At 42.7% G+C, this 140,757-nt stretch overlaps 1 protein-coding gene across 2 annotated transcripts; it reads right to left on the bottom strand.

Moving 5' to 3' along the window:
- Positions 1 to 19,757: 19,757 nt before the first annotated feature.
- Positions 19,758 to 118,819, bottom strand: snx7 (sorting nexin 7). 2 transcript variants are annotated; one of them, XM_068036865.1, is made up of 10 exons: positions 118,628 to 118,819; positions 88,340 to 88,522; positions 82,057 to 82,167; positions 77,517 to 77,675; positions 69,916 to 70,114; positions 65,550 to 65,749; positions 63,754 to 63,840; positions 63,417 to 63,521; positions 35,605 to 35,757; positions 19,758 to 21,850 (listed from the first exon to the last, which is right to left on the bottom strand). In XM_068036865.1, exons 1-10 carry the CDS (start codon positions 118,814 to 118,816, stop codon positions 21,770 to 21,772), a joined length of 1,467 nt encoding a protein of 488 aa, XP_067892966.1. In that variant the 5' UTR covers positions 118,817 to 118,819; the 3' UTR covers positions 19,758 to 21,769. The 2 variants fall into 2 exon arrangements, with proteins under 2 accessions (XP_067892966.1, XP_067892965.1); XM_068036864.1 differs by having other exon boundaries at positions 77,511 to 77,675; positions 118,628 to 118,818.
- Between the last annotated feature and the right edge of the window lie 21,938 nt (positions 118,820 to 140,757).

The following is a 140,757-nucleotide window of genomic DNA, read 5'->3' as shown; positions in this document are numbered from 1 at the left end:
TCAATTTTGGGAACTGAACCTCAGGAAAGATATATTGGCCTTGGAGGGAGTAGAGCACAGATTCACCAGAATTATACTAAGGCTGAAAGGGATAAATTATGAGGACAGGTTACAAGTGTAGAAAGTTGAGGGATAATCTAATTAAAATGTTTAAAATGATAAAATGATTCAACAGGGTAGATACTATTTTTTCTGGCGGGGGAATTTTAAAATTACATCTGGGTTATTTAGGAGTGAAATCAGGAAGCACTTTTTCATGCAAGTGGTGAAATTCTCTCTCCCAAAAGGATGCAGATCAGAGTCAATTAAAATTTTCAACAATATGATTTATAGAGGTTTCCAGTGTAGAGAAGATGTTTCCATTTGTTGGGGAGCCATAAATGTAACTTGCTAATAAATCCAGTAAGAGCTTCAGGGGAAACTCGGAGAATGGTAAGAATGTGGAACTCATTACAAGAAGGAGTAATTCAGGCAAATAGCTTAGATTCTTTATAAGGAAGCTAGACACATACATGAGGGAGAAAGGAATACAGAGACATATTAATGGGGACAGATAAAGTAAGGTGGGAGGAGGCTCAGATGGAGAATAAACTGCAGCATAGACCTGTTAGGCCAAATAGCTTATTTCTCTGCTGTAAGATTCGATGTAGTGTTTATTGGGCAAAGGTACCAAAGGATAGTGAACAAAGGAAGATGAATGGAATTGAGGTACAGATCAGCCATGATCTCACTGAATGCCAGAACAGGTTTGAGGCTGAAGGGCCTACTCCTGTACCTATGTACTGGATCATTTCATGCAGTCATGGGGTTCCTTCAACTCATACTTGATAATAAATTGCAGTTTCAGCTGTATTAAAAAGTCTTTCCGTACATAGAAAACATGCTGAATCATCAAACTTTGTCCAAATTTCGGGGCCAATATAGGAAAGGCCCATTTAAAATTATTGAGTAAGTCCAATTTCTTACATATGATTCCCGGTGATTTGAGGATCTGCAAAACTATCAATTTATAAATAGGGTCACTGACTGAATAAATCAAATTACATTTTTTTAATACATGGAATTGTAAGATTATTACTGGTGTTTTAGATATGGAATTCATGATTTTATCCCTTTTTTTCCATGAAAACAATAAATCAGTGGCCCTGACACAGTATAATTCAAGCAATGGCATATCCTATGTCACAGACCTGAAATGTTAACTCTGCTTTTCTCTTCACATATGCTGCCAGACCTGCTGAGTATTTCCAGCACTTTCTGATTTTATTTCAGATTTCCAGCATCCACAGTATTTTGCTTTTCTTATTATTGATGATAAATGCGGTTTTACAACAATGCTGTGTCTATCCTTCCAACTCACTAACATGCTCACTTAGAATGTTGTTTTCCTCATTAACTCAATTGCTTAGACAAATTCAAACAAAGCTTCTTTAACTTCCGTTTTTATGTTTTGTTCACATTAGCATCACATCCGATAGCAATTTTAATGCATTTCTTGATAACTTAACAGGCCTTTGCTTGAGCAATGTCTAGTAATTCAGTGAAGTTTCAATGTTTTAATCCTGAGTAATCACAAATGTTTTTGAAAACAGCAGCCTCTGCTGAATTGACATTTATAAATATTGATAGGATTTTTAATCACAATTTTCTTCAACTTTTAACATCCAGAAACTGTGTTGTGTGCTACTTTTGTTTCAGATGACTGCTGACTCATTCACATAAATAAGCCTACGGGACAATTACTAACCAATATGATTCATTACCAGAAAATAGCTATGTCATGACTGTTTTCATCAGTTGGTCATTAAAAGCAAATTGGCACAAAGATAAACTATGGATTTTTATACATAATCAAAAAGACTTGCTTAAGAAAAAAAAAGCTTCATTTTTCCACCATCAAATTGGTGGTTCCAATATACCTTAAACAATATTGTGAATTTGTACTAAATCCCCTAGTCACACTGGAATAAAATGTGCCAGCTTTGATTGAATGTTGCAAGGCTCAGTATGTGCATAAAACTTCCAAGACAACAATAAAAAGGAGTTGCCATAGCAACAAAGAACAAAAATCTGCACTCGCATATGCCACACCCCTTGAGTTGCTAAGTCTTACCCTTGATATCTAATTCACTTCAGCAGAGTTTATGGTAATTATTGCTTTTAGAATTTACTCTGTCCATATTTTGATCCATATTTTCTTGAAATAATGTTTTAATTAGATCCGACTTATATCATAAGCCAGCTTTATAACATGGCTGATGCCATCTCCATGAGAAGGATAATCTGGTATTTACCAGTGCAACTCTATAACTGATCTGTAATAAGGTTCGAGCAGCAGGGTTGTAAATTTCTCCTTTCAAGTTTTGTTTAAAAAAGGGGGGAATATACAGTATGTTTATGGCTGTTCTCTCTCCACAGATGCTGCCAGACCTGTTGAGTGTTTCCAGCATTTCTTGTTTTTATTTCAGATTTCCAGCATCCGCAGTATTTTGCTTTTATGTTAATGGCTAGTGCTGTTGAAGGTTGCTGGTATAATAATGTAAGATAAAGACGAATTTAAATATGTAAATAAATTAAATCACCTGAATTAATGAGTCTCCCATAGCCTCCTGAAGAATCACCGCGATCTTCACCCTGGCGGCCAGCACTGCTGCGCCTTCAGATCCCCATCCGGGGAAACGAGATACAACACTGGTGAGAGGGGGCAGGAGGTAAGTTTCTCGGTGTGGGGAAAGGTGGGAAGGGTTATAGTTTAAAGCTTGTACAATTTGGGGGCGGGGGTGGTGGTGGTGGGTGGAAGGACAGATAGGAAAGCTAAGTGTTTTGGAGGGGATAGGGCAAGTTATTTAACTGTTATGGGGGGGGGGGGTGGTTGGAGGGGGCAAAAGCGATGTATTTATTTTATTTCAGGTAATCTATCTTTAAATATTTAAATTTACCAGTAGGGCTGACAGCCCTTTAAAAAGGGCGTCAGCACCGACGCACAGGCAGCTGACACCGTTGCTGGGGACGGACAGCCCGCCCTTCCTCATGATCAGGGGGCGACCCGCCCCGGTTATTTGAATGAGCCACCGCACTTGGAACTGAAGCGGCTCTTTGTCCTGCGGCCTGCTCAGGCGGGCTGTCAAATCCAGCCCATAAGTTCTGTTGATGGATGTTAAATACCTAGTAGTTGAAGGTAATAGGGTGAATGGGTGTTGATTAGTTAATTGTACTCAGATGTATATTTAAAGAGCCAGCCAGCACCGACTGGAGATTGTTCGGAGCGGAGTAGTAAGCTCTGTGGCAAGCAATAAACAGCCTCCACCAAAGCATTCTAGTCTCAGTGTATTCTTCACAAACAGGCTTGGAAGTTTCTCTAACATCCTATCAAGCCCTCTAAGAATTTTATTCATTTCTTTGCAATCACCGATCATTCTTCTAAACTTCATGAGAACATAGGATTATTCTACTCAACCTCTCCTCCATAAGACACCCCTCTCAACCCAGTGAACCTTCATTACACCCCCTCTAAAGTAAGTATATGCTTCCTTAGGTAGGATGTCACAAATTACATCCTCTGTGACTGTGACAAAGGTAAAATTTCCCTCCTCATCCTTCTCAATCTGTCTGAGCCCTCGACAGGATTGACCACATCGTCCTCCTCCAATGCCTCCCCACTGTCGTCCAGCTTGGTGAGACTTCTCTCACCTGATTCCATTCTTATTTATCTAATTGTAGTGTTTTGATTAGATGAAGAGGGGTTGAATAGCTCCCCTCTTTTCCCTATCCTTGTTTGAACAGCACCACACTTTAGAAAAAATGCAAAGGCATCAGAGAGAGTGCAGAATGGTTCAATGGATGAATTGAATAACTTGGGACTGTTTTTCTTGAAGAGAAATTTGGGAGGAGATTTGATAGAGGTATTCAAAAATCATGAGTTATCGGATAGAGTAGATAGGGAGAAACTGTTCCCATTGATGGAAGGACCAAGAACAAGAGGGCACATATTTAAGGTAATTGGCAAAAGAAGCAACGGTGACATGAGGAAAAACATTTTCACATAGCGAGTGGTTTGGATCTGGAATGCAGTGCCTGAGAGCGTAATGGAGGCAGGTTCAATCAAGGCATTGAAGAGGCAATTGAATTGTTATCTGAAACAGAGGAATGTGCAGGGCTACGGGGAGGTGGGGAGTGGAACCATGTGAATTGCTCCTTCGGAGGAACAGCGCAGACACAACAGGCTGAATGGCCTCCTTCTGTGCTCTAACAATTAGAGAGAGAGAGAGAGAGAGAGAGATAGATAGATACAGCACTGAAACAGGCCCTTTGGGCCACTGAGTCTGTGCCCACATCAACCACCCATTTATACTAATCCTACATTCATCCCATATTCCCTACCACATCCCCACTGTCCCTCACTTCTCCTCCCACCTACCTACACAAGGGGCAATTTACAATGGCCACTTTATCTATCAACCTGCAAGTCTTTGGCTGTGGGAGGAAACCGGAGCACCCGGCAGAAACCCACACGGTCACAGGGAGAACTTGCAAACTCTGCACAGGCAGTACCCAGAACTGAACCCGGGTCGCTGGAGCTGTGAGGCTGCAGTGCGAATCACTGCGCCACTGTGCCACCCGACTGCAACTTAAAAAGATATACTTGACAATTCAGTGAGTGTTTGGTTCATTTATGATCACTGCACACAAACAATCAGACAGGTTTTTTTTGAGTTTAACAAAAGGAAGAGGTGTGCTTTATTATACTTAAACTGATCTAAGTAAAATAATATACATTCTGACTTTCATACGCGCACACACACACTCAAAGTTCACACATGCACACAAATAGATTACAGAGCGAGGGGCGGGTTAGAGTCCAGAGAAGTAAAAGGGGTATACAATCTGTGGAGGTTGGTGACTCGGCTAGCTTCAGGCTGAACTTGGTGGTCGTGCGACATTCCCTCAGTAGTCCCAATGCTTCCGATTTAAAGATGTAGATGGCTGATTTGGCTGTTCTCCTGGAGACAGTAGTGCTGGGTTGATTTCCTTCAAGGAGTGTCGGTCTGCAGCAAGGGTGTCCCTGGGTGGTCATGGTCAGCAGGTTTAAAGCTTGCAAGTTGGGTCGGAGGGAAAAGGAGGAAGGAGGAATGAGGGACTCCCCCCGGGAGTACTCTCGTCATCGTCTCAGCAGCTTGTCACTTTACTGCAGAGAAAGCAGAAGCTTGAGCACACAAAGGGTGGGCCTGTCACATGACCGTCACTCTGTCATTCAAAAATGGTTGTTACTAATGTATTCTCCCTTGCAACTTAATTAGCTCTTGCCTGGGATTCTCCTTCTCTCAGCTAGGTCCCATTGGTTCAAGTGATTAGGTTTCATGGCTCGTCTCCACCAGATGAATGCCTCAGGTGATTGCCTTGATGTCTTGCTAATGGGGACGGGACACACAGGTCATTGTCCTTGATCAGTTTTGGAGACATGGTTTCTCCATCTCAATGGATTGGAATGGGCAAAGTAGAGTATTGCAAATTGGGGTAACCATCTTTCACTGCAAGCTGAAGTTACCTTTAGTCTCTGTTTTTTAAAATTTAATCCTTGTTGCTAGCCGGTGGCTTAAAAATCATTTGACATAAAGCATGTTTTTGTGACAGTAGCCAGAGTACCACTTGGAATGACCCTCTTCCTGCTCCTGCACTGGCACCTCTGGTGTCCCTCAAGAATACATGCTAGGCCCCTTCCTATTTCTCACATACATGCTGCTGGTTGACAACATCATACAAAAGCACAGCGTTAGTTTTTACAGGTATGCTGATAACACTCAGATCTACATCACCACTTCTCTTGATTCCTCCAGCGTTGCTAAATTATCAGACTGCTTATCCAAAATCCAAATATCTCCCATTCCCTAACTCCTTCCCTCTCCTTGATGACAGTCTGAGATTAAGTCAGTCTGTTCACAAACTTGGTGTCACATTTGACCCAGAGATGAGCTTCCAACCTCATATTTGAGCCATCACTAAGAGTGCCTATTCCCACCTCTAACATAGTTCAACTCATCTGCTGCTGAAACCTCATTCGTGCCTTCATTCCCTCTAGACTTGACTATTCCAACAATCTCCTGGCTGGACTCCCACATTCTACTCTCTGTAAACTTGAGGTAATCCAAAACTTTGCTGCCCACGTCTTAACTTGTACAAAGTCCCATTCCCCTATCACCAGTGTGCTCGCTGACCTACATTGGCTCCTAATCAAGCACTACCTTAGAACATAGAACATAGAACATTACAGCGCAGTACAGGCCCTTCAGCCCTCGATGTTGCGCCGACCTGTGAAACCATCTGACCTACACTATTCCATTTTCATCCATATGTCTATCCAATGACCACTTAAATGCCCTTAAAGTTGGCGAGTCTACTACTGTTGCAGGCAGGGTGTTCCACGCCCCTACTACTCACTGTGTAAAGAAACTACCTCTGACACCTTGATTTTAAAATTCTCAGCTTGGTTTTCAAATCCCTCCATGGCCTGACCCCTTCCTATCTCTGTAACTCCCTTCAGCCCCACAACCCTCCAAGATATCGGTGCTTCTCTAATTCTGGCTTCATGTGCATCCCTGATTTTAATCCCTCCACCATTGGTGTCTGCACCTTTAGTTGTCTAGGCCCCAAGCTTAACAATACCCTCCCTACACCTCTCAGCCTCTCTACCTCGCTTTCCTACTTTCAGACACTTCTTGAAACCTACCTTTGACCAAGCTTTTGGTCATCTGACCTAATATCTCCTTTTGTAGCTCAGTGTCATACTTTGTTCTATAATGTTCCTATGAAGTGCCTTGCCACGTTTTATTACATTAAAGGCGTTTTATAAATATAAGTTGTTGCTGTTGGTAAGGAGGCCAAAACTGTACACAGTACTTCAGGTGTGATCTCACCAAAGTCCTAAATAATCGCAGCAAGACTTCCATACTCTTATACTCCAACCCCTATGCAATAAACTTTAACATCCCACTCCCTTCCTAATTGCTTGCTCTACCTGCATGTTCACTTCCTGTGATTTGTGCACAAGGACACCCAAATCCCTTTGAATATCAAAATTTCCTACTCTCACCATTTAAAAAAAATGTTTTCCATTCTTCCTACTAAAATGGACAATTTCACACTTCCCAACATTATGCTCCAACTAGCACCTTCTTGCTCACTTAAACTGGTCTATAACTCTCTGCATCTGTCGGACAGCTTACTTTTCCACATAGATTTGTATCAACAAACCTAGATATATTACACTTGGTCCTCTCATCTAAGTCATTAGTATAGATTGTAAATAGCTGAGGCCCAAGTAGTGATCCTTGCATCACTCCACTAATTAATATTGTCATCCTGTAAATGACCCATTTATTCATACTGTGTCCATCCTTTAACCAATCCTTAATATACATATTACATACAATCCCATTATCCCCAAACTTGTATTGTGGTAGTTTATTGAATTCCTTCTGAAAATCCAAATATACGACACCCACTGCTAGCTACACCCTAGATTTGTCAAACATTATTTCCCTTTCATAAAACTGCATGCACTTTGCCTAATCAGAGTTATTTTCCTAAGTGCAGTTACCACGTCCCTAATAGATTCTGACATTTTCCTTAGTCCTGATATCAGGTTAACTGGCCTATAGTTTCCTGTTTTCTCTCTCCCTCCTTTCTTGTCAAGAATAGTTGGACTCTGCCGGGGAGAACAATGGGACTGATCTCGAACATAAGTTAGAAATAAAGCTGGGAGAAACTTGGTGTGAATTTTTGGTGTGATTGGCTGAAGTTATGGTGAACAAAGAGCCTGCAGACACCTTGGAAAAATGGCACAAACATTGGGATGTTTTTCCAGGGTTTCCTCAATTCGTCTGTGGTAGTTGCAGTGGATAAGTGGGAGAACCCCACCAGTAATTTGTTCTTTTCAAAAAGGTAGCCTTATTAAGTACACAGAACAGGTAGTTCCTGTCCTGAAATCTATCTTCAACTAAACCATAGAAGTCGGCTAAGGGAAGAGGACATAGTCAAATTTCAAAATTTAGAATATAACTATTAAGAAGGTCTTCTTCAGACAAAGTCTTAAACACATGGACTAGACTTTTGAATAGGATATTAAAGAAAGAAAAAGACTTGCATTTATACAGAGCCTTAACAACCAACAGAAACACTGAGGGTAGCAAGGGCACAGAATTTACTCTGGGTAGGGGACTTCAATGTCCATCACCAAAAGTGGCTCCGTAGCACCACTACTGACCCAGCTGGTGGAATCCCGAAAGAGGTATCTGCTAGACTAGACCTGTGGCAGGTGGTGAGCGAACAAGAGGGAAAAACCTATTGAGCTCATCCTCTCAAATCTACCTGTCGCAGTTGCATCTGTCCATGATAGTATTGGTAGGAGTGACCACCATAGTCCTCGTGGAGATGAAGTCTTCATAATAAGGACACTCTCCGTCGTGTTGTATGGCACCACCATGCTAAATAGGATAAACTCAGAACAGGTCTAGTGGGTCAAAACTGGGCACCCATGAAGCACTGTGAGCCAACAGCAGCAACAGAATTGTATTCAACCATAATCTGTAACGTCATTGCCTGGCATATCCCTCACTCTACCATTACTATCAAGCCCGAGGACTATCCCTGGTTCACTGAGGAGTGCAGATCATGCCAGGAGTAGCATCATGCATACCTAAAAATGAAGTGCCAACCTGGTGAAGCTGCAACACAGGACTACATGCATGCAAAACAGTGGAAGCAGCATGCATTAGACAGAATTAAGCGATCCCACAATCAACAGGTCAGATCAAAACTCTGCATGTGTGGTGGTGGACAATCAAACAACTAACTGGAGAAGGCTCCAAAAACAGCCCCATCCTAAATGATGTGGGAGCTCAGCAAGCCAGTGCAAAAGACCAGGCTGAAGCATTTGCATTCATCTTCAGCCAGAAGTGTCGAGTGGATGAGCCATCGCGGCCTCCTCTTGAGGTTTCAGACAATTTAATTCACTCCATGTGACATCAAGAAATGGCTGAAGGCGCTGGATACAGCAAATGCCATGGGCCCAGACAACATCCCGGCTGTAGTACAGAAGGCTTGTGTTCCAGAATTATTCACGCCCTTAGCCAAGCTGTTCCAGTCAGGCTACAACACAGGCATCTACTTGACAATGTCGAAAATTGCCCAATTAGATCTAGTCCACAAAAAGTAGGATAAATCCAATTACGGCCCCATCAGTCTACACTTGATCATCAGCAAACTGATGGAAGGGGTCATCGAAAGTGGCACTTACTCAAGAACAACCTGTTCACTGATGCTCAGTTTGAGTTCTACCAGGGCCACTCAACTCCAGACCTAATTACAGCCTTAGCCCAACCATGGACAAAAGAGCTGAATTCCAGAGGTGAGGTGAGAGTGTGGTTGCCCTCTACATCAAGGCAACATTTGACAGTGTGAGGCATCAAGGAGCTCTGGCAAAATTGAAGTTAATGGAAATCGGGGGAAAACTCACCACTGGTTGGAGTCATACCTAGCACAAAGGAATTTGGTTATAGTTGTTGGAGGCCAATCACCTCAGCCCCAAGATATTGCTGCAGGAGCTCCTCAGGGTAGCATCCTCGGCCCAACCATCTTCAGCTGCTGCATCAATGACATTCTGTTCACCATAAGGTCAGAAGTGATAACGATGCTGATGATTGCAGTGTTCAGTATCGTTTGCAACTCAAGACACGGAAGCAGTTTATGCCCACATGCAGCAAGACCTGGACAACATTCAGGCTTCGGCTGATAAGTGACATTCACAGCACACAAGTACCAGGTAATAAATCTCCAACAAGAGAATCTAACCATTTGCCCTTGACATTCAATGGCATTACCAATGCTGAATCCCCCCCATTAATATCCTGGGAGTTACCATTGACCAGAAACTTAACTGGACCAGCCATATAAATACTGTGGCTACAAGAGCAGATCAGAGGCTGTGAATTCTGCAGCAATTAACTCACCTCCCGACTCTCCAAAGCCTGCCCTCCATCTACAAGGCATAAGTCAGGAGTGTGGTGGACTACTCTCCACTTCTCTGGATGAGTGCAGCTGCAACAACATTCAAGAAGCTTGACACCATCCAAGACAAAGCAGCCCGCTTGATTGGCACCCCATCCACTGCCAGCACACAATGGCAACAGTTGTGTACCATCTACAAGATGCACTGCAGCAACTCACCAAGGCTCCTTTGATAGCACCTTCCAAACCAGTGTCCTCTACCACCTAGAAGGACAAGGGCAGCAGACCTCTGGGCACACCACAACTTGCAAGTTCCCCACATCCTGACTTGGAAATATATTGCTGTTCCTTCACAGTCATTAGGTCAAAATCCTGGAACTACCTCCCTAAAAGCAATGTGGGTGTACCTACACCACGTAGACGGCAGCGGTTCAAGGCGGCTCACCAACTTCTCGACGGGCAATTAGAGATGGGCAACAAATGCTGGCCTTGCCAGTGACACATCCCAAAAATGAATAAAAACAAATGGAAGCCAACTGTGCATAGCAAGCTACACGTGTAGTGTCTCCCACCCACCCTCCTCCTCCAACCATAAAAAAAGGACTCTGGTGTGTTGATAAGGTAAGCTTTTTATTTAGGAAGTTCTGTCCGTTGGATTGCTAACCTAACAAGTTTTGACTTTTTGTTTTTTTTGGTTTTTCAGTAGATTTGTTGGGAATTTGGAATAGTGGGAATGGAGGTTAAGGCAGTTGCATGTTCCTCCTGCAGAATGTGGGAGGTAAGGGTCGCCAAGAGTGTCCCTGCTGACTGCATCTGTGGGAGGTGCACCCAACTCCAGCTCCTCGAGAACCGCGTTAGGGAACTGGAGCTGGAGCTGGATGAACTTCGGATCATTCGGGAGGCGGAGGAGGTTATTGAGAGGAGTTATGGGGAGGTAGTCACACCTCAGGTAAAAGAAGTAGGTAGATGGGTTACCGTCAGGGGAAGGAGAGGGAACCAGCAGGCAGTGCAGGGATCCCCTGTGGCCGTTTCCCTCAACAACAGGTATACCGTTTTGGATACTGTTGCGGGGGACGACTTACCAGGGGTAAGCAATGGGGGACAGATATCTGGCACAGAGTCTGTCCCTGTTGCTCAGAAGGGAAGGGGGAAGAGGAGCAGAACATTAGTCATTGGGGACTCTATAGTTAGGGGAACAGATAGGAGGTTCTGTGGGAACGAGAGAGACTCACGGTTGGTATGTTGCTTCCCAGGTGCCAGGGTTCGTGATGTCTCGGATCGTGTTTTTGAGATCCTTAATGGGGAGGGGGAGCAGCCCCAAGTCGTGGTCCACATAGGCACCAACGACATAGGTAGGAAGAGAGATGGGGATTTAAGACAGAAATTTAGGGAGCTAGGGTGGAAGCTTAGAGCGAGAACAAACAGAGTTGTTATCTCTGGGTTGTTGCCCGTGCCACGTGATAGCGAAGCGAGGAATAGGGAGAGAGAGGAGTTGAACACGTGGCTGCAGGGATGGTGCAGGAGGGAGGGTTTTGGTTTCCTGGATAATTGGGGCTCTTTCTGGGGTAGGTGGGACCTCTACAAACAGGATGGTCTTCACCTGAACCAGAGGGGTACCAATATCCTGGGGGGGAGGTTTGCTAGTGCTCTTCGGGGGGGTTTAAACTAATTCAGCAGGGGAATGGGAACCTAAATTGTAGTGCCAGTGTACAGGATGTTGAGAGTAGTGAGGTCAGGGATATGGTTACAAGGACGCAAGAGGGCACTGGCAAGCAAGAACCTGGTTTAAAGTGTGTCTATTTCAACGCCAGGAGCATCCGGAATAAGGTGGGTGAGCTTGCAGCATGGGTTGGTACCTGGGATCTCGATGTAGTGGCCATTTCAGAGACGTGGATAGAGCAGGGGCAGGAATGGATGTTGCAGATTCCGGGATTTAGATGTTTCAGTAAGAACAGAGAAGATGGTAAAAGAGGGGGGGGGGGGGGGGGGTGTGGCATTGTTAATCAAGGAGAGTATTACAGCGACAGAAAGGACGTTTGAGGACTCGGCTACTGAGGTAGTATGGGCTGAGGTTAGAAGCAGGAGAGGTGAGGTTACCCTGTTGGGAGTCTTTTATAGACCTCCGAATAGTTCCAGAGATGTAGAGGAAAGGATAGCGAAGATGATTCTCGACAGGGGCGAGAGTAACAGGGTAGTTGTTATGGGGGACTTTAACTTTCCAAATATCGACTGGAAATACTATAGTTCGAGTACTTTAGATGGGTCAGTTTTTGTCCAGTGTGTGCAGGAGGGTTTTCTGACACAGTATGTAGACAGGCCAACCAGGGGCGATGCCACATTGGATTTGGTACTGGGAAATGAACCCGGCCAGGTGTTAGATTTAGATGTAGGTGAGCACTTTGGTGATAGTGATCACAATTCGGTTAGGTTTACCTTAGCGATGGGCAGGGACAGGTATATACCGCAGGGCAAGAATTATAACTGGGGGAAAGGAAATTATGATGCGATTAGGCAAGATTTAGGATGCGTAGGATGGGGAAGGAAACTGCAGGGGATGGGAACAATCGAAATGTGGAGCTTATTCAAGGAGCAGCTACTGCGTGTCCTTGATAAGTATGTACCTGTGAGGCAGGGAGGAAGTTGTCGTGCGAGGGAGCCGTGGTTTACTAAAGAAGTTGAAGCGCTTGTCAAGAGGAAGAGGACACGAGAAGTCATTGGTGGATCAGATCAGGGAAAACCCTAAGGCTTTCTATAGGTATATCAGGAATAAAAGAATGACTAGAGTTAGATTAGGGCCAATCAAGGATAGTAGTGGGAAGTTGTGTGTGGAATCAGAGGAGATAGGGGAAGTGTTAAATGAATATTTTGCGTCAGTATTTACAGTAGAGAAAGAAAATGTTGTTGAGAATACTGAGATTCAGGCTACGAGGCTAGATGGGATTGAGGTTCACAAGGAGGAGGTGTTAGCAATTTTGGAAAGTGTGAAAATAGATAAGTCCCCTGGGCCAGATGGGATTTATCCTAGGATTCTCTGGGAAGCCAGGGAGGAGATTGCAGAGCCTTTGTCCTTGATCTTTATGTCGTCATTGTCGACAGGAATAGTGCCGGAAGACTGGAGGATTGCAAATGTTGTCCCCTTGTTCAAGAAGGGGAGTAGAGACAGCCCTGGTAATTATAGACCTGTGAGCCTTACTTCGGTTGTGGGTAAAATGTTGGAAAAAGTTATAAGAGACAGGATTTATAATCATCTTGAAAAGAATAAGTACATTAGAGATAGTCAGCACGGTTTTGTGACGGGTAGGTCGTGCCTCACAAACCTTATTGAGTTTTTCGAGAAGGTGACCAAACAGGTGGATGAGGGTAAAGCAGTGGATGTGGTGTATATGGATTTCAGTAAGGCGTTTGATAAGGTTCCCCACGGCAGGCTATTGCAGAAAATACGGAAGTATGGGGTTGAAGGTGATTTAGAGCTTTGGATCAGAAATTGGCTAGCTGAAAGAAGACAGAGGGTGGTGGTTGATGGCAAATGTTCATCCTGGAGTTTAGTTACTAGTGGTGTACCGCAAGGATCTGTTTTGGTGCCACTGCTGTTTGTCATTTTTATAAATGACCTGGAAGAGGGTGTAGAAGGGTGGGTTAGTAAATTTGCAGATGACACTAAGGTCGGTGGAGTTGTGGATAGTGCCGAAGGATGTTGTCGGGTACAGAGGGACATAGATAGGCTGCAGAGCTGGGCTGAGAGATGGCAAATGGAGTTTAATGCGGAAAAGTGTGAGGTGATTCACTTTGGAAGGAGTAACAGGAATGCAGAGTACTGGGCTAATGGGAGGATTCTTGGTACTGTAGATGAACAGAGAGATCTTGGTGTCCAGGTGCATAAATCCCTGAAGGTTGCTACCCAGGTTAATAGGGCTGTTAAGAAGGCATATGGTGTGTTAGCTTTTATTAGTAGGGGGGTCGAGTTTCGGAGCCACGAGGTCATGCTGCAGCTGTACAAAACTCTGGTGAGACCGCACCTAGAGTATTGCGTGCAGTTCTGGTCACCGCATTATAGGAAGGATGTGGAAGCTATGGAAAGGGTGCAGAGGAGATTTACTAGGATGTTGCCTGGTATGGAGGGAAGGTCTTACGAGGAAAGGCTGAGGGACTTGAGGTTGTTTTCGTTGGAGAGGAGGAGGAGGAGAGGTGACTTAATAGAGACATATAAGATAATCAGAGGGTTAGATAGGGTGGATAGTGAGCGTCTTTTTCCTCGGATGGTGATGGCAAACACGAGGGGACATAGCTTCAAGTTGAGGGGTGATAGATATCGGACAGATGTGAGAGGTAGTTTCTTTACTCAGAGAGTAGTAAGGGCGTGGAACGCCCTGCCTGCAGCAGTAGTAGATTCGCCAACTTTAAGGGCATTTAAGTGGACATTGGATAGACACATGGATGAAAATGGAATAGTGTAGGTCAGATGGTTTCACAGGTCGGCGCAACATCGAGGGCCGAAGGGCCTGTACTGCGCTGTAATGTTCTAAAAAAAAAAGCTCCCACAAACAGATGCGATAATGACCAGATCACCCATTTTGTGATGCTGAGGGATAAATATTGGGGTAACTCCCCTGCACTTCAACATTGCGCCATGGAATCTTTTACATCCACTTGAGGGGGCCAACAAGGCCTCAGTTTTTGTGTTCAGCTCCTGAAGTGAGATTTGAACCCAGAACCTTGTGAGTCAAAGGCAAGAGTGCTGCCAACTAAGCCACAGTTGACAAACAGCTGTAAAAGCCCTGAAATAATTTAACAGCTGACTGCCATTAGGGTTTTCCTCATCTGTGTCTGTTAAGGTCTGATCAAACGTCAGACTTACCTCGTTATTGAGAATAATTAACTTGCTTAGTTTAAAGCACTGCTTTCTTATTTAGTAATAAAAATATTGTTCTGCAAGAATAGCAAAGCCTCATATTTATTGAATGCTTTCCCCTTGTGATGCATTGAGCACAAGTTGATTAGTTATTGAATTTTTCTCTTTCCACCACACTGAATACAAAATTACTGCTGAAACAGAACTTAAATGCAATGCATCAGCTTTATGCATTACTTTGCTGATTATTACTAATTGCCAGTTTTAATTTATTAAGGCACATCTACACAATTTAAAAGCACGTATGTAATATGCATTTTTGACAATATTGTTTTCCGTATTCTCAGTTGGTCTTCACATGCACATAAAAAATAAAAAAATGATAACATAATTGATGTAAACTTTATTTACAATAAATAAAATACCCAAGATCCAAAATTAATATCACTTGACTGGCTATTTGAAGACACAATTAATTTTAAAATGCAATCTGGTACAAAGACTGAATAAAACAAAACATTTTGATTTGTTCAGTTACTCTTTTAAAATGTTAGTTTTGCAAGGCATACGTGTACGTATATTTCATTTGGTGTGTATACTCATTAACTATGAATGCACATTTAAAAAGTTTTGCATGAATTGCATTTGGTTCAGTTAATTACTTTTAATAGTATTGGTGTTAAGTGGTGCACAGTAGCTATGTAAATTCAGTCTTTCAATGATGGTCATTACTGGAAATTGTCTAAAGGGAGCTAAGCATGGAATATAACATTTATTGGAGTGTTGCTCCTTTTTTTGTCATTTCATTGTTCAACTTTTGATTTGTGTTGTATTTTTCTGTTTTTTCCCCAATCATGACTGTTAAACAAGCCACCATTCATACAAGCCAAATTCCCTAGGCACACCCCAATACTGCACCAAGTTACAACACGAAAATAAACAGTTAAAATACTTTAATGTGCGATAACAAGACATTAATTATCAGCAGAGAAATTCAACTTTGCTCATCTGTTTTAAGGACATAGAATCAGTGTAAAACATCCAAATTGTTGCGGTGGCCAAGGGAGCAGACAGGTTGCTGGGATCGGGGTGGGGGAGAGGAGGGAGGGAGTGGTTCACAAGTAAGTTTGTTTGTCCTGGAGGAAACACTTCTCCTCCTCTGAGCATACAATCGGTGTTGTAAAGACAACTTATGGACTTAATCCTTCTTGCCTCCTTTTACTTGCCGCATTTCCCAAGGACAGGGAAATCCAGCTGACTGTGCTTAACATTAGAATCTTTGTTACAATAGAGGTGCATATTCTCCTTAAAAGGTTTCAATTAAAGGCCGGCTCAGGTCTGCAAATGAAACTCAATCCGAGCCTGACAGAACCACATCTGACCCGAACCGGCCCGAGTCCTTTCATTTTTTCCCGTGCCTGACCCGACCATCAGTTACCCTACCTTCCGTTTTCCACTTTGTTGCTTATCTGCACAAGCTTAAAATAACTAACAAAACCACCTTAAGTCCAAAAACTACATTAACATTGGAGCCACTTATAGAGTGTCCAACCTGACCCGAGCCTGAATGCCGGACCCGGAAGTGCGACCTGAGCCAGCCTTTAGTTTCAATGAGCGTCCTGTCTTTTGCAAGCAGACTGATGGCCCTCCCCTCATTCAGTTAAAACTGGAAGTGGGCGCGGTCAAGGTGTGATGGGTACCTGTTTCAGATTTTTTTTTTTTTAAACTTCCCACCCAAAACTAAACCCACTCATTTTTGGGGGTTAAAATTACCCCCTTATACTCTGGCAGTATGGGTGCACTGCAATTGAAGTTGAAGGATGAGGAGCAGGAAGAGCAGAAAGTGCTGAGATCAATAGCTGCTAGAAGAGGCTGAAGGAGAGAAAAGTGCGCAGGAGGCCTTGCAACCATTGAGGTTGAGAAGTCACTTGCAGCATTCGCAGTTTCACATCGCCAAGGAATCTGTGACAGACCTAAGCCATTCTGTTGCAGCACTAAGTTTCTCACATCATTGCCTATGGCTCTGAAAGTAACTGTTTCTATGCCTCCAGGCCATTTCAGGCTATAACAGGTGATATTAGCAAGTCAATCTTCAATACATTGTTACATCAGGCAAATGACAGATATGCTACTTGCTAAGCACAACAAATTCATCCATTTTCCCCATCGAGGCAGCAAAGCAAGTGCAAGCTTTTAGGGCATCGTTGATTATACTCGTGTAAGCCTGCAAGCTCCATATGAAGATGCAAGATACTGGAACTACTTCCTTTGAAGCAAAGAATGCTAAAGGAGATATAATTGAGGTTTTTAAAATAAAGACTTCTATCTGGTTGAGACTCAGTGACAATTTAAAATACCAAAATACTACAAAACCAATTAATTACTTTGTTTTGAAGTGCAGTCAAATGGAGTATTCAGTTTGTACACAGAGAAGTTCAACAAGCAGCAAATGATGACCAGGTAAACTTCTGCTGGCAGCCAAAGTGGAATCAGAAACTACTGTAATAATAAGGGCTGCAATAGTAATATGACATTGCCTTTTGATAGAGTCATAGAGTTATACAGCACAGAAACAAGCCCTTCGGCCCATCATGCCTATGCCGGCCATCAAGCACCTATCCTAATCCCATTTTCCAGCACTTGGCCCGTAGCCTTGTATGCTATGGCGTTTCAAGTGCTCATCTAAATACTTCTTGAATGTTGTGAGGGTTCCTAGCTCTACCACCCATTCAGGAAGTGTGTTCCAGATTCCAAACACCCTCCGAGTGAAAACTTTTTTCCTCAAATCCCCTCTAAACCTCCTGCCCCTTACCTTAAATCTATGCCCCTGGTTATTGACACTTCTGCTAAGGGAAAAAGTTTTTCCTATCTATCCTATCAATGCCCCTTAGAATTTTGTATATCTCAATCAGGTCCCCATTCAGCCTTCTCTGCTCTAAAGAAAACAACCCTAGCCTATCCAGTCTCTCGTCATAGCTGAAATGCTCCAGCCCAGGCAACATCCTGGTGAATCTCCTCTGCACCCTCTCCAGTGCAATCACTTCATTCCTATAGTATGGCGACCAGAACTGTACACAGTACTCCAGCTGTGGCCTAACTAGCGTTTTATACAGCTATTGATGGGAACTTATATCCTCAAAGTAATTAGCCAAGAGTTTTGTTTTACTAAATGGTGCCTGGAATTGGCAAAGTTCCAGATTTGAGGATGACCTGGAACATGAATCCAAAAGTAAGTAGTGATATTGAAACTTCTTCTGGCATTTCATTCATATCCAAGGATGAAATGTTTGGTAGAGGTTAAAGTCTTATGTTTTCTTATTCCCACCCTTCCCGTTTCCACTGTAAATATTTTTGCCTAATGACAAAGCCTCTTGTGTCACTTTTTCTTTATCCGTTCCTACAGGTCCTTACAGGTTTGGAAACAGAAACATTTGTATACAAGCACTCAGAGAAAGGTTTCCACTAAACTTTACAAAATAAAAATCACAAACTTATTTCTTTCATGTGAAGAAAAGGGCATATTTATGATTTAGGCCTAAAGTGGGAAGAGGAGCAAATGTGAAACTGATTCACAAAGACAGGAACTTTATACTTACTGAAAGGCATACGTGGCTTATGGTCGAGTCTTGCACATGCAGGAAAGTATATGCAGCTTAGGATGAAAAGTCTCTCCAAAAAAAGAAAACATTCTTCCTTTTCTCCTGTTCTTTTATTTTATTGGGAGTAAATTTAAGAACTTGCATTTCACTAACAGTATATAATGAAACTAATTCCAGGTTTTTGGATCCCCAAAGACACATTGTACAGCGAGCTCGCCACTGGTATCAGACCCACCGGCCGTCCATGTCTCCGTTATAAAGACGTCTGCAAACGCGACATGAAATCGTGTGACATTGATCACAAGTCGTGGGAGTCAGTTGCCAGCATTCGCCAGAGCTGGCGGGCAGCCATAAAGACAGGGCTAAATTGTGGCGAGTCGAAGAGACTTAGTAGTTGGCAGGAAAAAAGACAGAGGCACAAGGGGAGAGCCAACTGTGCAACAGCCCCAACAAACAAATTTCTCTGCAGCACCTGTGGAAGAGCCTGTCACTCCAGAATTGGCCTTTATAGCCACTCCAGGCGCTGCTTCACAAACCACTGACCACCTCCAGGCGCGTATCCATTGTCTCTCGAGATAAGGAGGCGGCACAGTGGCGCAGTGGTTAGCACTGCAGCCTCACAGCTCCAGGGACCCGGGTTCGATTCTGGGCACTGCCTGTGTGGAGTTTGCAAGTTCTCCCTGTGTCTGCGTGGGTTTTCTCCGGGTGCTCCGGTTTCCTCCCACAAGCCAAAAAGACTTGCAGGTTGATAGGTAAATTGGCCACTATAAATTGTCACTAGTATAGGTAGGTGGTAGGGAAATATAGGGACAGGTGGGGATGTGGTAGGAATATGGGATTAGTGTAGGATTAGTATAAATGGGTGGTTGATGGTCGGCACAGACTCGGTGGGCCGAAGGGCCTGTTTCAGTGCTGTATCTCTAATCTAATCTAATCTAATCAAAGAAGAATTCCAGGTGCAACAGGAAAAAAAAATTCAAAAGACATGCCATCTTAGTAATGATGATTGTAAAACCTAGTAAAGATTAGATATGATCCAATTCAACAGTCTTTTAATGGGGCTCCCTTTCTCCTTGACATATGATTTATTGTTCCTATGGCACATGGATTATAATACATCTGAAATTTAAAGATTTACATCAACTACAATTTTTACAAGACTATGGTGAAAGAGCAGGGGAGTGAGACTAATTGGAAACCCCTTTCAAAGAGCCAGTATAAGCACAATGGGCTAAATGGCCTCCTTCTGTGATGCAAGATTCTATGATTTATCATAGGAAAATAATTAAGAGTCACGGCAAGCTGGCTTGGTTGTTGTAGACCTTTATTTGCATTTACTATTTCTCCACATCATAAACCACATTCTCACTCAATGTCTAGATTCCTCAAATATGCATTTAACAGAATTCAATATTGTACATTAAGGTAAATCATTAAAGTACATTCAAATTGAGTCATGCATATTACTAATCAGGAGAGTGTTTTAACCCAAACCTAGTATTTGCATATCTATTTTTACTTGGAAGAAAACAAGTTTATAAATTACATATACTACCAATTTCACAATTCTATTTTAATAAAGAAGTTGCATTTACTGGTCACCCAACAAAATATCAAATCAGACATGGTTAGTTTAGACTTAATATTTTTGAAAAGTCCATTTACTTAATTTTAGCAAGCCTTTAAAAAAAACACAAATTTGAGAACAAAATTATTTTGTTCAAAAATGATTTGAAAACTTTTTTAAAAAATGGTTTATTTTCAGCAGTCAGCAATAAAAAATATGAAACCATTCTCTGCAATTCAAAAGGGCAGTGAATTTTTGGTGCTTATTTGGTCCAGTATGTCAGTTTAGTACATTTTGTTCTAGCCCACTATATTCCAAAATACTCAGAAATTACAGACCAAAATGTTTCACACATAGAGCTTGGTCAAAGAAATGCTGTATGTGGATGCACAATAAGTCCAAATTTCCATGATGCACTACATTGCAATATTCTTTAAAAGCTAGTACCATGTTTCTTTCGTCAATGGCTTATCCCCAAATAATGCAAGTTATTACCTTCAAAAAAGCACAAGCTGTCAAGGGAAAGAGTAAAAATAATAGGGATAATATACAACACAGTTTCCTTTAAGAATCCCAGGTTTTTAGTTTCTAAAAATATTTGCATAAAAGAAACCAACAGTTCAAAAAATTATATATTTGATAGATTACACTAATTGGGCTGTAGTTTTAGATGCAAGACAATGAGCTGCATTACTAATTAACCAGTTGAGTATACTGGCACATTAAAAGAAACTAGGGGTGGAATTGGTCTTTGGCATTAGCACAAATGGAAGTGAAGTCAATGGAAAATAAACTGGGCAGGTGCAAAACACTCATAGGAACATAAGCAATGGGAGGTGTATTGCCCCTCGAGCCTGCTCTGCCATTTAATAAGATCATGGCTGATCTTCAACCTCAACTGCACCATGTTCTTGCCTGATCCCCTTAGAGTCCTAAGATCTAGCTCAGCCTTGAATATACACATTGACTAAGCATCCACAGTCATCTGGGATAGAAAATTCCAAAGATCCACATTCATCCTCTGAGTGAAGAAATTCCTTATCTCAGTCATAAATGATTGACCCCTTATCCTGAGAATATGCTCCCGAGTTCAAGACTTTCCAGCGTGCTGTCAAATATTTAATGCCTGTTTTGCACTACTGCCGCAGCCTAATTTCACCCCAAATAAATTTCCATTTCAAAAAAAGTTGTGAAAATTAAGACCAATAAATCCAAGTAATAAAGAATAAACCTCAAAGCAAGAAAAAATTGTCCAGTCCCGTGGCACAATTTATTGGCATGTTACTGCACTGACGTGACAGCACACTGTTGGCACCCAAAACTTCCAACAGAATTCCTCAACTAGGGAAAAGATGGGAGAGAAAAAGAATAATTTTTAAAGATCTGTTTAGTATGACTGTAATTCTATTAAGACGCGATGTATTTAAGGCAGTTAAATTCATTTAAGAAAACATCCTTCTATTTTGTGGTAAATGATCGTTTCAGAAACAATTTGCATTGATAGTTGATTTTTGCAAAGGCATCAACGAGAATGACCTGAGGTTTAAACTGGATAATTTCATTGATATGCTTATTCTTTGGATTGTAGAATGTTAAGACATCAAAATAATTAGGGTAAATAAGGTTGTTCCATCAAAAGGTTAAAAAACATTAAACAGATCCAGTAATTTTCCTTAAGTACACATATACACATTATAGTCAGAGACAAGTAATACTTGTATGGAGCAGCTCAGCTAAATTCAGGATTTGTTTCTATGCGCTTTCTTTACCATTCTTGTCTGTTTTGATCTCAGTCTGTTGAGAAGCCAGGAAAGACTCCCATGTAGCTAGACACTAAAACACAAAAACATTTTTTAAAATTATAGCTCCATAAACAATATATATATATTTTGAGGCCAGAAACCCAAAACAAAAACAGCAAATGCTGCAAACAGGTTCATTAGGAACTGTGGAGAGATCAGATGAGATAATATTTCAAGTGTAATCCCTTTGTCATAACTGGCTAAGGGACTGCACCTGAAACATGAACTGACCCCATTCTCTCCACAGATGCTGACTGACCAGCAGAATATTACGCGAATAATCAGCCACCAGAATTATACTGTAGAACAAAAGCATTCAACATAGGAAAATGCTATTATGCTAAACCATTGTTATATGCCCATATACCAGTTGATTTCACAGGAGAAGTCAAAATAAACTGTAGCCCTCAAGTCAAGCAGGACATGAGGATGGGACATATAGACATAGTTCAGTTCCATTTTCAAATCATACATTCTGCCTTTATTTCTAAATTTAATTATACATTCCTAGGTCCACATATATAGATGCATTTAATGGGAAGCTACATAAGGTTGAGGGAGAAGGAGGATATGTTGACAGGGTGTGAAGTAAGGTGTGTGTGGGGGGGGGGGGGAGAAAAGAGCGCATGCACAGCATAAACACCAGCATAGACCTGCTGGGCCAAATGGCCTGTTTCTGTGCTGTAAAATTCTATGTAAGGATAGAAACTGCCACTGTAAAGTGGTAGTGCTATAATTTCACTCTTCCACTAGTGGTGGCACTATGCCACATCCACTTGAACTCTTCCTAAACTTCTCTTCCCTTCTCTCCACCTTTAACCTTTTAACCCCACTTCAGCCAACCATTTGGCCACCCTTCACGATCACACTTCCTGGCTCAGCCACCATATCTTTTGCATTCTGCTAAAGTGCTTTGGGAGACGTTTTTATGTTAAAGGAACTACATAAATGCAAGTTGGTATCGCATGGTTTATACAGCAGTTTAAGATGAAGAACCACAGCAAATAACGCACATTGAAGTAAACCAAGATCCTCTTTACTATGAACTTAGTTCCTCCTCCAGAACACTTATGATATGTTCAGTAAATTTCCCTATCTGTTTCAGGACTTTTATACTCACAGGTTTAAACTATTTAGTGACACAGAAAATTCACTTGTAAATAAAAGTTGAATGCAAGAAGAATTTCCCTATTCCCAATCAAACTTCAAACAATTGACTTATTAGTCATTAAAACTACTTTAACGATCTGGACAATTTAGCCAAAAGATTTCTCTAATAATGTGACAATTAAAATCTCAAAACAGTGGCATTTCAAACTACTCTGAAAACTATTTTCCATCACACTTTGTACATAAATTTAAAATCAGCATATTGCTCTTTATGTATTTATCAGCAAGAGTAGGGTGCATGTTCTTTGGAAATATAAATGTCAGATCATCTTAGTTTGATGGTATCTTGAATTCCAAACAAAGTTACTGTCATCAAAATATCATAGCTTAACCACAGTCACGTCTATCACAAGAAACTTGCTCGTTCTAATTTCTAAATCTTATTTTACTGCATATTTTTCATGACATATCTTCTAGAGGGCAACTGAATACATTTAAAAATCAGTGGCCTGCAGCTAACTGACGTTTGCTTAATATTTGTTCACACATTTGATCACTGCAATAATTGCTATAAGATTTCCAATGTTGGCTTGTTTGAAAAAAAAAATGGAATGCTGCACAGCCACATTGAATGTACTGAGCACAGCTGATTCCTCCAGATCTTTTGGAGTCTGTCCTAATTAAGCATTCAGCCCACAGCAGTGGAGGGAAGGATGGGGATTGAGGGGGTGGGGGTGCACCTGTAACTCTTCAGACTAACAGCAAATTAAAGGCAAGGTGTTTTTGTGAACATGAAATATTAAAGCGGAACATGCTAATTGTTGATGTCGTAATAACAGAACAGGAGCAGCCATGAACTTTCAACTTCATCATCACAGCTATAGAACTGCTGTTTCAGGAATTGGACAAGAGGGATGCCCCACTTGATAGGACAGAGCGCTTGTCCCACACGAAGGCAATGAAGTTTTTTTTTGAGAGGTTGTGGTGGAAAGGGTTAATCTGAAGGACCTGGCAGTGGATGAGGAAAAAAAGTTTGCCAGCCTGAGAAAATCTGCTAAGGTAAGGCTACCCAACATTTCCTAAACAAAGATGGGCAAAGTGTGCACAACACACATTTCCTCTCAATCTGCTACATCTCAACTGGCTGCATGCAATGAACTCAGGCTAACTTCACAGCTCTTTCACAATTTCATATACATGCTTACACTATAGCACACCAAACATTCTAGTTACAAATTAAAATTGCAACAGATATTGATATTGCCAAGTGTCAGCCATGGCACAGTGGTAGCACTTGCCTCGGAGTCATAATGGGGGGAGGGAATAGAACTACTCACCCAGCTCTGCACTGCATCTAAACATCATTTCAGAACAATCCAACGTAATAGTGCAAATTCAAGCCTTATTCTGTAACCTTGAAGCAAAGAACAATGCACTACTAAAGCTAGAAACAAGAACGTTCAAAACAATGGGAAAATAACTGAATAGCTTGAACAAAGCAGGAGACCAGCCCTATACCATTAATTGTAGAACAACTGAAATTGTGATCCTATGTGTGTGAGCTGTTACTTTATACCACACTTAAAGAATTATAATAGTACTATTGCCGTTCATGTCCTTTCATTGGTACATTTACTCATTTATATCCCCATTGCTTTTACTGTCTTCTAGTCAGAATGGTGACTCAGTCCAATCTGCAGCTTTTAATGTACTCGAGTTCATCGGTGCTTGAACTTCTGTAGAGCAGGATTAATCCTGCCTACCACTTCACGCATGCATAAAAAGGAGATCTGCTACCAGGCAACTGAGGTGATATTATTAACCAAGACTACAGAGTGAGTTTTAGCAAGGCAATCCAATTTGAAAATAAATACACACCCACATTAAAGTCTACTTAAGACTGACAATTATTGAGGAAAATAAATAAAAATTGAGGAGCAATTTCAACTTAATTTATTTTATCTGTAAATATTCTATATACAAGACTAGAGAGGGTAGGTATATGTCCCAGGAATGATACTCAGCAAATGCTGTACAATTAGCACCTTATTTTAAAGGTGCATATTCTGAAAAGTCAGCAACTGTAATCTCGCCACACATATTCTGGTAAAATTAGCTTGCGGTTTGAAAGAATATTTTGATGTATTTAAATTTCATAAAGGGGAACAGTGTTTATCCACTGTTGCAACAAACACAAAGTGAATTAAGTGCCTTTAATTCATCCAAGATGTACAAGACTATTGCTATACTAACTGATCAATTTAATATTTTCACACTCCCAGCAAATATTTAAATATTCTCTCAGGACTGCTGGTGCAGACCACTCCACCAATATCAGTTTTTCTCACTATGAAGCTCTCCGTCAATTCATAATGTATTATTTCCCTTCCATCATTGCCAGGAGATAAACAAGGGCAAGGTATTAAACTAATTCCGACACTCATCAGTCTTGTTTCCTTGTAAAGAGGGACCTTAGCACTCTCATCAGCCTATCAAGCCGATCAGTGTCAGCCACTTAGAGGTGAATTAAGATACAAAGTCTTTGCAGTCATCTTGTGTTTTTTTTGTCTGAAAAATCTTCACAAGTATCACTTATGAAAAATGCCACTGCCAAAGGCTACAACAGAACATCTAGCTTTTTGATTTTTTTTGTCAAAGTACTGGACCAGCAAACCTTCAGCCCACAGTAGAAAGTATTAAACAGCACTCAACAAAATAACACATTTTTCAATGAACTAGCAGATCTCGATTTTTGCACTGCATATATTGCCATTTGGTATGTGGAGTATACTGAAAGTAACATTCATGCCACAAACTGCCAGGCAATGATCATCTCAACATGAGAGATCTAACCACCATGACATTCAATGGCATTATCACTGAATATACCATTACATCTTGGGAGTCACCATTAATCAGGAACTTAACTGGACCAGCCACATAAATCCTGTGACTGCAAGAGTAGGTCAGAGGCTGGGAATTTTGCAGCGAGTAACTTCCCTCCTAACACCCCAAGCCTGCCAACATTCTACAAGGTGCAAGTCTATAGCATGATGGAATACTCTCCACTTGCCTGGATGAGTGCAGCTTCAAATGCTAAAGAAGCTCAACACCATTCAAGACAAAAGTAGCCCATTTGATAGGCACTCCATCCACCACCACCAGTGCACACTGCACTATCCACAAGATGCAATGCAGCAACTTGCCAAGCTTCCTTCAACAGCACCTTCCAAACTCGCGACCTCTACCGCCAAGAACCAGCATTGGAACAGCAGCAACTGCAAACTCCCCTTCAAGATACACACCATCCTGAATTGGAAACCAAACCTACCATCGCTGGGTCAAAATCTTGGAACTCCTGACCTAACAGCACTGTTGGTATACTTACACCAAATGAACTGCTGCAATTTAAGAAGGCAGCTCACCACCACCTTCTTGGGGGCAATTAGGGATGGGCAATAAATGCAGACCTGGTCAACAACGCCCACATCCAATGAACAATTTTTTTTTATATAAAAGAAGTTCCTTTACACATGGAAATCAAATTCAGCCATTCATTATATGAGCATTAACTATCAGCAAAATACAGTGTATATTTCATATTGGAAGACAGGGTTGTTTTTGTACATGCCCAGGAAGGACCACCTGGGTTCGTAAATGTAAATCCTGGGATAGGATGACTGAGTACATGATGTAGTCACAATGGCCATTCTTGTCCCTCTCAAGAATTGCTGTTTCTCCTCTAAATCTAGTACCAATGAAACCCCCACCTTGTTCACTTTTGCCACTGCAAGCAAAATAGCAACCGAAGCAAGATGGTTGCATGAAATGGATTTCAAAATTAACACTCTTGTATTGTAAAAAAAAAAGTCATACCTAAGCAGCAATGTGCAATTCAATAAAGGGATATGGGATTCAGGTAGAAACACTAAAATGAACACAGACTGGTTAGGCTAAATGACCTGCTTCCATGGTGTAACTCTAGGTATTGTTACTTAATGGAGAAATAAATGTATAAAGCAATGTACCAAATAAAACTATTAGCCAAAAAATTTTTTATAAGGGAGATAGGTTTAAGAAAAGCTTACTTCTACAGGCCAGGTCATCCGTAAGCAACAACACCTGTTTCAAACAGGCTACAGCACTGCCAATGAGGAAGCAGTAAGCCAGCCACAAGATCCAGTGGGGAAATTTACAGAAAACTTGGGATCTTAAATCTTGTGCTGCTTGCACACAATTTAATGACTAGCAATGAATGACGACAGCTTTGTAGAAATCACCCACACATGTAATATGAAGCATATGAAGAATCAAAACTTGGCACTTTATAATATATAGCCAGATAGCTTACTTTGCAGCACAGTGGCTCACAAAAGAAATAGCGTTAATTCCTGTTCCCAGGAATCAGCATTTTTAATTCAATACCAATTAAGATTTTGAGTCATTCCCTAATGAGTTATCAATTGATCCCAACAGTTACCACTGGAGAAAGAAACACAGGAAGACAGAAGAACTGCCCTCCTATAATTACCTGCATGCTCAGTGAAGAGGACATCCTCTACAATTAACTGAAAAACAGATCCTGAATGGGTGTTAGGGAGGCACATTCAAGTTTGCTGTATATCGATTCAACTAAATGCACGCCTTTCCTTCCCTTCACCAAGACTTACATTTGCAAGCACCATTATGCCTTAGATTTTATATTTAAAAATTGCGATTACATTGATGCATCATTTGCTTTGCTTAAAAAAGTACCTGCAGAATTACTTAAGTGCACAGAGCCAATTATGACTGCAGTTACAAGTCCACAATCTAACTTTAGGGTTCAGATGATATTAAAACCAAAAGAGCAAAGTTTTTTTTCTATTCATTCATGGGGTGTGGGCGTAACCGGCTAGGCCAGAATTTATTACCCATCCCTAATTGCCTTCGTGAAGGTGGTGGTGAGCTGCTGCTTTCAACCGCTGCAGTCCATGAGAGGTAGGTATACCCACAGTGCTGTTAGGAAGGGAGTTCCAGGATTTTGACCCAGCGACAGTGAAGGAACGGCGATATAGTGCCAAGTCAGGATGGTGTGTGACTTGGAGAGGAACTTGCAGGTGGTGGTGTCCCTATGTATTTGCTGCCCTTGCCCTTCTAGTTGGTAGAGGTCGTGGGTTTGGAAGGTGCTGTCGAAGGAGCCTTGGTGCGTTGCTGCAGTGCATCTTGTAGATGGTACACATTGCTGCCACTGTGCGTCGGTGGTGGAGGGAGTGAATGTTTGTGAATGTGGTGCCAATCAAGTGGGCTGCTTTGTCCTGGATGGTGTCGAGCTTCTTGATTGTTGTTGGAACTGCACCCATCCAGGCGAGTGGAGAGTATTCCATCACACTCCTGACTTGTGCCTTGTAGATGGTGGACAGGCTTTGGGGAGTCAGGAGGGGAGTTACGTGTCGCAGGATTCCTAGCCTCTGACCTGCTCTTGTAGCCACGGTATTTATATGGCTACTCCAGTTCAGTTTCTGGTCAACGGTAATCCCCAGGATGTTGATAGCGGGATTCAGCGATGGTAATGCCATTGAATGTCAAGGGGAGATGGTTAGATTCTCTCTTGTTGGAGATTGTCATTGCCTGGCACTTGTGTGGCACGAATGTTACTTGCCACTTATGAGCCCAAGCCTGTCCAGGTCTTGTTGCATTTCTATACGGACTGCTTCAGTATCTGAGGAGTCCCAAATGGTGAACATTGCACAATCAGCGAACATCCCCACTTCTGACCTTACGATGGAGGGAAGGTCATTGATGGAGCAGCTGAAGATGGTTGGGCCTAGGACACTACCCTGCAGTGATGTCCTGGAGCTGAGATGATTAACCAACAACCATCTTCCTTTGACTCCAACCAGTGTTTTCCCTGATTCCCATTGACTTCAGTTTTGCTAGGGCTCCTTGTTGCCATACTTGGTCAAATGCTGCCTTGATGTCAAGGGCAGTCACCATCACCTCACCTCGAGTTCAGCTCTTTTGTCCATGTTTGAACCAAAGCTGTAATGAGGTCAGGAGCTGAGTGGCCCTGGCGAAACCCAAACTGAGCGTCACTAAGCAGGTTATTGCTAAGCAAGTGCTGCTTGATAGCATTATGAATGACTTTACTGATGATTGAGAGTAGACTGATGAGTGGTAATTGGCTGGGTTGGACTTGTCCTGCTTTTTGTGTACAGGACATACCTGGGCAATTTTCCACATTGCTGGGTAGATGCCAGTAGTGTAGCTGTACTGGAACAGCTTGGCTCGGGGTGTGGCAAGTTCTGGAGCACATGTCTTCAGTACTATTGCCAGAATATTGTCAGGGCCCATAGCCTTTGCAGTATCCAGTGCCTTCAGTTGTTTCTTGGTATCACGCGGAGTGAATCAAATTGGTCAAGTCTGGCATCTGTGATGATGGGGACTTCAGGAGGAGGCCGAGAGGGATCATCAACTTGGCACTTCTGGCTGAAGATTGCTGCAAATGCTTCAGCCTTATCTTTCGCACTGATGTGCTGGGCTCCCCCCTCATTGAGAATGGGGATATTTGTGGAGCCACCGCCTCCAGTTAGTTGCTTAATTGTCCACCACCATTCACAGCAGGATGCGGCAGGACTGCAGAGCTTAGATCTGATCCGTTAGTTATGGGATCGCTTCGCTCTGCCTATCGCATGCTGCTTATGCAGTTTGGCACGCAAGTAGCCCTGCGTTGCAGCTTCACCAGGTTGACACCATTTTTAGGTATGCCTGGTGCTGCTCCTGGCATGCCCTCCTGCACTCTTAATTGAAGCAGGGTTGGTCTTCTGGCTTGATGTTAAGGATAGAGTGGGGAATATGCCAGGCCATGAGGTTACAGATTGTGCTCGAGTACAATTTTGCTGCTGCTGATGGCCCTTGGCGCCTCACGGATGCCCAGTTTTGCATTGCTAGATCTGTTTGAAATCTATCCCATTTAGCACGGTGGTAGCATGCCAGAAGCACCGCATAAAGAACAGCCAGGCGCTGTGCAAACAACTAGTGGCAACACCTATGCAGTCGTATTCAGCTGGCCTCCGATGCCGGAAACATCAGAGGAATGTATGACTGCATTGAGCGCGCTTTTGGGCCAAACATCAAGAAGAACACCCCCCCTCAAGTCTAAGTCAGGGGAAATGATCACTGACCAAGCAAGCAAATGGGTGGAACACAACAGAGAACTGTACTCCAGGGAAAATGATGTCACTGATACAGCCCTCAATGCAGTCCAGTCTCTGCCAGTCATGGATGAGCTGGACGAACAGCCAACAAAATCGGAGCTCAGTAATGCCATTGATTCTCTAGCCAGCGGAAAAGCCCCTGAAAAGGACAGCATTACCCCTGAAATAATCAAGTGTGCCAAGCCTGCTATACTCTCAGTACTCCATGAACTGCTTTGCTTGTGCTGGGATGAGGGAGCAGTACCACAGGACATGCGCAATGCCAATATCATCACCCTCTATAAGAACAAGGGTGACCGCAGTGACCACAACTACTGGGGAATCTTCCTGTTTAGTACAGTACGAAAGCTTTCGCTCGAGCCATTTTAAACAGACTCCAGAAGCTGGTCGAGTGTGTCTACCCTGAGGCACAGTGCGGCATTCGAGCAGAGAGATCCACCATTGACAGGCTGTTCTCCCTTTGCCAGCTGCAGGTGAAGTGCCACGAACAACGGATGCCCCTCTATGTTGCTTTCATTGATCTCACCAAAGCCTCTGACCTGGTCAGCAGACGTGGTCTCTTCAGATTACTAGCAAAGATCGGATGTCCACCAAAGCTACTAAGTATCATCACCTCGTTCTATGACAAATGAAAGGCACAATTCAGCATAGCAGTGCCTCATCAGACCCCTTTCCCATCCTGAGTGGTGCGAAACAGGGCTGTGTTCTCGCACCCACACTGTTTGGGATCTTCTGCTCACTGCTGCTCTCTCACGCGTTCAAGTCTTCAAAAGAAGGAATTTTCCTCCACACAAGATCAGATGGCAGGTTGTTCAACCTTGCCCGTCTTAGAGCGAAGACCAGAGTACAGAACGTCTTCATCAGGGAACTCCTCTTTGCTGACGATGCTGCATTAACATCCCACACAGAAGAGTGTCTGCAGAGACTCATCGACAGGATTGCGGCTGCCTGCAACAAATTTGGCCTAACCATCAGCCTCAAGAAAATGAACATCATGGGACAGGACGTCAGAAATGCTCCATCCATCAATATCGGCGACCACGGTCTGGAAGTGGTTCAAGAGTTCATCTAGGTTCAACTACCAGCAGTAACCTGTCTCTCGATGCAGAAATCAACAAGCGCATGGGAAAAGCCGCTGCTATGTCCAGACTGGCCAAGAGGGTGTGGGAAAATGGCACACTGACACGGAACACAAAAGTCCGAGTGTTTCAAGCCTGTGTCCTTAGAACCTTGGTCTATGACAGCAAGGCCTGGACAACGTATGTCAGCCAAGAGCGACATCTCAACGCATTCCATCTTCTCTCTCTCTGGAGAATCCTTGGCATCAGGTGGTAGGATTGTATCTCCAACGCAGAAGTCCTCGAGGCAGCCAACTTCCCCAGCATGTATGCCCCACTGAGCCAGCGGCGCTCGAGATGGCTTGGCCATGTGAGCCGCATGGAAGTTGGCAGGATCCCCAAGGACGTATTGTACAGCGAGCTCGGCACTGGTATCAGACCCACCGGCCGTACATGTCTCTGCTTTAAAGACATCTGCAAACCTAACATGAAGTCCTGTGACACTGACCACAAGTCGTGGAAGCCAGTTGCCAGCGATCGCCATAGCTGGCGGACAGCTATAAAGGTGGGGCTGAAGAGAGGTGAGTTGTAATGACTCAGCAGTTGTCAGGAAAAGAGACAGAAGTGTAAGGACAGAGCCAAATGTGTAACAGCCCCGACAACCAACTTCACCTGCAGCACCTGTAGAAGAGTATGTCACTCTAGAATTGGCCTTTATAGTCACTCCAGGCTCTGCTCCACAAACCACTGACCACTTCTAGGCGCTTAGCCATTGTCTCTCGAGGCAAGGAAGCCAAAAAGGAATGGAAAGGAAAAAAAAAGGAGTGCCACATCATGATGGAGGGTACCCTCAATGTGAATGGGACTTCGTCTCCACAAGGACTGTGCGGTCATTCCTACCAATACCGTTATGGACAGATGCATCTGCGGCAGGCAAATTGGTGATGACGAGGTCAAGTATGTTTTTCCCTCACCACCTGCCACAGACCCAGTCTAGCAGCTATGTCCTTTAGGACTCAGCCAGCTTGCTCAGTGCTACTGAGCCACTCTTGGTGATGGACATTGAAGTCCCCCACCCAGAGTACATTCTGTGCCCTTGCCACCCTCAGTGCTTCCTCCAAGTGGTGATCAACATGGAGGAATACCGATTCATCAGCTGAGGGAGGGCAGTAGGTGGTAATCAGCAGGAGGTTTCCTTGCCCATGTTTGACCTGATGCTATGAGACTTCATCATGTTGAGGACTCCTAGGTCAACTCCCTCCCAACTGTATATTAAAGGCCTGTTCAGGTCAGGGAAGAAAAACCAGACCCGAACCAGACAGAACCACATCAGACCCAAGCCCGATCGGCCAGAGTTCCTCCATTTTTTCCCAAGCCCGACCCAACCACCGGAATGTTCACTTTACCTACCTTCCGATTCCGAATCAGTTTCTTTTTAAACAACCTTTCAAGTCCAATAATACTGTCGGTGTCCGACCCAGACCCGGCCCAACCCTGACCCTGAACCGGCCCAACCCGAGCCGAACCCGGAACAGCGACCCGACCCGAACCCGACGCATGTCGTCGGGTAGCAGGCCTTGACTGTACACCACTGTGCCGCCACCTCTGCTGGGCCTGTCCTTCTGGTGGGACAGGTCATACCCGGGGATGGCGATGGCAGTGTCTGGGACATTGTAAGGTATGATTCTGTGAGTATGATTATGTCAGGCTGTTGCTTGACTAGTCTGTGGGACAGCTCTCCCAACTTTGGCACAAGCCTCCAGATGTTAGTAAGGAGGACTTTGCAGCGTCGTCAGGGCTGGGTTTGCTGTTGTCGTTTCCAGTGCCGAGGTTGGTGCTGGTTGGTCCTTCTGGCTTCATTCTGTTTTATTGACTTTGTAGCAGTTAGATACAACCGAGTGGCTTGCTAGACCATTTCAGAGGGCATGTAAGAGTCAACTACAATGCTGTGGGTCTGGAGTCACATATAGGCCAGGCCAGGTAAGGACAGCAGATTTCCTTCCTTAAAGGACATTTGTGAACCAGATGGGTTGTTACAACAATCGACAATGGTTTCATGGCCATTATTAGACTAGCTTTTAATTCCAGATGGGATTTGAACCCATGCCCCCAGAATAATATAAAAGCAAAATACTGCAGATGCTGGAAATCTGAAACAAAAACAAGAAATGCTGGAGTCACTCAGCAGGTCTGGCAGCATCTGTGGAAAGAGAAGCAGAGTTAACGTTTCGGGTCAGTGACCCTTCTTCGGAACTGACAAATATTCGAAAAGTCACAGATTATAAACAAGTGAGGTGGGGGTGTGGCAAGAGATAACAAAGGAGAAGGTGCAGATTGGACCAGGCCACATAGCTGACCAAAAGGTCACGGAGCAAAGGCAAACAATATGTTAACGGTGTGTTGAAAGACAAAGCATTAGTACAGATTAGGTGTGAATACACTGAATATTGAACAGCAGCAAGTGCAAACCTGAAGAAAAACAACCTGAAAAAAACAGTGGGTAAGCAAACTGAACAAACGAAGATGAAATGAAATAAATGCAAAAAAAGATTGTAAAAAATGTAAAAAGGAATGTAAAAAAAAAGAAAAAATAACCAAAAATGAAAGTAAAATGGGGGGCTGTCATGCTCTGAAATTATTGAACTCAGTGTTCAGTCCGGCAGGCTGTAGTGTGCCTAATCGGTAGATGTGATGCTGTTCCTCGAGCTTGCGTTGATGTTCACTGGAACACTGCAGCAATCCCAGGACAGAGATGTGAGCATGAGAGCAGGGGGGAGTGTTGAAATGGCAAGCAACCGGAAGCTCAGGGTCCTGCTTGCGGACTGAGCGGAGATGTTCCGCAAAGCGGTCACCCAGTCTGCGCTTGGTCTCCCCAATGTAGAGGAGACCACACTGTGAGCAGCGAATACAGTATACTATATTGAAAGAAGTACAAGTAAATCGCTGCTTCACCTGAAAGGAGTGTTTGGGGCCTGGGATAGTGAGGAGAGAGGAGGTAAATGGGCAGGTATTACACCTCCTGCGATTGCAGGGGAAGGTGCCCTGGGATGGGGACGAGGTGGTGGGGGTAATGGAGGAGTGGACCAGGGTGTCGCGGAGGGAACGATCCCTTCGGAATGCTGACAGGGGAAGGGAGGGGAAGATGCGACTGGTAGTGGCATCACGCTGGAGGTGGCGAAAATGGCGGAGGATGATCCTTTGGATATGGAGGCTGGTGGGATGAAAAGTGAGGACAAGGGGAACCCTGTCACGGTTCTGGGAGGGAGGGGAAGGGGTGAGGGTAGAGGTGCGGGGAATGGGTCGGACACGGTTGAGGGCCCTGTCAACCACAGTGGGGGGAAATCCTCGGTTGAGGAAAAAGGTCATATCAGAAGCACCGTCATGGAAGGTAGCATCATCAGAGCAGATGCGTCGGAGACGGAGAAACTGGGAGAATGGAATGGAGTCCTTACAGGAGGTAGGGTGTGAAGAAGTGTAGTCGAGGTAGCTGTGGGAGTCGGTGGGCTTATAATGGATATTGGTAGACAACCTATCCCCAGAGATGGAGACAGAGAAGTCGAGGAAGGGAAGGGAAGTGTCAGAGATGGACCATGTAAAGGTGAGAGAAGGGTGGAAATTGGAAGCAAAGTTGATAAAGTTTTCTAGTTCGGGGCGGGAGCAGGAAACGGCACCGATACAGTCATCAATGTACCGGAAAAAGAGTTGGGGGAGGGGGCCCGAGTAGGACTGGAACAAAGAATGCTCGACATATCCCACAAAAAGACAGGCATAACTAGGACCCATGCGGGTACCCATAGCGACACCTTTTACTTGAAGGAAGTGCATGGAGTTGAAGGAGAAGTTGTTCAATGTGAGAACAAATTTCCCCCAGAATAATACCCTGGGTCACTAGTCCAGAGACAATGCCACTACCTCCCCCTGTTAACAGGATACAAACAGTACCATAATATTGAGTCTACCCCTAGTATCTTATTTTGTTTTATTTCACATTTCTCATGGCCGAGATTTGATTCACAACAAAGCAGATTTTAAATTTGTTTATTTACATAACACATATGATGAGCTTTTTCATTCTACGTATTACTGCTGATGGTGCCTTTATTAGGTCAAAAGCAGAAATGCAGCTCTGGAGGAAAAGCAGGAAGAAATTCGGAAGCAAGATTAGAAACGTCAAGTACAAGAAGTAATTTTAAAGCATTTGCCTAATTCAACGTTTGCAAGTAGTTTTATCTGGAAGACCATACACACACATACTAAATAATGTTAGCTATCCATCATTTATTTCCAACAACCAACTCCAGCACACTTAAAAGAGTAAAAATGTGTTTTTTGGGCATTTTATGTTCCAGGAGCTCTTTATTAACAAACTGTAAATTTACCCATTCGAGGAGAAAATCAATTTGAATTTGAAAGTTTCTTACCTTTTCGAAATAATGAATATTATTTTCAGCCGTGTTTTGGAAAGCGGATTGCAAGTCATTCCGCATGTTGATAGACCACCTGTTCCAGTCCGCTTTCAAATTGCTACTGGCACATTCTAATTTATCCTCAAGTCGTCCAATATCTGCCTGAAGCTAAAATAAAGTTATTCACATTAATCTTCAAGTATACATAGAACATTAAGCTGATTTTACACAATACTAAACCAAAAAAACAGGAACAGGGAAATGTTTACGAATGGGCACGTGATGAGCAGAATTGAATCCTTCCGATAAGAACTGTTTGTGAAGGTTTGAAAAAGGTTGAAAATTACACTTTAAATAATTACATAATACATAGTGCTACAAAAATGTACAGAACTAGGCAAAAACCCAATACATATATCCACAAGCATCAGCTGCCTATAAGGCATTGTATCGTGTGTCTACAATATATTACCCAGAAAAGGATCAAAAGAATCACCTATTAAGGACATCTAGTGATCAATACAGAATTTAATAAAATCTCAAACATTGATACATTAGTCTTTATGACCATACACAGATGCAACAGTTGTAGTAAAATGAAAACGGCACCTTCGTTATTGTAGCCTGACAGAAGGCTACAATTAAATCAGCTGAGCAAAATCAATGAAAATCTTCACATAACTAAGCAGCCTCAAGACAAGAAAGCATTTTGGCATGTTTACAACATATTAGTATACTTAATGTGCATACAAAATTAATTTTTACCCTACCGCTAAATATTTTTTCAATGTTTTTATTGGAAACATTCAAAACGTCACAAGTTCCAGTTTTAAAGCATAATCCCTTTTCCCAGCAGCAAAAATCAAAATATTCCAAGATTTCACTTTTATTTCCTCCAATTTGTTCTGCCAAGATTCTTAGCAAAATCAAAGTCAGATTAATTGGAATCGATTTCTAAATTTTATCCCATCTGTTGACCTTTTACTTTTCTCAGATCAGAATGCCAAAGTTCTACCAAAACCTCCATGCTTCTCCCACTGATGCAAATTACTACCAGACTGAAAGGTTTTACATAGAAACATAAATATGCTTCTTCAATTCCATCATTAATTTTACCTTTCTGTAAAGACCTCCTCCTTATGAACATCTGGTGGCTTGTGCCAAAGTTGGGAGAGCTGTCCCCCAGACCAGTCAAGCAACAGCCTGACACAGTCATACTCACAGAATCATACCTTGCAGACAATGTCCCAGACACCATCATCCCTAGGCATGTCCTGTCCCACCAGAGGTGGCGGCACAGTGGTATATAGTTGGGAGCAGTTGCCCTGGGAGTCCTCAACATTGACTCTGGACCCAATTAAACAGGTCAACATGGGAAACCTCCTGCTGATTACCACCTACCCCCACCACCACACCCCACCCCTTCCCCAGTTGATGAATCAGTGCTGAACACCAATTGGAAGAAGCACAGAGGGTAGCAAGAGCACAAAATGTACTCTGGGTGGGGGACTTCAATGCCCATCACCAAGAATGGCTCAGTAGCACCATTACTGGCCGAATCCTAAAGGACATAGTTGCTAGACTGGGTCTGTGTCAGGTGGTGCGGGAACCAACTGGAGGGAAAAACTGACTTGATCTCGTCCTTACCAATCTACTTGTCGCAGATGCATCTGTCCATGACAGTACTGGAAGGAGTAACCAGTGCACAGTCCTTGTGGAGACAAAGTCCCATCTTCACGGAGGAAACCCACCCCATTGTGTTGTGTGGCACTACCACCATGCTAAATGGGATAGATTTCGAACAGATCTGGCAACTCAAAACTGGGCACCCATGAGGCACCATGAGCCATCAGCAGCAGCAGAATTGTATTCAACCACAATCTGTAACCTCATGGCCCGTCGTATCCCCCACTCGACCAATACTATCAAACCGGGGGACCAATGCTGATTCAATTAAGAGTGCAGTAGGGCATGCCAGGAGCAGCACCAGGCATACCTAAAAATGAGATGTCAGCCTGCTGAAGCTACAACATAGGACTACTTGCACGCCAAACAGCGGAAGCAGTATGCAACAGACAGGGCTAAGTGATCCCACAACCAACGGATCAGATCCAAGCTTTGCAGTCCTGTCACATCCAGTCGTGAATGGTGGTGGACAATTAAACAACAGACAGGAAGAGGATGCCCCAAAATATCCTCATTCTCAACGATGGGGAAGCCCAGCACATCAGTGCAAAAGACAAGGCTGAAGCATTTGCATTCATCTTCAGGCAGAAGTGCCATGTGGATGATCCATCTCGGCCTCCTCCTGAGGTCCCCAGCATCGCAGATGCCAGTCTTCAGCCAATCAAATTCACTCCATGTGATATCAAGAAACGGCTGAAGACACTGGATACTGTAAAGGCTATGGGCCCTGACAACAGTCCGGCTACAGTACTGAAGACCTGTGCTCCAGAACTAGCCACTCCCCTAGCCACAAAGCTGGCATCTACCCAGCAATGTGGAAAATTGCCCAGGTGTGTGCAGTGCACAAAATGTAGGACAAATTCACCCCGGCCAATTACCGCCCCATCAGTCTGGTCCCGATCATCAGCAAAGTGATGGAAGGGGTTGTCGATAGTGCTATCAAGCGGCACTTGCTCAACAATAACCTGCTCACTAACGCTCAGTTTGGGTTCCACCAGGGCCACTCAGTTCCTGACCTCATTACAGCCTTGTTCTAAACATGGACAAAAGAGCTGAACTCCAGAGGTGGGATGAGAGTGACTGCCCTTGACATCAAGGCAGCATTTAACAGAGTATGGCACCAAGGAGCCTTAGCAAAACTGGAGTCAATGGGAATCGGGGTAACTTTCCATTGGTTGGAGTTATATTTAGCACTAAGGAAGATGGTTGCAGTTGTTGGAGGTCAAACATCTCAGTCCCAGGACATCACTGCAGGAGTTCCTCAGGGTAGTGTCCTAGGTCCAACCATCTTCAGCTGCTTCATCAATGACCTTCCCTCCGTCATAAAGTCCGAAGTGGGGAAGCTCGCTGATGATTGCACAATGTTCAGCACCATTCGCGACTCCTCAGATACTGAAGCAGCCCATGTCCAGATGCAGCAAGGCTGGACAACATCCAGACTTGGGCTGATAAGTGGCAAGTAACATTCGCACCACACAAGTGCCAGGCAATGAACATCTCAAACAAAAGAGAATCTAACCATCTCCGGTTGACATTCAATGGCATTACCATCGCTGAATCCCCCATTATCACCATTGACTAGAAACTGAACTGGACCAGCCACATAAATGCTGTGGCTACAAGAGCAGGTCAGAGGCTGGGAATTCTGCAGCGAGTAACTCATCTCCTATCTTCCCAATGCCTGTCCATCATCTACAAGGCACAAGTCAGGAGTGTGAGGGTATACTCTCCACTTGCCTGGATGGGTGCAGCTCCAACAATACTCAAGAAGCTTGACACCATCCAGGACAACGCAGTCTACTTGATTGGCACCCCATTCACAACCTTCAACATTCACTCCCTCCACCGATGCACAGTGGCAGCAGTGTGCACCATCTACAAGATGCAATGCAGCAACTCACCAAGACTCCTTCAACAGCACCTTCCAAACCTGTGACCTCCACCACCTCGAAGGACAAGGGCAGCAGATGCATGGGACACCACCACCTGCAAGTTTCCCTCCAAGTCACACACCATCCCGACTTGGAACTATATCGCCATTCCTTCACTGTCGCTGGGTCAAAATCCTGGAACTCCCTTCCCAACAGCACTGTTGATGTACCTACACCCAAAGGACTGCAGCGGTTCAGGTAGGCAGCTAACCACCACCTTCTCAAAGGCAATTAGGGATGGGCAATAAATACAGGCATGGTCAGCGACGCCCACATCCCAGAAACAAATGTAAAAAAAACCTACGAGCGAGCAATTAAAAACAGATGACTTTCCCTTGTTCCAGGATACACAAAAATCTAATTTTAGTGGTCAGTTCTTGGTGCAACATTAGGGTGGTCCCTTTTAGTACTATGAAGACAGCCGTTTGATGTAGCATGTATGCTTTTATTAAGTATTACCGTCTTGAATTTCTGTAAGGAGCCCAAGTGCTTTGCGACAACAGTGATCCAGATGCAAGTCCTCAGAAACTTTACTTTCCAGTTTAAGCATAAAATTGATAAACTTTTATATTGACATTGATCAAATAAAAAAAAATTACATCTACTTTCCACAGGCCTGGTCTGTCTTATTCTAATTGAAATTCAGTCAATACAATACGAAGCTCTCTCCCATTTTGCTTCACTATCACACCTGACATGGCATGGAAGAGATCCTCGATGGTCTAATCATGGTAATTCTGCTTTGAGTATGTGCCGCATGCCATATTGGTTAGATGGCCTCTCAAACAAGTGCCAAGCCCATTGTCAATGCAAACTGTGGGGGCTTGGATGGCCGGGGTGGGGGGCGGGGGTGCGTGACTAATTCAGGCTCTGCATCATAACTAGTGCCATGGATGCTGAGACCAGTTTTTCCAGGTGAATAGCAGGTAAACCAGATGTTTGAGTCTCGTGCGTCTCCTTCATGTAAACTATATGCATGACTTGTGGACATGGCCTCTTATATAGCAGAGCATTGGAAGCTTACAGGACTACAGAAGGTGTGATTTTGCTAAAAGGTTAAACCGAGGGGCCAAATCACAAAATACATGGCACCAATTGACTAATATGGCACATTTAGCCCATATTAAGTTTTTCAGGCATATTTATCTCAAGAGTAGCTCACATCACTGACTTCCTCATTTTATTAATGAATAGGATCAGCACTGGGATACACACATGCTTGTACCCATTATACATTTCACCTAAGCAGCTCCCAGTGTGAACAAAGACCTAAAATGGCCGGTCTCATGGGAATAGAAATGGACATTTCAACCCACGAGACTGATCATCCACAAGCAGTCTTAGACTCTGATTTGTATTAGAATTAAACTGCAAGTACTAAAAATGTGAAATTAGAAAAAATTCTAGAAGTGCACAGATCAGTCAGCATGAAAGGTGAAGACAGGATTTCCATCAGCCACAACATCCACCCAACTAACTCCTACCACTTATTATATGATCCCAAGCCTAAGTGCATTGTTTTTGTCATACAGAAAGGACTCCCTTTTGAATTCATGGCTGACAGTTTCATTGAAACTTTTACAAAATATGTGAAGATAAGAAGCTTCTTGCATAAATTGGCACAGATGCCGGATGGCAATTGTGTTCATAACAAATGAGGGAGGGCATTTACCACCTAATCTCGTTTCTGTTCTGGCCACTGCCATTTTAATTGGGGTACTGAAATGGGAAGCCCAGCCACCTGCTGGAACAGGCACGTGCCTCATTAGCACATGAACACTGTATCCTTGTATGACATTAAGAACCTGATGCAATTTTGAAATATCAATGGGTGGAGCATGCACAGCAAACACCCGTTGGTACTTGGTATTAAGCAACCGAACCACTGATCCTCAAAGGGCTGCAGCAGGCCACAAAAAAAGTTTTAAAAAGCTTGTAAAATGATTTTTATGGAGTCAGATGCAGTACAAAACACTGGCAGCTGAAGGATTATGCATAGTTCCATAGCTGGGACCTGAATATCCATTGTGGCATTCAGGAAGGACAGGAAGCTGGGAAAAAACTGTCAGGTAGCTCTGTTAATTAAAGAGGGCATTAGCACTGTAGTGAGGTGACCTTAGTTCTAAAGATCAAGATGTAGAATCAGTTTGGGTGGAACTAGGAAACAGCAAGGGACAGAAAACATCAGTGGGACCTGTTTATAGGTCAAACAGCAGTGGTAATATAAATCGCAGTATAAATCAGGAAATTAGAGGTACATGTAACAAGGGTAGAAACACAGAAAAACAGGAGCATGAGTAGGCCATTCGGCCCTTCGAGTCTGCACCGCCATTCAATATGATCATGGCTGATAATCCAAACTCAGTACCCTGTTCCCGCTTTCTCCTCGTATCCCTTTAGCCCTAAGAACTATATCGAACCCTTTCTTGAATATGGTAATCATGGGGGATTTCAATCTACGAACTCTTGGAAGCAACGGAAACTATGAAGGTATGAGGGGCAAATTGGCTATGGTGGATTGGAAACCTACGTTAAAAGGTATGAGGGCAGACAGGCAATGGCTAATATTTAAAGAACAACCACACAGTTTACAACAAAAATACATTCCTTTAATGCACAAAAACCCAAGGAAAGAGTTCCAACCGTGGCTAACAAAATAAATTAAGAACCGTATTAGATCAAAGGAAGAGGCATATGAAGTTGCCAAAAAAAAAGGTAAGCCTGAGGATTGGGAGCATTTTAGAATTCTGCAAAGGACCAAGAAAAAAGATTAAGGGAAAATAGAATATGAATAAACTATAGAGAAATAAAAACAGATTGTAAAAGCTTCTATAGGTATGTAAAAAGGAAAAGATTAGCAAAACAAATGTGGGTCCATTACAAATGGAGTCAGAATTTATAATGGGGGGAAAAAAAGGAAATGGCAGAGAAACTAAACAAATACTTCAGCCGTAATTTTACGCCACCCCAGCGGGTCGGATGGTGGCGTGGGGGCGGCGTAAAATTGAGCAGCAGGATCCAGGAGGCCTACCTGCCCCGCTTCCTCCACCAGACAAGTTTACGGCAGTCAGGCGGGGGGTGTGGGTGGGGGGGAGATGGCCCGCCCGCTCGAGGGCAATCAAGACCCTTAAGTGGCCACTTTGGTAGGAAAACCAGAAGGAGAGTATTTCTTAAATGGTAAGAGGCTGGGAAGTGTTGAACTTCAGGGGAACTTGGGTGTCCTTGTTCATGAGTCACTGAAAGCTAACATGCAGGTACAGCAAGCAATTAAGGTTGCGAATGGTATATTGGCCTTTATTACAAGAGGATTTGAGTATAGGAGTAAATATGTCTTACTGCAATTATGTAGAGCCTTGGTAAGACTATACCTGGAGTATTGCGTATAGTTTTGGTCTCCTTACCCAAGGAAAGATATATTTGCCATAGAGGGAGTGCAATGAAGGTTCACCAAACTAATTCCTAGGATGGAGGGTTTGCCCTATGAGGAAAGATTAAACAGACTGGGTCCTCATTCTCTGGGAGTTTAGAAAAATGAGAGGTGATCTCATTCAAACATACAAAATTCTTACAGGGTTTGACAGGGTAGGTGCACGAAGGATGCTTCCCCTGGCTGGGAGTCTAGAATCAGGGGACAGTCTCAGAATAAGGGGCAGGCCATTTAGGACTGAGATTAGGAGGAATTTCTTCACTCAGAGGGTGATGAATCTTTGAAATTCTCTGCCCCAGAGGGCTGTGGAGGCTCAGTCGTTTAGTATGTTCAAGACTGAGATCGAAAGATTTCTACATATTAAAATCAAAGGATACGGGGATAGTGCAGGAAAATGGTGTTGAAGTAGATCAGCCATGATCTCACTGAATGGCAGAGTGGGCTCAAAGGGCTGAATGGCCTACTCCTGCTCCTAATTCTTATGTTCTTACACTTCAAAAGTAAATTGGATGTAAAGCACTTTGGGACGTTCTGAGGTCGTGAAAGGCGTTAGAACACCCCAAAGTGCTTTACAGCCAATTTATTTTTGAAGTGTAAGAACATAAGAAATAGGTCGTGAAAGGCATTATATAAATACAATTCTTTAATGTAATATTCACCAAAGTTCCTTTAACAGGACCTTCCAAACCTGCGACCTCTACCAAACAGAAGGATAAGGCAGCAGACGCATGGGCACACCACTACCTGCAAGTTCCCCTCCAAGTCACTCACCATCCTGACTTGGAATTATATTGCCACTCCTTCACTGTCGCTGGGTCAAAATCCCGGAACTCCCTCCCTTACAGCACTACAGGTGTACCACTACAATGTGGTTCAAGGTAGTGGCTCACTGTCACCTACTCCCGGCCAATTAGGGATGGACAATAAATGAATGCTGGCCTTGCCAGTGATGTTCACATCCCATGAACGAATTTAAAAAATGAAAATGTTTCACGTCTCTGACCACTTCCATTAGGCAAGCTACAAGCTCACTCTGCTGCCTCCCACCGAACAGAAGTGGGCACATGAATATCTACCCCATGATCTCGTAAAAAAGTCCATTCACATGAATGGGATCAGATAACAGAGCTAATCATGTAATACATCTTAATATAGGCTAACTATATTCAAATACACAATATATGGAATTAAAATATGCACAGATGCACAGTAGAGGGGTGGTGTGGCACAATAATATATTGGAACAACAAGCTAGACAATCTGCATATATTTAGCTACTGTCATTCCATCCTATGGGGATACAGAACACAAGGCATATTCTTTCCCACAGGAACAGGAAAAATCTGAGAGCAGTCACCTTTGTTTGTTTCCCAACATTTAATGAAAGCAGCACCTGGCAGAGAGACCCACCTCTGTAACTTGCATGGTATTTGGCAGCAGACCTGCTTTTTTTTTTTAAAAAGGACAGTTATTAAAGATGCAGCCCCCTATTTTAAAAACAATGTGCTATAATTTTATGTTGTAATGGATTGTTATTTTTTTTTTTTAAGTACTTAGTAACAGTATTAGACTGTTTCTATACCTGGCAGGGCAAATTCCATTACAATATTTGGAATTTTGGTTAGAGTGCCATCTATTGATGATCTGTAATATTGTATACTAGTATTCTGGCAAAACTGTCAATCAGAAAACACCCAACACCCGTATACCTTATTACATACATTTAACTTGAAAAAAGACTTGTAGTTATAGTGACTTTGATGATCACAGGATGTCCCTCACTGCTTTACAGCCAATTAAGTACTTTTGAAGTGTAGTCGCCATTGTAATGTAGGAAACACAGCAGCCAATTTGCACAGAGCAAGCTCCCACAAACAGCAATGTGGTAATGACCAGATAATCTGTTTTGCGATGTGGCTTGAGGAATAAACGTTGGCTACGACACCAGGGACAGCTCTCCTCTCATATAGTGTATAGGATCTTTGATGTCCATCTGAGGGACAGACAGGTTTCACGTTCTATCCAAAAAATTGCACCTGACAGCGCAGCGCTCTCTTTCAGTACTGCACTGGAGTGTCAACCTTGATTTTTGTGCTCAAGCCCTGGAGTGACAGTTGAACCCACAACCTTCTAAATTAAGGGGCGAGAGTGCTACCAACTGAGTCATGAAGGACACATTATAGTTGACAATTAATAGGTCAGGTCAAATGAATGTTAGATCAAGAGTAATTACATCATATCTAATTTACACATTAAAAATAATAGTTGGCTCCATGCAGGTGAGAAAAATTCAATTATCTGAAGCAAAAGTATGACATATGTAAACAGAATTATTTAAAATAAAAGCTGCTAAACCAGTTCAGTGAAGAGCAGCTTTCAGTGGAAGCAAATCTTAGACTACAGAAGCAGGACAGCTGCAAAACAACATACACGCACATGACCAGACTAATTAAAAGTAAACAAAGTAGAATTTTCTGAGCACAGATCAAAAGTTCTACAGCAAGAAAAACAACTGTAGCTCAGGAGCTGAAATCTACTTTCTCCACCCTCACCTTAAACAATAAGTGTGAGGAACTCTTGGACTTTTAGAGTCAGAGAGATACAGCACTGAAACAGGCCCTTCAGCCCACCGAGTCTGTGCCAACCATCAACCACCCATTTATACTAATACTACATTAATCCCATATTTCCTACCACATCCCCTCCTACATTAATCCCATATTCCCTACCACCTACCTACACTAGGGGCAATTTACAATGGCCAATTTACCTATCAACCTGCAAGTCTTTGGCGGTGGGAGGAAACCGGAGCACCCGGCGGAAACCCACGCGGTCACAGGGAGAACTTGCAAACTCCACACAGACAGTACCCAGAACCGAACCCGGGTCGCTGGAGCTGTGAGGCTGCGGTGCTAACCACTGCGCCGCCCAGTCTGTCAGTTAGATCGAGACCATCCAATCAGCTGCCTCTGCCTCATCCCTTCCCGTTCCACTAGACCACCTGACCAAACTTCTATAATACTCCTCCCATGCCCTAGACCTGAACTTGCAGCTCTCAGGTTTTTGTCCCATCTTCCCTCATGCCTGCTCTGAGCTCATCTTGTCCAGAAGACCCACCTCCTGTTCCCTCAATCCTATGCCCACTAACCTGATCACCCAACTTCCCCTCCTGGTCCCCATGTTCAAAGATATTGTAAACCGTTCTCTCTCTTCAACTGTTGTCCCTCTCTCCTTTAAATCTGCCGTCATCACCCCTCTCCTCAAAATTAACCCTTGACCCCACCATCCTTGCAAACTAACGTCCCATTTCCAAACTCCCTTTCCTCTCCAACGCCATTGAATGTGTTGTCACCTCCCAAATCCATACCCATCTTTCCCGAACTCCTTATCTGAATCCCTCCAATCAGGTTTCCGCCCTTGTACAGTACCAAAACAGTTGCAAAACCAAAAAAGCCACAAATTACACCCTATGTGACTGTGACAAAGGTAAACCTTCCCTCCTTGTCCTTCTCGACCTGTCTGCTATCTTTGACACTGTTGACCACACCATCCTCCCCCAATGCCTCTCCACTGTCGTCCAGCTGGGTGGGACTGGTCACACCTGGTTCCATTCTGATTTATCTAATCGTAGCCAGAGAATCACTTGCAATGGCTTCTCTTTCTGTTCCCACACCGTTACCTCAGGTGTCTTCCCCCAGGGATCTATCCTTGGCTCCTTCTATTTCTCATCTATATGCTGCCCCTTGGTGACATCATCCGAAAGCACGGCATTCGTTTTAGCTGATGATACTCAGCTCTACTTCATCACCACTTCTCTCGACTCCTCCTGTGTTGTTAAATTATCAGACTGCTTATTCAACATCCAGGACTGGATGAATAGAAATGTCCACCAATTAAATATTGGGAATACTGAAGCCATTGTTTTTCAGTCCCTGCTCCAAACTCCGTTCCCCAACTGCTGACTCCATCCCTCTCCCTGGCAATAGTCTGAATTACATCAGTCTGTTTGCAACCTTGGTGTTACATTTGACACAAGAGCTACTGAACTCATTCATGCCATCACTAAGACCACCTATTTCCACCTCCGTAACATTGCCTAACTTCGCCCATGTCTCAGCTCATCTGCTCTTGAAAACCTCATTCATGTCTTCGTTACCTCTAGACTTGACTATTCCAATGCACTCCTGTCTGGTCACCCACATTCGACTCCATAAACTTGGGGTCATCCAAAACTCTGTTGCCCATGTCTTTAACTTGCACCAAGTCCTGTTTCTCTATCACTCCTGTGCTCGCTAAGCTACATTGGTTCCCGGTCAACTAACGTATTAGAACATAGAACATTACATAGAACATTACAGCGCAGCACAGGCCCTTCAGCCCTCGATGTTGCGCCGACCTGTGAAACCATCTGACCTACACTATTCCATTTTCATCCAATCCATTTTTCAATCCATTTTAATTTTAAAATTTCTCATCTTTGTTTTCAAATTCCTCCATGAAATTCTACTCTGTAATCTCCTACAGCCCTAGAACCCTCCAAGATATCTGCGCTCCTCTCTGACCTCTTGTACTTCCCTGATTTTAATTGCTCCATCATTGGTGGCCAGGTTTTCAGGCTGCCTAGGCCCCAAGCTCTGGAATACGCTCCCTAAACCTTCCATCTCTTCATCTTGCTTTCCTCCTTTAAGCCACTCCTTCAAACCTACCTCTTTGACCAAGCTTTGGGTTATCAGACCTATTATCTCCTTCTGTGGCTTGGTGTCATACTGTTTTATAATGCTCCTGTAATGCGTTTTGGAATGTTTTATTATGTTAAAGGTGTTACATAAATATAAGCTGTTGCAAGTTGTTGTATATCTCCGCTTCCAATAAAACCATTTTGAAGCACTTCTTTGGCTGTAAAGCTCTTTGTAATCATAAAAATGTGAAGATATTGGCCTAGATTTTGCTTTGAGCGATTTAAGTTGTTGTGGGCATCTGGATTGGAGACTTGCTCAAACCCAGCACCTAATTCGGCGGTGACCTCTACAGTGGGCCTGTGATGTTCATGAGTAGGCCAAAAGACAGCAAGGCTCTTCAATTAGATTTAAGAACCCTCACAGACACACAAGCCAGGATTTTACGAGTCCCGCTGCGCTTCTGACAGTGGAACCGGAAGTTAACAAAACCTCTGCTTCTGCCCTTTTCCTCATTTTGCACGCAACTTTACATGAAAATTAACGGTGCGGCAACAGCCATGAGAGACGTGAAATCATGTGGCGGGCACGGGCTTTCGTTGGTGGAACCGCCGTCACGCTGTGAAGCTCCATGAACGCCACGGCTATAAATCAATCATTCTGCATTGCAAGCTTCAAGGATCAGCAGCCTCAGTGTTTTGTAAGCGTCTGGTGATTTTACATAATAAAATTGTTTTGTTTTCACTTTTTCCTTCTTGAAATTTTCAACCCCAGCAGCAACACCCCGATTTTTTTCCCCCAATTGGAGCAGCCATAAACATGTCAGCCAGCAGGTAGGGTCCAGCCCCATGTTTCAGTGACGCCTCCCTGCAGGTTCTCCTCCAAGTTATCAGGGAAAGGAGAGCTGCTCCTTCCTGCAGATGGACTCAGAAGACCCTCCCATCTGACCAAAGCAGCCTAGATGGAGGTGGCAGGAGGTATCAAACCGTGGGGTTACACAACAAATCTGGGTTAAGTGTTGGAAGCATATCAATGACTTGCACAGATCGGCGAGGGTAAGTGGTCTTGCTAAAGTTGTTCCACTGTTTTTCTCCTTGTCTCCGTGTGTTTAAGACAGAAGGCAGACAAGGCATGCAGCATGCAGTGGAATGCATGAGCAGCCTTGGTGCCATACACAAAATGATTGTGTGGAATAAAAGCAAAATACTGCGGATGCTGGAAATCTGAAACAAAAACAAGAAATGCTGGAATCACTCAGCAGGTCTGGCAGCATCTGTGGTCTTCTGAGTCCATCTGCAGGAAGGAGCAGCTCTCCTTTCCCTGATAACTTGGAGGAGAACCTGCAGGGAGGCGTTACTGAAACATGGGGCTGGACCCTACCTGCTGATGATTGTGTGGAAAGTTGACATCTAGCATTTTTTTTTTTTTTTTAACGTGCTTGGATGTGTCATGCGAAAGCCACTCCGGAATGAGTGATGTCGATGCATGTATACAATGATGTGATGCATCCTTTGACATGTCATGAAATCTGCACGGTCTCCTACAAGATAAATGCACCCACAACCAGTGGGAGAGGGCAAACTCAGGTGCAGCTGTCCCAGACATCAGATCCCTGACACCAGCTGAGGAGGAGGCTGCAGAAATTACAAGAGGGGAGGAAGGCAGAGCCGTCGCAGATGGCGAGGCAGGATCAAGGCGTAAGAATGAAGTGTCATCTTTAGTCTTGCAGCCATATGTGCACACCAAAGGAGTGTGTGACCTTATGCTCTGCTGATGCTTAATGTGCTTCCATTTGTGTCCTCACTGCAGGTGGCTGTACTCCAGCGACGGAACTCAGCGGGGCCCAAGACTCCGCCTCCACCAGTGCAGATGCATCCACACGGTCCACGGAGGGTTAAAGATTAGAAGCTGCGGCACAATGTGGTGTGCATAATGTCCCAGCAGCTGAGGGAGCATGTGCTAGCGGGGTCCCTGACTATCGGAGGACGGCTGGGGACCAGGCCACTGCTCAGCCCCATGCTGATGATCCTCTGTTTGTTGCATGAGAAGTCTGCTGAATGCGCAGCAAACCCATGTGGAGAATATGTTGGAGATGCCAGAGGTCATGCATGGCTTTGTGTGCCATGGAGAAGTCCATGCAAGCCACGTCGCCTGCCACGTCCCCCGGCATTTGAGCGTCTGGTGAGTTCCATGGAGAGTCTGGTTGAGCACTTGAGCCATATGCGCTCTGACCTGCACTCCATCCGTAGCCACGGGGTCATGCAGCAGAGTCTAAGCGAGAGGGGGATGAGGAACACTGTCCTCCCTTTGGATAGTCCTTCTCCTCAAGATGACAGGCAGGTACCTTTGGGAGTGGAAAGCAGTCGGACCTGTGTGGGAGCACCTCTTCAGGAGTCGGCGCACACGGAGTTTGAAAAAAAAAATTAGAACACAAGCTGTAAGGTTATTCGTTGGTGAGTAACTGCTGTTAGGGAGTATCTGTAAATACCTAGTTGAGGACACTGCTGTTAGGATGTGTAGGTTAATAGTTTTTTTTTATTATTCATTTAGGGATGTGGACATCGCTGGCTACGCAAGCATTTATTGTCCATCCCTAATTGCCCTTGAGAAGGTGGTGGTGAGCTGCCTTCTTGAACCGCTGCAGTCCATTTGTGGTAGGTATATCCACAGTGCTGTTAGGGAGTTCCAGGATTTTGACCCAGCAACAGTGAAGGAACGGTGATATAGTTCCATGTCAGGATGGTGTGTGACTTGGAGAGGAACTTGCAGGTGGTGGTGTTCCCATGTATTTGCTGCCCTTGTTCTTCTAGTTGGTAGAGGTCGTGGGTTTGGAAGGTGCTGTCGAAGGAGCCTTGGTGCGTTGCTGCAGTGCACCTTGTAGATGGTACACATTGCTGCCACTGTGCGTTTGTGGTGGAGGGAGTGAATGTTTGTGAATGGGGTGCCAATCAAGTGGGCTGCTTTGTCCTGGATGGTGTCGAGCTTCTTGAGTGTTGTTGTAACTGCAACCATCCAGGCGAGTGGAGAGTATTCCATCACACTCCTGACTTGTGCCTTGTAGATGGTGGACAGGCTTTGGGGAGTCAGGAGGGGAGTTACTTGCCGCAAGATTCCTAGCCTCTGACCTGCTCTTGGAGCCACGGTATTTATATGGCTACTCCAGTTCAGCTTCTGGTCCACCGTAACCCCCAGGATGTTGATAGTGGGAGATTCAGCGATGGTAATACCATTGAATGTCAAGGGGAGATGGTTAGATTCCCTCTTGTTGGAGACTGTCACTGCCTGGCACTTGTGTGGCGCGAATGTTACTTGCCACTTATCAGCCCAAATCTGGATATTGTCCAGGTCTTGCTGCATTTCTACACGTACTGCTTCAGTATCTGAGGAGTCACGAAAGGTGCTGAACATTGTGCAATCAGCGAACATCCCCACTTCTGACCTTATGATTGAAGGTAGGTCATTGATGAAGCAGCTGAAGATGGTTGGGCCTAGGATACTACCCTGAGGAACTCCTGCGGTGATGTCCTGGAGCTCAGATGATTGACCTCCAACAACCATGAGAGAATTATCTTATGAGGAAAGGTTGGATAGGTTGGGTCTGTATTCATTGGAGCTTAGAAGGATGAGAGGTGATCTTATTGAAACATATAAGATCCTGAGGGGACTTGATAGGGTGGATGGTGAAAGGATGTTTCCCCTTGTGGCGGAGACTAAAACTAGGGGGGCACAGTTTAAAAATAAGGGGTCTCCCATTTAAGACAGAGATGAGGAGAAATTTTCTCTCTGATGGAGAATGCTCTGAAGGCAGAGATAAACAGATTCTTGACAATCAAGTGTTATGTCCACAAACAGATCAGCATGATCTTATAGAATGGCAGACAGACTCGAGGGGCCAAATAGCCTACACTTGTTCCCAGTTCGTATGTTCGTATCATGCACCCAGATGGAGGATGAGCGCATGCCAGCTGCCCCAAGGCCTTCCTCTCTGGACACCCCTAGAGTAAGTGGCATCTCTTTCCCCCCCCCAGCCCCCGAAATTGATCCCCTTACCTCCAGCAGGCGAGCCCCTACTAGGGGGATACTCAAGCACCAGTGCTACAGACCCCAGAAGGATGGAGCCATCAAGGCCCCGTTCCTCTAGAAGTCACCCGCCATGGTCAGCCAGAGCAACAGGGCAGTGCACTAAGCCTCCACCTCAGCTAATGTCAGGGTTGCACCTGGACAGACATAGTGGTAGGAAAGGAAAAAAACATGTTTGAGCATGAAGGTGGCAAAGGTGCTGTAAATATTGTATGGAAAAATTATGTTTCAATAACTGATTTGTTTGCTTTAATATTTCTTCTTTGGCCTCCTTGTCTCGAGAGACAGTGGCTAGAGGTGGTCAGTGGTTTGTGAAGCAGCGCCTGGAGTGGCTATAAAGGCCAATTCTAGAGTGACAGACTCTTCCACAGGCGCTGCAGATACAATTGGTTGTCGGGGCTGTTGCACAGTTGGCTCTCTCTTTGCACTTCTGTCTTATTTCCTGCCAACTGCTAAGTCTCTTCGACTCGCCACTCTTTAGCCCCGCCTTTATGGCTGTCCGCCAGCTCTGGCAAACACTGGCAATTGATTCCCACGACTTGTGGTCAATGTCACAGGACTTCATGTCGTGCAGACGTCTTTAAAGCAGAGACATGGACAGCCGGTGGGTCTGATACCAATGACGAGCTCGCTGTACAATGTGTCCTTGGGGATCCTGCCATCTTCCATGCGGCTCACATGGCCAAGCCATCTCAAGCGCCACTGGCTCAGGAGGGTGTATATGCTGGGGATGTTGGCTGCCTCAAGGACTTCTGTGTTGGATACAGTCCTGCCACCTGATGCCAAGGATTCTTCGGAGGCAGCGAAGTTGGAATGAGTTGAGACGTCGCTCTTGGCTGACTTATGTTGTCCAGGCCTCGCTGCCATAGAGTGATGTACTGAGGACACAGGCTTGAAACACTCGGACTTTGGTGTTCTGTGTCAGTGTGCCAGTTTCCCACACCCTCTTGGCTAGTCTGGACATAGCAGCGGCTTTTCCCACGCGCTTGTTGATTTCTGCATCGAAAGACAGGTTACTGGTGGTAGTTGAGCTTAGGTAGGTGAACTCTTGAACCACTTCCAGACCGTGGTCACCGATAATGATGGATGGAGCATTTCTGACATCCTGTCCCATGATGTTCGTTTTCTTGAGGCTGATGGTTAGGCCAAATTCGTTGCAGGCAGCTGAAATCCTGTCGATGGGTCTCTTCTGTGTGGGATATTAATGCAGCATCGTCAGCAAAGAGGAGTTCCCTGATGAGGACTTTCCGTACATTGGTCTTGGCTCTTAGACGGGCAAGGTTGAACAATCTGCCCCCTGATCTTGTGTGGAAGAAAATTCCTTCTTCTGAAGACTTGGACGCATGTGAGAGCAGCAGTGAGTAGAAGATCCCAAACAGTGTAGGTGCCAGAACACAGCCCAGTTTCACGCCACTCAGGATAGGAAACAGATCTGACGAGGCACCGCTATGCTGAATTGTGCCTTTCATAGTGTCATGGAATGAGGTGATGATACTTAGTAGCTTTGGTGGACATCCGATCTTTGCTAGTAGTCTGAAGAGACCATGCCTGAAGAGTTCAAAGGCTTTGGTGAGATCAATGAAAGCAACGTAGAGGTGCATCGGTTGTTCGCGACAATTCTCCTGTAGCTGGCGAAGCTCGGAAGCTGCACTATGCCTCAGGGTAGACACGCTCAGCCAGCTTCTGGAGTCTGTTTAAAATGACTCGAGCGAAGACTTTCCCCACTATGCTGAGCAGAGAGATTCCATGGTAGATGTACTCTTAAATCATTGTTTCAGTTGAAAAGGAAAATGATTATTGGAGGCCTATGGCTTCAAAGCATTTCTAAATGTGTCCAGTGTCCCTTTATCATTGACATTTGAGCCTTCAGTCTTCAATGATGGCTATTTGTCATTTGAAGATTTTGCACTTTTTCCATTATCAACATGCTTTATAATTGTAGTTCTGTAGTCACCCCCTTACATTCCTTGCATAGGTGTTGTTGCAGTTCCATCGTAACCCAGAATAGATCTGATCTGCTGGTCACAAAGTGCTGCAATGTTGCAGCATCTTCTCTGGGAGAGGTAATGCCTTGATGCAGAACAAGATTTCCATGGAAATGCAGATCTTTTTCAATGAATTTGATAGCAGACAGGACGTTAGGCACATCTAGACTGCTGGTTCATGTGCTGTTGTCAGAAGAGCCCTTCTTTTAGATTACAGCAATGAACAACAACTCAGGCATATGCAAACATTGAGTTTGTTCTTTTTCTACTCCCAACGTTCCTTAAAGTTTTTTTAAAATTTGTTTTTATTTGTTTATGTGAGGTAGCATCACTGGCTAGGGCAGCATTTATTGCCCATCCCTAATTGCCCTTAAGGTAGTGGTAGTGAGCTACCTTCTTGAACCATTGCAGTCCATGTGCGGTAGGTTCACCCACAGTGCTGTTAGGAAGGGAGCTCCAGGATTCTGACCCAGCGACAATGAAGGAACGGTAATATAGTTCCAAGTCAGGATGGTGGGTGGCTCGGAGGGGAAATTGCAGGTCGTGGGTGTTCCCATGCATCTGCTGCCCTTGTCCTTCTAGGTGGTAGAGGTCGCAGGATTAAAAAGGTTCTGTCTAAGTGTCTCTATGTTGGCTGAAACGTGCAACTATGAGGTTCTCCCTGATGTCCCTTGCATGTCTCTCCATGGCCCTTACATCTATAACAGCATCGTTTGTGTTACTGTCCTCCTCCTCACCCTCTTCATAGTCATCCTCATCTGAGGACTGGTATTCCTCTGCATGCAAAATGTGACCGCATCTAAATGCCAGGTTGTGCAATGCACAGCAGACAATGACTATTCGTGAGACCGTGTGTGACGCATACTGAACAGCCCCTCCAGACAAGGCAGCCCAAGTGCATTTTCAACATGCTAATGGCGTGTTTGATGATGGCTCTGGCTGATCCATGAGCAGCATTGTATTGCTCTTCAGCGGTGCTTTGAGGATACCGCACTGGTGTCATCAACTATGTCACCCAGGATCCAGCCATCAACTTCAGCTGGTTCGCCAAAAATTCCTGGCAGCTGTGAGCTCCGAATAATGTATGAGTCATGACAGCTCCCTAATAACGAGCTTAAACATGCACGATTTTTCTCCTCTGGTTGCAAACCAGTTGTACGTTCAAAGAATGGAAGCCTCTACGATTCATAAATTCAGCAGGCTGGTCCCAGGGAGCTCGAATGGCCACAAGTGCAGTAGATCACCCTTACACTCAAGGGAACACAGCGATGGTGCTGAAGGCCACACACCTTGCTGCCTGGCTGCCCTCATCTACAGGTAAGTAGATGAATACACTGGCAGGGCGAAATAGAGCATTCACTCCCTCTTTGATGCATCTGTGGATCGCGGACTGTGATATGCCACATTTGTCACCCGTTGGTCCCTGGAAGGCAGCGCTAGCAAAATAATTGAGTGCAGCAGTAACCTTGAGGGCAATTGGCATAGGACTCCCACCAAACTCAAGCAGTTGCAGGATCCTACAAATTTGTATGACCATTTCACATGAGATCCTTCGGCATCTCTGGCATTGCATCTGACATTTGAAGGTAATTTGTCTTGTCTTGAGGATTTGATGACGTGTCAGTGTCTGTCTTCGATAATGACTTTCCTGGATGTTATCATTCAGAGCATCTCACCTCCTTCTGCCTACTGTTGGCATTAAGGCATCATCTGTTAAGGGAATAGCCCTCCTCAGTCGCTTCCTCTGCTCTTCTTCCCGTGGTAGGTGACAAATTGGGAGCATGAGACCCACGTCTTTGCAGCTTTGCAAAAAATGAAATGAGCACAGCATTCCAATTCAGCCCTGTGTTGTCAGTCAGCTGAACCATTGAGGTAATGCGCCTTAAAATTGCACCCAGCAGGAAATCCTAATCATTGGTCCCCTCCCACTCAATTTGTAACCCTCGAGTGGCCACATGGTTCACATTATCCTTCGAGAAAATGTTGCGTTTATGCTACCAGACAAGTTTCCCCACCTTCCAACCTTCACCCTTGACCCACCCAATATAACCTTACATTTTCTGTCACCCGCGAACTTCGCCCCATTACCCCAGATCGGATCATAATCAATTTATTCATGCCATTCCTTCCGCCATTCCTAGTCCCATTACCATCCAACTCCTGACTTTGACCCTCAATTCTCCTCAAATTCACCTTGATGTTATTGCCAAATCCTGCTCCCCTCCCTATGATACCACAGAATACCCAAATCTAAGTCTCGACCTCCCCCCGCCATGAAATCCAATTGGCCGCATGACTGTGACCGTTCCCTCGCCAGCCAGTACCCTGAATTCACCCCACAGGTTCCCGAGTGACAGCACTCATCCCTCCCTTTTGGTCTCTCATGACCATCTATTGACGAATGCTCAAATCAACCTACCACCCTCTCAGCTGCCCACAGCCAGATTCAGTAGCAATAACAACCACTACACACCTTGGACCCTCCCCTTCCACCTTCCCCTGCTCCTCCATGCTCCCGCTAACCCCACCCTTTGTCCTCCCTCCTCTGGGGTATGGTACTGACAAGCAATCCTAAATTGGAAACACCAGCCTTTAGCCTAATAAGTTAAATGTGAATTAGAATTAGAACATTACAGCGCAGTACAGGCCCTTCGGCCTTCGATGTTGCGCCGACCTGTGAAACCATCTGACCTACACTATTCCATTTTCATCCATATGTCTATCCAATGACCACTTAAATGCCCTTAAAGTTGGCGAATCTACTACTGCTGCAGGCAGGGCGTTCCACGCCCTTACTACTCTCTGAGTAAAGAAACTACCTCTCACATCTGTCCTATATCTATCACCCCTCAACTTGAAGCTATGTCCCCTCGTGTTTGCCATCACCATCCGAGGAAAAAGACGCTCACTATCCACCCTATCTAACCCTCTGATTATCTTATATGTCTCTATTAAGTCACCTCTCCTCCTCCTTCTCTCCAACGAAAACAACCTCAAGTCCCTCAGCCTTTCCTCGTAAGACCTTCCCTCCATACCAGGCAACATCCTAGTAAATCTCCTCTGCACCCTTTCCATAGCTAACACACCATATGCTTTCTTAACAGCCCTATTAACCTGGTTAGCAACCTTCAGGGATTTATGCACCTGGACACCAAGATCTCTCTGTTCATCTACACTACCAAGAATCTTCCCATTAGCCCAGTACTCTGCATTCCTGTTACTCCTTCCAAAGTGAATCACCTCACACTTTTCCGCATTAAACTCCATTTGCCATCTCTCAGCCCAGCTCTGCAGCCTATCTATGTCCCTCTGTACCCTACAACATCCTTCGGCACTATCCACAACTCCACCGACCTTAGTGTCATCTGCAAATTTACTAACCCACCCTTCTACACCCTCTTCCAGGTCATTTATAAAAATGACAAACAGCAGTGGCCCCAAAACAGATCCTTGCGGTACACCACTAGTAACTAAACTCCAGGATGAACATTTGCCATCAACCACCACCCTCTGTCTTCTTTCAGCTAGCCAATTTCTGATGCAAAGCTCTAAATCACCATCAACCCCATACTTCCGTATTTTCTGCAATAGCCTACCGTGGGGAACCTTATCAAACGCCTTACTGAAATCCATATACACCACATCCACTGCTTTACCCTCATCCACATGTTTGGTCACCTTCTCGAAAAACTCAATAAGGTTTGTGAGGCACGACCTACCCGTCACAAAACCGTGCTGACTATCTCTAATGAACTTATTCTTTTCAAGATGATTATAAATCCTATCTCTTATAACCTTTTCCAACATTTTACCCACAACCAAAGTAAGGCTCACAGGTCTATAATTACCAGGGCTGTCTCTACTCCCCTTCTTGAACAAGGGGACAACATTTGCTATCCTCCAGTCTTCCGGCACTATTCCTGTCGACAATGACGACATAAAGATCAAGGACAAAGGCTCTGCAATCTCCTCCCTGGCTTCCCAGAGAATCCTAGGATAAATCCCATCTGGCCCAGGGGACTTATCTATTTTCACACTTTCCAAAATTGCTAACACCTCCTCCTTGTGAACCTCAATCCCATCTAGCCTAGTAGTCTGAATCTCAGTATTCTCAACAACATTTTCTTTCTCTACTGTAAATACTGACGCAAAATATTCATTTAACACTTCCCCTATCTCCTCTGATTCCACACACAACTTCCCACTACTATCCTTGATTGGCCCTAATCTAACTCTAGTCATTCTTTTATTCCTGATATACCTATAGAAAGCCTTAGGGTTTTCCCTGATCCGATCCACCAATGACTTCTCGTGTCCTCTCCTTGCTCTTCTTAGCTCTCCCTTTAGATCCTTCCTGGCTAGCTTGTAGCTCTCAAGCGCCCTAACTGAGCCTTCACGTCTCATCCTAACATAAGCCTTCTTCTTCCTCTTGACAAGCGCTTCAACTTCTTTAGTAAACCACGGCTCCCTCGCACGACAACTTCCTCCCTGCCTCACAGGTACATACTTATCAAGGACACACAGTAGCTGCTCCTTGAATAAGCTCCACATTTCGATTGTTCCCATCCCCTGCAGTTTCCTTCCCCATCCTACGCATCCTAAATCTTGCCTAATGGCATCATAATTTCCTTTCCCCCAGTTATAATTCTTGCCCTGCGGTATATACCTGTCCCTGCCCATCGCTAAGGTAAACCTAACCGAATTGTGATCACTATCACCAAAGTGCTCACCTACATCTAAATCTAACACCTGGCCGGGTTCATTTCCCAGTACCAAATCCAATGTGGCATCGCCCCTGGTTGGCCTGTCTACATACTGTGTCAGAAAACCCTCCTGCACACACTGGACAAAAACTGACCCATCTAAAGTACTCGAACTATAGTATTTCCAGTCGATATTTGGAAAGTTAAAGTCCCCCATAACAACTACCCTGTTACTCTCGCACCTGTCGAGAATCATCTTCGCTATCCTTTCCTCTACATCTCTGGAACTATTTGGAGGTCTATAAAAGACTCCCAAACAGGGTAACCTCACCCCTCCTGTTTCTAACCTCGGCCCATACTACCTCAGTAGACGAGTCCTCAAACATCCTTTCTGTCGCTGTAATACTCTCCTTGATTAACAATGCCCCCCCCCCTCCTCTTTTACCATCTTCTCTGTTCTTACTGAAACATCTAAATCCCGGAATCTGCAACATCCATTCCTGCCCCTGCTCTACCCATGTCTCCGAAATGGCCACTACATCGAGATCCCAGGTACCAACCCATGCTGCAAGCTCACCCACCTTATTCCGGATGCTCCTGGCGTTGAAATAGACACACTTTAAACCAGGTTCTTGCTTGCCAGTGCCCTCTTGCGTCCTTGTAACCATATCCCTGACCTCACTACTCTCAACATCCTGTGCACTGGCACTACAATTTAGGTTCCCATTCCCCTGCTGAATGTGATGCTAAGTTTCTACTGTTCTGCATCATCTTTCCTCCTAAAACTTATGAACAGTCCCTCATAAAATTACACCAACTGTTCTGCCCTGCTTCCAAGCCATAAAATGTTTATTGAAAGCTGCACTCTTTCAGTCTTTCAAAGTGCCTTTCTTTCACTTTCATTTATCCTTTATTTTAAGCACTTGATGTATCTTTACCAGAAATATGTAAATTTTCCTTTATTTTTCCATTTCATTAAACAGTTCCTCATTACTACTTGTTTATCTTATCTTACTCTATTTCTCTACACAATTATATTATAAAATTTTGAGTGCAATCATGTGTTGAATAAAGGCTGATATCCACCACCACTATTTTCCCGGAAATTGATGTGCAGTACATTCATTTCAAAGATAAGTGATGTAGCGGATTGTAATGGATTGATTTTCCTTCTAAATCGGTCTTTCTTTCAACAATGTACCTAAAATATACAGGTGAGCCTTTCTGCGGGGAACAATTTGGTAAGTGGTGTGCATAAAGGTGAACATTACAAACTCTTCTCACAAAATGAGCATGTCGTTACAGCTAACGTGTCTTATGTAGACTCAATAATGAGTTCATCCAGGGGCTGTGACACAAAGGAACAGAGTTCATTCAGATTCAATACAATTTAAAATTGAGATCATGTAGCCTACTAATTAAGATCCATAATCACTTTTAGTTACTGGAGTCATGCTTAGTGCCAGTACATTAAAAACAAATTAAGGTTAAAAAACTGTTTTAGCTGCCAGCTGGTTTATTTATTGCACTTTTTCAGATATCGCAATCTGCTCACACAATGCTTTGTTCTCTCTTCAGTCACTTCAGAGTTGTATTTTAAACTGACCAAAGCAGCTCTGACTGTGAACAGTGCTATTATTCAAGGGCCATTGACTACACTACTATGAATGCGCTGCGGCGTATTCCAGCTAGAAATGCACGAAAATATGGATCAAGTTATCAATGCCGAGATCGCGTGCTAGATGGTGAGATTTATGGTGTGTATTGTCAATCTCACTATGCAGGGAAATATAGGCCTTGAACCTCTCCTATATTTAAAATAATTTTTCTTTGAAACTAATTTTTGGCTGAGAAATCTTGGACAGAATTGTTACTCTAGCTGAGATTTTGTGAAATAACACGATTCCATTGAAGCCAATAATGATTTTTTTTAAAAACTTCTTCACGGGATGTGTGTATCACTGGCAAAGCCAGCATTTATTGTTCATCCCTAAATTGCCTCAAGAAGATGGTCGTGAATCACCCTCATGAATATAAAAATGGCTTGCTAGACCAATTTGGGGGCAGTTAAGAGTTAACCACATTGCTGTGGGTCTGGTTTCACACAAAGACCAGACCAGACAAGGACAGATAAAAGCAAAATACTGCCGATGCTGGAAATCTGAAATAAAAACAAAAAGTGCTGGAAAATACTCAGCAAGTCTGGCAGCATCTGTGGAGAGAGAAGCAAAGTTAACATTTCAGGTCAGTGACTTTTCATCAGAACAGTCTTTCATCATCTGGTGAAAGGTCACTGACCTGAAACTTTAACTTTGCTTCTCTCTCCAGATACTGCCAGACCTGCCGAGTATTTTCCAGCACCGTTTGTTATTATTTCAGGCAAGGACAGATTTTATTCTGTCACGATCCTGTTTTTTTTGCAGGAAACATGCGGTGTGTCTTTAGGACAGTAAAGGATCAGTACTGCTTTAAGAACAAGCAAGTCTCAGGAGTTACTGAGTAAAGGTGAATCTTGGTTGCCTTGGGTACAACCAGACACTGAGGATAGAACATACAATCTTGTGATTGACTTTTGAACTGGCTTATGTTGAGACAGACTGTTCAAACACACAGATGGGACAGCATGATTTGAAAAGAGATCTCTGTTAATTTAAACTGAAGGAAGTGAATTTAGACTGACTACTTTTTTACCCCTCAAAATTCTAAACGTTAAGCCAGATTGATTCATTTGAAAGTGGTTGCGAGTTATTGATCTGCTGTGGTCATGGCTGGAAAGAGGAGGAGTTTGATGCTTCGGATGTTGAACTGGATTTCCTTGCCTCATCGGACCCTGGAAGATTGCGAATGGACTTTGAATCAGAGGACTGTTCATCAGGAAGCGTAAATCTGCAAGGACTTGTTATTGATGTTATTACTATTTTTAAATGTTGGTTTATCTTAGTAGTATTTAAGATTTTTAACTTTTTCCGAATAAACAGTTAATTTGCTGATATCTAAAGATACCTGGTTTGGTTTGCCTCATTCAGAGATTAATAGATTCTTCAATTCGGCTGTGGCTTTCTTTAACTTGGAAAGTTTAAAGTGATATGTTATGCAATCTGTGGAGTGATGGGACTGAATTGACAGGGCGTTGCTCCCATCGCAACCAGAATCTTATATTTTGATTGGGGGCTTTGTCTTGAGCGGTTATGTCGTAACAGTTCCCAAAAGGACATTCGTGAACCAGATGACTTTTTGAACAACAGTTCAGTAGTTTTATTGTCATCATTACTGATACTAGATTTATATCCCAGATTTAATTAACTGAATTTAAATTGCCAGCTGCTGTGGTGGGATCTGAACTTATGTCTCCTGATCATTTATCCAGGCCTCTGGACCAACAGTTCAGTAACATATCATGCTACCATATTCTCATAACGAGAGATTTTGGGATTGTTTGAATTTCTATCCAGCACTTAGGACAGATTCACCTCTGATATTGGGCGCACACAGCAATCTCTATTCAATATTTATAAATTGAATTTGGTCTCTCAAACTGGACTGTGCAAATCAAAAACCACATCTATCTCCATTCTTCGTTGTGGAGACACTGTCAATGCAGCAACCATTCAGGTTTTCATGTGCTGAGTTTTTTGCAGAGGGTGGGGTGGGAAAGAGTGCAAATGTTGTCACCAATATCTAAAATTTTAATTTCTCTCCATAACCGGAGGGCTTAAAAAAAAACATGGCTATAATTTTGCATTTTCCCCTCTCAAAAAGCTATAGTTACTCACAAAAGATTTAATGAGCAGAAAGAAAAAAAAATCCAAATCCAGTTTCAAAAATTCTGCAATACATTAACCTTAGAAGTTGGAGTTGTCAAAATAACTCTGGAAAAACAGCTCCTGCAGGGTCAAGTCTGACTCAGCTTGTAGTTTTATTTAGCTAACAGTAGCTTTAAAAAATATTAGCTGAAATATATTAAATTTCTAAAAACAGCATAAATATTTAAAATAATTAGATGAAGATTTTAACCAAAAATGGATGTGACACCAAGTTTAAAAGAGTTGGAAATATATTTTCATCTGGATTAAGCAACAAATGCAAAAATATAAAATTTCAGGTCATCTGCAACAGTTATTTCTTGCTAGTTTTTTTCTGACTCCCAAAATGGAACACAGGAATGTATAACAGTTAAGCCTTGTGTCCTTAAAACTGCTGCACTTTAGCATCACAAGATACAATGCTCCTATCCTTATAAACTTATTGGTCCAGAATTTCCTGGAACGCCATAAATTACAGCTTCATGCCCCTTATGAACTTACTCCAAAATTTCCTTGAAAAGTAACACGAATGTGCCGCATTAAGCGCAATGGCAATTCAGAGACCTCAGGTGTGTAACAAATGGCTACTCCATCTGCATTAATGAAGCAGATCGATGTTAGCATGACCTGAGCCACAGAATTCCGAATTCAAATCTTTTCACCAAACTTAACTTGATCACTTGAAGCATTTGATTATGAACACAATCAGTTGCTGTATTCAATTTTTCAAAAACATTCTTCTACACTACAGATACTTCTACTATTATTTAGAAGATTACATGAGTAATTTAAGTAACCTAAAAGATTAGGTGGGGGTGGGGGGGGGGGTGGTGATAAATTGTACATTGTTCTGCATGTTTCTCAGTTGTGGAATGCAGACAGAAAGGTCCAATTTATGGAGTTATGTCCCATACCCTGAGGCACCGGAAATACATCCATTGCCATATTGGTGAAGTCACATTTAAGCATACCGGGGGCCACCTAGACCAGGCATGAGGCGCATTGCAAATACTAATGAGGGATTTAATACCTGTTAAAGGAACTCTCCCCAAAACTAGTCATAAATTGACCATAACATGCTCCAGAAAGGCGCTGCTGACTTTTTCAGGTTCCTTCTGCTTCCTGCAATGTCCGACTCCTCCTTCCCCTTACCACCATGTCAGACTCCTTCCCCCAATCCCCGCCATGTCCAGCTCCTCCCCCAACCCCATCCTACTCCTCCCTCTCACCCCCCCGCAGCCAACTCCAACTCCTCCCTCCCCACCGCGGCCAACTCCTCCCTCCGCAGCCCCCCCCAACCCCGCGTCCAACTCCACCAGTTAAAAATCAGCAAGAAGCTTAAATTTCCAGGTTTACTGCCCAAAGATCCTCCCACCTCCACAGTGTGATGACTATAAAGGATTCATTAATGTTTGAATGGTGAAAGAAAAATTGTACATTCTGACAAAAAGAGCCAGTCTATGACAGAAACAGAATGCTGATGCCTCAAAGTAAAGCTAAAGGAATTCAAGTTGGCTGCAGCACATATTACTGTACCTCCTCAATTTCATGATCAATCTTCTGCTGCTTCTGTTGTTTCATTTCCTCTGTGTTTTTACCCAAGAAGGCACCAAATGTAAAGCTTAAGTCTGAATGCTGCAGCTGAAATTTTAATCAAAGATCATATCATGGGACACGACGTCATAATTTAACTTTTGCACAAATCTGGGTTTATCAATTACGGATCTAATGTATGCCGAATATTTTTCAGTTAAACCATTATACAATTTATACCTTTAAATTCAATTATTCCAATTAGCATGACATAAGCTTCAATAATTTGCATTAATTTTCTCAGAAAATGGGACAGAAAAATCATGTATTTGGTACTTACCATTTCTCTTTCAGCTTTCTTATTAGCTAAAGCATTAACTCGTGATTCATAATCCACCTGAATGAGGTCCCTTCTCTTCAACACAGACTAAGGAAAAAAGCATTGAACATTACATTATAAGCATATTTAAAATGCATTATGAAAACAGCAAATATTTAACTAGGTTCAGTAAAATGTGGAGTACACATTTACAGTTCATAACTTCATTCTACTCAAGTTAACATTGAGCCATATTAAGAATCTAAACAGTAGAGTAATTGCTAATGCATTCAGTATCATAATTAATTTGAGATATTAAAGCTCAAATGTGCTTCTCAAGATTCCTATGGTAGTTATACATTGTGCACTGGAATCGAGTCTATCACCATCTGTTACATCAATTAGAATAAAGGCAAGATCACGTTAAATAATTTGGGCACATTACTGTCTAGTGATTGCAATTTTGATAAATATCAAACACAAGTTGCTAGATATGATGTAAAATGATAATTCTCAGAAATTGGGGTACAATATATTGTGTAATTGTGCAGAATACAGTTCAATTGTCTACAAATGCAGAAGAAAATACCTATGAAATATTAGATTATAACCTTACACCTCACTGGCATACAGGTTGGAGCTCAGATACATAGACACAAATGGAGAAAAGAGTTCACAACCAAGATCTGTACAGTTAACAAACCCTAAAACAACACACACTTGATGATATTGTCCATAAGGTTAATCACTGACTAACGTATTGAACCTCTCAAACACAAAACATATTACAACCGTTTTCTTCATTATTGTAAATGCATTACCAATGTATTGTTCAGCTGTTTAGATAAGTGCTTCTGAACATATTTATTCTGACATTTTCAAGAAGTTAGCGTGTGTACATTTCTTACCACAAAATCAAATACCAATTGCCCAAACTATACTATTACCTTAATAACTTTCAAATGTTAATAATGTTTACTCAAAACAGTTAAGAAATTTAACTTAATAAATCTATCCCATGCAGCTTTTAAACAAGGGACTCTGTCACATCTTGTAAAATCATTTTTCCATAAGGATTCTGCACTGTTAGATGATGTAAAATTCAAATAAACTAAAAATCCTACTATTTTGTTAAATTTAATTTTCAGCAAAAGTACTTGAATGATTATAGGTATCAATGCAATAAATTTTATTAAAAATTCTAAGTATAGATCATCTGTAGCTCGTCCCATTGAAATGAACTAACACACAATTGGCAGACAAATAATTGTCAATAACCCCTTGGAGGGTGTACCATCACAAGGACTGCAGCTGTTCAAGGCGGCAGCCAATTACCATCTTGTCAAGGCAACTAGGGATGGATAATAAATGCAGCCTTGCCAGCATCACCCATATTCCAAAAACAAAAAAAACTGTGACTGCATTAAACCGAAACACTGATTAGATTTTGTTTGATAATGCTTTAAAATTTTCTGCAATTAAACTTTTAAGCAAACTTTATTTTCCAAAGCTATTGTCACCATAATTAGTAACCAATATCAGCACAATTAATTCACCTACATTTTCTCCAGACTTAATAAACTGACAACCCCAATTATTTTCTTATACTATGCACAGATGCAGAATTTGCAGATGGACTAAAAAGCAATATTTTGTTTTACTAATAGTGGCAGTTTGTTGTTTGTTCTAAAATACTAAACATACTACAGCTCCAACCTTGGAATAGTACAAATAAATCCGCTTACAGCAAGCTGAACTTCAACTTGGCCACATTTATCCTAATCATTTTGTGACCCTGAGATTTAAAAAAAACCTACCTTTAGAGTTTCTGCACATAGAACATATTCATGCAAGGCAGGAAGCAAATCCTCTGTGAGGCCCATTGTAAGTCCTTCAATGGCCTTGCAACAGTTTTCAATAGAACTAGCTACTCCTTTCAAAGGCTCAGCCAGCTCTTGTTCAGATCCAGACCACAGAGTATAAATGGGACTGTATTCCTTCATCTCGGCCAAGTGTTCTTTACCCCCAAAAAATAGAAAATGGTTCAGTCTTTCTTTCTCATCAGCCTCAAAAAACAGTTCAAAGAATCAGACATAAGAAAGCACCTAACCAAAAGTATACATACCTAATTGGATAGATTAGTGACAATAGGAGAAAACTAGGATCTCTGATTTCATGATATTGTCAGAAATAGGCTAAACGAAATCACGACTGAATGTGTGAATGATAATTGATTTATATCACCACCACCCCACACAATTGTTTATCCAAAGTGACTCCTGACAATGCAGCAGCCCGCCGACATCAGAGCGGGGGAAGAGTGCGGGGAGCGAGCAGCCGGAGAGTGGGGTGGCGAGTGGGGAGCGAGCAGCCGGAGAGTGAGGTGGCGAATGGGAAGCAAGCAGCCAAAGAGCGGGGACGGGGAGTGCTGGCAAGATGTGGAGTGACTGACTGATGGACAGGGGGAACTCGCAAGGCTGTAGTGAGTGTTTGAGGAAAGGCAGCGGGGAGCCAGCAGTGAGAAGACGGGTGCAGGAGGGACCGATAGAGAGAAGTTTAGTGACAGGAGGGAGCGGGGACTGTTGGGGGTGGGATGGAAGCGGCGATGGCTGCCATTGAGTACATTTTCGGGTTATATTTGATTTTCTGCGATAAACAGAGCAGTGCATTTTTTAATCCTGGCAGCTGCCTGAACGTCACAGACAATGGTGTTCCAGTGGAAGAGGCTGCATTTGCGCATGTGCTAGTTGTCAGCAAACGCAGCTTTGTTTTTCTGGGCAAGGCTTTTAAAAAAATTTATGCTTCCATTCTAAAGATAACTAACATTTTATTATAAAATCAACCTCATGTCCAGAGGGTATCAGCATAATTTCAAACTTGTTTAGCAGTTTTAAATTTGCGGAATGATTATGACAACCACTGGCTCTTCTCTGGCATTGGAGGGCACAATAAGAAATTGAGAACACAGTGAAGCAAACTGATCATAGTAATTTTTTTTTTAATTATCTGGAGCCAACCAGAATGGTATTAGATTTTTATGGTGCTACGTGAAGGGTGCTATGCATAACATTTTTTATATTAGTTCTCTAGCAGCTTTGCTCAGGATGTTTGGGACATCTTTTTGATGTTTACTGCTGTTCTTTGGCAACCGAAATGTGACATTAATTTGAAATACGGAAAATTTACTGGAAAAATTCATGGCCGACTTGTAGTAAAAGTATTATATACCTTACAAATACTGAAAGATATAGGACTCTCAAATGTAACATTTGTAATACTATTCACCTAATGCTTTACAAAAGTTGCTACAAAGTAATTGTTTTTCCCTCACCTGCTCCCAGCCACTTAATTGCAAATATTTGTTACAAAATGAATTTTGTTCCAGTACCAATGATGGATTTGCAATTTTTCCTCAAGATGTTTGTTTAATCTCTCCCCAAATCCTTTTCCCCTAGTTAGTTACATGAATAGTTTTTTTTTGTTCCCTTGCTTTACAGTGGACTTATATATGTTGCTGAAACTAGGTACCACTGCCCAAGGAGATACTTTCCCATCAAGTCCAATAACTAGCTCCTGAACAGGGTCCTACTGCACTGTATGGTCAGCATTACTTCATAAAACATCTGCTATGGTCCCAGCTCAACTATTAGTCTAATCAGTAACACAAAATAAAATGAATCAGCAATTAGCTCAACTATTATTCAATAGTTTCAACTATTAACATGTTGAAAAATTATGTTTTCCTTGCTGCTCATGTCTCAATTATTTGTCAATTTTCTGCCCAGTTTTTAGAAGTAATTTCCGGGTATAAAAATTCCACAGAATCAGTATGAAAATTTTAATTCCCATGGTCTATCAATCTATCCATCCATCACTCAGACACAAACTCTGTACAAGAATTAAAACTTCCCAGTTTCTTCCTACCTGCTCATCCTGCTCTGCAGTAGCAGAGCAAAAACTAAAACTTAGATGATGCATCTCTCACACACATACTTCGGAAGATATTTAAACATTTAGATTAAGGTTAAGAGGTCAACAAACTCCTGTAGCAATCTGCATACTAGATGTGATACTGCAGTAAATATAGTGTGTGATGTTACCCTAACATCGTGAGACAAGTGCTGCATTCCTTCCTTCAGCAAATTCATATCACATTCAGAAAGGAGAAATGTGTATAGTTAACAAAGATTGCATGAGTTTTACAAAAGGGGAGGAAAACAACAAAGAAAGGCCAACACTGCCCATCTCACTCTAATGAAATAGCACTTCCTGCTAATCATTCATATTGTTTTTGCTAGTTGCTTGGAGATATCTATGATTTAAATTATTTGACAAATTATAGGATACATGGTGCAATATGGCTTCCAAAAAGAAACGATCTTTAAAAATTGGGCATTTTTAAAGGGCAACAAAAATTATAATGTAGCTGAGTTATATGTACATTGCACTCCCCTTTTTGAAGGTAATTGTTACTCTTTTACGGACCTAGGATCACACATGCCATATTTTACTTTTTTTTTTAATCATTTGATCTGTGAATGTTGACCCCTAACTAATGTAACAGCTAATGTCACACACAAACAATGCAATTACATTTTTGACATGTATTAAGCCAATTAGTCACTTATTTATCTTGTTTGGCCAACTTGATTGAATTATTTGAAGTAACAAGGAAGGTAGATGAGGGTAGTGCAGTTGATGTGGCCTACATGGATTTTTAGCAAGGCTTAATTTTCTTTGTTCTTATGACAAGGTCCCATATGGCAGATTGACTAAAAAAATAAAATCCCATGGGATCCAGGGAAATGCAGCAAGGTGGATACAAAATTGGCTCAGTGGCAGGAAACAAAAGGTAATTGTTGATGGGTGTTTTAGCAACTGGAGGGCCGTTTACATTGGCGTTCCACAGGGCTCAGTACTGGGTCCCTGCTTTTTGTGGTATATAATAAGTTGGACATAAATGTAGGGGGCACGATCAAGGAGCTTGCAGACGACACAAAGATTGGCCATGTGGTAGATAGCAAGGAGGATAGCTGTAGGCTACAGGAAGATATTGATGGTCTGGTCAGATGGGCAGAAAAAGTGGCAAATGAAATTCAACCTGGAGAAGTGTGAGGTTATGCATTTGGGGAGGTCAAACAAGGCAAAGGAATATACGATTAATGGGAAAATACTGAAGTTTAAAGGAAGTGAGGGACCTTGGAGTAAATGTCCACAGATCCCTGAAGGTGGCAGGATAGGTCGATAAGGTGGTTAAGGCAGCATGTGGAATCCTTTCCTTAAGAAGCTGAGGTATAGAATATAAGAGCAGGGAGGTTATGCTGGAACTGTATAACTCATTGGTTAGGCCACAACTTGAGTATTGTGTGCAGTTCTGGTCACCTCATTACAGAAAGAATGCAATTGTACGTGAGGGGGTACAAAGCAGATTTGCCAGGACAGTAAAAACAGCTATGCGGAAAGATTGAACAGGCTGGGGTTGTTCTCCCAGAAGACTGAGGGGAGATCTGATTGAAATGCACAAAATTTTGAGGGGCCTGGTTAGAGTGGAGGTGAAAGGTCTATTCACCTTAGCAGAGGGGTCAGTGACAAAGGGGCATAGATTTAAAATGATTGGTATAAAAATTACAGAAGAGATGAGGAAACACTTTTTCAACCAGAGTGGTGGGGGTCTGGAACTCACTGCCTGAAACAGTAGTTGAGGCAGAAACCCTCAACTCATTCAAAAGAAGTCTGGATATGCACCTCGAGTGCCGCAATCTGCAGGGCTACGAACCAAATGCTGGAAGGTGGGATTAGAATAGGTGGATCGTTTCTCGGCCAGCACAGACGCAATGGGACAAGTGGCCTCTTTCTGTGCCTTAAACTTTCTATGATTTAAAAGGATGCAATTGTTCCCAAGGCTGCTGATGGCAGTGACTGCTGAAATTGACAAGAGGGTCCAACACGCGCATGCAGCATGATTGATTCTGGAGGTGTCAAGAGGACTATTTGTAGTGAGTCTGATCAGGACCAAATTATGCATGCAACATACATGTACGAATTTGTTGCTGGCATAGTGTAAGCACAAGTTGTAAGCAATCACTTCATATTAAAAATTGAGAGAAAGTGTTATCAAATACATTTTTGTGATGCATGATTATTTAAGGTGCAGTAAAAAGACTAATTAATTGCAGTACCAACCTTTCAGTTCCTTTAAAATCCTTTGGCTAATTTTATCCAATGTTCCCATTTTGAGACGGAAAACATCCACATAGTTGCCCATGGATGTGAATTCGTCAGGTCGATTCTTAACACTTCTAACTGTGCTAGCAACAGCCCTGACTGTTCCTCCCATTTTACTGATGAATCCTGGGCCAAGTTTCTTATGAGATGCCAATTCCTACATTAAAACAATTTTTAAAAAGTGATCAACCGAAAAAGAAAATTATATACTACATACATGGTATACCCAAATGAAATTATGTAGTAAAGCTATGGATGAAATAAGGACACAGGAATGAGTAGATCATTCAGCCCCTCAAGCCATTCAATTAGATCATGCATTTTAATCTATCTGCCTTAGTTCCATAACCCTTAACACTTTTACCCAAGAAAAATTAAATCTCAGTTTTCAAATTTTCAATTTACCTCACTTCAACAGCTTTTTGGGGAGAATTCCATATTTTCACTAACTTTTGTATGAAGAAATGCTTCCTGACATCAATGAATGGCCTAGTGCTAATTTTAAGGTTATGTGCCCTTATCCTGAATTGCCCCACCAGAGGAAATAGGATGGACAGAGAGAAACTATCAACTCTGTGAATCATCTTAGTCCTTAGGTAATATAAAATGAATCACAAGGCCTAGTCACAGCCTTAAACTCTATTCCAAACACTTTCCGAATACCAAAATTTACTGATGATCTGGACTTGGGTTTAGGGGCCACATGGCAGATGGATGCTGAACGAAATTTAGGTTGGGACATGCAAGGTGATACATTTTAGGAGAAAGACAAAAGAAAAAGCTATATACACTCAGTGATAAATCTTTGAAAGTCGAGGAGCAGAGACTCGGAGCTGAGATACAAAATTATCGAAAGTGGGAAAACGATAAAACTAAAGTAGCAAATGGATCCAAGGAAATGCTATTCTACAAATTGTTACTTAGGCTGCAGTTAGAATACTGCATCCAGTTTTGTGCATCTTAAGGCCATGGAGATTATACAGAAGAGATGCCCGATGATATCAGGAATGAGATGCTTTAGTTATGAGGAGAGACTAGCGAAACTGGGGCTATTTTCATTGGAACAAAGATGGTTACACGCAGATCTGACAGATGTTCAAAATTGAGATTTTAATGGAGTAAACCAGGAGAAAAAGCGATTTCCACTGGCTGGTAAGTCAGTAACAAGAGTGTATATATTGAAGACCACTAAAAGATTGACAGCAAAGGTCAATATATGTTTGCAGAGGGTTGTCAGGGATGTGAAATGTTCCATCAGATATAGTAGCGGAGTCAGAATCCTTAATAGATGTAAAAGGGAACCGGATAAATATTCAAAAAAAGAACTTAAAAAGCATATGGAGAAAGGGCAATGAGATTGGGCTAAATGTACAGCTCTTTCAGAGCAAAGAGCCTCTTTCTGTGCTGTAAAATCTTATACAAACCAGAAATGCTAAAGCTGCAGTGTCGCAGAATCACTGAATTTAAGAACAATGAGCTGCTACATTCATGTCCTTTTTAAGGGCAACAAACCAGTGAAGTAACAAAGAAATTGTCTTATCTCCTTCATTACCATACATTTTGAAAAAAACCTCAATTTCCCTTTCTTTTCCCTCCATTTTTGGGGAGGAGGTTGTTGCAGCTTTGCATGATTCTAGAAACATTTTTACTAAGGAAATTGGGCTTAGGTTTTAGCCGATTCTATTCAGAATTTACCATCAGTTCAGAAAAGGTACCACAGCATGATAATTGCGTCTGGAGAACCAATATGCAGTATACAATATCAACTGCAGGATGGAACACCAAGTTTCAATTTTGTTGAATTCATCAGCTCTGGTATACTGTAGAGAAGTGCACACAGTCAAGCATCATTGTAAAGCAAGGAGGGGTGGATTAAAAAAAATATTGTATTGTGCTTTCATTAGACCACTACAGCCAGCCAAGAGCAGCACAGATAGTGACCTACAAGTGGGCATGTGGCTAGTAAATATCACAAGGGGAAAATACAGGGTGCAAATCTTTTACTTTTATTTTGGCATGGACATGTCCATTTAGAATAGAAACACACTGGCTGTCTTTGTCATGGTTTGAATATGACACAATGTTCTTCTATTGCCTTCTACATTAATGTGATGAAAGCTTGTTAGAATGAATAAACCTAACATTTACCAGAGGTCTGGATTTTGGAGGACTTTCATCCATATGGTCTAAACTTTTATGCTTGGGTCTCCATTTGATTCACTCCTTCCACATCCTTTCCCAGAAAAGTACCTTTGGATTACCTACATTGCTCACTTTAAAGGTTCTAAAGCACTCACTGCTCATCTCAGGGCCCAAATTGGGGTTGCAAATATGTTCCTTTGTTATAGTTGAGAAAAGCGGGATGCAAGTGCTTTAGCACCAGATTCAGACATCTAGTTCAGATATCTATGAAAATGACATGCCTTCTACAGTGATCGCATACTAACTAAATTGAAAATTATTGGGGGGGGTCCTAATTATTCTAAATTTTCATATTCCTTTCATTAAGCATTCAAAGTAGAACAGAAAAATCCATATATGGCAAAATCAGTGCCACAAAATTTCATTACCTTTAAATTTAACAACCATGGATCACTATAGCTTGAATTTATCAAAAAACTACATTTTTCATTTCTGTTATGAGGCTTGCTCATCAATTTTAAAGTTATGGGATAATATAAAGCTCCTGACTTTGTTACTGCTTTTTATTTCAAATTCAACTGTCCATTGATGTATTTACCTCATCCTCGCTTCAATACAAAAAACTTCTTGAGCCAACATGTAACAGAAGTCGGAAGTGGGGATGTTCGCTGATGATTGCACAATGTCCAGCACCATTCGCAACTCCTCAGATACTGAAGCAGCCCATGTCCAGATGCAGCAAGACCTTGACAACATCCAGGCTGAGGCTGATGAGTAGCAAGTAACATTTGTGCCACACAAGTGCCAAGTAATGACAATCTCAAGTGAGAGAATCTAACCGCCTCCCCTTGATGTCCAATGGCATTACCATTGCTAAATCTCCCACTAACATCCTGGGGGTCACCACTGACCAGAAACTGCACTGGATCAGCCACATAAATGCTACGGCTACAAGAGCAGGTCGGAGGCTGGGAATTCTGCGGTGAGCAATTCACCTCCTGTCTCCCCAAAGCCTATTCATTTACAAGGCACAAGTCAGGAGTGTGATGGAATGCTCTCCACTTGCTCGGATGGGTGCTGCTCCAACAACATTCAAGAAGCTCAACACCATTCAGGACGAAGCAGCCCGCTTGATTAGCGCCCCATCCACCACCTTCAACATTCACTCCCTTCACCACCAATGCAGTGACAGCAGCGTTTGCCACCTGCAAGATGCACTGCAGCAACTTACCAAGGCTCCTTCAACAGCACCTTCCAAACTCGCGACCTCTACCAACTAGAAGGACAAGGGCAGCAAATGCATGGGAGCACCACCACCTGCAAGTTCCCCTCCAAGCCACACACCATTCTGTCTTGGAACTATAATGCTGTTCCTTCAATGTCACTGGGTCAAAATCCTGGAACTCCCTTCCGAACAGCACTGTTGGTGTACCTGCACCCCAAATACTGCAGCAGTTCAAGACGGCAGCTCACTATCACCTTCTCAAGGGCAAATAGGAATGGGGAATAAATGCTGGCCTAGCTAGCTACGTCCACATCCCATGAGCGAAAAAAAAGGTTAATTGAGGAATGGAAAGTATGCCAGGAGCAGCACCAGGCACATCTAAAAATGATATGCCAACCTAGTGAAGCTACAACACAGGATTACAAGCATGCTAAACAGCAGGATCAGCATTCCACAAATATCCCCACCCTCAATGATGGCGGAGTCCAACATGTCAATGCAACAGACAAAACTGAAGCACTTGCAACCATCTTCAGCTAGAAGTTCTGAGTGGAAGATCCATCTGGATTTCCCCGAGGTCCCCACCAGCACAGATGCCAGACTTCAGACAATTCGATTCACTCCATGTGATATCAAGAAACGGCTGAAGGCACTGAATACACCAAAGGCTATGGGCCCTGACAACATCCCAGCTGTAGCACTGCAGACTTGTGCTCCAGAACTAGCCGTGACCCTAGCCAAGCTGTTCCACTACAGCTACAACACTGGCATCTAGCTGACAATGTGGAAAATTGCCCAGGTATGTCCTCTCTACAAAAAAGCAAGACAAATCCAATCCGGCCAATTACCATTCCATCAGTCGACACTCAATCATCTGAAAAGCTATGGAAGATGTCATTGACAGTGCTATTAAGCAGTGCTTACCCAGCAATAACCTGCTCACCGATGCTCAGTTTGGATTCCACTAGGGACACTTGGCTTCTGACCTCATTATAACCATGTCCAAATGAGCTGAACTCGAAGGTGAGTTGAGTGATTGCCCTTGACCTCAAAGCAGTATTTGACCAAGTGTGGCATCAAGGTGCCCTAGCAAAACTGAATTCAATGGAATCAAGGCAGGGGGAGGGAAACTCTCAACTTGTTGGCGTCATACCTAGCGCAAAGGAAAATGGTTGTGGTTGTTGGAGGCCATCATCTCAGCCCCAGGACATCACTGCAGGAGTTCCTCAGGGTGGTGCCCTCGGCCGAACCATCTTCAGCTGCTTCAATTACCTTCCCTTCATCATAAGGTCAGAAGATGGAATGTTTGCAGATGATGGCAGTCACCAGTACCATTCACAACTCCTCAGATACGAAAACACTCTGTGCCCACACTCAGCACGACCTGGACATCATCAGGCTTGGGCTAAGTCGCAAGTAACATTCATGCCATACAAATGCCAGACAATGATCATGTCCAACAAGAGTCTAGACACCTCCCCCCGACAGTCAAAGGCATTACCATCACTCAACCCCCACAATCCACCCCCTGGGGGTCACAACATCATCACTGACCAGAAACTTAACCAGACCAGAGCTGGGAATTCTGCAATGAGCAACTCACCTCCTGACTCCTCAAAGCCTGTTCAGCACCTACAAGGCACAAGTCAGGAGTGTAATGGAATACTTTCCACTTGCCTGGATGAGTGCAGCTCCAAGAACACTCAAGAAGCTCAATCGGCATCCCATCTACCACCTTAAACATTCGCTCCCTGCATCACGGGTGCACAGTGACAGATATGTGTATCAGCTACAAGGTGCACTACAGCAACTTGATAAGGCTCCTGTGACAGCACCTTCCAAACCTGCAGCCTCGATCGCCTAGAAGGTAAAGAGCAGCAAATGCAAGGGAACACCAACACCTGCAAGTTCGCCTCCAAGCCTCAAGCCATCCTGACTTGGAACTATATCGCTGTTCCTCCACTGCCACTGGGTCAAAACCTGGAACTCCCTTCCAACCAGCACTGTGGATGCACCTAAACCACACGGACTGCAACTGTTCAAGATGGCTCACCATTAACTTTTCAAGGGCAATTAGGGTTGGCCTTGCCAGCAACGGTCATATCCCAGGAATGAAAAAAAAATCTGGGTCTGGGCAATACGGAAGATTAGGAATGCAACATACGTCTACTCAGACAGAGAGGGACACCCAACATTGCTTCAGAAAAAAAGGTGGTCATATCTTATGAATTTCATTGTGTAATCTAAGAAGTCACCAAGATAGTAAATAGGGAAACCCAGTAGAGACAGTCAACCTAGTCTTTCAAAACACTTTTGATATCACATAAAAAGCTTCTATACAAGATGGCCAATATTATCCAAGAGTTCAGTCTACTGTGCTGGATTGAGAATTGGCTGAAATCTCAAGGTTGGAAGTGGTTGTAGATGGATTTGAATCAGACTGAAGACCAGTCACCAGTAGTGTCCAGTAGAGATCTGTGTTAGGATTGCTGCTATTTACTATTTTCATTAACGAGCCAGATGTTAGTATTAGGGATGTGTTCTGTAAGTTTGCAGATGCAACTAAGGTATGAGTGAGAGTACCGACTGCAGAAAATGCTTGAATTCTACAGCAGATCTAGATGCACAGGGGACTGACAACAATAAAAACAAGAAATGTTGGAAATACTCAGCAGGTCTGGCAGCATCTGTGCAGAGAGAAGCAGAGTTAATGTTTCAGGTCAGAAACATCTCCGACAGGATTGACAACAATATTTAACTTAGACCAATGCAGTGTTATGCATACAGGCAGGAAAATGCTGACTATACATACTCCCCTCAGGGAAAATAACGAAAGCCAGTAAAGAAAGAGATTGAGGTGCACTAGTGCACAGATCTCAAAGGTCATGACCAATGCTGTGAAGCAATAGCTAGGGTTTATTTACAGGACAGTACACTACAATATAAAGCACACTGTTTTGTCCTTGTACAAGAACTTGGCAAAGCCTCAAACTAGAAGATATCTAGTTTTGGTCTCCTGACACGGATGATACTAATGCTTCGGAAAGGGCAAAGAAGAACCACAAAATTAACTCAGTTTAAAAGATCATAGTTACCTAGATAGGTTAAAAGGGATAGATCTCTACATTTGAGAAGCGTAAACAGCTTGTTGATTTGATAGAAGCTTATAGGATGATAAAAGGACTACACTGTGCTTGCGTAGACCATTTGTTTTAATTAAATAAGTTAGGAGGACCAGGGCTCACAATCTCAAGTAATGCAAGACAAGAAATAGATTAGAGTTAGGCGGTAGTTCTTTTCCCTAGGGAATAGTGGATGTGCCGGCTGGCATAGTGAATGCTGATTCATTGAGTTCCTGCAAACAAAGGCTAAGCCAGTTTCTACTCAGGATGAAGACCACCTCCTACAAGAGGCAGATACTGTACCATATTAATCAGGGATGGGGTGGACTTCTGACTAGTTTTTAAATCACCCAAAGGGGTCAGAGAGGAATTTCGAAATTTTCTTTGTTTTTCTGCCTCGAGAGATTACATTGCAGGTGGGTGGGGAAGTATATGCACAAGACATTACATTTGTGTAGGACAGGCTGGGTGGACCAGTATAATAAAAGCAAAATACTGCAGATGCTGGAAATCTGAAATAAAAGCAGACAGTGTTGGAAATACTCAGCAGGTCAGGAAGCATCTGTGGAGAGAAGCTGAGTTAACGGTTAAGGTCTGTGACCTTTCATCAGAACCCGGTGTTCTGATGAAAGATCACAGACCCGAAACGTTAAATCTGTTTCTCTCTCCACAGATACTGCCTGACCTAGATGGACCACTAACTCTTTTAGTGTTTATAATTTTTTTGTACGTTCATATAACTGGGAATGTGCTTCCAACACAATGACACTGAACATTTGAAGGGTAGGAAGTGTCAGCACTGTAGAAAAATAGTCATATCATGAAATCCAAACGAATCTCAGAATAGACTCGCTACTCTGAAAAACAACTGCATTTGGCAAGTATTAAAATTGAATATTGCTTGATATATTGAAAACATATGATGTTGATGTACTTTATTGGACAATAATTTCTAATGACTTTCCATATTAAAAATCAACCTCCACATGTAATCTGTGTTAAAGCACATAGTTACACATTTCTTATTTTTGCTACTATAATGGATATATATGAATAGATTTTACCCATGCCTGTACAGTTAGAAATATTTTGAAGTCCTCATTAAAAGAGAGTATAGGATGGTCAGCAATTCTGTTTAAAAACTTATGTAGTGCCTTCTGCCGCATTGCTACGAAATCTTCATTAAAGCGTTCCACCATTCCTCTCATTACAAATTTCTCTGGCAATGGCTAAGCAAAAAGAAAATTAAAATGGTTACATTCACAGAGTTATACAGTTCTCATCCACAATGAATTACAGTACTATTAAAGTTTTATTTTGACACCTAGTTTCACACTTAAATAGGAAAAACAAATCTTAGAGCTTCTATACAAAACTCTCTAAATGCATTTAATTCATGGGAATGACTGCTATTTTTAGCTAAAAGAGCATGAGACTAAAAAACTTCACTAGAAATTTAAACAATAGCAATGGGCCATTTACTCTGATCAAGCTTTTTATTTGAGAGGTGGTGGCATAGTGGTAATGTCACTAGACTAATAACCCTGAGACTCAGGCTAATGCTCTGGGGATATAGATTCGAATCCCACCACAGCAGATGGTGGAATTTGAATTCAATTAATAAATCTGGAATGAAAAAAGCTAGTCTCGTGGTGATCACGTCATGAAAACCCATCTATTTCATTTACGTCCTTCAGGGAAGGAAATCTGCTGTCCTTACCTGGTCTGGCCTAAATGTGACTCCAGATCCACAGCAATGTGGTTGACTCTTAAATGCCCTCTGAAATGGCATAGCAAGCTACTCAGTTGTATCAAACCGCTTACAAAGCTTCAGAAAAGGAATGAAGCTGGATGGTCCACCCAGCATCGACCCAGGCACCGGAAACGACAACAGAAAACCCAGCCCTGTTGACCCTACAAAGTCCTCCTTACTAAGATCTGGGGGCTTGTGCCAAAATTGGGAGCGCAGTCCCACAGACTAGTCAAGCAACAGCCTAACACAGTTATACTCACGGAATCATACCTTGCAGACAATGTCCCAGATACAGCCATCACCATCTCTGGGTATGTCCTGTCCTACTGGCAGGACAGACCCACCAGAGGCAGCAGCACAGTGGTATATAGCCAGGAGATGGTTGCCCTGCAGAGTCCTCAACATTGACTGCGGGCCCCATGATGTTTCCTGGCATCAGGTCAAACATGGGCAAGGAAACCTCCTGATTATCACCTACCGCCCCTCCCTCACCTGATGAATCAGTGCTTTTCCACTGAACACCAACTGAAAGAAACAGAGGGTAGCAAGGGCACAAAATGTACTGAGTGGCGGACTTCAATGTCCATCACCAAGAGTGGCTTGGTAGCACCTCTACTGGCCCAGCTGGCCAAGTCCTAAAGGACATAGCTGCTAGACTGGTTCTGCAGCAGGTGGTGAAGGAACCAAGAGGGAGAAACCTACTTGACTTCATCCTCACTCCCAGGACATTACTGCAGGAGTTCCTCAGGGTAGTGCCCTAGGTCCAACCATCTTCAGCTGCTTCATCAACAAACTGCCCTCCATCATCGCTAATGATTGCAAATGGTGAACATTGTGCAACTCCTCAGATACTGAAGCAGCCCATGTCCAGATGCAGCAAGACCTGGGCAACATCCAGGCTTGGGCTGGTAACTGGCAAGTAACATCTGCACCACACAAGTGCCAGGCAATGACTATCTCAAACAAGACAGAATCTAACCATCTCCCCTGATGTTCAATGGCATTACCATTGCTGAATTCCCCATTATCAACATCCTGAGGGTCACCATTGACCAGAAACTGCACTGGACCAACCACATGAACACTGTGGCTACAAGAACAGGTCAGAGGCTGGGGTTTCTGCAGCGAGTAACTCACCTCCTGCCTTCCCAAAGCCTGCTCACCATCCACAAGGCACAAGTCAGGAGTGTGATGGAATACGCTTCACTTGCCTGGATAGGTGCAGCTCCAACACCACCATCTAGGACAAAGCAGCCCACTTGATTGGCATCCCATCCACCATCTGCAACATTCACTCCCTCTACCACCGACGCAGTGGCAGCAATGTGTACCATCTACAAGATGCACTGCAGCAACTCACCAAGGCTCCTTCGACAGCACCTTCCAAACCCGTGACCTCTATCACCTCGAAGGACAAGGGTAGCAGATGCATGGGAACATCGCCACCTGCAAGTTTCCCTCCAAGCCACTATCCTGACTTGGAACCATATCGCCGTTCCTTCACTGTCACTGGGTCAAAATCCTGGAACTCCCTTCCTAACACACTGTTGGTGTGCTTACACCCCAAAGAAGGCAGCTCACTACCACCTTCTCGAGGGCAATTAGGGATCGGCAATAAATGTTGGCCTAGCCAGCGACATCCACATCTCCTGAATGAATTTTTTTTTTTTAAATTGTTTGAAATCTAACCAATATCAATAGCATACTGTTAATTGTTGTCAAGGCTCACTTGAATGATGGCCACTTTCATGTATGAAACCAAACTCCTGCCAACTCTGCCTTCAGGAGGGGGAGAAATGGATAGGGGAAAACTCGAAAAAAATCAAGGAAAGTTTTTTTTTTAAACTGCCCACTACACCAGACAATGGGAAACATGTTTTTCTTATAGCAATCATGCCCATGAAATAAGCAAAATATTCCAAGAATAATCTAAGGGTTATTTTGCTTGCAAGATGCGAAAACCAAAAAGTTACATTTTTCATTGATGTAAAACATTTTGGCGTTATGTCGTCATTGCGATTTGCTCTATGGTGTCAACCACAGTAAGAGTGCAAATTGCGTATGACTCAAATAGTAAAGCAACCAGAGCAAAAAAAATCATGCTCCACACAGATTGACATGCTAAGCACATTTCATAAACAAACCTGCTGGGCATTTCCACTGGTGACAATTGGGGTACTAAGCGGGCATTAAATGATTGCTTTCCACTTCAGAATTCCTGCTTGTATTCAAGTATCACAGAAGGTTTCAATGTCATGAAAAGAAGAAGAAAATATGCAAAAACACACCTCTGATATCAGAGTGCAAAGCAAGGATTTAATCAGAGGTTTATTTCTTTTCAGGACCATGTACACAGGATCTGTAAAAATCTGCATGTCCAGTGATTAATGTACATTGGAACAAAATTTCTGCAGCTAAACATCCTGAAGGCTCATTGGATAATTGGATCATCTGATGGGGTACCAAGCATTACAAATCAAAGATTCAGTTGCTGATTTGTGCTGCATTAGCTGATCTCAACCACACAAGTGGTGCAACTGGCCTCAGTCCCCCTCTGCTGCAGAAACTGTAACACTAATACAATAGGGCTCTCTGACCTGCTCAAGATCTGCGCAAACACCAGTTGAGGACAGGATTGGGTTCAGCAAGGTTAAATAGATATTCTGGAGTATTGCTTGATCTTCTGGAGTGTAGATTTGAACAAAAAAAAACATAAGGAAAGTTCAGGTTATAGAAATTTGATGGGCCGATACTGATGATCTGTGGAACAAATCGAGCTGATCAGCCATGTCAACACCATTGTGGCTCAAATGACCAACTTGAAGTAGTCCAGGGCACAAGGCCAGTTCAAGGTTTGAGGGCCAGTTGGAGAGAACTGCTCTGTGGCATTCCTGTGTCTATATTACTCTGTTTTATTTCTGTTTTTCCATTAATATCTTACTGTACCTCAATCACTTTCTTTCACTTTTACTCTTTTTTCTACTTCTGCTTATTCTTTTTCTAATTGTTTATCTGTCCCGGTCTCCATTACTCTTTTTCTTGTTAATCTCTTGTTGTATCTACTTGTGCTTTCTCTTTATAATCTGGTGTTTTAGTTGCACTCTATCTTATTTTCTTGGGACCAGGGTCACTAAGACTATCTGGACCCAATTATGGAAAGCACAGTAGCACAAGACAGACAGGGATGAATGTCAATATATACATCGTATTCTCAAAGCTGATGTGAATTTGGGGTGAATCTTGTAGTACAAGGACATGTGCAATTGTATCGCTGTCCACCAAGATGGGGAAGGCCAAGCCTGTTAATTTTGTGAGTGGCTGGAAAACATGTCAGACAAACCAGAACATGTGAAGGAAAGTTTACATACGTTTGTGACTATTTTTTGTAAAGTATTATGTAATTATCGCATGACAAGTTTAAAGTTTATTTTCAAAGATCAATAGTGGCGTGCATGCCAAACTGTTATGGTGGCCCTACTCCACAGAATTTGTATAGAGAATAAAATCAGCATTTTTGTGATTAAATCACATATGACACTATATTGATGGTTCTGGGTTGTGTTTGGTCTGCTTCTGGAGTCTGATGGGTTCCAAGTATGCTGTTAACCAAAGATCTCTGGGATTGGATTGGTTGAAGAAAGTGGACTCTTGATCAGAGATCTGACTGCTCTCCCATGTATGTTTCTCTACTCCCGCCCGCACAAAATATGACAATACAACATTTGCAGCACATATGTTCACACAAAGAAGATTTTTAATATTAAAAAAAAGATGCTTTTGGAAGTTTTTTGGGAATACTTAAAATATAAGCATATTGACAATTTTGCTGACAATTTCCCAAAAGGCGTTACACTTACAGGAACAATCAAAGTACAATGTGCTTCTTCAAGTTTGCCCTTTAGCCACAAGAAATCTTGATAACGTCTACGAACTTCATACTCACAAGAGTCAAACTCACTGCGAGTGGTCTGTAAAATAAATAGCATTAAGAGTATATATAGAACAGTACAGTTTATCTTGGCATAGATAAATAGTTGACAGATTACAAAAGACATTTATTCTAGTGGATATTGCAACACAAACTGTTCCAACATTTCTTTAGGCTGATTAGCTGAAGACTATCATGCTCTACAAGGAAGGTAATTAATTCAGAGCACAAAAGTTGATTACAAATAACGCTTAACCAATTAAGCCTCTTTTAATAGCAAATTAGAAAAAACAGATTGAAACTGGTTTAGCTGTATAAAGCAGGTGATACAAAAAAATCGCGAATACAGTCTACTCCTGCTAATACAAATAAAATTACTTGTCAAGCGATATGAATTAAGCATTTTAAATAAAGTAGCCAAATTCAGATCTTCCAATGGTTTTTGATTTCCCCCCAAACTTTTATTTTATTTATTTTATTTAGAGATACAGCACTGAAACAGGCCCTTCGGCCCACCGAGTCTGTGCCGACCAACAACCACCCCTTTATACTAACCCTACAGTAATCCCATATTCTACAGTAATCCCATATTCCCTATCACTTTCCTACACTAGGGGCAATTTACAACGGCCAATTTACCTATCACCTGCAAGTCTTTTGGATGTGGGAGGAAACCGGAGCACCTGGCGAAAACCCATGCAGACACAGGGAGAATTTACAAACGCCGCACAGGTAGTACCCAGAATCGAACCCGGGTCCCTGGAGCTGTGAGGCTGCGGTGCTAACCACTGCGCCACTTTAGATTTTTTAGATTTAGATTTAGAGATACAGCACTGAAACAGGCCCTTCGGACCACCGAGTCTGTGCCGACCATTAACCATCCATTTATACTAATCCTACACTAATCCCATATTCCTACCACATCCTCACCCATCCCTATATTCCCCTACCACCTACCTATACTAGGGGCAATTTATAATGGCCAATTTACCTATCAATCTGCAAGTCTTTTTGGCTGTGGGAGGAAACCAGAGCACCCGGAGGAAACCCACGCAGACACAGGGAGAACTTGCAAACTCCACACAGGCAGTACCCAGAATTGAACCTGGGTCGCTGGAGCTGTGAGGCTGCGGTGCTAACCACTGCGCCACTGTGCCGCTTCTACACTCTTTTCTTGAAAATACTCTCTCTTCTGGAATAGTTGTATTCAGAATAGAAGCTATCAACTATCTTGTATTAAATAACTATTTTTCATATGAACCTAGACAGTGAGCATCTGCTTACTATATAACGACAGACCAGTTACATCCAGTCAGAGTTAAAAAGCACAGAAACAGGTCATGAAAGGTGGCGGATAATTAAACAACTAATGTAAGGAGACAGAGGGACTCCACAAACACCCTGATCCTCAATGATGGTGGAGCCCAGCATGTGAGTGCAAAAGACAAGAATGAAGCATCTGTAAACATCTTCAGTCAGAGGTGCTGAGTGGATGATCCATCTCGGCCTCATCCCGAGAACCCAGTCTTTAGCCAATTTGAATCAATCTACGCGATATCAAGAAACTGATGAATGCAACGGATTCAGCAAAGGCTATAGGCCCCAACAACATCCTGGTTGTAGTACTGAAGACCTGTGCTCCAGAACAAGCCGCACCTCAAGCCAAGCTGTTCCAGTACAGCTGCAACACTGACATCTGACAAAGCCCAGGTATGCCTTGCCCACAAAAATGCAGGACAAATCCAAACCGGCCAATTACTGCCCCATTAGCTCATTCACAATCAGCAAAGTGATGGAAGGGATCGTCGGCAGTGTTATCAAGTGGCAAAATCTCACCAATAGGCTGCACACTGATGTTTTATTCCACCAAGATTACTTGGCTGCAGACTTCATTACAACCTTGGTCCAAACATGAAAAAAGCAGCTGGAAAGTGCTGTCCAAGGAGCCTTGGTGCATTGTTGCAGAGCATCTTTTAGATGGTACATACTGTTGCCACGGTGTGTCAGTGGTGGAGCGAGTGAATGTTTCTGGATGGGGTGCTAATCAAGCGGGCTGCTTTGTCCTGGATGATAGAGCTTAGAGTGTTGCTGGAGCTGCACCCATCCAGGCGAGTGGAGAGTATTCCATCACACTCCTGACTTGTGTCTTGTAGATGATGGGCAGGTTTTGGGGAGTCAGGAGGCGAGTTACTCGCTGCAGGATTCCTAGCCTCTGACCTGCGCTTGTATCCACGGTATTTATATAGCTACTCTAGTTCAGTTTCTGGTCAATGGTAACCCCTCGGATGTTGATAGTGGGGTATTCAGTGATCGTAATGCGACTGAATGTCATGGGGAGATGGTTAGATTTTCTCTTGTTGGAGATGGCATTACCTGGCACTTGCATGGCGCGATTGTTACTTGCCACTTATCAGCCCAAGCCTGGATATTGTCCAGGTCTTGCTGCATTTCTACACAGACTGCTTCAGTATCTGAGTCGTCGTGAATGGTGAACATTGTGTAATCATCAGCAAACATCCCCACTTCTGACCTTATGATTGAAGGAAGGTCATTGATGAAGTAGCTGAAGATGTTGGACCTAGGACACTACCCTGAAGAACTCCTGTGGTGATGTCCTGGTGCTGAGATGATTGACCTCCAACAACCACAACCATATTCCTTTGTATTAGGTACGACTCCAACCAGCGGAGAGTTTTCCCCGATTCCCATTGACTCGTTTTGCTAGGGTGCTTGATGCATACGTGGTCAAATGCTGCCTTGATGTCAAGGGCAGCCACTCTCTCCTCACCTCAGCTCTTTTGTCCATGTTTGAACCAAGGTTGTAATGAGGTCAGGCCTGCTGGAACCCAAACTGAGCGTCACTGAGCAGGTTATTGCTGAGCGTGCCGCTTGATAGCGCTGTCGATGACACCTTCCATCACTTTACTGATGATCGAGAGTAGGCTGATGGGACGGTAACTGACCAGGTTGGATTTGTCCTGCTTTTTGGGTACAGGATATACCTGGGCAATTGTCCACATTGCCGGGTAAATGCCAGTGCTGTAGCTGTGCTGGAACAGCTTGGCTAGGGGTGCGGCAAGTTCTGGAGTATAGGTCTTCAGTATTATTGCCGGAATGCTGTCAGGGCCCATAGCCTTTGCAGTATCCAGTGCCTTCAGTCATTTTCTGACATCACGTGGAGTGAATCGAATTGCCTGAAGACTGGCATCTGTGATGCTGGGGACTTCAGGAGGTGGCTGAGATGGATAATCCACCTGGCACTTGTGGCTGAAGATTGTTACAAATGCTTCAGCCTTACCTTTTGCATTGATGCACTGGGCTCCCCCATCATTGAGGATAGGGATATTTGTGGAGCCACCTCCTCCAGTTAGTTGTTTAATTGTCCACCACCATTCACGACTGGATGTGGCAGAATTGCAGAGCTTCGATCTGATCCATTTGGTTGTGGGAACGCTTAGCTCTGTCCCCAGACTTGTTTTATAAACTTGCTCACCTTGCCAACCAACTGTCTTATCTATCCTGCTGACAAGTATGGCGAAGTTCAATACTAAAATTCAAATTTTTTTTTTTTTTAATTTAACCAGATTGTCCAATTCAGTCTTATTGCACAAGATTCTGTAAGTAAGAATTATTGCTTCCATTGAAGATTTTCACACAAAATTCAACAAAAGTTCTAGGTTGTTCAGGAAGAGTATAAATATTCTATGCCCAGAAATTAAGATTAGGACAGAATCTCTCTTCCCTTTCTGACCCGCACAAATTTATTTAATCTTTCCGTAACAAAATCATTTAGCTAAATTAGCTGTACCTATTTGATATATGATCTACGGATGTATCCAACATAACCTCTTTCCAGTAAAACTTTCAAGGCTTGTTCTACTCCACTCTTTCTCTGCAGCTTTCAATCTATCCTTCCAATCTTCATCAATCCTTACTAAAACTTTCAGAGCTTGCCTCTGACTCAACTGTCCAGCTCGTTCACTTTCATCATGCACAAAACTAGCATCCACTTTTGTGAACATCTAAGTGGAGGTTCCCAGCAGAGATCAGGAAGCCTGCATAGTTTCCTTGTTTTGACATTTTCTGGTGGCTTTTTCAAATTTTCCTGACTTTAAGTAGCATTCTAAAAAGGATTACTGCTACCACTCTATTAATGAAGGTTCTCAATATTGGCAATTATTCAAATTTCCACTGCCTTATTCTCAAGCAAAAGCCACTCTCATTGCCCCTAGTACACTATAGTAAAAATGGCTGCTTCCAGTCTCAAATTTAATCCCACACAAGAGAACCAAAAATTCTGGCTTCTTGGCAATACTGAATTTGTTAAGAATGATGCTCTCTGCAAGTCTGACTCCTGCCACTCAGCTGAAAAATAAAACCACCAGTCTTAGTCACCTAGATGTAACATAATTTTCAACTTACAATATATTAGAGAGTTACTGCAGATGAAACCACGATGTTCTAGCACTTTTAATTAGAGCAAGCCATCATTTTAACCAAACATCAAAAATAAAAGTGATGGTAGTCATGTCATAAATTAGCTGTCCCCCATACCTAACACCATTTACTACAGAAACATTATTATTAATTTCTTCATAAATTAGACACTTCTTTCTACAATCACTCAAATGGGGTTCTGTGCTGAATATGCACTAACCATGGAAAATAGCGAACCTTATACAAAATCCTATTAGTCAAAGTGAGGTATCCCTAAAATCATTTAAAAGGATCCCCAATTATAGTATATGAATATTTAAATTGGTAAACTGAGGTTAAAATGAATGCTCTGTAACCTAAAATAATCTTACTGCCAGGCAATAAATGACATTAACTGGTTTGCAAGTGAAACATGCTAGCTCCTTCATGAACCGTCAATCAAGCTGAAATGAGACTAAAGGAGAAACTCCATTGCTCAACTTTCATGAAGACTCTTAATTGGATGCAGTCTTATGAGTTAAGTTATTATTCTGTGTCTTTTAAGATATAAAATTCAGCACCAAATCCTTTATTTACAAGTTGATTAAAAGCTGGACATTGGGGAAAGACAGACTGACCAAATTTCTCACGAACATTATCTAAATTTCTATTAATTATCAAGTAAGTAAATGCTATCAGGAAAAAAGACACCCAACTTCTATGAAACCAAAATAGGACTTTTAATTACAATATTCTGGGAAATAAGACTGCATCATATTGCAATCCAAAGTTCATTAAACATTTTCTAATATAAAAGCAAAGCTAGATATCTTAATGTTGAGCAAAAACAAATCACATACATAGCAAATTATTTATAAAGCCTCATCTGGAAAGGGTAATTTTTTGTTGGATTAAATCATATTCAAAAGGCAAGATATGTTTGCAACTGTTCAACTGTTTACATTAAACACCACCATTAATTTTCAGAATATAAGAAGTTTAGACTGCAAGACTTTTTATGATCTTGAACTGCAATTGTACATATTTTAATTACCAAAAGTTAGTCTGTTTCCTTTACTTGAAGTCAATCCATTAAAAGCACAAGTGCGCTTGATTTAGTATTAGTGTTGACTCGAGTGCTTGAGTGGTGGACAGCCAGGAAATCACAACTGGGTAAAGTGCCAATCAACTCCTCAATCTATTAAAATTATTTTTGAATGGTATTTGAAATTTCAACAGCTTTATGCAAAGATTTAGTTATCTGTAGATTTTAAACATCCAGCACCAGGTGAAGTCCCTGTTGCATCAAGTGGTCCTGTGTACCAGGGAATAACATTCAAACGTAGCAGCTCGTTATACTTGGGTGTAACAAAAGCATGTGCAATTTAAGAGTACATGGGGCAATGCTAAAAGCATGACAAAGAGCACTATCTGAACATCTTTTGCGAAAAGTACGCAACAAAACAAAAATGATAAAGGATTGAGAAATAATAAAAGGATTCAGATTTGACACATTTTCATCTAATAAATCAAAAGCATGTTAGGTCACCATGGAATATACTGAAAATACTTTGTGATGAGTTGATCACAATATTATTGATTCTGTACCTGGCAATCTGGATTCAAGCGCCAGAGGATCACAGTACATTTTGTGGTTCACTTGCCAGATATCTTCCATCACTCAAACTATGATTTACTTGTACCATTATTTTACAACAAAATGTTACTAAAATTATAGTCACTTTCTGAATTGAATACTGGAATCTCATTCATCAATAATTAGTTTTTTTTTTTACCTTTGTAGTAATCCTGTAAGTTACAAAGGTTTCAATTGCTGTGATATGATTTTCTGGGTCATCTACTTTGACAAAAAGATCTTTGCCGTTTGGTTCATCTTCCAAAGTGTGCTGATTTATCATAGAAGAAGGAGAAGTCTGCATGGAGATACTGAACGAACTGGCATCGGTGAAACTAGCATCCTATTGGAAGAAAGATCATATTAGTCCTTGTTTTTCTAAATAAAAATCCTGTTAGCATAAGCAGCATTTACAGGAAACCATACATGGAACTCAAGTATGATTTGGTCTTCAAAGTTCCTCTTCTTGAACACTCACTCAATAGATGTACCAATTTGTACTGTGTTATACTGAATAAAAGTACAATACAGAAGCTGAGTCAAGTTCTGAATTGAATTTTATGAATTGAAATTGATCACATTTTTTACTATACTTCCAATATGGCCAGTTTCATTAAAAAATTGAAGACCAATTACATTAAATTGTACTGTACCTTGTTGAATAAAAATAAAGTTATGAGGCAACACTAATGAATTTTTCTAGTTAATCAAAAGGTACAACTGGATCTCCCATGATATCGCTTGTGATGAATTGGAGAAAGTAGCACTTTATAACGAGGCCAAATTGTGCTGTAGAAGGGCATCTAACGTGCCCCTGCATCCTTCAACTCAAAATTTTTGCCCATAAAGTTCTTGGAAGTGCCAGCTGATAACAGCACAGTGAGTGAGGCAGGGCATTGGGAAATAAACAGCGAAGGACTAAAAAGGAGAATAAATTAAAGGGGAAGAAATTCAATGTCAAATCAAGAGAAGGGGATGAAAATTCAATGGGAAGGTTAGTAAACAAATTTAGAGCAGATGGGATTGGGGAGAATATACTGGCATTGATTGAGGACTGGTTAACGGACAGAAAACAGAGTAGGAATAAATGGGTCATTTTCAGGTTGGCAGGCTGTGACTACTGGGGTACCGCAAGGATCAGTGCGTGGGCATCAGCTATTCACAATCTATATCAATGATTTGGCTGTGGGGATTAAATGTAATATTTCCAAGTTTGCAGATGACACAAAACTAGGTGGAAGCGCAAGTTGTGAGAAGGATGCAAAGACGCTTCAAGGGGATGTGGAGAGGTTAAACGAGTAGGCAAAAATTCCTGGGATGGAGGGATTGACCCATGAGGAAAGATTAAATAGACTGGGCCTTTATTCTCTAAAGTTTAAAAGAATGAGAGGTGATCTCATTCAAACATACAAAATTCTTAACCGGGCTCGACAGAGTAGATGCAGGAAAGATGCTTCCCCTGGCTGGTGAGTCTAGAACTAGGGGACACAATCTCAGAATAAGGGGCAAGTCATTTAGGACTGAGATGAGGAGGAATTTCTTCACTCACCGAGGGTGGTGAATCTTTGAAATTCTCTGCCCCAGAGGGCTGTGGAGGCTGTCGTTGAGTATGTTCAAGACTGAGATCGATAGATTTCTACATATTAAAAACATTAAGTGATATAGGGATAGTGCAGGAAAATGGCATTGAAGTAGATCAGCCATTTTTAGATTAGAGATACAGCACTGAAACAGGCCCTTCGGCCCACCGAGTCTGTGCCGAACATCAACCACCCATTTATACTAATCCTACACTAATCCCATATTCCTACCAAACATCCCCACCTGTCCCTATATTTCCCTACCACCTACCTATACGAGTGACAATTTATATTGGCCAATTTACCTATCAACCTGCAAGTCTTTTGGCTTGTGGGAGGAAACCGGAACACCCGGAGAAAACCCACGCAGACACAGGGAGAACTTGCAAACTCCACACAGGCAGAACCCGGAATCGAACCCGGGTCTCTAGAGCTGTGAGGCTGCGGTGCTAACCACTGCGCCACTGTGCCGCCCTTGATCTCATTGAATGGCAGAGCGGGCCCAAAGGGCTCCTGCTCCTATTCATGTTCTTATGTTCTGAAGGTGAGATTGGGTTGTGCGGGAGAAAAGAACAAAAGGAAAAGAAAGCTTATTTTTTCAATTTGCATTTTTAAATCTTCCTGAAAAATTCAAAACCCAACTTTTAATTGTTAATTTTCAGGATCAGACATTGATTGACAGTAATTAACAATTCTTCTTCTTCTTTGGCCTCCTTGTCTCGAGAGACAATGGGTAAGCGCCTGGAGGTTTGTGAAGCAGCGCCTGGAGTGGCTATAAAGGCCAATTCTAGAGTGACAGACTCTTCCACAGGTGTAGATAAAATTGGTTGTCGGGGCTGTTACACAGTTGGCTCTCGTTGCACTTCTGTCTTTTTTCCTGCCAACTGCAAAGTCTTTTCGACTCGCCACACTTTAGCCCCAACTTTATGGCTGCCCGCCAGCTCTGGCGATCGCTGGCAACTGACTCCCACGACTTGTGATCAATGTCACAGGACTTCATGTCGTGTTTGCAGACGTCTTTAAAGCGGAGACATGGACGGCCGGTGGGTCTGATACCAGTGATGAGCTCGCTGTACAATGTGTCCTTGGGGATCCTGCCATCTTCCATGCGGCTCACATGGCCAAGCCATCTCAGGCGCTGCTGGCTCAGTAGGGTGTATATGTTGGGGATGTTGGCCGCCTCGAGGACTTCTGTGTTGGAGATACAGTCCTGCCACCTGATGCCAAGGATTCTCCGGAGGCAGCGAAGATGGAATGAATTGAGACATCGCTCTTGGTTGACATACGTTGTCCAGGCCTCGCTGCCGTAGAGCAAGATAATGAGGACACAGGCTTGATACACTCGGACTTTCGTGTTCCATGTCAGTGCGCCATTTTCCCACACTCTCTTGGCCAGTCTGGACATAGCAGTGGAAGCTTTTTCCATGCGCTTGTTGATTTCTGCATCGAGAGACAGGTTACTGGTGATAGTTGAGCATAGGTAGGTGAACTCTTGAACCACTTCCAGAGCGTGGTCACCAATATTGATGGATGGAGCATTTCTGACGTCCTGTCCCATGATGTTCGTTTTCTTGAGGCTGATGGCTAGGCCAAATTCGTTGCAGGCAGCCGCAATCCCGTCGATGAGTCTCTGCAGACACTCTTCAGTGTGAGATGTTAATGCAGCATCGTCAGCAAAGAGGAGTTCCCTGATGAGGACTTCCCGTACTTTGGTCTTTGCTCTTAGACGGGCAAGGTTGAGCAACCTGCCAGCAGATCTTGTGCAGAGGAAGATTCCTTCTTCTGAAGATTTGAACGCATGTGACAGCAGCAAGATGATGATTCCAAACAGCGTAGGTGCGAGAACACAGCCCTGTTTCACGCCACTCAGGAGAGGAAAGGGGTCTGATGAGGCGCCGCTATGCTGAATTGTGCCTTTCATATTGTAATGGAATGAGGTGATGATACTTAGTAGCTTTGGTGGACATCCGATCTTTTCTAGTAGTCTGAAGAGACCACGTCTGCTGACGAGGTGAAAGGCTTTGGTGAGATCAATGAAAGCAACGTAGAGGGGCATCTGATGTTCACGGCATTTCTCCTGTAGCTGGCGAAGGGAGAACAGCATGTCAATGGTAGATCTCTCTGCTCAAAAGCCACACTGTGCCTCACGGTAGACACGCTCAGCCAGCTTCTGGAGCCTGTTTAAAGCGACTCGAGCGAAGACTTTCCCCACTATGCTGAGCAGGGAGATTCCACGGTAGCTGTTGCTGTCACCGCGGTCACCCTTGTTCATAGAGGGCGATGATATTGGCATCGCGCATGTCCTGTGGTACTGCTCCCTCGTCCAGGCACAGGCAAAGCAGTTCGTAGAGTGCTGAAAGCACAGCAAGCTTGGCACTCGATTATTTCAGGGGTAATGCCGACCTTCCTCGGGGCTTTTCCGCTGGCTAGAGTATCAATGGCATCACTGAGTTTCGATTTTGTTGGCTGTACGTCCATCTCATCCATGACTGGCAGAGACTGGGCTGCATTGAGAGCGGTTTCAGTGGCAACATTCTCCCTGGAGTATAGTTGTAGGTAGGGCTCCACCCAGAGGTCCATTTGCTTGCATTGGTCAATGATTGTGTCCCCTGATTTAGATTTGAGGAGGGCAATCTTCTTGATGGTTGGCCCAAAAGCTCTCAATGCCATCGTACATTTCTCTGATGTTTCCAGTGTCAGAGGCCAGCTGAATATGACTGCATAGGTGTTGCCAGTAGTCATTTGCGCAGCGCCTGTTCATTGAGCAGTGCTTCTGGCTGCTTTAAGTGCTGCGGATGTTAACTCACTGGGGGCTTTCTTGTAGTTCAGCAGTGCAATGCGCTTAGCAGCTATGGCAGGTTCTAGCTCTTCAAAGTGAGATTGAAACCAGTCTACATTCCACTTCACACGTTTGCCATAGGTGGTCATTGCGGAGTCATAGATGACGTCTCTGATGTGGGCCCCACTTGGTCTCTGCATCCCCTGCAGGAGTGTTTTGAAGGGCTTTTTCAAGTGAATTTAGAAACCTATGTAACAGCTGTGCATAAGAGATTCTGATAGTGTTGACGCGCGGGCGGCCCTTCTGCTTGGAGTGATGTAGCTTCTTTGGTTTGAGTCTAACCTTGCTGCACACCAGGGAGTGGTCGGTGTCGCAGTCCGCACTGTGGAAGCTGCATGTGATTTGAACGCTGTTTAAAGAGGCTCGCCTTGTGACGATGAGGTCCAGCTGGTGCCAACGACGTGATCTTGGGTGCCTCCAAGAAACCTGGTGACAGGGTTTAGTGTGAAAGAACAAGTAGGTGATGCAGAGGTTATGATAGGTACACAACTCAAGCAGTCTCTGTCCATTCTCATTCATCCTTCCAATGCCATAGCGCCCAAGGCAGGAGGGCCATGAGTCATGATCGGCCCCAACACTGGCATTAAAATTATCACATCTCTAAAAGGGTATTTCCACTACTAATTGCTAGTCAAAATGTGTGTGGTGGGTGGGCGTTTAGGATCTGGAATGCACTGCCCGAGGGGGTCGTGGAGGTAGATTCAATTGTGGCTTTCAAATGGGTATTGGATAAGCACCCGAAGATTAAAAACAAAATTGTAGGGTTGCAGGGAGTAGGACTAGCTGAATTGCTCTTGCAGAGAGCCGGTAAGGACTTGACAGGCCAAATGGCCTCCTTCTGTGCTGTAACCATTCTATTATTCTACACTATAAATCCCATGAGCTTATTTTAAATAGCAACTGTCCCTGCTGCTTGCAGTAGAGTCAGAGAAGCCTCCTCTCACAACAGGGTTTCTCCCCCTCTTTTTCTGCACACTCACTCTTCCATCCTACTCCAACTAGTTTCCAAAGAGGATCTCAGACTCTTCCCATTGCTGTACCTCTACACTAAGATGATCTCCCTTCTTCATGCCCTTGCAACAGCATTTGCCCCTTTCTCACTGTTCTCTGAGCACAACGACGAAATAAAGTGTGTAGTTATAGTCACTTTCACATCAGTGCAATGCAGTTTTGGGAACATACGACTAAGAATGTATCAGAATAGGTTGGGGGAATGACTGAATAGATAAACACCATGAGTGGAAGAACCCCACTTGATACTGGTTTCAGCTTATATCTCAGCATAACACTGCTCCAGGAGAAGGTTTTAACAGTATATGTCTGCCTGATGAACTCAAAAGAACACTAACATATACAAAACAATATCATTTGATAGCCAGCCAAGAATCTAGAGACTTTGTATTCTGTTTTTTTCTACATAGCTCTGTATCCTACATTGTTCCTTCCTATTAAATTTCAGATCTTTACATTTATCAGCAATATTTCCCAAGTTTAATGATGCTTTGTAACCATTAAGCATAACATTTATTTCAACCTAATGATCTATATTTGTATGATTAAAAGTTACAGATAGTACACTACATTCATTTCCTTTGCAGCATTACCACAGGGCACAAAATAAGAAAAATGGACGGCACAGTGGCGCAGTGGTTAGCACCGCAGCCTCACAGCTCCAGCGACCCGGGTTCAATTCTGGGTACTGCCTGTGTGGAGTTTGCAAGTTCTCCCTGTGTCTGCGTGGGTATCCTCCGGGTGCTCTGGTTTCCTCCCACATGCCAAAGACTTGCAGGTTGATAGGTAAATTGGCCATTATAAATCGCCCCTAGTATAGGCAGGTGGTAGGGAAATATAGGGACAGGTGGGGATGTGGTGAGGATGTGGTAGGAATATGGGATTAGTGTCGGATTAGTATAAATGGGTGGTTGATGGTCGGCACAGACTTGGTGGGCCGAAGGGCCTGTTTCAGTGCTGTATCTCTAAACTGAATCTAGGAAGATTCCATGACTTTGGGGGGGGAAAAAATCCATCAATATCTTTACAAGAAAGGCTGGAAATACACAGCAGGTCTGGCAACATCTGTGTAGAGAGAAGCAGACTTAATGTTTCAGGTCAGTGGCCCTTCATCAGAACTGGCCTTCACTGACCTGAAACATTAAGTCTGCTTCTCTCTCCACAGATGCTGCCAGACCTGCTGAGTATTTCTAGTTTTTATTTCAGACTTCCAGCATCTGCAGTATTTTGCTTTTATTACATCAATATCTTTAGTTGTCTAAATGTCTTAATGCGAGTTCCAGGTCTTTTCCCCAGCCTATGTTGAATTACAGTGGAACCTGCTTAATTGCAAACTGTCAGAACTCTCAAATTATGATAAAATAGAAACTTTTAATAAAGCATGAAGCAACAAAAGTCAAAGCTGGTCTTGTGTATAACCATTATTTACCTAAATTTCATACATCTTACAAGAGTGAACACAGTATCAACATTTTATTTTTTTTAAATGCTCAGAGTTTATTCTAAACAGCAAAAAACTGTTACACTGTTTACTTTTAACATTGTAACATATTAAAAATTAAAGAAAATTTTCATCTCCTGAAATTTCTTTTATGCTGCAAAAAAAAACTGCGATTTTCTTTGGTGGTGAAGTCATCCAACCTCCACACTTTCCCCTTCCAGGGCACAAAATTGAAGTGCTTCACTATCTTTTAACAATGCATCAACACAAAATGCCGAGTACAGAATCCATTTAACTGGGGGAATTTTCAGCTCTGGCACATCTTCATTTATACCCGCTGTGGCTCTGTTTCACCAAAGACAATTTCTGTATTAGTCATCTCTCTGCAGATGTCAAGGTCATGATTAATTGAAAGTGAAAGAATGAATGCTGCCTCACTCAAGCCACTGGGAATCCTTTAATCAACCTATTCAACTTGACTACTTATTCACCAAACACCTTTGTATGCAAGGTTACGTCTCATTTTCCAGCAGCACAGGAACCCAGTTGATGCTTTGAAGCTTTCCTCAGTTTTTTTTTAATGGAGATACAGCACTGAAACAGGCCCTTCAGCCCACCGAGTCTGTGCCGACCATCAACCACCCATTTATACTAATCCTACACTAATCCCATATTTCTACCACATCCCCACCTGTCCCTATTATTTCCCTACCACCTACCTATACTAGGGGAAATTTATAATGGTCAATTTACCTACCAACCTGCAAGTCTTTTGGCTTGTGGGAGGAAACCGGAGCACCCGGAGTAAACACAAGCAGACACAGCTCATTAGCTTTAGCTTTCAAAAAAATCAAGACTTTGAGCTCCTTTATGAGTAAGTTACCTAAGCAGCACTTCAACATAGTCATGGAATCTTCCTAGACTCAGCTAGCAATTTTCTTATTTTCTGGCCTGAGGTAGTGGTGCAAAGAAATTGAATGTAGTCTGCTATCTAACTTTTAATCATATAAATGAGATCATATATGGTTCTAATTTATTTCCCAGTCCTTCAAGATGTTGCTTTTCATTTCAGAATTCTAAAATGATAGATTTAGAAATGATAAGATTCTTTCCGACTATCTTTTGAACATGTAATTCCTTCAAACTAATCAAAATATCCACTGCATGCACAGTCTCAAGTCACAGCATTTTTTTGAGCCACCTGGAAATTCGACATTCATTCCTGCCACACAACGCTAATACAGAGGTGGATACCAGGTAAAACTGGTTCTTAAGCCACATTGACCAAACTCAATGAGATTGAGAGGTTCTAAGCAGATAAATCTTGCTAAAGTGGGATTTCTGTGCACCAGTCGCATATTATCGGGAATTGCAAAAAATGAAATTACACTAATACAAATGTCTCACAATTGGAAGCATATGAGGTAAAAAAAAACAAAGAATTGGTTGTGTTAAAATGTGACTTGTAATTAGGGGAGTTTCAAATAAACAAACACGACTGTAGTTAATCTCAGTTCAGGCAGTAGTTGAGAATCAACAATTGTTCAGTACCCCAGGTTATGGGGATGGGAAAAAAATAGGGTGCCTCATAAAGATCATTATCCAGCGACTCTGAGCAATACTGGGTGAAAGAGATGAGTTTTAAAGGAGGGTTTCAAAGGAAAAAAGGGAAATACCAAGGTGGAGGTTTAAGGAAGAAATTCAAGAGAGTTGAGCCTAGATAACTGAAAGGACGGCTGCCAACAGCAGGGTGAAGTAGGTGCGCAAAAGGCCAGAGTCAGAGGACTGGAGAGCTTAGGAGAGGACGGAGAGGTTTTTACAGCTGAAGAAAATTGCAGAGTAAAGGGATAAGTCTATGAAGGTGCTTAAAAACACCCACTTTTAAAAGAGAAGTTCCTAAATCTACTTCAAATGGTTTCAAAGAATTAAAAGCAAATAGCAGTCTTCCATTCTTAACCTACAATAACAGATAACAGACAAATAATTTATTCATCCTTCTGACTCACATCTGGATTACATATTTAATCCAGAAAGGCTCACTTTCAGTATTGAGAGATAACTGTCATAATAGCTCAACAGAATTGCATGGAATTTGATTAAGAATCATTAGCAGAAATGAAAAATAATTGGCATGTCATAACTTGGGCTAGAAAAAGTAAAAATTAAAAGGCACTAAGCATAACACACATAATGATGTCAGGGAATTGAACTGAAATCTTTTTAAATACGATGAGATGTTGGCTTAAATAATGTTGAACTGATTTGTTCCATATTTGCTGTCTGTTTTGTGAAAGCAGCTTTAATTTCCCCTGTGAAATATCAAAGAAATATACAGAGAAAGAGAGCATATTTCCTGCAGTGCATTGTGGCTAAAATTTAGCATAATTAGAGGCCTCATTTAGTGAAAAGGGCATTATAGCCATCTCATGAAAACCAAAGTCTCTTAATTATTGATTCATGTAATAAGGAAAGAAATGTGAGGCCGCTGGTTCCATGAAGTGGCAGAGGAGGGGTAGCAAAGTCCTGCTGCCATATTCTGTTGTGCGTGCTAGAGAGAATGTAAAATCTGATTTCAAAATGAGCAACGTTGTCAATTGTCAGCTTCTCATTTGTGGAGCAATTCTCCATAATCACAATACAGTAATTGTCATGCTAAAACAAATATAACACTACCTGAAAAACTTAGCACAGTACTGTTAGAAAACTTGGAATACAAGAATAAAAAAGTTCCTTTGAGGAGTGTGTGCTTGGAAATGTTTTCTGAACTTTTGGACAAGTGGTTTTCACTAGACAGGACTAGGCATAAAAATAAACCATTTTCTTTCCTCATTCTAAATTGACTTATTTTCTTAAAACAATTGAATTTCGAAAGCAAAGAGAGCATCTCAAGGGAAACTGATACAAAGGGAGAGTGGGGGAGGAAGGGAAGAGAAACATGAAGAGTCCTATGATTTCTTACCTTTAAGGTGAATTAGTGAAGTGTAGGGGAAGGATGGTTGGAGGATTAAGGGTGAAGTGAATAAAGGTAAAGCAACAGTGATTGGAGATTAAGTAGATAGTTGAAAAGGCAAAGGTTTGGATAGTAAATGCAGCAAGGAAGTGGAAAGGATAGAAGGAAAATGAATAGGTAGAGGACATGATTGGAGCAAGACGGTGGGGTAAAGCACAAATGATGAGGGGAGGGCAAAAGAGCGGCTGACGCCCTCATTTTGAAAGCATGTCCCAGCCTAAATATAGCCTGCAGGTTTTGGTGGCTCCTTTCCTCACCACACAACCCACCATCTCCCAACCAGAAAAAAAGAAAAAGGCAGAGAAAGCAGCAGAGTTAAGGGGATAAAAGTTGAAGAGAAAGTCAAAGACAGAAGCAGTGACAGAGTGAAGTAGTAACACAAGGACAACAAAGACAGATAACAATAATCGTAAATAAGAACAAGAAATGCTGGAAATACTCAGCAGGTCTGGCAGCATCTGTGGAGAGAGAAGCAGAGTTAACGTTTCAGGTCAGTGACCCTTCTTCAGAACTGGCAAATAATAGAAATGTAAAAGGTTATAAGCAAGTAAAGTAGGGGTGGGGCAAGAGATAACAAAGGAGGTGGTGTAGATAGGACAAGGTCACAGAATAGCTGACCAGAAGGTCATGGAGCAAAGATATGTTAATGGTGTGTTGAAAGACAAAGCATTAATACAGAAAGGGTGTTAACGGACTGAAAATTGAACAGCCGCTAGTACAAACATGAAAAAAACAGTGGGTAAGCAAACTGAACAAACTAAGATGAAATAAAATAAACACAAAATATATATTAAAAAAAGGAAAAAGAAAAAAATAACTAAAAATAAAAGTAAAATGGGGGGCCCATCACAGTTATTAACAGTAATCGTATTCTGACTTACTGTGCAATGTCATGGAAGCCTAACTAGGAAAATGCAGTGTGCAATTCCTGTCAGCGTTTGCCATTACGTTTTCCTGCGTCCAGTTTTGGAATAGAAACTTTATAACTTTGTCAAGTTGTAATTAAACCCATCGCCCTGTGTAGGCACTGCAGTGCCATCACTGGCAGGACAGTGTAATTACAGTGAGATATAGGAACCCTGTCACCAGGTTTCATGGAGGCACCCAAGATCACGTCGTTGGCACCAGCCAGACGGCATCATCACAAGGCGAGCCTCTATAAACAGTGTCCAAATCACATGCAGGTTCCACAGTGAGGATGCAACACCGACCACTCCCTGGTGTGCAACAAAGTTAGAGTCAAACCAAAGAAGCTACATCACTCCAAGCAGAAGGGCCGCCCAAGCATCAACACTAACAGAATTGCTTATGCACAGCTATTACATAAGTTTCTAAATTCACTTGAAAAAGCCCTTCAAAACACTCCGACAGGGGATACAGAGACCAAGTGGGCCCACATCAGAGACGCCATCTATGACTCAGCAATGACCACCTATGGCAAATGTGAGAAGCAGAATGCAGACTGGTTTCAATCTCACTTCGAAGAGCTGGAACCTGTCATAGCTGCTAAGCGCACTGCACTGTTGAACTACAAGAAAGCCCACAGCAAATTTACATCCGTAGCACTTAAAAGTAGCCAGAAGCGCTGCACAAAGAACAGCCAGGCGCTGTGCAAATGACTACTGGCAACATCTCTGCAGTCGTATTCAGCCGGCCTCCGACGTCAGAAACATCAGAGGAATGTATGATGACATTAAGTGAGATTTTGGGCCAACCATCAGGAAGATCGCCCCCCTCAAGTCTAAATCAGGGGACGCGATCGCAAGCAAATGGACCGCTGGGTGGAGCACTACCGAGAACTGCACTCCAGGGAAAATGTTGTCACTGAGACCGCCCTCAATGCAGCCCAGTCTCTGCCAGTCATGGATAAGCTGGACGAACAGCCAACAAAATCGGAACTCAGTGATGCCATTGATTCTCTAGCCAGTGAAAAAGCCCCTGGGAAGGTCGGCATTACCCCTGAAATAACCAAGAGTGCCAGGCCTGCTATATTCTCAGCACTCCATGAACTGCTTTGCCTGGGCTGGGATGAGGGAGCAGTACCACACGACATGCACGATGCCAATATCATCACCCTCTATAAGAACAAGGGTGACTGCTGTGACTGCAACAACCACCGTGGAATTTCCCTGCTCAGCATAGTGGGGAAAGTATTGGCTCGTCTTTTTAAACAGGCTCCAGAAGCTGGCTGAGCATATCTACCTTGAGGCACAGTGTGGCTTTTGAGCAGAGAGATCCACCAATGACATGCTGTTCTCCCTTCACCAGCTACAGGAGAAATGCCGTGAACATCAGACGCCCCTCTACGTTGCTTTCATTGATCTCACCAACGCCTTTCACCTAGACAGCAGAAGTGGTCTCTTCAGACTACTAGCAAAGATTGGATGTCCACCAAAGCTACTAAGTATCACCACCTCATTCCATGACAATATGAAAGGCTCAATTCAGCATAGCAGTGCCTCATCAGACCCCTTTCCTCTCCTGAGTGGCGTGAAACAGGGCTGTGTTCTCGCACCTACACTGTTTGGGATCTTCTTTTCACTGCTGCTGTCACATGCATTCAAGTCTTGAGGAATTTTCCTCCACACAAGATCAGATGGCAGATTGGGCTTCGCTCTAAGACGGGCAAGGTTGAACAAAGTACGGAAGGTCCTCATCAGGGAACTCCTCTTTGCTGACGATGCTGCATTAATATCCCACACAGAAGAGCATTTGCAGAGACTCATCGACGGGATTGCGGCTGCCTGCAATGAAAGTGGCCTAACCATCAGCCTCAAGAAAACGATCATGGGACAGGACGTCAGAAATGCTTCATCCATCAATATCGGCGACCACGCTCTGGAAGTGGTTCAAGAGTTCACCTACCTAGGTTCAACTATCACCAGTAACCTGTCTCTCAATGCAGAAATCAACAAGCGCATGGAAAAGGCGTCCGCTGCTATGTCCATACTGGCCAAGAGGATGTGGGAAAATGGCGCACTGATGTGGAACACAAACGTCCAAGTATATCAAGCCTGTGTCTTCAGTACCTTGCTCTATGGCAGCGAGGCCTGGACAATGTATGTCAGCCAAGAGCGACGTCTCAATTCATTCCATCTTCGCTGCCTCCGGAGAATCGTTGGCATCAGGTGGCAGGACCGTATCTCCAACGCAGAAGTCAAGGCGGCCAACATTCCCAGCATATACACCCTACTGAGCCAGCAGCGCTTGAGATGGCTTGGCCATGTGAGCCAGATGGAAGATGGCAGGATCCCCAAGGACACATTGTACATTGAGCTCGTCACTGGTATCAGACCCACCGGCCGTCCATGTCTCCGCTTTAAAGACGTCTGCAAACACGACATGAAGTCCTGTGACATTGACCACAAGTCGTGGGAGTCAGTTGCCAGTGATCGCCTGAGCTGGCAGACAGCCATAAAGGCGGGGCTAAAGAGTGGCGAGTCGAAGAGACTTAGCTGTCGGCAGGAAAAAAGACAGAAGCACAAGGAGAGAGCCAACTGTGTAACAGCCCCGACAATCAATTTTATCTGCAGCACCTGTGGAAGAGTCTGTCACTCTAGAATTGGCCTTTATAGCCACTCCAGGCGCTGCTTCACAAACCGCTGACCAGCTCCAGGCACTTACCCATTGTCTCTCGAGACAAGGAGGCCAAAGAAGATAGGAACTTAAAAAGGAATTCTCAAAATAAGAACAAAATGTATGAATTTAAAATTATGAATTATGTCTGCATGCTCTGGTTCTATTACCCCCGATTTCTGATGCTGCTTCACTTAAACTACAACTGGACTTGACACAACAATATCACAAGAGATTAACTCAGCAGGTTAGGCAGCATCTGTGGAGAGAGAAGCAGAGTTAACATTTCAGGTCTGTGATCATTCATCAAAACTGGCAACAGTTAAAAAAGAATTAGGTTTTAAGCAAGCAAGCGGGGGAGGGGGGAGGGGGGAGGTTGGCGGGAGAACAGAACAAAAGGGAAGGTGTGACAGGGCAGAAGGCAGGAGAGTTTAAATAACATTTCATGGGACAAGGGTGAAGAGAGTGTTAATGCTTGTGGTGAAAGACAAAGCATTCATCCAGAGACAGCATTAATGGTAGAGTAATGAGCAGCTGTCCAAAAGCACATGAAAAACTGTCTGATCTGTTGAGTATTTCCAGCATGGTCTGTTTTTATTTCAGATTTCCAGCATCTGCAGTATTTTGCTTTTATATTAGGCAAGAGATTAACTGATTGCTTTCCATGTTAAAATTCTTGTTTCCTCTATCACACATTTGGTAATGCCTTGCAGTAAAAGGCACTTCTCATTAATTTGAAAAGGTAACACTGGAATGCCTACCATTCACACTTTCTACCATTGGTGGTGTGGCAAATTGGCCAGCACTGATTGCCATGTTTTTTTCTCTGTCACCTGTAGGAACATAAGAAATAGGAGCAGGAGGAGGCCATCAGGCCCCTCAAGCCTGCTCCACCATTCAATCAGATTATGGCTGATCTTCTCCCTCAATGCCATTTTCCTCCACTCTTCCCACATCCCTTGATATCTTCACTATCTAGAAATCTATCGATCCCTGCCATGAGCATACTCAAATGACTGAGCCTCCACAGCCCTCTGGGGCAGAGAATTCCAAAGATTCACCATCCCCTGAATGAAGAAATTCCTCTTCACCTCAGTCTTAAATGGCCTCCCTCATATTCTGAGACTGCGTCCTCTGGTTCTAGACACCAACCCCACCCCCCAAACCAGGGGAAACATCCTTCCTGCATCAACCCTGTTGAACCCTGTAAAAATTTTGTATGCTTCAATGAGATCACCTTTCATTCTTCTAAACTCTAGAGAATACAGGCCCAGTCTCCTCAATCTCTCCTCACAGGACAATCCCGCCATCCCAGGAATCAGTCTGGTGAACCTTCATTACACTCCCTCGGTGGCAAATATATCCTTCCGTAGGTAAGGATACCAAAACTGCTGTCTCACCAAAGTTCTGTACAATTGCAGCAGGACTTCTTTAATCCCATACTCAAATCCTCTTGCAATAAAGGCCAACTTACCATTTGCCTTCCTAATTGCTTGCTGCACCTGCATGTTGGCTTTCAAAGAACAACAAAGAACAGTACAGCACAGGAACAGGCCATTCGGCCCTCCAAGCCTGCGCCGATCTTGATGCCTGCCGAAACTAACACCTTCTGCACTTCCGGGGCCCATATCCCTCTATTCCCTTCCTATTCATATATTTGTCAAGATGTCTCTTAAACATCGCTATCGTATCTGCTTCCACCACCTCCCCTGGCAGCATGTTCCAGGCACTCACCACCCTCTGTGTAAAAAACTTGCCTCGCACATCCCCTCTAAACTTTGCCCCTCGCACCTTAAACCTATGTCCCCAAGTAACTGACTCCTCCACCCCGGGAAAAAGCTTCTGACTATCCACTCTGTCCATGCCGCTCATAACTTTGTAAACCTCCATCATGTCGCCCCTCCACCTCCAACGTTCCAGTTAAAACAATCCGAGTTTTTCCAACCTCTCCTCATAGCTAATGCCCTCCAGACCAGGCAACATCCTGGTAAACCTCCTCTGTACCCTCTCCAAAGCCTCCACGTCCTTCTGGTAGTGTGGCGACCAGAATTGCACGCAATATTCTAAGTGTGGCCTAACTAAGGTTCTGTACAGCTGCAACATGACTTGCCAATTTTTATACTCTATGCCCCGACCGATGAAGGCAAGCATGCCGTATGCCTTCTTGACTAACTTATCCACCTGCGTTGCCACTTTGTGACCTGTGGACCTGTACGCCCAGATCTCTCTGCCTGTCAATACTCCTAAGGATTCTGCCATTTACTGTATACCTCCCACCTGCATTAGACCTTCCAAAATGCATTACCTCACATTTGTCCGGATTAAACTCCATCTGCCATTTCTCCGCCCAAGTCTCCAACCGATCTGTATCCTCTGACAATCCTCATCATTATCCGCAACTCCACCAACCTTTGTGTTGTCCGCAAACTTACTAATCAGACCAGCTACATTTTACTTCAGTGACCTATGAACAAGAACACCCAGGTCCCTTGGACATCAACACTTCCCAATTTCTCATCATTTAAGAAATACTCTGCATTTCTGTTTTTCTTACCATTGTGGATAACTTCACATTTTTTCACAATATATTCCGTCTGCCATGTTCTTGGCCACTCACTTAACCTCTCCAAATCCCTTTGCAGCCTCTTTGCATCCCCCTCACAACTCATATCCTCACCCAGTTTTGGATCATCAGCAAACTGGAAATTATTACATTTGGTCCCCACATCCCAAACATTGATATAGATTGTGAATAGCTGGGGCCCAAGCACTGATCCTTATGGTACCCCACTAGTCACGGCCTGCCAACCTGAGAATGACCCGTTTATTCCTACTCTGTTTTCTGTCCGTTAACCAATTCTCAATCCATGCCATACCCCCAATCCCATGTGCTCTAATTTTGCTTACTTGTGTGGGACCTTATCGAAAGTCTTCTGAAAATCCAAATACACCACATCCACTGGCTCCCCCTCATCTATTCTGCTAGTTACATCCTCAAAAAACTCCAACAGGTTTGTCAAACATGATTTCCCTTCCATAAATTCATGTTGACGCTGCCAATCCTACCATTATTTTCTAAATGACCAGTTATCACATCCTTTATGATGGATTCTAGAATTTTCCCTATTACTCATGTCAGGCTAACAGGTCCGTAGTTTCCAGTTTTCTCTCTTCCTCCTTTCTTAAATAGTGCAGTTACATTTGCAACTTTGGTGAAAGGAAAATATTGCTCCAGTTTTATTTATATGCTAATATAGGCCAATTTTTAAAAACACTGCACCATCTATCTCTTCAAAGCTGCCAATATTCACTCCTCTTTGACAGCTCGTCGGCTTTTCACTTCTCTGCTGATTCAAAATCAAAATGTGAAGATGAAAGCATGATGATGGGTGGTGCAAAATGGGAGGTGTGGCCCGAAGACTGGGTTGTCAACTATGGTTAGACGTGGAGGTTTAACCACATGACTTCCCACTTCCACTTGCCCCACCTAGTTAAACAGCCTTTCTTCCCCATCTTTTTTTTTATAACTAATGTTAAAGTATTCAAACAATTTAAAACAAACTTATGATTTTCCTTCTAGGTTGTTCACAGCAGTGTTAAGATTAATCTTCAATCCTGAAGACTCCAAGGCAACCCTGGAGGGTTACTGATTCTTTTTGAAGAGCTGGGAGATATTGAAACAATTTGCAAGAAAAAGGAAGGAAACAGTGTGGCCTTGGAAAGATTGCTGATAGCATGGTGGGTAAGAGGCTGCAGTGAAGGCAAAAGTACACTGGCAGGTAGTGGTGAAAGGATTGAGAAGCTAGAAGTTCCAGGGAAATTGGTGGCGTTGAGTATGGAAGTAGTTAGTGGGTGAAGTTTGAGCAGTAAAGAGAAAGAAAATAGAAATTTTTAAGAGTTTAAAGGAATGTGGACTTTTACAAGTACAAAACCAGCAGCAGCACAAATTTTTTTTTTAAGGCTGCAAGGAAAGAGCAGGGCTGGATACCTCCTTCAAAGTATCAGCAAAGGCACAATTGGCTAAATGTCCTCCGTGTAGTATATTTAAAAAAATAAACATACAGAACTTGAGTGAAAAATACAACTACAGATGAGAGTTACATATATTTAAAAAAGTGGAAAATAGATTAAATAAAACAGAAACACTGCGAACAATACTTGAAAGAGACAGCAGAGTTGTACTTTAAAACAAAATTGCACCAGATGTGAGGTAAAAAGCAGCAGAACTATACTTAAAATGAGAAACAGTGGGAGCAACACTAAAACATACAAACATTGGCAGCTGAATGAGATAAAGAAACAAACTGCTAGTTTGCTAGGATTCACATCTGTGCCAGCTCTACACATTCCACTCTAGCTGAGGCTCAACTTTGTAAATTTTGGAGCAAGCAGAGCAGCAAGGGGAGGATGATCAGAAACAAGAAGAGTCCAATTGTTCAGATTCTTTTGAAAGTTTCTAGCAGGGTTGAGGGAGAAACTGGAATCACATGGTGGGGGAGGGTGGAAGGTAGGAGAAGCTGTGCCTGCTCAAAAGTAGAAAATCAATATACATTTTTTAAAGAAAAATAATCACCCAGACCAAAATTTAAATATTTTATACAGACTAAACAGCCAGAAGCAATTGGAGCAGGGACTTAATGGATCAAGTATTGCAAAATGTTGGAGTAGGACCAAGAAGTGGGCAGCACATTGAGTTGGAGGAATATTTCCCTTGCCTGTCTGTTTTATTCATATTGCTGATTCTTGTTCTCTATCTTTAAGTGTCAGCTTGGCTTAGTGCTAACTTTCTCACCCATGAATCAGAAGGTCATAGGTTAAGCCCCACTCTAGAACTTGAACATTTAATTTTGACTAACACTTCAGCAAAAACTGGGGAGTGCTGCAATGTTGGAATTGTCTGGATGAGAGTTAAACTAAGACTTGAGCTGTCTGCTCAGGTGGATTCCAAAGGCACTATAAGAATAAGGGGGTTTTCACTGCAATGAGCATTTATCACTCAACCAACCGTAACAAGATAGCTGCTCAGTTATCTCATAGCTGTTTGTGGAATCTTGTGCTCAAACTGGTTGTCATATTTGCCTAAATAGCATAACTACATGTTAAAACTAATTCAGTGGCTGTGAAGCACTTTGGTATGTCAGGAGGATACAAAAGATACGATATAAATGCAAATTATTTACTACGGACACACCATAAAAATAGCTTACACTAGTCCAGAAACTACAACACTCAAGAAGCTTGAAAAGCAGCCTGTTTGACTGGCACTCCATCCACCACCGACGCACAGTGGCAGCAGTGTGTACCATCGATAAGATGCACTGCAGCAACCCACCAAGCCTCTTAGACATCACCTTTCAAACCAGAGACCTCTACCACCTAGAAGGACAAGGGCAGCAGATGCATGGGAACACCAACACCTACAAGCTGCCCTCCAAGTTACACACCATCCTGACCTGGAACTATATCACCGCTCATTCACTGTCACTAGGTAAAAATCCTGGAACACTAACACTGGCTGTACCACATGGACTGCCGTGGTTCAAGGCGGCAGCTCATCACCACCCTCTCAAGGACAATTAGGGATGGCCAATAAATGCTGGCCTTGCTAGCAACACTCACATCCCACGAACAAATAAAACAAAAACTCAATCTTGCATTATTATTGAGGCCAAAGCTGAAATAACTGCTGTACTTCTAAGGTCAGATACACAAGAATTATAATCCTAAAACACCAACTGCTCATTGTATTTTGCATTTTTTTTTTAATTCACCTATGCCATTCAAAGATTAAACCACTGGGGCATTTTCGTTAAATATTAAGGCTCAAAAATACCACTGGCAAAGGTGATAAGCACGAGGATGATTCCAGTAATTGTTACTTCTTAATTGTTCTTTGTCTCTGGTCTTCTGGGACTTAGTTACACCACTAATATTTCAAAAAAGATCATCTAATAATGTGTTGCAACAGAATTGAGCAAATTAAATGCAAAATAAGGTAATAATCCAGATGACCACACTTCTGTTACTATTTTAAATGCCTGCTTGTGACAAATGTTAAAATTTAACAATCCAGCATTTTCTTCTTTAATTTCAAGGCCACTAATTGAAATATTAGTTACTTGAGAATATAAAATATTCTTAAAGACATAATTCTTAAACTCCAGAAAGCTCATTTATGGAAGGATAATGCTGGAGTCTATCTTTACGCAGTTTCACATTTATTGTGCAGAGTAAAAGGATTACAACCACGTAGCTCCTCACTCAAAACCCTTAACCAGTCTGAGTATGTATCTGCTTACAAGTGCTCGAATAAGACCCCAATTAACACCCTCCACCTGCATATAATCAAACCATTGATACACAATTAACAGATTAACAACAATTACTTAAAATGACAGCCACACTTTGAAGATGAATTAATTAACCAAACCAGACGAGCAGACCTTCGCTATATCGGGGGAATAGGAGATAATATCTATACAAAATCTTACTCAAACTTACAGGCTTTCTTTGAGCCAGTTTTTTAAAAGAAAACATAAAAACAAGGGTAAAAATTAGAGCACTGTTATGAAAGTGACTTTTGTTAAAAATATTTAAAAAGGATTTTATAGTTAAGCTAAATAAATGTTGGATCAGTTTTTTTAATCAAGAGGATTGAGGGAGCCGTATTGGCAACAGTGTTGCTGTTTGTGGCATGGCTCAGGCTAGGCTTCGAGCAGAAACCCTGGCAACAGGGGCACAAAGGTCACAAGTGCTCCTTTGATTGGACAAGTCCAGTAGTAACAGAACATCTGGGTGGGCAGAAAAACTGAAGTTTTCTGGTTGTCAGTGTGTGTTTTATCTTCTGGAGGAAGAGACCAGATTCTTGCTGAACGTTTTTTTTAAAAAAAGTTAAGTGCTGCTGAAGTGTCAAAAAAAGGACAGAAGGAGAGAATTCCAATGAAGAACAGAAGACTACAACCCAACTCGCTTTCTCACAATTGCCTAAAAGACTCTGAAATCCATTGTGTCGAGTGGTCTTGTTTCCTGTATTTCAAGAAGGCCTGCTAAATTACCTTTCAACACCGCCTGAAGAGAACTAATTCTGGAAAATTCTAAAGATCCTGCCTGCATGTGCCAGTTTGGTGCAGCCTGTCTCATCTGCTGTTTATCCAGGGGTGGGCAAGTGATCTGCCTGGGGTATGTTTTTGGTGTCTGTAACAGAACTCTGATCCTAAAAATCCTTTTTCACTTTTTTAGTTCAGCAGGTATTGGGGAAGGTTTAAACTAGATTGGTAGGGGGGATGAGAACCCGAGAGGGAGCTCAGAGTGAAGGGAAGCAAAATTGGCAACTTGTCAGGGATGTGGGAACCAGGAGCAAATATCAGAGAGGAATACCAAGGTGCACAGAATACTGGTAGATAGATAGCACTAGAGTAGGGAATAGTAAGCTATTAGGTGGGCTCACAGTAAGGGAGAAAGTAATAAAGTCTGATTCAGGGTTAATGTGCATGTATATGAATGCACGGAGTGTGGTTAATAAGATTGGTGAGGATAGGCACAGATTACCATGTGGAAATATGATGTTGTGGCTATAACAGAGACCTAGCTCAAAGAAGCTCAGGACTGGGTGTTAAATATTCCTGGATACAAGGTGTTCAAGAAAGCTAGGAAAGAGAAAAAAGGCAGAGGGGTGACAGTATTGATCAAGGATAGCATTGCAGTGCTGGAGAAAAAGGATGTCCCAGAGGGGTCGAGGATAGAATCAATTTGGCCAGAGCTAAGGAACAAAGAAAGGTGCAGTTACATTGCTTGGTGTCGTCTGTAGACCACCAACTAGTGGGAAGGATGTGGAGGAACAAATTTGCAAGGAAATTACAGAGGTGCAAAAATTATAGGGTAGTTATAATGGGGGAGTTTAATTATCCAAACATAGACTGGGATCATAGTAGTGTAAAGGGCAGTGAGGGGCAAGAGTTCCTGAAGAGTGTTCAGGAAAATTTTCTACAGCAGTATGTTGCTAGTCCAATGAGAAAGGAGGCACTGCTGGATCTGGTTCTTGAGAATGAGGTGGGCCAAGTGGATCAAGTATCATCGAGTCATAGAGAGATACAGCACTGAAACAGGCCCTTCGGCCCACCGAGTCTGTGCCAACCATCAACACCCATTTATACTAATCCTACATTAATCCCATATTCCCTACCACATCCCCACCTTCCATCAATTCTCCTACCACCTACCTACATTAGGGGCAATTTACAATGGCCAATTTACCTATCAACCTGCAAGTCTTTGGCTGTGGGAGGAAACCAGAGCATCTGGCAGAAACCCACGTAGTCGCAGGCAGAACTTGCAAACTCCGGACAGGCAGTATCCAGAACCGAACCCGGGTCGCTGGAGCTGTGAGGCTGCGGTGCTAACCACTGCGCTACCTAAATCAGTAGGAGAGTATTTAGGGGACAGTGATCATTGCATCATAAGGTTTAAGCTGACGATGGAAAAGGACAAAGAGAAATCCAGAGTAAGAATAATTAACTGGGGGAAAACCAACTTCAATGGGGTAAGAATGGAGCTGGGGCAAATAAACTAGAGTCAAAAGTTGGCAGGAAAACCGGTAGACAATGGACTACCTTCAAAGGAGAGATAGTTCAGGCACAGTCAAGGTGCGTTCCCTTGAAGGGGAAAGGTAGGGCAAACAAATCAAGAGCTCCCTGGATGACAAAAGAGGTAGAGATTAAGATAAAGAAGAAAAAGAGTGCTTATGACAGATGCCAGGTAGAAAATACTATGGAGAACCAGGCTGAATATAGAAGGTCCAGAGGGGAAGTGAAAAAACAAATTAGAGAAGCAAAGAAACCATGAAAAGCAATTGGCAGCTAGCACTGAAGGAAATCCCAAAGTTTTCTACAGACATATAAATAGTAAAAGGGTAGTAAAAGAAGTGGGGCCGATTTGGAACCAGAAAGGGGATTTATACATGGAGGCAGAGGGCATAGCTGAGGTATTAAATCAATACTTTACATCTGTCTTTACCAAGGAAGACGCAACCCAGGAAATGGTGGAAGAGGAGGCATTTCAGACACTAGAGGGGTTTAAAATTTATAAAGAGGATGTATTAGACAGTATGTCTGTACTTAAAGTGGATAAAGCACTAGGATCAGATGAGATGCATCCATGGATATTGAGGGAAGTGAGGGTGGAAATCGCAGAGGCACTGGCCATAATTTTTCCAGTCTTTCTTAGTCTCGCGGGTGACGCCAGAGGACTGGAGAATTGCAAACATTACACCCTTGTTCATAAGAGGGTGTAAAGATAAACCCAGCAACTACACGCCAGTCAGTTTAACTTCAGTGGTGGGGAAACTTAAAGAAAAAACAATTTGGGACAAAATTAATAGTCACATGGACAAGCGCAGGTTAATTAAGGAAAGTAAATCATGTTTAACTAACTTGCTGGAGTTTTTGCAGGAGGTAACAGAGATTTGATGAGGGCAATGCTGTTAACATTGTGTACATGGACTTTCAAAAGGCATTTGATACAGTGCCACACAACAGACTTGTGAGCAAACTTATAGCTCATGGAATATAAGGGATGGTAGCAACAGGGATATGAAATTGACTGAGGGACAGGAAACAAAGTAGTGATTAATGGATTTCTTTTTTGCAGGCTGGAGGAATATTTGGAGTTCCCCAGGGGTTAGTGTTGGGACCCTTGCCATTTCCTGACATTTATTAATAACCTAGACCTTGGTGTACAGGGCACAATTTCAAAGTTTGCAGATGATACGAAACTTGGAAGCATTGTGAACTGTGAGGATAGTGTAGAACTTCAAAAGGACATAGACAAGTTGGCGGAATGGGCAGACAGGTGGCAGATGAAGTTCAACGCAAAGAAATGTGAAGTGATTCATTTTGGTAGGAAGAACATAGAAAGACAAGATAAAATAAAAGGTTACAATTTTAAATGGGGTGCAGGAGCAGAGGGACCTGGGTGTATATGTGCATAAGTCATTGAAGGTGGCAGGGTAGGTTGAGAGAGTAGTTAATAAATCAAACAGTGTCCTCGTCTTTATTAATATGGGCATAGAGTACAAGAGCAATGAAGTTATGTTGAACTTGTATAAGATACTAGTTCGGCCTCAGCTGGAGTATTATGTCCAGTTCTGGACACCGCACTTTAGGAAAGACGAGAGGGCACTGGAAAGTGTACAGAAAAGATTCACGAGAATGGTTCCAGGGATGAGGAACTTCAGTTATGAAGATAGATTGGAGAAGTTAGGACTGTTTTCCTTGGAGAATAGAAAACAGAGGTGATTTGATAGAGGTATTCAAAATCATGAGGCATCTGGACAGAGTAGATAGAGAAAAATTGTTCCCTCTTGTGAAAGGATCGAGAACAGATTTCAAGTATTTGGTAATGGAAGCAAAAGTATCAGGAAAAAGTTTTTCTGGAATGCACTACCTGAGAATGTGGTGGAGGCAAGTTCAATTGAAGCATTCAAAAGGGACTTAGACTGTTATATGAAAAGGAAGAATGTGCAGGGTTACGGGGAGAAAGCGAGGGAATGGAACTGAATGAATTGCTCTTTCGGAAAGCCGGTGCGAGCACGATAGGTAAAATGGCCTCCTTCTGCACTGTAACAATTCTGTGATTCTATATATGCATGTGTGTGTGCGCGCGCGCGCGAGAGAGCAAGCATGAAGGGACTAAAGTAAAAAGGGACTTTAAAATTGGGTTAAGGTCGAAAGGGGACTTTTTAAAATTTAATGTTGGATTTTTAAAAATTTGATCTCTGAAATTGTTTTACTTCATTTCTAGTTAAAACTTATTTTTATAACAAATTGTTAATTTTGTTGTTCAGTAAAGAAACCTGGTTGGTGCGTACTATCTGGGGAAAATAGTGTATCTGATTGACTGTTTCAGTAAATGGGTAAATTTTAAAAATATGTTGTGACCTGTGAAGAATTGGGACTGAATTAACAGTTTCAATATCTCTACAACATTTTGGATTACATTCAAAAAGATAAATTTATTTTCAAAAGCATGACACTATACACCAACAGTTGGCTATATGAATTCTCGCAAATCTAATAAAGCAATTTCAGCTATTGAATTTCTAAACAGAGACAAAATTATGTCAAATTATTCCCGACTGCAATAAACTGAAAGACTAAAAGTATAAACAAGCATTGACAAAATAGTGGTTAACAGATCATGATGGGAAATAATCTCACTTACAATATATACAATCAAAGTTTTATAAAGGTAAGAATATAACAGTTAACATTTCCTGAAAAACCTTAGTTCCAATGTACAGAACTGAAAGCACAGAGGTTCCTCTAAACCAGATATTGAGTTACTGACAGTTCCTCTCCCTGGAAACTGCTCGAGAGCGAACCAAACCGTTCAAAAAACTGATCCTCTCCATCACCAAGACCACCTACTTCCACCATCACCATTCTCCACCCCTACACCACTTCATCTGTTGCTGAAACCCTCATCCATGTCTTTGTTACCTTTAGATTTGACTATTCCAATGCTTTCCTGGCTGGCCTCCCACCTTGCTCTAAACTTGAGCTCATCCAAAACCCTGCTGCCCATGTGCTAACTCACACTACGTCCCATTCATGTTTCACCCCTGTGCTCATGGAGTTAGGCTGGCTCCTGGTCTGGCAACATGCCTTTTTAAAATTCTCATCCTTGTTTTTAAATCCTAACCACCTCCCCTCGCGCCACCCGCCCCCCCACCCACCCCCACCACCCCATGGCATTGCCCTCCCTATCTCTAAACTCCTCCAGCCCTATAACCCTCCTTCAATTCTGGCCTCTTGCACATCCCAATTTTCATTTCTCCACCACTGACAACTGTGCCTTCATCTTGCATGGGCCCCAAGCTCTGGAATTCCTTCCTGAAACCTTGGTACCTCTCTCTCCTCCTTGAAGGCACTCTTTAACACCTACCACTTTGACCAAGCTGTCCTAATATCTCATGTAGCTCAGTATCATATTTTCTTTGATGATGCTCCTGTGAAACATCTTGGGAAATTTTACAATGTTAAACGTGCTATATAAATGCAAATTATGATTGTTATTGAAAAAGCACAGCTCTTGTTTTTAGAACAGATTAGAGTTAACAGCCTTTTGGTGCATTTATAATGCAACAATGTTAAACGTGCTATATAATGTTAAACAATGTTAAACGTGCTATATAAATGCAAATTATGATTGTTATTGAAAAAGCACAGCTCTTGTTTTTAAAACAGATTAGAGTTAACAGCCTTTTGGTGCATTTATAATGCAACCACTTGTTTGACAGTAGCTGCAATATCGATTCCACCAGGAACCACCTCATTTACACTGCATGGCTTAAACTACAATTCATCCACCCAGCATGCTAACATGGCTGTGCAGGATTCTTATTCCACTAATTACAATCTGAATATCTAGAGTGCACAGGTGGGAGCATCCATGCTCTCTGGACATACAAACATACGAATTAGGAGCAGGAGTAAGCCACTCAGCCCATCGAGCCTGCTCCGCCATTCAATAAGACAAAGGCTGATCTGATTGTAACCTCGACTTCATATTTCCACCTACCCCCGATAACCTTTCACCCCCTTGCTCAACAATCTATCTACCTCTGCCTTAAAAATATTTACAGATTCTGCTTCCACTGCCTTTTGAGGAAGTGTTCCAAAGATACTCAACCCTTAGAGAAAAAGATTTCTCCTCATCTCTGCCTTAAATGGGCAACCCCTTATTTTTAAATAGGGACCCCTAGTTCTAGATTCTCCCATAAGGAGAAACATCCTTTTCACATCCACCCTGTCAAGACCCCTCAGGATCTTATATGTTTCGATCAAGTCATCTCACTCTCCTAAACTTCAGTGGATACAAGCATAGCCTGTCCAACCTTTCCTCATAAGACAACCTACCCATTCCAGGTTTTAGTCTCAACCTTCTCTGTACTGCTTCCTTCCTTAAATAAGGAGATCAATACAGTACACAGTACTCTAGATGTGGTCTCACCAATGCCTTGTATAACTGAAGCATAACCTCCCTACTTTGGTGCTCAATTCCCCTCGCAATAAATGATAATGTTCTATTAGCTTTCCTAATTACTTGCTGAACCTGCATACTAACCTTTTGCGATTCATGCACTATGACACCAAGATCCCTCTGCATCTCAGGGATCTTCAATCTCTCACCATTTAGATAAGATGCTTCTTTGTTATTCTTCCTGCCAAAATGGAAAACTTCTCATTTTCCCACATTATACTCCATTTGCCAGATCTTTGCCCACTCATTTAACCTATCTATATCCATTTGTAGCCTCATGTCCTCTTCACAACTTACTTTCTTACCTTTGTGCCATCAGCAAATTTAGCAAGCATACCTTTGCTCCCTTCATCCAAATCATTTAAATAAATTGTAAAAAGTCGAGGCCCCAGCACTGATCCCTGTGGCACGCCACTTGTTACATCTTTCTAACGGGAAAATGACCCATTTATGCCTACCGTTTCCTGTTAGCGAGCCAATCTTCTATCCATGCCAAAATGTGACCCCCTACACCATGAGCTTCAATAACCTTTGATATGGCACCTTATCAAATGCCTTCTGAAAATCTAAGTAGAGTGCATCCACCGGTTCCCCTTTATCCACAGCACATTACTTCAGAAGAACTCCAATAAATTGGTTAAACATGATTTCCCTTGAACAAAACCATGTGGACTCTGCTTGATTACCTTGAATTTTTCTAAATGCCCTGCTAGAACGTCTTTAATAATAGCTAACATTTTCCCTAAGACAGATGTTAAGCTAACTGGCCTGTAGTTTCCTGCTTTCTGTTTCCCTCCCTTTTTGAATAAAGGAGTTACATTCACTATTTTCCAATCTAATGGAACCTTCCCGAATCTCAGGAATTTTGAAAAATTAAAAGCAACGCATCAACTATCTCACTAGCCACTTTTTAGGACCCTAGGATGAAGTCCATCAGGATCCAGGGACTTGACAGCCCGCAGCTTCAAAAATTTGCTCAGTACCACTTCCCTCCCTGGTGATTGTAATTTTCTCGAGTTCCTCCTTCCCATTTTCTGATTTACAACTATTTCCGGGATATTACTTGTATCCTCTATAGCGAAGACCAATGCAAAATCCCTGTTCAGTTCATCTGCCACCTACTTATTTTCCCTCATTAATTCCCCAGACTCACTTTCTACAGGACCAACGCTCACTTTGTTAACTTTTGTTTTTTAAATATCTATAGAAACTCTTACTGTTTTTACATTTCTAGCTGGCTTTTTCTTATACTTTAATTTTTCCCTCATTAATCTTAGTCATTCTTGGCTGTTTTTATATTCTGTCCACTCTTCTGACATGTCACCCATCTTTGCACAATTATATACTTTTTCTTTAAGTTTGATATTAGCTTTAACTTTTTTAGTTAACCACAGATGGTGCGTCCTCCCCTTTGAATTTTTCTCTCTTATAGATGTATCTATTCTGTGTATTCTGAAATATCACCTTAAATGTCTGCCACTGTATCTCTATTGACCTATCCCTTAACCTAATTTACCAGTTCATTTTGGCCAGCACTGCTTTCATGTCCTCATAAATGCCCTTATTTACATTCTTCTCTCTCTCAAGCCGAATGTAAAATTCAATCATATTATGATCTCTGGTCCCTAGGGGCAGCTTCACTATGAGGTCATTAATTAATCCTGTCTTGTTGCACAATACCATGTCTAGTATAGCCTGCTCTCTGGGTGGCTCCAAAACATGCTGTTCTAAGAAACTATCCTGAAAACATTCTATGAACTCATCTAGGCTACCTTTGCCAATCTGATTTTTCCAGTCTACATGTAGATTAAAATCCCCCATAATTATTGCAGTACTTTTCTGAAAAGCTCTCATTATTTCTTCCTTTATACTCTGTCCTATCGTGCTGTTAGGGGGTCTGTACACCACTCCCATGAGTGACCTCTTGCCTTTATTATTTCTCATCTCTACCCAAACCACTTCTACATTCTGGTTTCCTGAACGTAGTTCATCCTTCTCTAATGTGCTAATACCATCATTAATTAACAGAGCCACTCCTCCACCTTTTCCTAGCTTCCTGTCCTTCCTAAATGCCATGTACCCGTCAATATTCAGGTCCCAATCTATGTTATCCTACAGTCATGTTTCTGTAATGGCTATCAGATCATATCTATTTATTTCAATTTGCGCAACCAGTTCATCTGTTTTGTTTCGAATGCTATGTGCATTCAGATACAGAGACTTTAGTTTTGTCCTTTTGTTATTTTTCTAATGTCTAGCCTTGACTGCTGACTTAATCTTAAATTTGTACACTCTATCCCTTCCTGTTACTGTCGATCATTTCCCATATTGATACCTTTTTCTCTTACATTGTTTCTACTCTTTGATTTACCACATCTTCCCAAATTGGATCCCTTGCCCCCACTATTTAGTTTAAAACACTCTCTACTTCCCTAGTTATGCGGCCCGCTAGAACACCAGCCCCAGCACGGTTCAGGTGTAGACCATCCCAACGGTGCAGCCCCTCACTTTCCCCAATACTGGTGCCAGTGTCCCACGATCCTGAACCCACTTTTACCACACCAGTCTTTGAGCCATGCATTCATTTCTCTAACCTTATTTGCCCTATGCCAATTTGCATGTGGCTCTAGTAATAATCCAGAGATTTTCAGATTTACGGATTATAATAAAGGTAAATAGTGACAGTTTTTTTCCCACTCGTCAGTAACAGGCACACATTTAAGATATTCATAAACGGGGAGTTTAGGAAAAGTTTCTTTAAACAATGTAAAGTTCACTGTCTCAAGACATTATGAAGCATACTTAATGTTTTAAGAATGAATTAGGCAGCTGCTTGAAAATTAAAAATATTTACTGGTATGTTAAGCAAGCAGGAGAGGAGAGCTGAGTGGCTGCTGTGCAGAAAATTAGTGGTACAGACAAATAGAATAGTACTGCACCGAAATAGGCTATGAAATCAATGCCAGGTAAGTTTAAAATATGCCAAGGATCCACCCAAACACTTAAATCCACATCTAAGTTTGGCATAGCACTAGAATTATACCACAGGCAAATGTGAAGCTACCTCTTCCAACATCACTTCTGGTAGATTTACTTTGTGCCGTGATTCCTGAGTGAAGTTAGAATTGCTATGAAGTGCAAAATTATTTGCAGCAACCTGAACCATATGCAGAAGTATGGCAATGTCAGGTATCTTATCTCAACATAAGAAAATACTTTAAAATAATTTCAAAAATTAGTACAAAGTGAAAGTACTTTTAATGCGTTATAAATTTGTTTATGGTACATGACCTGACTTGCTTAACTTGTTCTCAACACAGACTATCAGATTAGGTTACTCGATTATTTTTTCGACGTGCCTGGCAACCAAAAACAAAAAACCTCTACTTATCCCGCTAAAGGGAATGCTGAAAGATTTGTTTACAATTGTACTTCATCAGAAGACTGCCCTCCCTTTAAAAAAAATCTACTCCACAACAATCAAACAATTTTCGCTGGAGGGGGACGGGGAAAAGCCAGTCTGGACTTGAATTCACCCCAAGTGATGATGTCCAAGGTAACTGTAAAGCTGTAAAGTGCTGAAATCAACTCTCTCCCCACAGTTAGGAAAAGTTCCAATCCTTGATCTTCACAAAGCTGCAGGAGTGGAAAAGCAAACTGTGCCAAACTTGACTTTTTTTTTTGCAACGAACACAAACAAAAAGAATCAGTCGGAATGGAGAACCGAGAATGTAAAATCACAACTTTAAGGCTGCGAGCAAACTGTAGGGAGAGTTTACACATGGAGATTGCGGCAGCTCCTCCTCCAGGCAGCAGCCCAGGCCCACTCCTGCAGTCCGTGTGTCCCTCTCCGGTACCCGCGCCGTCACAAAACTTTTGCGCTGAATTGGGAAGGGCTCCGGCACCGACAACTTACTCCCATAAAAGTGGCTGCGGAGGGCGGGCGAACTCACCTGACTAAACACCTCCAGATCATCATCATCATCGTCGTCCTCGAAACCCAGCATGTCCTTCGAGAGCGGGTGCGGAGTAGCAGATTTGATAGTTTTGCCAGAAGAGCCAGTATTTTCCATCTTCCTTCCACTGGCGGTCGTTGATGTGACGGGCGCCGGCCCCGCCCCCGCTCTCCGCACCAGCAGCATAGCTGCCGAGTGCGCAGGAGCGGAAATGGCCCGTGCTCAAACGCGGCGCGTGCGTTAGGTCGAGACGTTACTCTGCGGGCGCCGGGCGGCGCGAGTGGGTATGTGTTTGGAGAGGATTGGGGGAATGGATGGTGGGCGCTCACCCGTTTGTAATTGCTGGCACCCGTCACTTATGCCAACGTTGAATGCAGTGTTCAGAGTTCATTGAAATAAAAGCAAAATACTGCGAAATCTGAAATAAAAACAAGAAATGCTGGAACCACTCAGCAGGTCTGGCAGCATCTGTGGAAAGAGAAGCAGAGTTAACGTGTCAGGTCAGTGACCCTTCTGCAGAACTTCCGATGAAGGGTCACTGACCCGAAACGTTAACTCTGCTTCTCTTTCCACAGATGCTGCCAGACCTGCTGAGTGGTTCCAGCATTTCTTGTTTTTATTTCAGAGTTAATTGGCTTTGTTCAACAAAGCCAACTCCCCTAATTAACGACAGTGAAATTTGGCGATCAAAACTAGTCAAGGACCAAGTGTCAAGCATAAAGACCTTTTACATAAAGCAGCGGGGAGCCACATTACAATTTTTGTCTCACGCGGGGCTGGTGAGACGATTTCTGAAAGATATAGGCATTAAAAATTTATCTAACTCTCAATCAAAACAACAAATGGGCATTTTTGTGAAGAAGTTTCAAATGAGATTAATTTATTGACTTACTATTACATCACTATATTCAACACTGATTTAGTGAGATACCTGGCATTTTTTTGCTTGCACAAGTAGTCAATGTTTGCCCGCACACTTATTGTAGATTGTTGAGTATTCTGGATAGATGTCCATCTGTCAGGAGAGATCTTGATCACTCTCTGTGTTCTCCCCTCTCTCTCTCTGCCTCCCACTCCCTCTTTCTCTATTCCCCCTCTCTATGTTCTCCTCTCTGTTCCCCTTCTCTTTGTCCCTCTCTCTCTCTGTCCCTTCTCTTTCTGTGCCCGCTCTCTCTGTCCCCCTTTCTCTTTCTTTGTCCCCTCTCTCTCTCTGTCCCCCTCTCTCTCTGTCCCCCCTCTCTATCTCTGTTCCCCCCTCTATCTCTGTTCCCCCCTCTCTGTCCCCTCCCCTCTCTCAGACAGTTGCAGGGAGCTCTCAGCACAGCAGCTTTGTGGTTGGTCAGTGTTTTTAAAAGAAAAGTCACAAGCCAGTTTCACAGCTGACAGGTGCTGATATTGGGAACAGCAGTTTCCCAACTTTGAACAGATTTGGAGTTTTTCGGCGAGCTTTCAAAAAAAAAGTCAGAACCTCCCAGAAAACCGTGAAACTTTCCGAAGTTGGGAAACTGCTGTTACTGATATCAGCACCTGTCAGCTGTGAAATTGACTTGTAATTTTTTTTAAAAAGCCAGTCTGAAAGAAGACAATGAAAAATTTCTCATCTCTGAAATACGTCCACGGGCCGGATGGAAATCTTTGGTGGGCCAGATCCTGAGTCTGTATGTTGGACAACCCTGATATAAAGTCTTCCCTGCCCCTGTCAAGAACTGGTCTATCTGGCAAGATATTCCAGAAGCTAACTACTCTCTGGGAAAAAAAGAACCATCTAACATCCAATCTAATCACTCTTTTGCATCGTTTAAGCTCATGTCCCCTTGTCATACCCAATCTGTTAAACTGGAATAATCTCTCAGTAGGCATGTGATCCACTCATTGCACAGCATTATTTGAATCCATGACTCACTCATTTTGGTTTGAAAATGTAACCTATTTTGATGTATCTCACAGCTCTATCTGTTTAAATGAGTTTGTAATCAACCTTATTTGTTGATCATTTATCTCGCTCCTAACAGTCCCAGATCTTGACTACTATTTCAAAAGGACACTGAAAATAATAAATTCCAACTGGAAAGTCAACTTGGTTCACGTGGCAGCACATTGGCCTCTAAGATGCTATGGTCTCAAGCCTCACTCCAAGATTAATCATATAATCTAAATTATCCACAAAGACCAGTACAGATCCAATCTGCCAACTACCACCCCATCAGTCAACTCTCAATTTTCAGCGAATTGATGGAAGGTGTCACTGACTGTTATCAAGTGGCACTTACAGAGCAGTAATCTCTCCTATACACAGTTTGGGTTCAGCTAGGATCACATAGCTCCAGATCTCATGACAACCTTGGTCCAAACATGGACAAAAGAGCTGAATTTCAGAGGTGAGGCGAGATTGACTACCCTTGACATCTGAGTGTGGCATCAACGACTGGTTGGAATCAAACCTAGCACACAATAAGATGTTGTGGTCGTTGGAGGCCAATCGTCTCAGCCCGAGAACATCCTTGCAGGAGCTCCTCAGGGTGGTGTCCTAGGCCCAACCATCTTCAGCACTTCATCAATGACCCTCCCTTCATCATAAGGTCAGAAGTGGGGACATTTCCTGATGATTGCACAGTGTTCAGTACTATCGCGACTCCTCAGATACTGAAGTACTCTGTGCCCACACAATCATGGATATGGCTACTCGGTTCCCAGAGGCTATTCCCTTGAGAACAATTTCTGCTAAGGCAGTGGTAGAGAAGTTAAGCCAGTTCTTCACTAGCTATGGATTACCGATCGAGATTTTGTCAGATCAAGGTTCCAATTTTATGTGTAAAATTTTTTAGGAGGTTATGGGTAATTTGGGTATAACACAGTTAAAGTCTTCAACTTACCACCCACAGACACAAGAGGCTTTAGAGAGGTACCATCAGATCCTCAAAACAATGATCAGGGCATACTGCCATGAATATCCCCATGATTGGGAGAAAGGGCTAGAATTTCTTTTGTTTGCCACTAGGGGTTCACCTAATGAATTTTAGTCCTTTTGAATTAGTTTATGGACATGAGATAGGTTCTCAAAAACTAATTAAGAAAGGTTTTTAGAACAGAGGAACGAATTTTCTGTGTTAGATTATGTATCCGTGTTCCAGGAATGGCCCACGAGAGCCTGCAAAATGGCTCAGGAATACCTTAAAGCTTCCCAAACAACCATGAAGAAATGGGCAGACAAGCATGCCAAGACCTGAACATTTCAACCAGGGAATGAGGTGTTAGTATTACTGCCTTTACAGGGAGAACTGCTGAAAACACGGTTCAGTGGTCCATATAAAGTGGTCTAAAGAATTGGTAAAGTATATTATTTGATTGACACCCCAGATCACCGGAAAAAGAATTGGCTGTGTCATATCAATATGTTGAAACAATATCATCGCCAGGAGGAGGATAAACAAGTACAGGTATGTCAGGTAGTAGGGACAATGATGAATGAAAGGGATAGTTAGGATGAGGCAGAAGGAGACTTAGACAATTCTCAAATTGAACATCCTACTATCCAGTTAGCTAATACTGAAGGGTTAGGAGATTGGACACTGTGCTTTCATATTTAGATGCAGAACAACAAGAAGGCCTAACAAGGCTACTCACAGCATTTAAAGGAGTATGTAGGGACAAGCTCGGATGTACAACCTTAGCCATACATGATGTGGATGTAGGGGAATCCTTTCCTATAAAACAGCATCCTTATTGCGTAAGTCCAGAGAAACAGGCCCAGGTGAAAGCAGAAATCCAATACATGCTGGAAAACCACCTAATTGAATCAGTCAAAACAGCTGGAGTTTCCCAGTGGTGTTAGAGGCTAAACCTGATGATTCTACTAGACTCTGCATAGACTACAGAAAGGTTAATGCAGTAACAAAGGCAGACTCCTAACCAATACCTCACTTGGAAGACTGTATTGACAGAGTGGGCAGTGCCACGTCTCTTACAAAAATAGATTTGTTAAAAGGATACTGACAGGTTTCTTTAACATCCCAAGCTAAAGGAATATCGGCCTTTGTCACACCAGATGACCTTTTCCAATGCTGAGTGATGCCATTCGGGCTAAAAAATGCCCCAACCACTTTTCAGAGACTAATAAACCAAGTGGTAGCCAGTGTTCCTAACTGTGTGGTTTACCTTTACGATGTGCTGGAATACAGTGATACCTGGAAGGATCACTTAGAATATCTAGAAGCTCTGTTTAGAAAATTACAATTGGCTGATTTAGTGATAAACCTGGCCAAAAGTGAATTTGCAAAAGCCAGAGTAACCTACTTCGGGCATATAGTAGGGCAAGGACAAGTGTTGCCAAGAACAGTGAAAGTACAAGCATTGGTTGAGTTCCCAACCCCTAGGACTAAGCAAGAAATCATGAGGTTTTGGGAATGTATAGTTTAGACCGCAAGTTTGTACCAAATTTTAGTACTATTGCTGCTCCACTGACAGATGTGCTACAAAAAAACCCAAGGTAGTGTGGTCAGGAGAGTGCCAAGCATCTTTTGAGAGACTGAAAGCCATTTTGATTAATGAACCAATGTTGGCTGCTGCAAATTTTACTAAGTCTTTCAAGGTAGCAATTGATGCTAGTGACCTGGGGATCGGTGCAGTCCTATTACAAGACAACGAATCAGGCATAGAAAGGCCAGTGGGATACTTTTCCAAAAAGCTAAATCAACACCAAAAAAAAATTCAACAGTGCAAAAAGAAACCCTGGGCTTATTACAAGCTGTTAAGCATTTTGAAGTCTACGTCCACCACAATTACAGAGGGACACTGATATATACTGATCATAACCCCTTAGTCTTTGTGGAAAAATTCAAAAACCAGAATGCCAGACTATTTCGATGGACCTTATTATTGCAGCCCTATCACTTAAAAATTGTCCACATTGTGGGGAAAAACAATGTAATTGCTGATGCTTTGTTGTTGTGACCACTCAGGACAAAGCCCCAATCAAAATATATGATTTCGATTGCAGTGTGAGCAACATACTCAATTCAGTCCCGTCGCTACACAGGTCGCATCATATTTCTTTAAGCTTTCCAAATTGAAGAAAGCAGCAGCTAAATTGAAAGAATCTAGTAACCCCCAAATGAGGCGAACCAGACCAGGTATCTTTAGATATCAACAAATTAACTGTTTATCAAAAAAACTAAAAAAATCTTAAACACTACGAAGATAAACCAATATCTGAAGACCTTATAACTTCTTATTTAAAAAAACGAACTCCCACATTCGCATACATATACTCCAACTAACAGTAGTTTGGCTCTTAATTAGTTGCCCAAAAAAATAATAAAAACAATAAAGACTTTGCAGATTACACTTCTGACGAACGGTCTTCAAATATAACACAGTCAAGGTTCACTTGCAGTATACCAAGGCCTGATGAATCTGAAGATCCTTCCAAAGATAGGAATTCAGCAGTTCAGTTCAGCAGTTGCAGTATCAAACTCTTCATTTTCCAGTGATTAACACAGCAGATCAATAATTGGTCTAAGTCAATTTAGAGAGCTCTCCTATTTCTTTCACGTACTGGAACAGTCTGTCAACTGACCAAACCAGTTTTTAGCTAGCTAGTTTCAAAGTCAAATCAGATACATTGAAGCTCTGTTCTTGTTCTCTGTATGGTTGTTGCCTGGCAACCAGAATGCACTTCGGCTTGCTGACTCCGGAGCATGCTGCCTTAAAGAAATACTGATCTTTTATAGCCTTAAAGGCGCACCGCAATATTTCCCGAGGAGAGAAAAAAAACACAGGACCGTGACATTTAACTTTGCTTTGAGTTATTGTTAGTGTCCTAGGCCCAACCATCTTCAGCTGCTTCATCAATGACCTTCCTTCAATCATCAGGTCAGAAGTGGGGATGTTCGCTGATGATTGCCAGGAAGTGCCAGGCAATAACCATCTCCAACAAGAGAGAATATAACCATCTCCCCTTGACATTCAATGGCATTACCATCACTGAATCCCCCACTATCAACATCCTAAAAACTACCACTGACCAGAAACTGAACTGAAGTAGCCATATAAATACCGTGGCTACAAGAGCAGGTCAGAGGCTAGGAATCGTACAGCGAGTAACTCATCTCCTGACTCCCCAAAACCTGACCGTCATCTACAAGGCACAAGTCAGGAGTGTGATGGAATACCCTCCACTTGCCTGGATGGGTGCAGTTCCAACAACAATCAAGAAGCTCGACACCATCCAGCCCACTTGATTGGCACCCATCCACAAACATTCACTCCCTCCACCACCGATGCATAGTGGCAGCAGTGTGTACCATCTACAAGATGCACTGCAGCAACGCACCAAGGCTCCTTAGACAGCACCTTCCAAACCCATGACCTCTACCAACTAGAAGGACAAAGGCAGCAAATGCATGGGAACACCACCACCTGCAAGTTCCCCTCCAAGTCACACATCATCCTGACTTGGAACTATATCGCCGTTCCTTCACTGTCGCTGGGTCAAAATCCTGGAACTCCCTTCCTAACAACACTGTGGGTATACTACCTCACATGGACTGCAGCAGTTCAAGAAGGCAACTCACCACCAACCTCTCAAGAGCAATTAGGAATGGGCAATAAATGCTGACCTAGCCAGTGACGCCCACATTCCATGAATGAATAAAAAAAAATCTGAGTGCAAAGATGGTACAAAGCAGAACTGTATTAGCTACAGGTAAAGAGTGAATGAGTATGAGTGTGAAAATGCGTTTAAAAATATTTTTCACCTTTTTTCCATTCTTTGTAATGAAATGCATTTGAATAAGGCATTTCATTCTTCCAAGGATGGAGGTGATATGATGGTGCTTCTGTTCTTTTGTTAAGTTTTTATTGAGGGCTCGTGTATTTTAGAATTAAGGATTCCATGGATGCTTTTATCACTGGGGTCATTGAAAGGATACTGAGGGCACTTGGTTTGTAAAACAACCTTTACTGTAAGTCACCTGTCTTCAGATAAATACCCAGCAGGGGCTATTTGGACTAAGGGGAGATGTTTACAGAGAAGTGACAGGTCAAGATTTATAGGGGTCAGGAGGCTGGACTCTTGAGATTGTTTTTGGTTTTGCTTTGGACAGTCATTGGGTTTTGGACAGTGTTTTGAAAGGAGTTTAATAATCAACATGCCAAGGGCAAAACACCAGTTCAGCCTTTTTACATCTCTTTGAAAAGCATGCCAGCTTTTCCATCTCTTTGAGAAGCTCTTTGAAAAGAGTGTTAGAAATAGAGAAATTGATGCTGCATTCCTCATGAAAGGCCTGCCAGAAACCCCTGATGCCACAATTCACCCAGAAAACCTGCCAAACCGATCTTCAACATTGCCTGAAAAGAACTGTTCTAGAAAGATCCCATTGACAGCCATCTATGTATATTTGGGATGCCAAACCAAAAAAGAGACAACTGACATCTTTCCATATCTTCTATTTTTTTCTTCAAGAATTAGCAAGTATTTGGCTAAAGTATTCTTTTTTATCTTTTTTTCTAAGAGATCTGAAAAGAAAATCTCTTTTCTTCAGTTAACCCGTGTGTGTGTCTATATGTGTTTGTGTGTGAGTCTGTGCGTGAGGGGGCTAAGGTAAAAGGGAACTTTCATATTTCACTCTGTGTGTTAATGCTTTGCTTCGTTACTGGTTATGTCTTGTTTTATAATAAACTGATAATTTTGTTGTTTATTAAAGAAACCTGGTTGGTGTATTTCATTCTGGGATAAAGAGTAGAGTCTTTCTTGACAATGGCAACCTGGATATTGATTGGCCATATTGCTAACTGGGTAAACATTTAAATATATGTTGTGACCTTTGGAGAAGTGGAACTACAAAAGACAGTGCACTCCTCCCATCTCGGTCATAACACAAAGAGCAACCAACATTTCATTTTCATTAGATTGAGCACAAATGATGCAATGTGTACAGATGGATTGCCTGTGTCTGATCATGCATTTGTAAATACAAACAAGGTTTGTCAAAGCACTTTAATGAAAATAGTGTAACTTTAATGCCACCATTTGCATGTATTATTAGGGATCTTTACAGTTATGTTGAAGACTGTTAAATTGAACACAAGGTTGCACCTCTAAGCATTAGAGGGTACATTTACAAGTTTAACATTGAGGTGAATTGGTTTCAACTTCACGCCAGTGCTAGAGTTGTATATGTTAAATCAGGAATTAAGCCAACTCAATTCCAGAGAGAAGCAGAATATCAAGATCTCTTACTCTGCTTTTCTTGGTGTTAGGAAGATCCCTGACTCTGAAATTACATTGGAATTGCACCAAGGGGGTAATTTTACAAACCTACTCACCAAGATTATCCTTCCATTAAAATTAATGGAGGGAAAATCTTAGGGAGTGTATATCTGAATTCCTGACATGTGCTCCAAGTCCTTTCATCTTTCAGAGAATTGTTCATTCAAGCTTCAGTCAGAATATTAGTACAATATCCAGGTTGCCATTCTAAGTTGCAAAACTGAGGGAGTCTTGCATTTTTGGATGTGCTATTCTCAGATGAGATGTTAATACAACACCTGTCAGCAGACTGAGATTTTAATGATTCTATGAAACTATTTGTCAATTTTTTCCTGCAACCAATATGGAAAAAACATGGTCATTCATCTCATTGCTGTTTGTGCAATCTTGCTGTGTGCAAAACGACTGCTTTGTTTGTCTAAATACAGTCACTATAAATGTATATATGTAAAAATGTTTTTGAGTGACATGATGCGGTGTTATATGAAAGCATGTCTGTTATTAAAATGAACTTGCAATTATTAATTTACTGACAATATTCTCACTTTATCGAATGTAAATCTTTTACATTTTTCATTCTTTGACATTGGCCATTTGACCTTAGCTTCTCAATAAAGAAGAATTCCTATTCATTAATTCACTACTGTAATGAAGTTGACCATTTCTGTTGCTGTCCAATGCTTCATTACTCTGACATATTCTTATTTCATACTTTCTCCTGCATAACAAATATAGATTTATTGAGAATTTCAGGGTTGGTCTTTTTCTAATAACTTGGAAAACAATAAAAAGATATAAAAACATTGTTCAGCTGTATTCGCTGCTATCAATCCTTAGGAAACCTAAATAATATGTTTCCTTTATACAACATGGGCTATGATTCTGGTTGATCATCTTTATCACTCCATAATAAATCACTAAGGCATCTATCTAAATTAATATTTTTCTGACGCGTTCTGCTGTAGCTCTAAGAACAAAGGATTGTGAACTTGAAATGGTTGTCACTGCACAAAAGACTAAACAGGACAATGATAGTGTTAAGAAATGCACATTGGCGCAGTGGTTAGCACTGCAGCCTCACAGCTCCAGGGACCTGGGTTCAATTCTGGGTACTGCCTGTGCGGAGTTTGCAAGTTTTCCCTCTGACTGCGTGGGTTTTCGTCAGGTGCTATGGTTTCCTCCCACAGCCAAAGACTTGCAGGTTGATAGCTAAAATGGCCATTGTAAATTGCCCCTAGTATAGGTAGGTAGGTGGTAGAGAATATGGGATTACTGCAGGGTTAGTATAAATGGGTGGTTGGTGGTCAGCACAGACTCGGTGGGCCAAAGGGCCTGTTTCAGTGCTGTATCTCTAAATAAATAAATAATCAACAAACAGTTCATTAGTTCATATACACTTCTAAAGCACCACAGCATATCAATTGGTATCCCTTTACAATTACAATGTCATTTTAGTAAGATCCCAGTTCTTGTGTGCTTGTTGCTAAGTGACAACACAGTACCTTTAACTGCAGAGTAATAGAACTAAAACATTTTTGACATTTTCTAATTACAGAACATTTTTACCTATTTCCTCAGCATGGTTTAACATATTTCTGGGTACCCTACTTTAAAGTTTAAATACATTCTTCCTTGAAGGCATTTTCTTAATGATATACTACAGAAGATACACTTACTTATACAGTGTTCTTAATACATTTGAATGTTGTTTCTTATCTAATGGTTGGGATTCTCCTCTGCAATCCTCCTGCAAATAGGGCAGAAAAAAATTTAGTTGGTAGAACCTACCTCCACCTCACTGCCTTGACCAATATATCCCATCCCCACCAGGATGACCACTGGCCAAAAGCTCCTTGCCCTCCATATGGAAACGACACCAGGACGTGGGGCCCAGGTGCCTGATAAATTACCGTTGCCATCTGCCCTATTAACCATTACATCTCAGAGCTGTCATGGGAAAGATGGCAGTAGGAAGCAATGGTGATGACCCTGGGTTCCCCCAATAGAACCATGTAGCAGTCTCTGCTCCCTTCATTTTGCCTCCCACTTACCTTCATGTGTAGGCCTCACTCTCTGTTCCTTTGGGCCTGACCAGAAGCCTCCTGCTGTCTGACATTCTGCTCCCACCTGCCAACCAGCTGTCACTTCTTGCTCATTTCGGGTACACAACTGACCAGGGGCATGGAGATGAGGCCCGGGAGTTAAAATCCAATGGGCCACACACTGGCACGGTCAGGGGGTTTGACACTTGTCTTGGTCCCCTCCCGCCTGATTCCCACTCCATGTTAAAGTCTACCATCCTCTGCCAAGCTTTCCTGCACACAGATTTAAAGAACTGCTGTTCATGGAATTAGGACAAAACTTCTCATCTGTGTTCCACTTCCACAAGTTCACACAGAGACTATTTTACAGAATGAGGGCTCAATATGATGGGCAGTGTGAGCGTATTCATTGCATAATAGTAGTGCTCACCAGTTATATTGGATTGGGCTCCTACATAGACATCCAGGGCACAGGCCAAAAGTATCAAGAAACCTCATTAAGCTGCCACAGTGCCTGACTCATCAATTAATAAACTCACCCTGCAAATCATGGCGCTAACAGACAGCAAGGAGCCTGCATGAGTACCATTTAAAGGGTTCAACCACTCCACAAAGATTGGTTGCTGGTTTGTCCTCTTGGGCTGCTAATTTTCCTTTAGGCTTTTTATGGCTATTTTCTTCAATCTATAAGTGAATTTTGACTTCAGGTAACAACTTTGTGTTGCACCACTTTTGTCTGTTCTGGAAGGAGTTTATTCCAGTCATGGGTGTTCTGGTAAGTCTACACCTGGGGCTGGAGGAGGAGGGGGTACAGGAAAGAAGAAGTCTGTCACCTGCTGTAGCCATTACTGGAGCCCCAAACCAGGTCATGGACAACATTGCCTGTGGCTGTCATGGTCACCATGGACCATAACTTCTACACCACAGCATCATTCCAGGGTGCAGCAGCTTGTTGTATAATCACTTTAAGAATGATGTCCCTTGAAGAACTCAGTATGCTAATGAGCTAAGTACCAGGATGTAGTCATGTGACTAGAAGCCATAGTCACTCTGCACAGCAACACCCTGAACGAAGGTTCTGTATGTAGTTTGCTTTGTATTGTATGTACTAGTTTAGCTGCTAATAAACCTTCTAGAGATCTTCAAGGAGCTGGAATCCACGTACCTCATTGCGTTGCTTAAGATAACACAAAGAAACTCATTATATGGTGGCAGTGGTGGTGAAAAGACAAGATATAAGCTTGAAGACCATTGGTAAAGCAGCAAACAATATTTTAAAGCAGTACAGAAAACAGAAGAGAAAATTTGAAGCAAGAAGTGAAGAAACATTAAAACAAGTAGCTAAAAATAATGAAAGAAAGCTACATACCTTAGAAGGCTGAGAAAAGCACCATAGAACAGAAGCGTAGCTGAAAAGCAAGCGATCTGGTGAGTCATTATGCCAACGATTGAGAAATCCTGGTTAAAAAAAAGCCTTTGAAGAGTTTTTTAAAAATCATTTTCTAAAGGGTCCATGTGAGCAAGAGGGAAAAAAGGGGAAAACCCAGAAAAGCACGCAAATTAAAAAGAAAAGACAAAGTCTGATCATGAAAAACAAGCACGGGAAAACCCCCAACACAGCACAGTCTCCATTAAAGCAGACAAGCTGATAAAATCATGAAACCAGTCAAGTGTGAAGAAGATAAACTCCAGCAAAAAAAAGGAAAGGGAAAACCACTTGAACTGCCTATCGAACAGCTGTGTATACATACAAGTGAAGTGCTGAAAGAGAAAAAACACAGAACACTGTCAAGCACCTGTTACACTTTGTCAAAGCAGCTAGCCTAAAAAAAAATGTCTTAAAGGGGGAGCAATGCAGAGTTAATATAACAAGTTTTAAGCCACAAATAGAAAAGTCATAATAAGTACAGTGCTGAAGGTAGACACAGCGCTGAACAAAGTTAGATATAGAGCAGAAAGCAACAGAATAGCAGAAAGATGGATATCAAATTTCCCAGCATGAACTGGAAGGCCATTGATATTCTATCCGAGTTCAAACTTTTACAATAAAGAATGAAATTATGTTTCATAAACCGAATGGTCACAGAACCAGAGAAGCAGGCTATGAAAATACTGATAGTAATTGTCAATGAGAGGTTACACAGAATCATTACATCTGGCTTAACTGAAGAGGACCAGAAAGATCCCACAAAGATATGGAAAGTGCTAGAAGATCACCTTCGGGTAAGAGTGAATTTTAGAATTCACCACCCGGAATTGATGTCCTACAGGCAACAGCCGTAGGAATTAGTCGATCAATTTGTCAGTAGATGCTGCGGTAAGGGCAACGAATGCAATTATTCAGAAACTGAGCTTTCGGAGCGAATAATGGAGCTGGTGATTGTCTCAACACCTATTGAAGCATTTCAAAAAGCCTTCTTAGGAAAAAAGAAAGGTCACAGCGTTAATGCGCTGCTCGAAGATGGCAAAAAATACAAAGCCATTGTAGCTGGACAACAGCATCTGCAAGCACTAGATGAAGCCAACAGTATCAGCCCGGTAACCAGGTCACAAAAACCAAGCAAGCTGTGTAGTAGGTATGATTAGTCCCACTCACTGCAAAGTTGTCCTGCATTTGAAGATCTGTGCAAGGCATGCAGTGCAGAAGGACACTGGGCCCGCCCGTGCAAGAAATCCAGCTCCAAAGATGCAGCCAGAAGTCACAGTAGGACACAAACAAACAGAAGACAGGCAACAGCAGCAAGAAGAGTGCCAGAGGCCTGCGTAAACGCAAGCAAATACACCAAGTCCATGGTGAAATAAACCTGAGAGAAGACTTAGAGTGGAACGATTCTCAGCCAGAAGACAAGCAGGCATTTCACATCGTGAACCTGTCAGATTGTGACCCTGACACATTGTGTTGATGAAGTCAAACAACTGGAAGCTCAGGGCTAAGATTGACACTGGAGCTAGTGCAAATATCCTACCAGTCCGAATCCTGAAAGATATGTACCGGGGTTGTTGGAAATTAATGATACAACCGAGAACGGCAAATTTAACTGCATACAATGGGTCACCCATCCCTTGCAGTGGCACAGTAACAATACAATGCAGCTATGGCAAGTCGGCATGGAAACCGCAAATAATTTACCTGGTAGACACGAGCTGATCAGCAGTGGCAGGACTACCAATGTGTAAGGACCTCAACATTGTGACTATCCATGAGATCACCAAGATACCCATTACAGCAGAAGAGCCCAAGGGTACCCACATTGAGTCAGTCCAGGACTTACAACAAATGTACCTGGACATGTTCGACGCCATAGGAGACTTCAAAGGTGATGCTGCACTGCACCTCAGAGAGGGTGCAATCCAATCAATCAACCCTCCCAAAAAGTGTAGCATGCATGTACAAGAAAAGTTTAAGCGCAAGCTGGATGACATGGAACACAATGGCAACATCCGTCGCGTGCATCATCACACAGATTGGTGCAGCTCAATTACCTGCGTACTGAAGAAGGATGGAGCAATCAGGGTATGTCTAGATCCGAGGCCTCTAAACCTCTCCCTAAAGCGATGCCCCACAAGATTCCAACCCTAGAGGAATTGAATCCCAAGTTCACAGGAGCCAAATTCTTCTCCAAGTTGGATGCTAAACATGGATATTGGTCAGTTCACCTAACTAAGAAATCTCAGGAAGTCACCAACTTCGGGAAACCATTTGGAAGATACAACTTCCAGAGACTACCCTTCAGCTTATCTGTCAATCAAGATCTGTTTCAGCAACATCTGGACAGAATTATAGAAAACGTACCTGGATGTATATGCATTGCCGATAATATTGCGGTAATGGGCAAAACCAAAGAAGAGCATGATTGAAATCTTCATTCACTGATGGCAGTAGCTCGTCGCGAAGGACTCATTCTTAACAGCAAGAGGTGCCAGGTGACTGCAAGTCAGATCAATTTCTTTGGCTCCATCTATTCCGGTTGCAGAATCAGTCCTGACCCAGGCAAAGTCGAAGATGTAAAGTATATGCCTACTCCACAAGACAAAGAAGATCTCCGGGGATGCCTTGGATTTTTCAACTTCTTGGCACCATACATTCCAAATTTTTCTGACAAAGCATCATCACTGAGAGAACTCTTAAAGAAAGATGTACCGGATGTGTGACAGGAGGACTATCAGCATATGTTTGAGCCTCTCAAACAAGCATTGTCAGGGGAAACCTGTATCCTGCAGTACTAAGGAAGAAGACAATCCTGGAAGTCGACACCTCACAGAAAGGGCTAGGAGTGTGCATCCTGCAGGATGGCAAACCAATTGCATTTGGATCAAAAGGTTTATTTTCAGCACCATCCAATTACTCAAACATAGAGCGTGAAACACTTGCTCTGGTGTTTGGGTTCACTAGGTTCCACCCCTACCTGTTTGCTAAGCAGTTCACTGTGGAAACCTACCACAAACCACTGGAGACGATATGGCACAACCATTGACAAGCATGCCACCTCAACTACAGCAACTTTTAGTGAAAGTACAGGGGTATGACTTTGATGTCTGCTACAAACTGGGTAACAAAGTGGTCACCTCGGATAGGCTGATTAGACTGCCAAATGCGAACAAGAATGAAGACATCCCACTGGATCTACAAGTGGACAGCATGGACATCGAGGTAGAAGATGTGCTCAACATTGACTTATTGCATTTTAGTCAGCACAATGTGACCAACTGCAATCAAAAACAGCCAATGACCCACAACTGAAGACACTGTGGAGAGTCATCATAGAAGGATGGCCTGATATGATAAAAGAGGTGCCGGAAACCCTCAGATGCTTTCTGCCTTATAAAGATGAACTCGGTATCTCGAAAGGCATCACCTTCAAGAGAAAACAAGTGATTGCGCCCAATGCTCTCCGACATGACATCTCATCACAACTTCATCAAGGCCATATGGGTATAGAGCGACTGGTACGAGACACTGTTTATTGGCCAGGGATCAATGGTGACATCGACAATTTAGTGAGGATGTGCAAAGCAAGCCAGTACCACAACAATGTAAAGAACCTCTACACCATCACAGGATTCCGTCAGTCCCTTGGTCCAAAATCACCATATTTACCATAAATGGAGACGACTTTATCTTAGTCCCCCATTATTTTTCCAAATTTCCAATTGTCAGACAGGTAAAAGACACTTCAAACGCATTTGTCACAGACACATTGGGCTGGATTTTATACAGGCCTCAACGTCAGGATCCGTGGCAGGGTGAGGCATGAAGATTGCCCCGGATGAGGCCCGCCATGGACCTCAACACTGTCAGGACCCATCCGAACTTGCCGGCGGCGGCGAAGACTCATGGCAGTCCCCCCACTGCTCGGCGGCAGGACTGTAATTTAAATATTCAAATTCATTAACTTACTTGAGTTAATGAAGTTCCCGTCACCTCCTGAAGTGCCTCCGCGATCTTCATCCCAGCGGCTGGCTCTGCCACTCCTTTGAATCCCCCATCCGAGGAAACAAGACACAACACCTGTGGGGAAGGGGGAAGAGGTAAGTTTCTCAGTGCAGGTGGCGGGAAGCGTGGTCAAACTATTCTGATTGGCGGAGGGGATGGTGGGAAGGGGTAAAATTAAAAGTTTGTGAACGTTTGTGAGGGGGATGTGAAGATCAGGTACACGAGGTAAGTAATTTTCGGGGGGCGATGGCAAGGAATGAGTATATTGTTAATGGGGGGGGGGATGGGAGAGGGGCTGGAAACGTTTTTAAATTACACTTTCCCTTTAAATATTCTAATTAAATGTAAGGGCTCGAAGCCCTTTAAAAATTGCGCCTGTGCAGTGGTGCTGGACGCCATTGCCGGGGATGGGGTCGTCTGCCCCCTCCGTGTCAACGGCGGTGGGGGGAGGTTGGTCCTCCCCAGCCATGTAAATGAGCCGGCGCGTATAATATTGCTGTGTCTCTGCTGAGTAAAACCCGCACATGCGGGCTATCATCTTTTACGGCCGCTGCCGCAATCAGCGGCGGCAACATAAAATTCAGCCCATTGAGTGCCATATTCAGTCTGTTCAGTGCCCCTGAAGAAATTATTTCTGACAATGGGCCACAGTATACGGGCAGACCTTTCAGGGACATGTCTGCCAAATGGGGCATAATCCATGTGACATCCTCAGCACATCACCCTATATCCAAAGGTCATGCCGAGTGAATGGTTTGCACAGTTAAATCGGTTATCCTGAAGTGTAGGACAACAAAACAAGAATTTTGTTACACCTCAGAGCTACACATATGGATATCGGCTTATCAGCACCAGCAGAGATCATGTTTGGCAGATAAATGAGAACGATTCTGCCAAGCCATCATCTGTCCAAATTCTCCAAGATGCAGGAGACACTGCTTGAAAAACAAGAGAGAATGAAGATGGTGCATGACTGACATACAGGGGCGGAACTACCTCAACTACACATAGGGCAAAAAGGTGAGGGTCATACACCTCACAATGAGAACATGGTTACCTGCAGAGGTATCCAGAGTATGCAGTGAGCCTAGCTCTTACGAGGTTACAACATCTAATGGAGCGATGTTGAGAAGGAACGGAAGCCAATTAAGAGAAGTGTGCAACACTCCAATTGCGCGCAGCAGACTCAAAAGAACACACTCCGACGATGATGGTGTGACGGAACAACAGGACAACAACCAACACATTGACAACACGTCTGCAAGCCAAGAACAGACAAGGGTGAAATCCACATCAGCAGAAGGTTATTCTTCTTTTGGGCCTCCTTATCGCGAGAGACAATGGATACGCGCCTGGAGGTGGTCAGTGGTTTGTGAAGCAGCGCCTGGAGTGGCTATAAAGGCCAATTCTGGAGTGACAGGCTCTTCCACAGGTGCTGCAGAGAAATTTGTTTGTTGGGGCTGTTGCACAGTTGGCTCTCCCCTTGCGCCTCTGTCTTTTTTCCTGCCAACTACTAAGTCTCTTCGACTCGCCACAATTTAGCCCTGTCTTTATGGCTGCCCGCCAGCTCTGGCGAATGCTGGCAACTGACTCCCACAAGGTTATACCGTAACGATATATGGACTCTTAAGCTTCTGCACTTGTAAATTTCTCAATCCCTATCTTTATACTTGTAAATTTTATAATCTCTATCCCGGCATAACTAATTTTGATATTATCCAATTTTATGTGTTTTTACTTGTAGCGTACGAGACTTATCTTTAGAAAGAAAGAGGATGTTGTATAATCACTTTAAGAGTGATGTCCCTTTAAGTGTGCTATGAGCTAAGTACCCGGATGTAGTCATGTGACTAGAAGCCATAGTCACTCTGCACAGCAACACCCTGGACAAAGTTTCTGTATATAGTTTTCTCTGTATTGTATGTACTAGTTTAGCTGTTCATAAACCTTCTAGAGATCTTCAATTTTATTTTTTATTTTTTTAGAGATACAGCGCTGAAACAGGCCCTTTGGCCCACTGAGTCTGTGCCGACCATCAACCACCCATTTATACTAATCCTGCACTAATTCCATATTCCTACCACATCCCCACCTGTCCCTATATTTCCCTACCATCTACCTATACTAGGGGCAATTTATAATGGCCAATTTACCTATCAACCTGCAAGTCTTTGGCATGTGGGAGGAAACCGGAGCACCCGGAGGAAACCCACGCAGACACAGGGAGAACTTGCAAACTCCACACAGGCAGTACCCAGAATTGAACCTGGGTCACTGGAGCTGTGAGGCTGTGGTGCTAACCACTGCGCCACTGTGCCGCCCAGATTCAAGGAACTGGAAGCCACATACCTCATTGTGTTGCTTAAGATAACACAAAGAAACTTATGACACAGATGACATTGGCAGCATCTCCCAGTTTGCTGTTCATGGATGTATCAGGGAGGTAGCTGAGGCTGTCTACTCAGGAGGAACACCTACATCACATTTTCCATGCACAGACGGAACAAGGATGAGAGAACACTAGACTTTGTCTGCATTACAGGCTCCCCTAAGGTCCAGTGTGCCATCTGTACCCATATTGCTTTGCTTGTTCCCCATCACCAGCCTGTCATCTTTCTTAATAAAAAGAGATATTGCTCACTGAATGTGCAGATTCATTGCAACCACAACAGCAGATCATGCTGATCTATACTGATCTCTTAGCACCAGGCATGATTTGTTTGTCCTGTGCTAGTTCTCTGTGCCATCTTTCTTTGAACCACTTGGCCAGGTCAGAGGCTGCTACATAGTGGAACAAATTAACACAGGAACAGGAATAGGCCATTCAGTCCCGCGAGCTTGTGCTGCCATTCCTGATCTACAGCGTGGCAGGCGGTACTCACGCATCTTCACTTTCCCATCCAGGGAAAGCTGGTGCCACCGAGGTGTGGAAGGGAGGAACTCAGCATTTGAAGTGTAGTGGGGATGTGGGGGATGGGCGAACACTGCAATTGTCGTGTAATGGAGGGGAGAAGGTGTGAACTCTGCACTTTGTGCAGTTGTGGGGAGAAAGGGTCAACTCTGCAATTTTAGTGTAGGTGGGTGGGGGGAACGGGGCAAGCATTTATTTTCTGTGTAGTGGAGGGGTGGTGGGGGGGGGGGTGGTGGCTGGGAGCAACTCTGCATTCTCTACCCAGAGCTGGCAGCCCTTAAAAATGACGCCAACACCTGCGCAGAGACAGTTGATGCCATTCATGGTGTTGCCGAGGCGCCGCCCCCCACCACGTGATTGGGGGGGTGGGGGGGGGGGGGCAGTCGCCCTGCATAAATGGTGGCGCGCATGTGCCGGCCACCATTTTTTACGCCCGCCACTCCTGGCCATAGGAAAACAAAATCCAGCCCTAGGTGCAGTCTAACTAGGGCTTTGTACAGCTAAAGCATGACTTTCACCCCTATGTATTCTAGTCTTCTAGATATAAGGGCCAGCATTCTATTAGCCTTTTTGATTATTTACTGTACCAATTTAAGACATTTAAATGATCTATGTATCTGGATCCCAAGTCTATTTGGCCCTCCACTGTTTCTAGCTTTTCAGAATTTAGAAAGTACCCTGTCCTATCCTTTTTAGGTCCAAAGTGGATGACCTCATATTTGCCTACATCAAAATCCATTTGCCATAGTTTTGCACATTCACTTAACGTATCAATATTTCTGCTTACAGTGCCCCCTATCCTTGTGTCATTTGCAAATTTGGATATGTGGCTTTCTATCCAATCATTTAAGTCATTTTTAAATACAGTGAATAGTTGAGGCCCCAACATTGATGCTTGTGGGACATCACCAGCCACATCCTGCCAATTAGAGTACCTGCCCATTATCCATACTTTCTGTCCCCTCCACTCATCCCCGCTGACATGTCCTATGAATCCTGTTAGTAACCCAGGCACAAGCACACAGCAGGTCTACAATGAAAGCCAAGCCTCCCTCCCCAACAAAATGTGAGTCCTGACATCCATATAACAATCATTCTCAAAACTACCACCTGATTACCTTGCTGTAGTCCAGTTTCATGGCTGTACAAATATTAGCAAGAACACTAAAACCCAAACCAAAAATGTTACTCCAACAACTCAATTCACATTTGTATAACAGCTATAAAAAGAAGAAGCATTGGAAATACTCAGCTTGTCAGGCAGCATCTGGGGTGAGAGAAATATCGTTGGTGTTTCCTGTCTACACCCAAAGGAAAATTACCTTGAAATGTTTTAATATTTATTTTCAAATTGCCTGCATTCTGCTTAGTCTTTCCCCTGTTAAGATGGTCAATAGATAAAAACAATTTTTAGCACCTCATTTTCTGATCCTTACTCTGAGCTTAGGCTATGAATATTTCACCTTTTATTTCCTGATCCGTCAAAAATATGACATGCTAGTGGTAGTTTCTAGACCAATACAGTTTCAGGAGGATAAGTTGTGGCCTATGTACATGGAAGAAACTGAATTCTGCTAAATGATGCCTTGCTGTGCAATAAATAGGATCAATAAATAGGAACCGTGATTCTTTGTCACTTGATGGGTCATGGTGATAATCTCAGTTGACAAGTTCTTAAGGCTGGGAAATCCCAGATGTAAAGAACAGAGCTGATGCAGTTCAGAATTTTATACCCATCCAAGGCCTGCCCGACTCAATTTTCCAGCAGACCTGTTAATAGGCATCCAGCTCTCCTGCTCCAAACAGGTGGTAGCCTAATTTAAATATGTGAAAAAGGACTTGTTGTAGGATCTGACACAGTTTTCAGGTACCAATGGGCAGAGCATATACCGCATAATCCATCCAGTAATACTGGATGTACAGGAGCCTAACCAGTGGTTCTTAAAGGGGCCATTGCAGGCCACAATGGGAGTAGGCTAATAACCACAATGATCGCTTCTCCTAACCCCATAAAAATTTTCCTGCTCACTAATCAACGCCGTTTGCCCTGTGGGATTGCCTCTCCTCACCCATTAGCATTTAACTTCTAGCTTGGATCTATGGAGGAGCTGCTGGATTTCCCTCCCACACACATACAGTATTATGATTGTTGATCCTCGTCCTTCAATCCACCATTGGCAATAGAATTTTCATCTGCTTGCATCCCACTCTCTGGAATTCCTTCTCTTAATGTCTCCACTGCTTCACTTCACTCTAAGCCTTTTAAAATTCTATCAAAACCCGTCTCTTTGGCCAAGGCTGGACACTCCTTATGCTTCCTTTGCTTGCTCAACATCCACTTTCCTGCCTTGGGACATTCTTTGCATTAAAGATGTTACTTAAATTCAAGTTGTTGTTGACCATTGTATTAAATAAATTGGAAGTTGCTATAAGCTATTTAGCCAACTGCACTCAATTTCAATAAACGTGCTATTTTTCAAAGCAAAATTTAGCTCCATATGTGTGGAGCCATCTGACTTCCTTCCAAACCTGTCCTCATGAAAACAGAAAGTCAGTGGGAGACTGCTATTATGCATCTTCTAATAGAAGGTTAAAGAGTAACACTAATAGTAGAGGTGTGGTCGAGTGAGATCTGCTTGAGGAAAAATAATAGGGATCTCTTACCCTTTAAAGAAAGATTACATCATATATAAAGCAGATGTATTTTCATTCACCAAGCACTACTCACTTTATAGATTTTAAAAACTCATTTTGAAGAGAATCATGAAACAGATTATCAACTTTTAATATTTCTGTGTAACTGTTGCAGCATTCTTTCAATGTATATACTATTAGTTGTGTAATGCAGACAATTCTTAAAAATAATGTGTGTAATGTATGAAATTTGGGGGTATTTTTTATGTATAAAAAGATAGCTAATTCAGTTCAATCTCAAGATGCCAGTCTCGGATTCATCTGCATTATAGAAAAAGAAAGAACTGGGTTTCTATGAAAGCAACTTACCTTTTATTTTCTGGTCTAGCATGTTGGAATCACTAGAAGCAAATGGAACAGAAACTAGTTTCCTTCCTTGAGTCTGAAAATGTCATGGTATACATTTAAATGAAACAGTTAGGAGGGAGGCATTAATAGATATTACTCATAATAAATGACCTTGTGTTATAGTTCAAGAAAATAAAAAAGAGAACTGAGGCACACAAAAGTGAACATTGCTAAATGAGATTATACTTGTGAACAAATAAAGTGACATGCAACACACAGACAACTTAACTGTAATTGGCTTTATTTCCATAACGTTATTACTTATCTTCAACTTATTTCATTTATCATTTGCTACAGTGTCACATTTAAAAAGTTACACATTTAATGGCATATCTTCAGCACAGAATTTTCATTAAAATTTTCATAGGATATGATGCTAGAACACTTTTAACACAAGTTCAAATGTTAGAAGATAAATATGAGTCATTT

This window comes from Heterodontus francisci, chromosome 8 (assembly GCF_036365525.1).
Source record: "Heterodontus francisci isolate sHetFra1 chromosome 8, sHetFra1.hap1, whole genome shotgun sequence".
Lineage (NCBI taxonomy): Eukaryota > Metazoa > Chordata > Chondrichthyes > Heterodontiformes > Heterodontidae > Heterodontus > Heterodontus francisci.
Note: the sequence above shows the minus strand (reverse complement) of the source record. Positions and strands in the feature narration are given on the sequence as shown.

Bases quoted from the DNA above. Each gene is read 5' to 3' on its own strand.
- snx7 (XM_068036864.1), bottom strand. From the start codon at position 118,816: ATGCTGCTGGTGCGGAGAGCGGGGGCGGGGCCGGCGCCCGTCACATCA. The intron at 88,523-118,627 runs GTGAGTTCGCCC...TTCTTCCAATAG, and splicing joins ATCTGGAGGTGTTTAGTCAG to GATGCTAGTTTCACCGATGC. The intron at 35,758-63,416 runs GTACAGTAATAT...ACTTTATTTTAG, and splicing joins TTGATCATGAAATTGAGGAG to CTTCAGGCAGATATTGGACG.